The 133,666-nt window shown below is 48.2% G+C and overlaps 2 protein-coding genes across 5 annotated transcripts; one reads left to right on the forward strand and one right to left on the reverse strand.

The window, feature by feature from the left end:
- Positions 1–3,931: 3,931 nt before the first annotated feature.
- JMJD4 (jumonji domain containing 4) lies at positions 3,932–12,150 on the reverse strand. 2 transcript variants are annotated; one of them, XM_058552962.1, is made up of 6 exons: positions 11,657–12,150; positions 11,360–11,525; positions 9,336–9,461; positions 8,711–8,978; positions 7,979–8,125; positions 3,932–7,420 (listed from the first exon to the last, which is right to left on the reverse strand). In XM_058552962.1, exons 1-6 carry the CDS (start codon positions 11,913–11,915, stop codon positions 7,118–7,120), a joined length of 1,269 nt encoding a protein of 422 aa, XP_058408945.1. In that variant the 5' UTR covers positions 11,916–12,150; the 3' UTR covers positions 3,932–7,117. The 2 variants fall into 2 exon arrangements, with proteins under 2 accessions (XP_058408945.1, XP_058408860.1); XM_058552877.1 differs by having other exon boundaries at positions 7,390–7,599; positions 11,657–11,977.
- Positions 12,151–12,360: 210 nt separating this feature from the next.
- On the forward strand, positions 12,361–84,343 carry SNAP47 (synaptosome associated protein 47). Of its 3 annotated transcripts, XM_058553183.1 has the most exons (7): positions 12,622–12,679; positions 13,854–13,980; positions 14,347–14,482; positions 25,685–26,229; positions 59,684–60,174; positions 68,141–68,265; positions 84,042–84,343. In XM_058553183.1, exons 3-7 carry the CDS (start codon positions 14,444–14,446, stop codon positions 84,186–84,188), a joined length of 1,347 nt encoding a protein of 448 aa, XP_058409166.1. In that variant the 5' UTR covers positions 12,622–12,679; positions 13,854–13,980; positions 14,347–14,443; the 3' UTR covers positions 84,189–84,343. The 3 variants fall into 3 exon arrangements, with proteins under 3 accessions (XP_058409073.1, XP_058409166.1, XP_058409252.1); XM_058553269.1 differs by lacking the exon at positions 14,347–14,482; XM_058553090.1 differs by lacking the exons at positions 13,854–13,980; positions 14,347–14,482 and having other exon boundaries at positions 12,361–12,679.
- The last annotated feature ends 49,323 nt before the right edge of the window (positions 84,344–133,666 follow it).

Consider the following 133,666-nt stretch of genomic DNA (forward strand, 5'->3'; position numbering starts at 1 on the left):
GCGGGGAGGGAGAGAGGAGGGAAATGGGATGGAAGCAGGGAAGAACAGAGGGATGAAGAGAGACAGGGAGGGAGGGAGAGGGAGCAAAGCAGGAAGGGAGGAGGGGATGAGGGAGGAAAGGAGGGAGGAGAGAGAGAAAAGGAGGAGGGGAAGAGGAGGAGGGAGGGAGGGAGGGGTGGAGGAGGTGGGGAGGAGGAGGAGGGAGGAGGGAAGAGGGATGGAAGGAGGGAGGAGGGATGGATGCAGGGAGGGAGGAGGGAGGGAGGAGGGGAGGAGAGAGGAAAGGAGGGTGAAGGGGAGGGAGGGATAGAGGGAAGAGGGAGGAGGGAGGGATGGAGAGAGAAAGGGAGGGAGGGAGGAGAGAGGAGAGCAGGAAGGGAGGAGGGAGCGATGGAGGGAGGAGGAGGGGGAGGAGGGGGTCTGCTACATGGCATTAGCAATCTACTGCTTTGGGACAAACTTTACCCCAAACGCAGTGGCTTACAGCATTTATTACCTCACAGTTTCTGCTACCAGGATCCAGGCTCAGCTCAGCCAGGAGCTTCTGCCTCAAGGTCTCCCAGGGGACTGGGGCTGTGCTCTCAACCAAGGCTCAACTGCGGCAGGATGCACTATCAAGCCCACTCATGTGTCATTGGAAGGGTTCAGTTTGGACTGAGGGCCTCCGTTCCTCTCTGACTGTCAGCCAGGGCCCTTCTGCAGTTGTGTGCCACGTGGGCTTCTCCATGGGGCAGCTCAAAACACAGCAGCTTGCTTCCCCACAGCCAGGGCTCAGAGAGAGGGAGAGAGACAGAGAGAGAGACAGAGGGAGAGAGACAGAGAGAGGGAGAGAGACAGAGAGAGAGAGAGCGAGAGAAGGAGAGAGAGACAGAGAGAAGAAGAGAGACAGAGAGACAGAGAGAGGGAGAGAGACAGAGAGAGTTACAGAGAGAAGGAGAGACACGGAGAGAGACAGAGAGAGAGATAGAGAGATGGGAGAGAGACAGAGACAGGGAGAGAGAGGGAGAGAGACAGAGAGTTACAAAGAGAGGGAGAGAGACAGAGAGAGACAGAGAGATTGGAGAGAGACAGATAGACAGAGAGAGGGAGAGAGGACAGTGAGAGACAAGAGAGAGGGAGAGAGACAGAGAGAGTTACAGAGAGAGTGAGAGAGACAGAAGGAGACAGGGAGAGGGAGAGAGACAGAGAGAGGGAAAGAGACAGAGAAAGAGAGAGAGAAGGAGAGAGACAGAGAAAGAGAGACAGACAGAGGGAGAGAGACAGAGAGAGGGAGAGAGACAGAGAGAGCTACAGAGAGAGGGAGAGAGGACAGAGAGTGGGAGAGAGACAGAGAGAGTTACAGAGAGAAGGAGAGAGATTGAGAGAGACAGAGACAGAGAAAGGGAGAGAGACAGCAGAGAGAGACAGAGAGAGGGAGAGAGACAGAGAGAGGGAGAGAGACAGCGAGAGACAAGAGAGAGGGAGAGAGACAGAGAGAGTTACAAAGAGAGAGAGAGAGAGGGAGAGAAACAGAGAGAGTTACAGAGAGAGGGAGAGATACAGAGGGTTACAGAGAGAGGGGAGAGATACAGAGAGAGGGAGAGAGACAGAGAGAGATGGAGAGATACAGAGAGATAGACAGAGAGAGGGAGGAGAGACACAGAGAGGGAGAGAGACAGAGAGTGACAGAGAGAGGGAGGGAGAGAGAGAGAGACAGAGAGAGGGAGAGAGAGCAGAGAGAGACAGAGGAGAGTGACAGAGATAGGGAACCCTATCTCTGCCCAGCTCACATGGGCAGAGATGCTCCAGAGCGGAAGATGTTGTCCTGCTGTGTCCTGACCACCCAAGGCTCTGGGCTCAGGAAACCTGAGTCAGGGCCTTTCAGATGCTTGGACCTTGGTCAGCCGTCATATCCAACGCCTCTGGCCATTCGGCAGGAGGAACCCAAAGGTAACACAGGGCAGCCCAAGCGGGCCAGTCCAGTCCAGGTCACCACTGTGGACCCACTCTCCAGGCCACACCAGCCCTCAGGCCACGCCAGCCGCCTGGCCATACCCCGCCCCAAGGCTATGCAGCCCTCCAGGCCACGCCAGCCCTCATCCACTCCAGCTCCCAGATCGTGCTGGCCCTCAAGCCACAATAACCCCTCAGTCCCACGCCAGCCCCTAGGCCACACGGACGCCCAGGTCATGTTGACCCTTGTCTTCATGGGGTTCCAGTATTGGAGGGGGAGGAGGAAATTAGGGCGGAGCACATAAGGCAGGAAGTTGTCAGGATGAGGTCTTGTTTTCGAGGAGAGGCGAAGGGGTCAGAGGTGGCTTCCCTGAGGAGGGGCCGTGTGACCTGAGATTTGGGAGTGGAGGTCCTGCTGGTAGGCTGCAGTTGCTGAGGGCTCCTCCAGGCCACACCCTCACGACTGCTCTCACTGGTGGGGCTGGCCTAGCACAGCAAGTGTGGGGGCCCTGGGGGGCTGGCGTGGCAGAGGGGGAGGCCTGGCCCAGGCTTCTGCCCCAAATGCCGGGAAGGAGGTGTTTGAGTGACTTTCCTCTCAAGGCCAGGCCTCTTGTGGCCACTGGTAGAAGCTAAACGAGTCTGAGGGGCACTCTGGGGTCCCCAACCCCTAAATGGAATAGAGGGAAGGGAGTGGGCTCCAGGAGAGGGCAGATCCCTCCAGCTGAGCTGGCGACCTGGGGAGAGGCTAGCGGTCCGGCCCTGGTCTGGTGAGTGGACAGCACCCTCCAGGCCCCACCTTGGCCTCCCTTGAGAGTGATTTTCTAGGCAGGGGAGGGAAAGCAAGCACCAGCCTCAGTTTCCTCTTCGGAAGGAGGACCCCTCCCCTCCTCCAGGGAGGGCTGAACTGCCCAGCATGGGCTGTTGGGGTGTGGGGTGCCCCCGTGGGGACCTCCACCTGCGGTCCTCTGACTCTGCTGCCCTCCCGCCATCTCTGGGCACCAGTTGTAGCACTGCTTGGGTAGTGCTGTCCCTGACTTTGTTTTCTGATTTAGTTATTTGAGTCTTCTCTACTTTTTTCTTAGTCAATCTCACTAAAGCTTTGTCCATTTTTTCAAAGAAACAATTTTGTTTATTGATTTTCTCATTGCTTTTCTGCTATTACATTCATCTCTGCTGTAGTATTTTTTACGGTTCCTTTGCTCTTTTTCTAGTTCAAAAAGGGCATCTTCTAACTGACCCATGGCAATAGCCAGCCTCAGGACCATCCTCTCCAGGGTGTGGCTGGCTGGGTAAACACTTACAGACTGGAGGCCAGCTGGTACCTCCCTCCCAAGCTGCAAGCCCAGGCCACCTCCAGATTTGTTTCACCACTGGACCTCTCTTCTGGCTTGGCACGAGGCCTGACAACTGACATGCTGACCTGGACTCCCGCGGAACACCTGCTGCCTCAGGTGCCTTCTGCTCTCTGGGAACTAGAGGACTCGGTGCCTTTAGCCGAAGAGCACTGCCAGTGGGCACTGCCCTATGTGCACTTGCCTCTTCCTTGCAGGTAGGGGCACTGCCACCTGTGCCCACAGGCACCCCGGGCACCCCCTCACCCACTGGGTCTGACTGCAGTTCTTGTGTCTACCGCACGTGTCCATGACCTGCTAGGGGTCCTGGCCCTGCCTCCCACCACTGTCGCCTTTCTCAGGCTAGACAGAATCTCAGATTCCACCAAAGCCAACTGAGAGTAAGAAACTTGCCTCTCTCCCTCCCCCGGGAGAGGAAGCCCCTCGACATATCACACTCTTCCCCAGGTGAGTGAGAAGGGGCCGGCCAAGTCCCACTGATGTTCTCTTGCACCACCGCCAGGGCCAGGCACCAAGGGCATTCTGGGACCACAGAGGTGGGGCTGGTAGGAAGGGAAGATTTTGGAGGAGTTGAGAGGGTGATTGAATTTGTGTATAAAAGGTAAAAAAAAAAAAAAAACCGATTGGGACAATATTTGTTGTGAACAGCAAAGGCTACACTTGAATACTATACTAAAATCCTGTTTCTACTAGAGCCTGGGAGTTGTGGTTTTGTTCTTTCATTTCCTGTGTTGAAATGTGACACAGACTCGCTCGTTCCTCGTTCCATAAGAAGCCTTGCAGGGCCATCCATTTATTTTAGGTGGGAGAAGTGAGAAGAGCCAGCCTCTCCTCTCTAGCTGCTGAAGGACATGCCCACGCCCCCTCAGTGGACACATTTGCTTCAGCACCATTAAACCAGATAAGGAGCTCACAGTCCCCCAGAACTCCTGGGGTTCAGAGGCTGAAGGTACTTCCACAGGGAGAGCCACAACCACTGACACGTGGGCGTCTTCCATAGGAACACCTGCCAAGACCACCTCCTGCCCCAGGACAGTGGCTGCCTTCCCATTTGGGAGGAAGAGGGAACATTTTCTGCTTCTTTTGCTGAGGTATCTTTTGACCACCAGTCGGGAAACTGTAGTTTCCAAGGTCAAACTCTGGAATTCCATCAGCCCTAAGCGGGGAAAATTGTAAAACAGATAGGAACATCCCATGTGGAAGGACAAGCCAGAGGAAGACCATCAGCAAATGGACTGAGGGCTGGCAGGTGGGACTTTCCATTCTCAGTCCCCCTCGGGGGCCCAAACCTGGATTTGAATCCTCTCGGGATCCTGTCTCTGACCTCACAATTCCTTTTCCTGCTTATTTCTTATGCAGGGGAAAGATTTGTGGTGCCGAGTTGAGGCCAACAGCTGGGCTTCACTCCATGGGCTTCCCAGCAATGCCTAGTATAACCGTTTTAACCAGAAATGCCCTAGCCGGCCCCAGCCCCCGCCAGACACACCACGGTCACTCTTCTCTAGCTGGGCCCGATGAACGTCATGGGGTGTGAACATTTCCCAAGGGAAGGGCTGGAAGACGCAGCCTGATGGCTGAGGGTCCATGGGCAGTATGGACACAGCATTACTAGCTAAATACTGGAAGGCTTCCAGTCCGGGTGGGAAACATACTGCCTGAGCTCATCGAGTGCCCTCCTGGGGCTTCCCCAGGATCGGGAACCAAAGGGCCAACAGTAGGCGCAGCAGAGCCTCCAGCCTGTTCAGTATTTTCAACACCCCCTGAGTACACAGCCCGTAAAGATAAGAGCCAGATGAACTGTGGGACAATTCTGAGTTGTCCCCCTCCTCCCCAATGGCCACAAGTGTCACCCAGACATATAGCAGGGCTCACCTCTGCCAGGCCCAGAGGGATTGTGCAAGGAGATACTGCTGAATGCAAGTGGGTGTGCAAGAAGTGGACATAGGATAGAGTGAAACAGAGCAAGTGGTTGTTGGATCACGTCGTGATTGTGAAGTTGATCATTGATGGCTTAGTGGGTGGTGCAGAATTAATGTGCAAGGGAAGAGTGATGAATTGACCTACTGTGCAAAGAGTGGTTACTGATTTGCACAGTGAGTATGCAAGAACTGTCAAATGGCACACAATGGCTATGCAGGAGTGGGAGCTGGAAGGAGCAGAAAGGTGAAGAGTGGTTGCTAACCTGGCCCCAGTGAGTGTTCAGAGCGACTCTTGCACAGTGAGTGCGCAACAACATTGTTGAATAGCACACAGTGGGTGTTTGAGAGTCAAAAGTTTGAGGGTGAGCACAGGAGGAGCAATTGTTAAATGCAGCAGAGGGCATGTTGGACTGAAAGCTGGACCGAGCAAAATGCACATGCATAGATTCTTTGTTGAACTGCATATGGCGAGTGTGTGAACAGTGACTTTGGTGAATAATGGGTGTGCAAAGTGTGAAGCCGGAGAATGACGTAGACATTGGCGTTTGAACTACACACAGCAAGTCTGCAAGGAGTGATTAAATGGCAGAGTGGGCATGCAAATAAAGGAAGTTGGATGGTACAGAACATGTGCAAAGGGTGGTTGCCCAACCCAGTGAGTGTGCAAAGAGTAGTTTAATCACACAGCATGCTGAAACAGTGGTTGAAAAACACTCAGGGAAGTGTGCAAAGAGCGACTGTAAAATGGCAGTGTGTGGGCAGGTGTGGAAGTCGATGGTGCAGCATGAGTGCACAAGTGGCTGTTGAATCGCCCACAGCAAGCGTGCAGGCAGACACTGCCGAACGTCGGAGAGGTGCTGGATGGACGAGTGACCGCTAAATCCCAGAAAACATGTGGGGAGTGATGATGATGGTCAATCGCATGTGCCGACGCGGCCAGGCCATGGTGCCCAGTGGTCTGGTCAATGCCAGTCTGTATGTCGCTGTGAAGGCATTGTTTAGATGTGATTAACATTTAATTTGGCAGACTCTGAGTAGAGCAGATTGCCTTCCATCATGTGCGGGGGCCTCATCCAGTCAGCTGAAGGCCTTAAGAGCAAGGACCGAGGTTCCCAAAGCAGCAGCAATTCTGCCTCTAGATTGCATACAGAAACTGTGCCCAAGTGCTCAGCCTTCGGAGCCAAGACTGCACATCAGCTCTTCCCTGGGTCTCCAGCCTGCCCTGCAGACCTCACACCAGCTCCCAACATCTCTCTCCACACATATCCCATTGGCTCCATTTCTCTGGAGAACACTAAAACCGTGACTACCGGAGTGGCACTAGGTGTGCAAAGAGTGGAAAGCAGATGGTGCAGAAAAGTGTGCAGAGTTTAAACAATAGAACACTGTGCAATGATTGATTTTTGCTTGGCACAGAGGTGATGTGCAAGGTTTGGAAGTTGGACAGGGCAGGTTGAGTGTGCAAAGAGTGGTTGATGAATCAAACGATGCTTGCAAAATGACCCTGGATGGCAAACAGCAGGTGTGGCCACCCTGACTCCTGAGCCCCCAGCACGTTCCCGGCCTCCTGGCCGCAGGTCCAACTTACCAACACCTCCCCACCCTCCCCTCACTGGATCCAGAGTTCCAAGTCCTGGCCGGGCCTCACGAGGACAAGGAGCCTGGACCCTCTGGACAGGCACCAGGGTCCCAAGGATGCCAACGGACAGCCAGGACAGTATGAGACCCCATAAGAGCAGGAACTGTGCCTGGGACGCTGAAGTGACAAGGCTCAATGGGGAGGTGACGTGTCCCAGGCCACACGGGAGGATAAAGCTGTATTTCCAAAAGGACCCTGGAGCAGGGCAACTGCCTTCCACACCAGTGCCTCGAGGGTCCCGTCAGGACGTGTCTTGCTGATCCTTGCAGCAAACACTAAAGGGATGCAGTGGTGGCCACAACCTCCTCCAGCTGCTTGAGGAGCTCCTCTGGCTGCGGTGAGAACATGCTGGTGTCCACTCTCTGGAAGTCGGGGTGGGCCACCACGGATGCCAGCACCTCGGCAATCCGTCCGACGTCGAAAGTCGCCTGCTGGGGGCCCAGCTCGGCGCCCTTGCCGTCCTCCACCTCTCCAGGGCCTGTCCCCTTCACCAGAAGGTGAAGCCTCCTTTCAGCGATGACTTTGAGGAAGTGGTAAAATTCTTCAAAATTAATCCCAGAGCAGGACCTCATGATGACCTGGGCCAGAGGGGAGCAGCCAGTGAGCTGCCGCTCGCTCACAGCTCCAGGCAAGTTTCTGCTAATTGTGGACAGAGAACAGGCTGCAAATGACCCCGGGGACACAGTCCAGTCCTCGAGGATGGAGACCAAGACACACGGGAGCCAGCCAGTGATGGGATAGGTCTGTGCTCCGCAGCCTAGAAGCCCAGAATGACCCTGGCATAGGCAGGCCTGGTGGCCACCATGCCACCAACACTGAAGCTCAGGCCTTACGGACCATACCCTCCCCGAGACTGCAGGTTATCCTAGGGGCCACCAAACACCCTCCCCCCTGCCGCCCTGGCTCTGGTGAGTACTCCCCTGCCCCTGACTGCAGTCCAGCCCTGGCGAGCCCCTCCCCGTCCCCGCTGTGGCCCTGGCGAGCCCCTCCCCATCCCCGCTGTGGCCCTGGCGAGGCCCTCCCCGTCCCCGTTGTGGCCCTGGTGAGTCCCTCCCTGTCCCAGCTCTGGCCCTGGTGAGCCCCTCCCTGTCCCAGCTCTGGCCCTGGTGAGCCCCCCCGTCCCCAGGTCGCCCCACCTGGCAGTGGTGGTGCCAGTCGGGCATGGTGTCCCTCCACTCGATGACCTCCTGCTGTACGGCACAGAGCTCCTGCTGCAGGAAGTGCCACATGTTGGCCAGGTTACAACCGTTGACCCAGTTGTGGTTGATGGAGATGGTGTCCTCCTGCAAGGGGCAGGGCGCAGGCTGTCCCCATGAGCCCACGGCAGGCACTGTCCCCTCCTCCCATCCTGAGGTCCTCCCAGGCCGCCTCTCTGGGAGGGGCTGCTCCTGTCTCCCAATGGGGGCCAGGAGGGAAGAGGGAGCAGGGCTGGGATCATCCGAGTCTATAGCTAACCCAGAGTGGGGCTCCCTGAGGGACTGGGACAACCCCACTGTGTGAGGACCCATTGCCCATTGCTGTCCAGAAAAGCAACATGGGAGGGAGGGAAACAGGGGCTGGGGGCTTCCAGCAGTGCTCCATGCAAGAACCAGTGGGCCACAGCCCAACACAGGACCAGCCAGTCTGCGGCCTGCCCGTCCCACACCCAGGCTCTCCCAGAGGAACAGCCTGCCTACTCTGGGATCAGGAGGGATGACGGCATGACAAGAAGACATCCAGGAAGGCGGTGAGGGAGAGGAGGGCCGCTGGGCAGCCTGAGGGCACAGCTGAATGGGGATCAGGGCCAGCCTGGCGGGGCCCTGTGGCATGTCTCCCTGGCCTGTCTGGGCCAGGTCACGGGCGTGTGGGGCAGGGAGTGCCCACACTACCAGGTTGTGAACTTGGTGGTGCCACCCGCTGGGCACAAAGACCATCTCGCCTGCCTCCTGCGTGACCTCCAGCGGTGGGCTGCAGTGCTCGCGCATGGGGTACAGGCGGCTGTCGAGGAGTGTGGGAGAGGTCACGTCGTAGGGCAGGCCACCATAGCAATCCCGCAGGGCTTCCTCTTGCCCTGGTGGGAAGAAGAACCACTTTTTTCTCCCGCATATGTTGACGGACCAGCTGAAGGAGCGGAAGATGTCGGCATGGAATGGCGACCTGTGCAAGAGATCCTGTTGGTGTCTCGTGGCTTGGGTGTGGGCTTTGCTTCTTCTCAACAGGCTGGCTGCGCTCAAAGGCCTGAGGTACCCAGATGTCACACCTGGCCTATGAGCCAGGTGGGCGGCCAAACCTCCCCCCCCAGAACGTCCTGCAAGAGGTGCACAGGCTCTGGGTGGAGCCACGGAGGAGAGAGGGGAAGTAAGCCTGGAAATGCCAGACCTGGCACCGACTCCATGGCCTGGCTCATGGGAATCTCCAAGAGGCGCTGGGCAACAGCTGACATGCCAGCAGGAAGGTTCAGGGGAGTGATCGGCATGGGGTGTAGGGCAGGGGTGGGAGCAGACAGGCGGTTACCAGGTGCCGGCAGGCCCCATGTAGATGAAGCGGTAGTCGTCCACGCCCAGGGCGTCCCAGTACTCATTGAGCCAGTCGGACGAGAAGTACACGGGCAGAGTGAACACGCCCTCTGCCGAGGAGTCCCTTTAGAGAATGGCACGAGGCTGCAGCCCGAGTGGGACGAGCCCACCTCCCGGCACCCAGGCCCCAAACACGTGAGATAGCAGGACAGTTTTGGAACATAGTGACCCTGAGCTGCCTTCTGAAGCCAGCACCAACTGCTAGGCTGAATGGGATCACCTCAGACCACCCAGCCCTCATCGAGCCACCTGATGACCACAGCCCCGAGAGACCTCAGCTGAGCCCCACCCAAATGACTGAACCAGGTAGAAAGCAGATAAAATGGCTTTGGGGGTGCTGTGACACGGTCTAGACGACCCATACAGGCAGCGACCCAGACGTTCCGGGCCCCTCCTGCACCAGTTCCAGGATTTCAGCCTCTGGTTGACCTGGGGTTCTACGTGCATCATGCTGGTTCCCCAAATTCATGGGTCTCCTATGCGTTTTCACCACACCAGTGACCTCAACTCTGCCGAGTGGATGCAAGGCCACAGGCCCAGGCAGGATGGCCCCTCTACACTGAGGTCCTTTTTGCCCCCAGTCTCTCAACCCCTCACTCCCCTGGTCCATTCCCACAACCCAACCAATGGGCCCCCAAACACAGAGCACACTGAATCAGCCCCAGGGAGAACAAGTTTCTACCAACGACATGCTGGAACAGGCTCTGGACTCTTCACACATCACTTGGTCAGAAGCCAGGACAGAGGAGAGCCCCAGCAGCACCAAACCACTTGTAGTTCCCCAAACCACGCCAGTTCCTCTGCTGCCATGCCTTTGTGCGCCAACAGACTGCTACTTATCCTTTGAAACCCTGCTCAGATATCACCTCTCATGGCCACCACGGCCTGTCTGACCCAGGCGTTCCTCTGTTCTTTTTATTTTTAAGGTTGCCGGGGAAAACACAGGACACTCAGTCGAACTAAATTTCAAATAAACAATGAACGAGTTTCTAGGACAAGTAGGCCCAGTGCAAGACTCGGGACGTATTTATACCAAAGAAACCACTTGTTGCTTATCTGAAGCCCAATTCCACAGTACATGAGTGTCTGGGTCTGAGGCCCTGAGGCCAGGACCAGTGTCTGGTGGCACCTGATCCACCATCTACCTGGCCAGCTCTCTGTGGCTGAGGAGAAGCAGTGGGGGAACACCCAGGGTGAGCTGCGAGTGGGTAGTGCCATGGCTCCTGCACTCTTGCGTTGTCTTGGGGATCACAAGGGCCCGAATTCTAGTCTCACTTTACCTTTTGAGCCTTAGTTTCCACGTCAGTAAAACAAGAATTCGGCTGTTCACTGGTTCATCCAGCGTTAACTGAGCACCTCCTCGGTGCCAGGCCCTGAGCCAGCTGGTGGGGGCTGACTGTGACCCCCTCTCTGCCTGTGAAAAGCACACCCCTGGGTGCGGGAAACGGACACAAAACCCAAGGACCGCCTCACAGAGCGGAAACCCTGCAGGCGAGCGGCTTCTCAGGGCAGCTCATGTGAGCTCCAGGCGGGTGGGCACACTGGGAACAGCCTCTTTAGAGAGCTGGTGCTGCTCCTCAGCGGTGGAAACTTGACGAGGGTGGGACACAGGCCTGCTGGAAAGATCGACCTCAGCCAGCCCAGCAGTGGGGTGCAGGACCCGAGGCCGGGCAGACGGTCAGGAGACTGGCTGCAGACCAGGACGACGAGATAGGGCCTGACCTGGAGAAGTGAGGCTAGAGAGGGGAGGCCAGTCCCGGGGCGCCCCAGAGGATGGATGGCAGTGACAGGCAGGGAGCGTCGGCTCTGGGCTAACCCGACAGAGAAGACGGGGTAGCCACGCCCGTCTGGCTCTGCCGGGCCCACGCTCCTCACAGCCGCATCGTGAGCCGGCCCCGCGGGAGAGAGGGACCCGCCCCACCACAGGAGCGCAGGTTTCGCACACCAACCGACGCCCCGTACCTGCACAGGTGCCAGTCTTTGAGGTAGAGGCAGCCCCGCGGGGACGAGTGGCCCCCCTGGATGTACTCTTTCCAGTAGCTGATGTAGTCTCTCAGGGGCATGTGCTCTTTGGGGTTCGAGTTGTATTCCCGGACCCCGCAGTTCGCAACAGGCACGACCACGTCTCCTGCAAGGACCGGCAGGCGCGGACTGTGCTGCGGGTCCTCCCGCCCGCCCAGGCTCCTGGACCCGCCCGCCCGGCTCATCGCACGCGGTCTCCAGACACTCCCGCCCCCTCCCCCGACGCCCCCGACCCACCGTAGGTCCGAAGCAGGTGGTCGAAGTCGGGCTGCCCGCCGGCCGTCACCCAGCGCCGCCTGCTGCCCCAGCCCGCGGTGAAGGCGCTAGAGAAGACGCACGGCAGGTTGGGCAGCAGGTAGCCCCTGAAGAAGTCGGCGTAGGAGAAGGAGGCCGGCTCCGCGATGAAGTCCACGCAGGCCGGGGCCACCCCGCCAGGGGGACGCCCCCGGAGGCCTCGGAAGTAGCTCTCGGCGAACACGCGCGTCTCCCGGTCCATCCCGGCCAGGCTCCGCGCCCGGGGCCGCCGGGGGGCGGGGGTTTGCCGGGATCGGAGTCTCGCGGGGGGGCGGGGGTCTGCCGGGATTGGGGAGCCGCCGGGGGGTGGGGGTCTGCAGGATCGGGGGGTCGCGGGAGGGCGAGGGTCTGCTGGGATAGGGGAGTCCCCGGGGGGTGGGGGTCTGCCGGGGGCAGGAGGAGCTACCAGGGCTCGGGGGAAGCTGCTGGGATCGAGGGTCGCCAGGGTCGGGGAAGCTGCTGGGATCGGGGGTCGCCGGGCGTTGGGGGTCTGCGGGGTCGGGGGTCACCGGGGTCGGGAGGGCCAGCGCCGCGGCCCGGCTCCGGGGACACCGCAGCCGAGCTGGGAGCGTGGACCAGGAACCCGGCCTCCTCACTCCCTACTCCCGCTGTTTAAACTGGGAGGCGAAAAAGGAAGCACTTCCTAAACTACTTCCGGCGCAGACGCTGTGGGCACCGCGGCTCACGGCCCCGCGCCGGCAGGAGCGAAAACTGCGAGGCATAGGCGCTCAGGGCCCGGGTCAGCCCCGCGCAGCCAAGCGGAACCAAGAGCCCGCGGGCGGAGTTCCTGCCCGAGCCCGAGACGCGGTGGGCCAGGCTCTGGGCGCACGCATGCAGCCTGCTGCGGCCCTCACCCTGCGCAGGCGCAGAGCGCCTCCAGCCCGGCTCCGAGTCCGCCCGGCGTCTGCGCTTGTCCGCGGCGGGGGTCTTGGATCTCGCCGCCTTTCAGCCTCCGCAGCGGCTCAGGTAAGCGGCGTCTCTAGTCTGCGGCTCGGCCTGTGCCCCAAGCCCTTCCGGCCCTCCCTTCGCGCAGCGCGCCGCTGCTGCCACAGTGAGGACCCCTCCTCTTCCCAGTGCCCCAGGGACTGGGGACGGTGGTGGGACGTGGGCTGGGCTGACAGAGAGACACAGGGGCCACAGGTGGGGACCACGGCAGGATGCCGGGGGCCTAGGGGGATGCTGGGGACCTGGAGGGGACACTAGGGGCCTAGGGCGATGGTGGGGACTTGGGGGGATGGTGGGGGCCTAAGTGGATAGTGGGGACCCGGAGGGGACGCTAGGAGCCTAGGGTGGTGGTGAGGACCTGGGGGAATGGTGGGGACCCAGGGGCATGGTGGGGCCCTAAGTGGATAGTGGAGACCCGGAGGGGACACTAGGGGCCTAGGGCGGTGGTGAGGACCTGGGGGGATGGTGGGGACCTGGGGGGATGGTGTGGGTCTAAGTGGATAATGGGGACCCAGAGGGGACATTAGGGGCCTAGGGCGATGGTGAGGACTTGGGGGATGGTGGGGACGTGGAGGGGATGGTGGGGACCTGGGGAATCATGGGGACCCAGGGCCATATTGGGGACCTAGGGGGGTGGTGAGGACCTGGAGGGGATGGTGCAGACCTGGGGAATAATGGGGACCTAGGGCGATGTTGGGGACCTAGGGGGATTGGGGGGGCCTAGGGGGATGGGGGGGGCCTTGAAGGGATGGTGAGGACCTAGGGGGATGATGGGGGCCTAGGGGGATGGTGAGGACATAGGGGCATGGTGGGGGCCTAGGGAGATGGTGAGGACTTGCAGGGGATGGTGGGGGAATAGAGAGGGCTTGAAGTGAAAGTGTGGAGGATCAAGGGTGGGGATTTAAAGCTGTGCAGACTGACGGCCTGAAACGGGGGGACATCTGAGTGGGAACATGGGTGGGGGCGCTACGTCAGGGTCTCAGCATGTCTGAGAAATAAACGTCCTGTCAACACACACCAACTGACATCAACGTGACAAGCAAGAAAACAGATTTGTTCCTGTGTGAGCGTGGCAGGTTACGTGTGTGTAAAGAGTCTGCAGGAGAGTGCAGAGCTGGGTAGCGCTTCACATCTCACGCTCAGTAGAGCAGGATAGAGCAGTGAAGACCTCTCTGCTCTCCTTGACGGAGCATAGATGCACCTGATGAGAGACACAGGACGGTTCTGGAGGCGTGTTGACAGCTCTCAGTTGGCAGGTGGTGACTGCCTTATGAGATCTGGATGCTGGTTCATCTCATTCCTGATCAAAGGGGACACCAAAGGTAAGGGAGGGGCAACTGGCTCTGCTTTATTAAACGACGAAAGTGTAGTCTTGTGTACCCTTACAGGTGGGGTAAGGGAGGTTCTGGGGATGTTGGGGCTCTGAGCTTTGGAGGGGGACTTGGGGGGCAACTCTTCCCAAGGGGTATGAAGCTTACCCAGGAGGAGAAGGGGGAGGACCGAAGTGGGGCAAGGTAGAGGAGGGAAGGACTAGGAGGACAGTGCGTTTGGAAGAGTCTGAGGCCCAGGGAGAGATGGGATGGGTGGTGGAGAGTGTCTCTAGCAAGTGGAGCAGTGTGAGGCCTTGTGTGATTCCGGGTGCACGGTGCTCCCTCCCCGTCCACCTCATCGTGCCTTGTGTGCTCAAGGTGTGGAGTTCTTCACTGGGCCAGTGTATGGCAGCAAGTGAGAATGCACCGGCAGGTTCAAGTGGAGAAAAAGAGTTACCGGTGAGCCCATCCTGAGATGAGCATTTTTTATTTTGATATAGATCTGACCTTCCAGGTATGCATACACTTATTCATTCACATTCTGTGTCTCTGCCTCCCTGTACACACACACACAGACACACACAGTCTCTCTCTTTCTGTTTTATATGTATGTGAATTTATATATGTGAGCTTTTGCTGTTTTTAACCTTTTTAAGAAATTAGCAATACACTGTCAGCATCTTGCCGTGTGTTGACCAAATGCTCCTTAATCACTCGATTCTAGTTGTGGTGAGTGCAGATCATGGGAGGCAAACAGGAAGAGTAGGAAGCAGAGTATTCATAATGGTCTAATGATTGGGGCAGTATGGTTTTAAGTTTGCCTCATGGGGGAAATAGGAAATTCAGATAGGTATTGCCTGAGAGGATTCCAGTTGCTGAAGCTTTATAGTTGTGACCGAGTTTCCTAAGAAAGGGGAGTTTTTGGGGCAGGAGGTCCATATGCTCCCCAGGATTGCTGGGGCAACTGAGCCAGTAATTCACAGTAGGAGATGAGGTCTTGTTTCTTGAGCACTTGCTCGGGGCCAGCTATTCTGTGGTGTGCTTCTTCTAGCCCACACGGTGGCCCTCTGGTGTGGGCAGTATTACCACCGCTCTGACATAACTAGTGAGAGGCAGGGCTGGGACTGGAACATGAGTCTGTGTCCCTCGAAGGCCTCTAGTCAGCAGCCCTGGCATCACCTGGGAGCTGGTGAGAAATGCACATTCTTGGGCCCCACCCAGACCTACGGAGTCAGAGTCTGGGGGCGGGGCACTGCTCTAAGCTTTGTCACATCCCAGTGATGCACCCCATAGAGGGCCAGAAAAAAAAGCGGCAGGAGGGGACTTTTATAGGAAATGCAGCGGGAATAAAGGGAAACCCTAGTTCAAAGGTGCATGCTGTGGAAACAGGCCACGTTGTTGCAATGAAACACCCCCGAGCAGCACGCTTGAGCCTCCCAGGGTGAAAGTGAGAGGCTCCGAGGGGCAGGAGGTAAAGGTAATGGAAAAGGCTGGCCACTGGCGCCAGGAGACACTGCTTGCACTGTTCTGACTCTGAGCCTTCTTGTGGTCAGGAGTCATTGGAAGGTATGTAAAATGTTGCTTGTTCTGTTACTTTGGAAATTAACTAAAAATAGGTGTTTACTTGATACTGAGTCTCACTGTAGGGCACAGGTCTGATACAAGTGCTGAAAGAGGTCCATTTATACTAATTGCAGTGCAGTCCATGTGAGGAGGAGCATCACTCTGTGGATTAGCCTCAGACACCCGTGGGGTGCCTTCCCGTGACCTCCCCTCCCTAATTCAGCTGTATTCACAGGGTCAGCACGGTCTGCAGGTCTTTCACCAGGAGATGGAGGTTCCAGGTTACAGCAGGAGAGGACCGCGTGAGGACTCCAGGAGCTCAGCATAGATCGTAGTCCTAGGTCAGCACGTGGAAGGAAGAAGGCTGTCTGCAGTGGACACGGTCACTGTTTTCACGTGACGTGACTTGTGGCTCACTCATCACGTGTTCATCGGGTGCCCGCGATGTTTGCCTTCTCCAGTGTGTAGAGTGAATTGGTCAATGTGTCAGCACGTTCACAGGCTCTTTGGAGCTGTAGTGAGTGCTGAGGTTGCTGAGGGGTCCATTAAGGGTAGGGGATGCCATGGAGCAGAGACCTGGAGGGTGAGGAGGAGTTGGCCATTGAGAGACCTGGGAACAGCAGATGGGAGCCCTGAAGCAGGAACAGAGCAAGGAGGAGGCTGGGTGATGAGGCTGCAGGTCAGTAGAGCCGCTGGCTGGGGAGGGGAGTTGAGACTTTTCTCTAAGTATGCAGGGAAGGGTTTTGGTAGAAGGGTGACATTTTCTTATTTTGTTTATGACAGTCATGGCTGCTGGGTGGCAAATGGCTGGTGGGGCAGAGAGATGCGAGGAGGCCAGTTGGGAGCTTGTCCAGGGGAGTGATGACAGCCGTCAGTAGTGGTGTGGCTGTGGGGAGGAGGGGCAGAGGGCACATGGAGGCACAACTGCCAGGCCTTGGTGACAGAGGGTTGGGAGGGATGAGGAAGAGGGGACCCAAGAGAACTCCTCACCTTGCCATGCCTTCACTGAGGTGGAGGAGCAGGTAGAGGTGCTTGCTAAGTTGGAGATGCCCAGTTGGTACACAGATGTGCAAGTCTGGAGGAGACTGGGCTGGAGAGGAAAGCTGGGTGGCAACAGCGTGGAGAGGATATTTAATGCCATAGAACTGTGTTGACTTACTTAGGAGGAGAGTATTGATTAAGAGGACCAAGGCCATGACCTGGTCGGTCCAGCATTTAGCAGTCAGACGGAAGAGGAGGAACCAGCAAAGACTGAGAACAAGGCCCCAGAGAAGTGAGAGGGGAGACCAAGGAGCACGGTGTCCATGAAGCCAAGACTTAGTATCTCTCAGAAGGGAAGCAGGTGTGTAGGACAGACATTAGAACAGACATGGGCATTGGATTTGGCCAGCTGGCTACCTGGGCAGAGTGGTGTCAGTGAGTGGTGGGGACAGGAGCCAGGTGGACGGGGAGGTGCCTGGGTTGGGGATGGGGGAGCACAGGGAAGCAGTGAGTGTCTGTGGGAGAAGCAGCAGCTGGAGAGGGCTGTGGGGATGTGTATGTGTCTGTTTTAAGGTGAAGCTCATGGAGCATGTGTGTAAACTGGCGAGGTGATCTAGGACGGGCATTGGCAGATTGTGGCCCACAGGCCACGTTTTGTAAATGAAGTTTCACTGGAAAGCCACACCCTTGTCTCTGTACTGTCTCTGACTGCTTCCACTCTACAGCTTCCACTCTACTTGTAACAGAGTCCATATGCCCACAAGGCCTGAAATATTTACTCTCTGGCCCTTAGCAGAAAAAAGTGCCCCTGGTGTGGAGAGAGAGGGAGTTGGGGTCAAGGGCACAAGAGTCTGGCCTTTGGGGAGCAGGGACACAGCTCCCCGAGAAGTGTCCAGGGGACCAGAGGAAGGCAGGATTCCCGGGGACAACTGCAGCAGGGGAGTCCAGCCCAGGGAGAGAGGGAGGGGTGGACGGGGGTGTTGTTCTCACTGGCTCTCCACTTAATCCTTGTTTCCTTGGTCTGCTGAGAAAGCTGACCGGAGATCTGTGGTGGGAAAGGCTGTGGCCACAGGTTTTTCCTTTTGCTTTTTCCTTAGATTTGTCAAACCTGAGAACTTTTCTCATATTTCTTACACACAGTACAGTATGAGAAGTGTTTTGGCTCTTCTCCTCCTAAATCTTCTTTCCTCTTTCTTCTCTCTGTTTGGATTTTAGAATATTTTCGGGCTGATGTTTGTCTTCGGGTCTTTAGTTATTTTAATGGTGGATGCACAGAGGCCTAGAAGGTGAGGTAACTTTTCCACAGTCATGAAGTTTGTGGCGCAGCAGGAGTTGCAACTACAGCGTGCTTGCTCGGATGCTGCAATGCCAGACTCAGTGATTCTTTGGGGAATTTGTGCATCATCTCACTCAGCGCTCCTGGAATACCTCCCAGAGTACATGCTCAGGAATGATAGCTTGGGTTGCGCAATTGTTAACATAAATTCAATTTCCATGCTAAATCAAGCTCCCAAAGTATGGGACAGTGGAGAAGAAGATATGGCCCCTCCCAACTCTTGGTGGGTTGGAGATGGTTTATGGCTGGCAGGGGGTGGCCAAGGGGTGGGAGGCTCCTTTCAGCCAGGAGGACCAGGGTCAAGCCAGTTTTAGGGGCTGACCCTGCTGCGAGCACGCTGCAGTGGCTGAAGCCCGAGGCACCTTTCCTCTGATGTCTGTCCCGGACTTGGAAACACTGAAAACCATGGTTGCATTGATGTGGTTACATGTCCCCTAATTCTGAGAGTGGAGACCTTTTCTGTTACAGGCATACCTCAGAGATATTGTGAGTTCGGTCCCAGACCACCGCAATAAAGTGAATGACATGAATTTTTTGGCTTCCCAGTGCATATGAAAGTTATGTTTACACTATGCTGTAGTCTATTAAGTGTGTGATGGCATTATTTCTAGAAAAGCAAAGTAATACATTAATTAAAAAATACTGTATTGCTAAAAAATGCTAACCATCATCTGAGACTCGAGCAAGTTGTAATCTTTGCTGGTGGAGGGTCTTGCCTTGATGTTGATGGCTGCTGACTGATCAGGGTGGTGGTTGCTGAAGGTTGGGGGGTCTGTGGCAATTTCTTAAAACAAGACAATAATACAGTTTGCCACATCGATTGGCTGTTCCTTTCGCAGATGATTTTTCTGTAGCACGTGATGCTGTTTGATAGCATTTTACCTGCAGTAGAGCTTCTTTCAAAATTGGAGTCAATCCTCTCAAACCCTACTGCTGTGTTTTCAACTAAGTTTATGTAATATTCTAAGTCCTTTGTGTCATTTCAATAACCTTCACGGCATCTTCACTGGGAGTAGATTCCATCTCAAGAAACCACTTTCTTTGCTCTTGTAGAAGAAGCGACTCATCATCTGTTGAAGTTTTATCATGTCACATCTTCAGGCTCCACTTCTAATTCTCTTGCTCTTTCCACCACATCTGCAGTTACTTCCTCCACTGAAGTCTTGAACCCCTCAAAGTCATCCATGAAGGTTGGAATCAACTTCTAAACTCCTGCTAATGATATTTTGACCTCTTCCCATAAATCATGAATGTTCTTAATGGCATCTAGAATGGTGAATCCTTTCCAGAAGGTTTTCAATTGACTTTGCCAAGATCCATCAGAGGAATCACTATCTATGGCAGCTATAGCTTTATGAAATGTATTTATTAGGTAGTAAAACTTAAAAGTAGGAATTACTCCTTGATCCATGGGCTGCAGAGTGGGTGTTGTGTTAGCAGACATGAAAACAACATTAATCTTGTACATCTCCATCAGAGCTCTTGGGTAAGCAGGTGCATTGTCAATGAGCAGTAATATTTTGAAAGGAATCTTTTTCTAAGCAGTAGGTCTCGACAATGGGCTTAAAATATTCAGTGAACTATATTGTAAACAGATGTGCTGTCATCCAGGCTTTGTTGTTCCATTTATAGAGCACAGGCAGAGTAGATTTAGCATAATTCTTAAGGACCCTAGATTTTCAGAATGGTAAATGAGCATTGACTTCAACTTAAAGTCACCAGCTGCATTAGCTCCTAACAAGAGAGTCAGCCTGTTCTTTGAAGCCAGACATTGACTTCTCTCTAGCTATGAAAATCCTAGATGGCATCTTCTTCCCGTGTGAGACTGTTTCTTCTACATTGAAAATCTGTTGTCTAGTGTAGCCACCTTTATTATCTTAGCTAGATCATCTTGCTGCAGCTCCTACATCAGCACTTGCTGCTTCACTTTGTACTTTTATGTTATGGAGACGGCTTCTTTCCTTAAACCTCATGAACCAACCCTCGCTGGCTTCAAACTCTTCTTCTGCAGCTTCCTCACCTCTCAGCCTTCATGGAATTGAAGAGAGGTAGGATGTTGCTCTGGATTAGGCTTTGGCTTAAGGGAATGTTGTGGCTGGTTTGATCTTCAATCCAGACCACTAAAACTTTCTCCATATCAGCAATAAGGCTGTTTTGCTTTATTATCATTCCTGTGTAGCACTTTTAACTTCCTTCAAGAACCTTTCCTTTGTCTCCACAGCTTAGCTAATTGTTTGGCACAAAAGGCCTAGCCTTTGGCCTATCTCGCCTTTCCACATGCCTTTCTCACTAAGCTTAATCATTTCTAGCTTTTGATTAAAAGTGAGAGACGTGCAACTCTTCCTTTCACTTCGATACTTAGAAGCTGTTGTAGGGTTATTAATTGGCCTAATTTCAATATTATCATGTCCCAGGGAATAGGGAGGACCGAGGAGAGGGAGAGAGATGGAGGAACAGCCAGTCTGAGCTGTGTGAGCAGTCAGAACACAAAAAACATTTATCAGTTAAGTTCACTGTCTTACATGAGCGCAGTTCGTGGTGCCCCAAAACAATTACAATAGTAACATCAAAGATCACTGATCACAGATACCATAACAAATATAATAATGAAAAAGATTGAAATACTGTGAGAATTACCAAAATGTGACACAGAGACACAATGTGAGCAAATGCTCTTGGAAAAATTGTGCCAGTAGACTTGCTTGATGCTGGGTTGACACAAACCTTCAGTTTGTGGAAAACAATATCTGCGAAGCACAATAAAAGAAGGTATGCCTGTGTTCAGTCTGAATGACTGCAGAGTGGCTGAGTGGCAGAGCAGCGCTACCGGCTGTGTGCGTGGCTCGCTGGGGACCTCGCAGCTCACAGGGCACTGTAGGTGTGTCGGTCACGATGAGCTGAAGGTCTGCACACACCTTGCTTCCATGTCCTGTGAGAGGCCCTGTCCAGGCCACTCTGTAGTTGTTGTGTGTTTGTTTCGGAGTGCTCAGGCGAGTGTTCCTCTACTAGGGAGAAAGGTCTGATGAAGACGTGTGTGCTGTGCGGTTCCCCTGTCCAGTGCAGGACGTGGTCACGGGAAAGGCAGCCTCCCAGCTGCACTGCCCCTGGCAGTGGACTTCCGCACAAGCCCAGCTGTGCCGGGAGGACTTGTATGCAGAGCCCACAGATGGAGCCCGCAGGAAGATGACACCGTCTTCTGCAAGAGGCCAGGAGTCTGAAATAGCAGAGGAAATCTTCACTAGCTTTCCAGTGACATAAGAGCGTGGATTTCCTGGCCCCTTCACAGAGCCCTCCTGGAGTGGGAGAGTGAGGTAGTTTGTTTGTCCGGTGCGTTCTTGGTGTTAGATTTCCCTTGGTCTGGCGTTCGTCATCGTGCTGGCTGAGAGGACGGATTCTTGGGTTCCTGTCTCCCTGGGCAACTTTCTGACCCCATGAGCCTCAGGTTCCCCTATGGCCTGAGTGGTCCTGCCACCAATGCTTGAGAAGGCAGTGCTGGACCTGAGAGTGGGGTCTCTGCTGCTTCCTGCTCCTAACATACCTGCGGTCCCCTGTGAGCTGCGAGGTCCCCACAGCAAGCCACACACATTCCTCAAGTAGAAGGCTTGCCTTCCCAATAGTCTTAATCTGCAGCAGTCTTTTATAGAATGTTCTTCGCCACTTACTGTCTTTTCAGTGCAGTGTATGCAGTCTTATTGTTGCTTATCTCTAAGTATGTGTGTCCTGCCTTCTCACCTGTATACTCCTTTGGTGCCTGGACTCTATTGTACCTCCGCAAACATCCAGATCCTGAGGTGTTACTTTCTCAGAACTGATGCTTGAGTGTCACTTGATGATGCTGTGCTCTTGAACGAGTACTAGCCAGGCTGTCAGGGACCTCCAGAGCTTCTACCACGATGGAGCTGTGCTCTTTTCGTCTGTAAAATGAAGATCTCTGTGGTCCTCCTGCCTTGACATCTTTATATTTAGTGCTTCCAGGCCCCGCACCTTACTTTATTTTTCAGTGATGAGGAAATCCTCGCTCTTAATGTGGCAGCTTTGTTGTAGGCTTGTCCTAATTTCAGGCATTAGTAATTAGAACTGGTGATCTGGCCTGATTTGTAGGACTGAATGGCAGGAGCTGATTGGCACGTATGCACGTCTGAGAAGTCTCGGCCTGCCTTGCCAACTTCTGGAGTGCACTTGTGAGGTAGTTCCATCGGATTAGTGTAGAGGTTACATCTGTTTGTCCTGTAATGGAACTGAGCTGTTTTGCTTTAACCTGGCACCTGAATTTGTGTACACTGGGCTCATTCCTCCTCTTCATCTCCTCTCCATCGTCGTGTTGGTTTGTGTGGCCAGGTTGATTTGTGTAGCCCACTCTGATCAGATGGTGAAAACTAATGAGACCAAGCAGCAGGTTTTGGGTGTGGCAACGTTCTGGCAGTCGTAAAAGAAGTGGCGCCCAGAGAAAACTGTGGACTCTTCCCTGAGTTAGTTCTCGCAGCTACTTGTAGTATTCGTGAGGATCGTAGTGACGCATGTAGCATATGTTGGGTGCCAGGTGCTCTTCCAGGCACCGTCCGTACACCAGTTCAGTTAACCCATGCAGCGTGCTGTGGGAGAGGTACGGTTATTACCCTTGACAGCTCAGGAGGGGGATGCACGGAGGCTGGGTAACCTGCCCGGGGTCACCCCCCTGAGTGGGAACCACCACGGTGGTCTGTGTAAGAGACTCATGGGGGGTGGTCTTCTAGCTGCGCTTCTGCCTAAGGCAGTGATTTCAAGTGTTTGTGAAATTCGAACACCTGAGATTTAGTTTTGGTGTACCTTTCATGTGTACATTTATTGCTAATTTCTAATACAATTTATATTGTTAAGGAGCATTTAGTAAACCTTTTATTGATGTATTAATGGAGAAAAATGAACAAATCATAAGAACAGAAAATGCACAAATCTTGAATTGTCACAAAGAGTACACCCAGGACAAGAAATGGAATGTTGCCAGCATCACAGAGGCCCCCTCCCTTGTCCCCAGTTGTAGCCACCATTCTGACTTGCTATTTCTGAACTTTTCATGTGCTTATTTTTAAAGTGAATTAAAATTTGGGGAAAGTTTGATATTCCCTTAAGTCTAATAGAAACATCCTAGGGTGTTATGCATTGATAGAGTGGGTTCGTGCAGTTTGCTTCCTAAATATTTAGTTTTATTAGAGAGAGAGATCCTGGTACGAAGAACCCAGACCCTAAAGCAGAATGGTCTTTGTGGTGCACATCCCGTCAGGAACCGTGAAGGGTCTGAGACCTTATTGCAGGCTGACAGTGAGCCTGACACAGTTCCGTCAGTGTGGCAGAAGACAGGAGATCCTGAGTCCAAGAGCAAAGGGCTGTTCAGCATGGCACAGCAGGCTTCGTGTTTGCATCTGTTCCTTGTGCCTCCGAGTTCCGAGGGCCCAGGTGGACGCTGCACACACCGTGGGTGTGTATCATAGCCAAGGAACCCTCCAGTCTTATAAGGGGGCTGCTAGCAAGCCTGCCTAAGCCTTGCCTCCAGGGGGACCGTACCCTGTTATCCTGGTCTAGAAGCAGATCTCTTGACCAGCAGGGAGACTCCATCTACAGCTACAAGAAAGGCTGTCTGGGAGCCAGCCCTGATGGCCTAGTGGTTAAAATTTGGTGCTCTCGGTGGCCCAGGTTTGTTTCCTGGTTGCGGAACCACAGCACCTGTCTGTCAGTTGCCAGGCTGTGGTGGCAGCTTACGTAGAACAATTAGAGGGACTTACAGCTAGGATGTACAACCATGCACTGGGGCTTTGGGGAGGGGAAAAAGAAAAAAAAAAGGAAGATTGGCAACAGATGTTAGCTCAGGGTGAATCTTTCCCTGCCAAAAAAAAAATCAAAGTCTAGGACAAAAGCTGACACAGACGTGAAGAAACACCTTGGAGAATTGCCTCCCAGTGATGTCCACCTCTTGTTCTGGATGGCTTTGGTCAAGTTTCCCACGTCATTGCATCAACCATTGTGATTAACTTGGCTGGGATCCGATCTGTGCGGGGTGTCTCCCACAGTATTTAATGAAGGCTACCATCAGTAGGACTCTGAGCTGTGAGCCTGCAGTATTGACCTCAGCCATGCGGAGGGTCCCAGCTGGACAGATACCATAAACCATGAGTGTCTGTTCCATTCGTTCAGTCACAAAGTGTTCCTGAGTTAGGTTATGAATAAAGTATGGTCCTTGCCCTCTGAGAGCCTGCCATCAGATACACGAGTGGTCATCCTACCATGAAACAGGTGCAGTAAGTGTATGCAGAGGGTCTGTACAGCCCCACAAGGAGGGGGAGGCTGAGGGAGGTGGGGAGGAGGGCTGGGTGGGGCCCCTCTCACTCTGAAAAGAAGATTGTGGTGGCAGTGCCAGAGGCAGGAGACCAGTTAGGCTACTGGCGTGGTCCAGTGAAGACTTCCTCACCATTCCTTCCGTGTCTACAGCCCTGTGAGCTGTGGGGTGTGTTTGCGTCATCTCACTTTGTATTTGATGATGTGTTGCCTGTTCTCAGATCACTTTGTTTCTGTATAATTAGGAATCGCAGTTCGACACAAGCTCTTCAGGTGCAGGTACTGCCCTTTTTGATGTCTTGTCCAGCCTGGTGTTGCTGGATGTGGTGTCTAGTGCAGTAATTACATTGAGGGTCTGGGTCTTAGCGTCTGACTCATTGAGGAAATTCATGGAATTGCAGTGGACTCGAAGCTCCATGAGCCAGGAACTATGTCACGTTGTTTCTCTTGTACTTTCAGCCCAGCATGCATGGTTGGGGGCTTAAAACTTGTTGACCAAATGCAGAGAACCCTTGTGGCCTCTAGCCATTCTGTGAAAGCCCACACTTTTCAGTATTTTAAGGGAATATAAGTTATTTGCTCTCCTATTTTTATAAGTGAAGTCACGCCATAATTAAAGTGTGTGTGTGTGCATGTGTGTGTGAGAGACAGAAAGAGAGAGGAAGAGCGAGAGGTGGAAGAAATGCCATGTTACTGGCAGATCTGCCTGGAACAGCATTACACTAGGGTTACCAGGCTAGTTCTATCATGTCAGTGTTGTGACCTTGTGTGACCTTGTACGAGGTCCTTATCCTTTCCTGGCCTTTTATTCTTTATCTGTACGATGAGAGGGTTATACTAAATGTTCCATAAGGATTGTTTCAAATCTGTCATTCATGACTTTTCAAATTGCCTTGATAAATGCAAATTGTAGATATGAATAGTACACCTTCATTACTTACAACTATATGAGTATATACATATAACTACATAATTATGTAGAACTCTATAAAATTAGTTGGGATTACAAAAAGGGAAAAGTTTGTCTATAGGATTATTTTTTCTGTGAAGTTAATTAAATTTATAAAAGTTTCAAAAGGAGAATGTTTGTTTAGAAACCTGTAAGGAATGTGTAGTAATGGGGTCATCACAGCTGAAATGATGTTCAAGTGAAGGACCCTGGGCTGGTGGTTCCCAGCATTCCTTCCTTCAGTCACGTCCAGTAATGGACGCTGGCCCGAGTGGGTGCTCTGGTGGTTGCAGAGCCCCTGGGGGCCTGGGGCTTTAGGGAGAGCACAAGTCTGGGACATGGGGTTCTCAGTGCTGGCCCCAGCCCTCCTCTGTCTGCTAAGCAGAACGGGGGTTTCACCTGCCTGTCACAGGTGGTGTGAGAGCCCTTGCTGGGCGAGGACCCGGCCATGCGCTAGAGTCTCCGATGTTCTCCGAGTCCAGACCATACCCTGGATGCTGGGGTCCTAGTGCCTCTAGTCCAGGTGTGATGACACATTTTAGCCTCACCCACCCGCTAATTTATCCCCTCTCCTTCAGAGGCAGAGTGGCTTTGGCCGTGGTGCAAACCAGCCCAGGAACCAGATGAGCAGAGACATCTGCGTCCACACCTGGCCGTGCTCCTACTATTTAGAACTTGAGAAGCGATGGGTCCCTGGAAAACTTTCATTAACTTCTCTCTCACTGAAATTTACAACTGATAAAACTGGAGAAATTCTTGTCAACTTTCCCCTTTCTAGTATAATTGAGATCAAGAAAGAGACTTCTCATTTTATCTTCAGTTCTGTCACCATCCTGGAAAAGGACCACATCAAGCACTGGTTCAGTTCCTTGCAGCCTAATCGGAATGTCGTTTTCAACATCATCGAACATTTCTGGAGAGAGTTGCTGTTGTCTCAGCCAGGAACTGCTCTTGAGGAGTCATCCTCCCCCATGACCAGGGGGAAGGAGCTGACTGAGCTGATGGCGTGTTCCCAGAAGCGTCTAGAGGATACAGCCAGAGTCCTTCACCATCAGGGGGAGCAGCTTGACAGCATCGCGAGAGGCCTGGACAAGATGGAATCTGACCTGGATATGGCTGACAGGTAGGGTAAACACTGTCTGTAACCCTAACCTGACCTTCGATGGCTGGGCTATGTTTTCCATCGTCTCATGTTTAATACACATCTGGCATTCTGAAAACATGGGATATACCCCTGTTGTGGAGGGTTACACTGGGCTGGCTGCCATGGGCATACAGTAAGTAAGAGTGAGTGCACAATTCCTGAGCGTGTACCATGTGCCAGCTACAGTTGAAGTGTTTAATGAGGGTTACCTCATTTAATCAACGGACAAGCCAAGAGAATGTGTTATTCTTAGCTTCATTTTACCTGTGGGGAAACAAGGCTGAGAGGCAGGTGGCACACACTAAGTTTGTTAGCATAGTTTCTCTGCCCTTCACACAGCTGTAGAGGCGCAGGGTTGGACTGAGGCCCTTTGGCTCCAGAAGCCGCCACCTTAGCTATCGCACCAGCCGCTCTCAGACCTCCCATCGTGGGACCCCTCCACTCTTAAAAATTGAGGACCCCAAGGAGCTTTCTTTGGTGTCAGTTATATACACCACTATTTACCATATTTTTTAAAAACTAAGAAATTAAAAAATTATTCATTGGTTTAAAAAGTATAATATTAAACCCATGACCTAGTAACATAAGTAACATTTTTTTATGAAAAATAACTTTTATAAAGCAAAACTTGTCCAGTGAGAAGAATGGCACGGTTTGAGATTTTTTCACATCTCCTGAAAATAAAGCTTACTGGAAGACAGCTCCTCAAGCCTGCTTCTGCAGTCAGGCTGCTGTGTTGTCACGTGGCCCCTGGAAACCCCCCTGTACCCCCGGGAGAAAAGGCAAAAAAGCCAGTAGTGTCTTGGTGGTGTTAGGAAGTAGTTAGCCCTCCAGACTCCCCAGAGGGTCTCAAGGACCACACTTGGAGCAGCGCTGCACTGCCTCAAAGACAGATAGAGCAGTCAGGGACTGTAGAGTCCGGGGGGATAAGCTCTTCCCACATCTGGAAGGGCTGCGTGGGAGCTCAGGTGAGGAGGCAGACTCAGTGATGGGCCTGAGCGCAGGCCTGCCTGCCGTGTCAGACCAGGACCTTAGAGTCCAGGGGGATAACCTCTTTCTACATCAGGAAGGGCTGCGTGGGAGCTCAGGCCGGGAGGCAACCTCAGTGACGGGCCTGAGCGCGGGCCAGCCCGCCGTCTGAGACTGGGGCTGCTTGGCTGCTGTTGTGAGAGCCTTGCCCTGAGCGACCCCACTCTGCGGTCACCGCCTGTTGCTATGCCTTGGATCCTCATTTCCTTAGTACCTATGTAGTGAAGGGCATTGCACTAAAGCTGCAGGGAACAGAGCCCCAAACCTTACCCTTAAAATGGGTGCTTGTGGTGCGTGAGGTGTAGGGTTAGCAGACTCTTGTGATTTTCCTTGTGGGGACCCAGTTTTCTACCCTTCCTTTCAGTTGGGGGGCATGTGACCTAGCTGTGGGCAGAAGTGAGGTAGGTCACTTCTAGGCCTGTCCCCAGAAGCCCTCCCAACCAACTTCCAGTGCTGTCTCCCCCTCACCTGCTGGCCGTGTGCGTACAGTCATCCCCAGGACTCAAGGCCCTAGCAGAGTACAGAGACACTTGCTAGATGGAGTTGGGGTCTGCAAATAGCACCCCAGGGCAGAGCCCTGACTCCAGCCCTCAACTGGACTGCAAAATGAGCAAGAAATAAACCTTTATTGGGGCTAGGCCCTTAAGATTTTGGGAGTTGTTAAGCAGTCAGCCCTCGCAGACTAACACAACATTCCTGTAGGAAATTGAGACACCTATCAAATGACTTCAGTACATGCCAGGACATAGAGACCAGAGATTTAGGAGAATGTTCATCTGCAATGGAAATCAAAGAAATGCACATTAAAATAATGGAAATTTAAGTTTTAGTCATCAAGTTAATAAAAATTGAAAGTAAGAATACACAATACCAGCTAGAGGATAGTGAATAAGCATTTTCATACACTGTTTATTAGGAATGTCAATTGGTATACTCCTTTTGGAGAACAATCTGGCGATCTGTACATCATCTTTTTTTGTGTGTGTGAGGAAGATTGACCCTGAGCTCACATCTTTGCCAATCTCCCTCTTTTTGCTGAGGAAGATGGGCTCTGAGCTAACATGTGTGCCCCTCTTCCTCTATTTTGTATATGGGATGCCACCACAGCATGGCTTGATGAGCGGTGTGTATGTCTGCACCCAGGATCCAAACCTGCGAACCCTGGGCCGCCAAAGCAGAGCGTGCAAACTTAACCACTATGCTACCAGGCCGACCCTCCGTACTTCTTCTTTTGGCAAAAGACAAAGTGAAAAGATGAACCTGAGGCTGGAGAAAATATTCGTAATAGACACCCATATTCCCAACAGAGGATTAATATCCAGCTAGTTAAAGAATTCTGTGACAAAAAGAGAAAAAGACAATTCAATAGAAACATTACAAAGCAGTATTTGGATTGGAGTTTAGGCTAAGTTGCTGTAACAGAGATCCAAAAATACTGTGGCTTACATCAGCTAGAAGTTTATTTCCCCCCATATAATGGTCGAAAGGAAGGTAGGAGTCCCAGGTAGGTAGAAAGCTCTGCTTTAGGTCATCACCTGGGGCCCCATGCTGGTTCAAGAGCTCCCATTGTACCACGTGGCACCCATCACTTCATCTTTTCCAGCTGATGGGAAGGGGGAACAGGGAGGCCAGGGCAGGCACGCAGCCTTGTCTTTGAGAAGATAGCCTTGAAGCTGCACATATGGCTTCTGCTCATACCCTATTGGCAGGTCTTAGTCACATAGCCACACCCAGGAACAAAGAAGCTGGGTAGTCATGGAGATTAAGAAAGGAGGAAGAGGGGGCCGGCCCCGTGCCTTAGCGGTTAAGTGCGCACGTTCCGCTGCTGGCAGCCGGGGTTCGGATCCCGGGCGCGCACCAACGCACCGCTTCTCTGGCCACGCTGAGGCCACGTCCCACGTACAGCAACTAGAAGGATATGCCTCTATGACATACAACTATCTACTGGGGCTTTGGGGGAAAAAATAAATAAATACAGCATCTTATTAAAAAAAAAAAGAAAGGAGAAAGAGGAGAGTGGATACCAGGGATTGGTAGCGGTCTCTGCCACTGTGTCTCACGAATGAGGAATTCCAGAAGAGCAAAGGCCTACGAATGGGAGTTCAGCACGCCTGGTTATTAGGAAAACCAACAGGTGTAGAAGTTGGATAACACCAACTGTTGGTAAAAATGTGGGGTGATGAGAACTCGAATGTTTCTGTCAACATTGTAAATTGGTTCAGCCACTTGGGAGAGCAGTTGGCAATACTCAGCACAGCTGAAGGTGCACAGACCCTATGACTGGGCCATTCCACTTTGAGGTGTGTATCCCAGGAAAGCACTGGCACATGTGCGTAGCACATGTGGACATGGTCATTCGTCGAAGGATTGGGGGCGGTTGTGAGCACTGCAGTCGGTTGCTCCTCGGGGGGATGGGTACATAAGCTGTGTTTTATCACAAAACAGACTAATTCTTCTCTGTTAACTGCTATGTATTAGATCTACACGTATCAACGTGGAAAATCCCAGAGCAATGTTAAAAAACAAGCACATTGCAAATAGATGTGTACAGCAGCATACCATTTATAAGATTTTTTAAGTGTGCGCAGTGGTCCTCCAGGAGGAGCACAGAGAGTCAGACTGGAAACCTGAGCAGGGAGGGTCCGTCCAGGCAGCACATTGCGCAGCTCCGTGCGAGCAGCTGACTGCTTCATGGCTGTGACGCTGCTTAGGCTGGGTCTTTTCGAGTCTGTCGTGGGGCCTCGGTGAGCCCTCTCGTTTGTCACCAGATCTGAAGAAACTTCTTGTCCTATTTCTTCTCAGTTTTTAGAATGCGTTCCTTTTGGAACTCTTGTTTTTTTGATTGTTTGACTTCCTGGACTGGTCTTGTAATATCCTTCTCATTTTTCTTTCCCCTTGTCTTTTTGTTCTACTTACACTTCTTGAATTTTATCTTCCTACCCATCTATTTTTGTTACAGTATTTTTAATTTATTATGTTTTGTTCTCCAAATGTTCCTTTTGCATAGCAGCCTGTTATTGCTTCGTGGACGTCCTGTCCTTTATCTCTTAGATGTCACGGATGGCCTGTGCGGGAAGGGCCTGGGGCCTGTCTCCCGTTCCTTCTCCCACTCTCAACACTGCTCCCCCTGCAGCTGAGCCAGAAGTCGCCAGCTGGCTCCCTGCAGAGGGAGCAGACCGGATCTGCCTCTGGGGAGAGGTGGGGCCCAGCAGCACAGGAATGGGTTAGCACCGGATCTCTCACCATGCTCTTCATGAACGGACGTTCAGCCTATTCTGTTTGCAGCCCCAAGGTCACCCGTTTTCAGAGATTTCCTGATACCACTGATTTTCCACATTTAGAGTTCTGCAGTGCGACTTGGGTCGCTTTTCAGCTTCTCCCACTGCTTCCTTACAGTTTACTTTCTTGGATTTGCTAAGTTTATCTGTTTTTCAGTTTCCAGAATTTTGTTGCTGCTGTCTCTTTGTCCTTGGGGAAAATGTGTATATTCAGTTTTCCATCTGCAATATTATCGTTTATAATAAATAAATATATACTTAATCTTGTCTCATTTCTGGCACAGAGCTCCTAAAAGTTTCGTAAGTAATGAGAGCGATAAAGGTGCCTTAATATTCACAACAAGCCCCTGTCAGCCACACCCGCTTTACGTTAATGAGGTGACTCTGGAAAGCCCCTAAGGATGGGGCTGGTCACCAGGGGAACCGACTCTGTGTTTAGAGGGCTGGAACGTTCTGTTCTACTCCTTGACCCCTGGGGAGGGGAGAGGGGCTGGAGGGTCAATCAATCACCAGTGGCCAGTGATTTCATCAGTCATGCCTGTGTAATGAGGCCTCCAGAAAACCCAAAACGCCAGGTTCTGAGAGATTCTGGGCTGCGTGGAGGTGCTGGGAGGGGTGGCTCCCCTGGAGAGGGTGTGGAAGCTCTGAGCCCTTTCCCCAGACCTGCCCTCTGCCTCTCTTTATCTGGCTGTTCCTGAGTTATATCCTTTCATGGTAAACGGGGAATCTAGTAAGTGAAATGTTTCGAGTTCTGTGAGGCACTCCAGTGAATTAATCCAACGCTGGGAGGGGCTCCTGATCTAGAGCCAGTCCGTCAGAAGCACAGGGGACACCTGGACTTGTGATTGGCGTCTAAAGTGGGGTGGTCTTGTGGGACTGCGCCCTTTACCTGTGGGGTCTGACGCTATCTCCACGTAGGTAATGTCAGAATGGAGTTAATTGCTTGATGGTGTGGAAAAAGCCCACACATTGGAACTGGTGTCAGAATGGGACTATTTTTAACCAGTTCTCTGTGACCATTTTTCATAAAGGCATACCCTTCAGTATCCTTTTTTAGCACACCAAGCTGAAATTATCTAAAATTCTATCTACCTTAAATTTCTATCATTATTTTTTGAAAACTAGTTTTGAGACGTGTTCTTTCTAACTTTTGTAATTATTTAGGGGGCAGCTGAAGCGTCCCAGCTTGGCATCCCAGCAGGTACAGTGGGTCAAGTGCTTCATCTCCTTCACCACCCTCTCAGGTGTTGGCAGCTGTTGCCACACACATCTACACCTGGAGTCAGGTTGGTGTGCACATGTGGCTAAGTTCAGATCTTCTCCTTACTAGGCTGGAGGAGATTCTTTCAGTCCAAGGATATTACTGAGGACCTGGCACATGGCAGGCACTCTTCTGGGAGCTGGGAGACAACAGAGCCCTCAGCAGACCTCTGCTTCCCCCTGTATTCATCAGAGTTCTCTGGAGGAACAGCTAACAGGATGTGTATGTCACATCTGTAGAGGAAGGTTTATTTTAAGGAATTGGCTCATGTAATTGTGGGGCTGGCAAGTCCAGAATCTGCAGGCCAGCAGGCTGGAGGCCCAGGGAAGAGCAAGTGTGGCAGCTCTAGTCTGAAGGCCGTCTGCTGTACAATTCCTTCTTGCTCAGGGGAGGCCTGTCTTTGTTTTACTAAGGGCGTCAACTGCTTGGATGAGGGCAATCTGCTTCAAAGTCCACTGATTTAAACGTTAATCTCATCCAAAAAACATTCACAGAAACATCTAGAATACTGTGTGAGCAAATATCTGGGCCCCATGGCCCATACTCCAGATTCACCATCACACCTGCCCTCGGCAAGTGTATGTGCTAGTGGGCTTGAGGTCTGCTCTCCACCCTCCAGCCTGTGGGGATTTCAGAGCCCCTTGACATGTCTCTGTCACAGTGCTTCTCTGGCCACCTGAGTGCCCCCAGCTCCCTGCTAGGTGTGTCCTGGGGGCTTCTGCAGAGGCAAGAGTGGAAAGGGGCTAGTACAGAGAAGACTTTGGCTCTGGCCCTTGGTGACGACAGCTCATGTTTCTGCTCAAAGCTGTGCTACATCCTGGAGCAGAGGCTGTCCTGGGAAAGTCCAGTTTTCCCACCATCTCTGGAGTGTTACCCTGTTTCCATTCACAAGATGAAACACAGACATAGTTCGAGAAGGTACTTCTTCGTCCATCTAATAGACCAAGCTTTAGTATGCGGTCTGTCTCTTGATTTGCCTTGTTGTTGCCAGTTTCTGCCTTTTTTTGTGTCTGGATAGATATTTTAAAGAAAAATTGGAAAGAGATATATAAGGCATGCTTTATTATCTGCTGTGTTAACCCACAAGCTCCCATCGTTTGCTTTTGACTCCTGCTAGGAATTGAGGTTAAAAACTGACTAACTTGGAATATCTGAGCTATTGGTCTATATTACATATTGTGTTCCTTTTCCTGAAAATTTATTGGATGACCCAAAGAAGTGCTGAATCAAAGAGAAACAGAGTCTCCTAGCATTGTAGGGTCAGGCTCAGAAGTCATCCAGTCCAGCCTTTCACCTTGTGCTAAGGTCTCTTCAGTGGCTCTCCAGATGATTGTCCTCCTGCTTCTGTGTGGGACCTGGCACCCCCGTGTCCCCAGAATAGCCTGCTCTCTATTAGAAAGGCCATTGCGGGGCTGGCCCTGTGGCTTAGCGGTTAAGTGGCCGTGCGCCGCTACTGGCGGCCCGGGTTCGGATTGGGGCGTGCACCGACGCACTGCTTTTCCGGCCATGCTGAGGCACGTCCCACATACAGCAACTAGAAGGATGTGCAACTATGACATACAACTATCTACTGGGGCTTTGGGGAAAAAAAAAAAGGAGGAGGATTAGCATGGATGTTAGCTCAGGGCTGATCTTCCTCACAAAAAAAAAAAAAGAAAGGCCATTGCTGTATCGATCCCACTGTCTCCCTGTGCCGTCCATCCTTCATTTCTCATTCTGGCCTAGCTTGTCTCTCCAAGAACCATCCATCACTGGGTCTCATGTTCTCCCCAAGAGCTGCTGGTCTCAGATCTCTTGACACTTCATCAGAATCACCACCTTCAGACGTGGAATAATGAGAATAAACACTTTCTTGTTAGTCCCCCTGTGTGCCTGACTGTTTACATTTTTATTATGATATTTCTGTATAATTCATTGTCATCTCAGAGCTCTTTCCCACTGTCAGGCTGGGTGGACTGTGAAGTTTTGGGTTCTGCTGAAAGGGCCGTGGTCACGGTAGTTGAGAGCTGTGCTCTGAGGAGGTCTGGTCTGTCTTCCCATGACGGTCCTTCTAGATCTAAGCAGTCATAGTGCCTTCAGTAGTCTTCCCAAAGTGTGGTCCTTCTCTCTCTCCGTGTCCCCCACTGCCAGCCCTGTCCCCCTTTCTCTCTTCCTCTCTCTCTTCCCCCCCCGATAAATATTTATACACACACACACGAACACACACACGTGTGTGTGTATCCTGCTGGTTCTGTCTCTGGAGAACCCTGACTGATACAGATTCCTGTACCAAGAGTGAAGCATGAGTTTTCTGAATTGTTTCTGTGGTGTGTGGAATCTCTAATCTGATTGAATTTAAAGCCACTATAACTCTTATTTCCAGCAGCACAGAGGGCACTGATGGTACATGACATAATATGTTAGTAGAGATACACGAAATATCACCATGGAATGCTCCTAATCAAATGCTTTAAAAAGGCAAGGTTCTGAGTGACCATGTATTTGATACTAATAACATCTTTGTCAAACTAATGAGTATAATGAGATTGGCTGGCTGCTTCTAACCCCACTGGACAAAGTGGGGAAAGGAAAGGATGAGCTCAGGGCACCACACAAGTGACCTGAATGTTTCTATATCTGCCCTGAGAGAAACCCTTAGCTCCTGTAGCCGCAGGACTGAGATTTCTGAAAACCGGCTACAGAGCATCATCCTATGAGTGGCTGAATTACTACGTAAGTTGAAATTCCAACTTGGCACAGTGTCTGCTGTTAAACTGAGGGCACTAATTGGGAAGAAATGAGATCCTGAAAATTGGGATGCGGACGTAGGGCAAGATCCTATGAAACTGGGAACATTGAACACCTAAATTCTGATGAATCTTCTTTGCCAGTAGAAGCAGCCCTTCTACCCCCATCTGAGTAGATTAACCACACTTTGCCTGAGAATCTGTAATGGCCTCCCCTCAGATAATTGCCTTGCAAGACAATGGTGATTCTCCTCAGGACACACCCCCCACCACCCCTCTTTGCTTCTAGATTTGTTGCTAGACTCAAGTCCCAGCAAATCCTAAAAGATGAGGTACAAAGTGTGACCCACGAGGAGGTATGCTACGCTCTGAAAGAACTGCATAATTTTTCCAGTTTTATATGGACAGAAATCTAGAGAACATGTATGGAATGGTTATCAAGGGTGTGGGGTAATGGTGACAGGAATATGAAGTTGGATCAGGCTGAATTTACTGAAATGGGCCCACTAAGCAGAGGTCCTGGGTTCCGTGCTATAGCTCAAGGGGTTAGAAACAGCTCAGCAGTGTGGTTGGTTGGCTGAGATGTGGACTGAAAGGTGGCCCACACTATTTGAAGTGTGAATGTCAACTGCCTTTGTGTACTCCAGAGGAAGAATGCAAGGTTTGGGGAGGTTGGAGTGGTGGAGTGGATTTAACACGTGAGACCTCCTCACCCACCCTGGCAGGGTCCAGAGGACACACTTCACCGTGACTGTGAGAAGTAAATTTGTGAGGGGAGCCTCAGCATCCTTGAAGAGCTGTGTGGTTGCTATTCTCTGTAGGCCAGAAATTTCAGTGGGAACTGCTGCCACTGAGCTGGGATCATTAAATGCAGTGGGGATAATTGGATCCTGGGGTGCTGGGGCCGAGTGGCAGCATTTAATCACAAAAGACAAGTGGGGATGGTTACCATAATGGACAGCAGAGTCAAAGCAGCAATCAGAATAGTGTGACTCCCAGAGACCTGCGGTGTTGGCTGGTTAGTCACGTGCCCCCAGAAGAGAAATAGATGGGCAGTCTACTCAATTCTGACTTGACTTTTGTAAGCAAAAGGGTTCTAGGTCATATGAGCAAGCATCTAACTTGAATAGGAAAAAGAGTCAAAACCCATCAGTCAATTCCCAGACTTGAGCCAGTTTACAGACCCAGAACATCTTGAATGATGGAAAAGCTGGGTTCCCTTGAGGAGGGACCCCAGTATGTAACCAAAAGTTTGTACTATTTATCTTTCTCCCAGCCTTCCCCAAAGGGACCTATGGCATTTACCAGAGTGACAGTGCATTGGGGAAAAGGAAATAATCAGACTTTTCAGGGACTACTGGACATTGGCTCTGAACTGACACTGATTCTAGGAGACCCAAAATGTCACTGTGGTCCACCAGTCAGAGTAGGGCTCTGGAGGTCGAGTGATCAGTGGGTTTTAGCTCAGGTCCATCTCACACCGCAACCCATCCTGTGGTTATTTTTCCCAGTTCTGGAGTACATAATTGGGATGGACATATTCAGCAACTGGCAGAATCCCCACACTGGTTCCCTGCCCTGTGGACTGAGGGCTGTTCTGGTGGGAAAGGCTGCTGGAACTGCCTCTGCCTAGAAAAATAGTAAACCAAGAGCAGTTTCACTTCCTCGAGGAACTGCAGAGATGAGTGCCACCAACAAGGACTTGAAAGGTGCGTGGATAGTCAGTCCCACCCCATCTCCGTTCAGTTCACTTATTTGGCTGTGTAGAAAAAACAGATATTGGAGAAGGACTGGATTATCTTAAACTTAACCAGGTGGTGACACTAATTGCAGTTACTTTTCCAGATATGATTTCATTGCTTGAGCAAATTAACCCATCCCTTCGTACCTGACGTGCAGCAATTAATCTGGCAAATGCCTTCATTCCATCCCTGTTAGTAAAGACCACCAGAAGCTGTTTGCTCTCAGCTACAAGGCCAGCAGTACACCTCTGTGCCACCTCAGTGGTGTATCAGCTCTCCAGCTCTGTTGTAATTTAGTTCACAGGGATCTTGCTATTCCGTTCCCTCCACAAGATAGCACGCTGGTCCATTACACTGATGGCAGTAATGCTGATTGGACCAAGTGAGGAGGAAGTAGCAACTACTCTAGACTTACTGGTAAGACATTTGCATGTCAGAGGGTGGGAAATAAGTCTGACAGAAATTCAGGGGCCTTCTACCTCAGTGAAATTAGGGATCTAGTGGTGTGGGGCTCATTGTGTCTCTTCTATGCTGCAGGATAAGTTGTTGCATCTGGCTCTTCCTACAACCAAAAAGGAGGCACAATGCCTAGCGGGCCTCTTAGCATTCTGGAAGCAGTATATTTCTCATTTGGATTTGTTATTTTGGCCCATTTACTAAATGGCTCGAAGAGCTACTATTTTTGAGTGGGGACTAGAACAAGAGAAGGCTCTGCAGCAGGTCCAGGCTGCCGTGTGAGCTGCTCTGCCATTTGGGCCATGTGATCCAGGAGAGCCAGTGGTGCTTAAAGTGTCCGTGGCACACAGGGGTGCACTTTGGAGCATGCCCTTGGGATTTTGGAGCAAAACCCTGCCATCCTCTGTGGGTTACTATTCTCCTTTGGAGAAACAGCTTTTGGCCTGTGACTGGGCCTTAGTGGAGACCTAACGCTTAACCATGAGCCACGAAGTTACCATGCAACCTGAGCTGCTCATCATGAAGTGGGTCTTTTCTGACCCACCAAGCCATGAAGTTGGGCATGCACAGCAACACTCCATCATCAAATGGAAGTGGGATTTTGGAGATTGGCCTCCAGTAAGCCCTAAAGGCACAGGTTAAGTTGCATGAGGAATTGTCCCAAATTCCACAGCCCCCACTCCTGCTACGCTGCCTTCTCTCTCCCAGCCTGCATCTAAGCTGTAGTCCCTACATGGGGAGTGCCCTACAATCAGTTTACTGAAGAGGAAAAGACTGGGGCCTAGTTTGCAGATGGTTTTGTGCAATATGCAGGCAACACCCCGAAGTGGCCAGCGGTGGCACTACACCCTCTCTCTGGGATATCCTGAAGGACATTGGTGAAGGGAAATGCTCCCAGTGGGCAGAACTCCCACTGATTGTTCATTTATGTTAAGAAAGGCAATCTCATGCATACAGTCTTTCAAACCCCACTTGGCCTCCTAAGAATGGGCCTTGGAGCTAGAACACTTCCTTACCAAGAGATAAAGAGCCCACACAGCCTGTGCCAGGCTTATCATCTTACAGGGGAATAGCTTTCTCTGTTACAAGCTCAACCAGTGCTCTTTTGTTCTGCTGGAGCATGCACATCAATGGGCTTCAGCCACACCCCCAGCTTTCAGTATTTCAGAATCCATGGAGGAGGGATCAGGGTCCTGCCACTGCAGCACTAGAGGGGTGTGCATAAGCCAGTTGCCCTGCATTGGCTCCCAGGGGGACCTGCTGGCCGTGAGGCACCAGTGCCCGCTATTGGAGCTGATCTTGCTCTGTCTCTTCTCTGTGTGAGTGAAGCTGAGTAAGGCATTGCTCCGTCCAGTGCTGACATTGTGTTCTGTGGTGACTCTGACACCAAGATGCTATGGGCAGAAGTGTTTCCCCTCCTCTGGGTTTGGTGACTGGTGCCCAGCACTCTCCTCAACAATTTGCTTGGGAGGAGGAATGACCAGAGGCTTAATTGTATACTGATTTTCTGTGGCCAGTGGTTTGGCTGGATGTTCAGGGATTGGAAGAAACATGATTGGAAACTTCATGGCAAGGAGGTCTGGAGTAGAAGTATGTGGATAGACCTCTCTGAGTAGGTAAAAAGGTGAAGATGTGTCCCATGTGAAAGCTCACCAAAGGGTCTCCTCAGCAGAGGAGGATCATGATAATCAAGTAGATAGGAAGACCCATTCTCTAGATACCCATCAGTCTGTTTCCCCAGTCTCTCCTGTTACTGCCCAATGGGCCCATGAACAAAGTAGCCATGGTGACAAGGGTGGAGGTTATGCTTGGGCTCAGCAACATGGATTTCCACTCACTGAGGCCAGCCTGGCTACAGCCACTGCTGTGTGTTCAGTCTACCAACAGCAGAGACCACTCTGAGTCTCCGGTATGGCACCATTGGCCAGGATGTTCAGCTGGCTGGTTCAGCTACATGGTAGCTGGTTGGTAACATCGGATCACTTCTTACGGTGAATCCCTTGTATGTAGCAAGTCACTTCCCTCTTGCTGCTTTCAGAATTCTATCTTTGGGTGTCAGCAGTTTGACTATATTGTGTCTTAGTCTGGATCTTTTTGAGTTTATTCTCCTTGTAGTTTGTTGAGCTTCTTGGATGTGTACATTCATGTCTTTCATCAGATTTGGGAAGTTTTCAACCAGTGTTTCTTCAGATATATGTTCTGCCCCTTTCTCTCCCTCGTCCATCTGGAATCCCCATAATACATTTGTTGATACACTTGATGGTGTCCCACAGATCTTTCAGGCTCTGTTCATTTTTCTTCCTTTTTTCTTTCTGCTCCTAAGACTGGATAAGTTCAAATGTATTACCTTCAAATTTGCTGATCCTTTATTCTCCTTGCTCAAATCTGCTGTTGAATCTCTCTAGTGAGGTTTTTCTTTTCTTTTTTTTTTCTTGGTGAGGAAGATTTGCCCTGAGCTAACATCTGTGCCGATCTTCCTCTATTTTTATATGTGAGATGCCTCCAGGGCATGGCTGATGAACGGAGTAAGTCCACACCCGGGATCTGAACCCGGGCTGCCAAAGTGGAGCGTACAGAACTTTAACCACTTGGCTATGGGGCCGGCCCCCTCTAGTGAGTTTTTAATTTCAGTCATTGTGCTTTTCAGCTCTAGAATTTATTTGGTTCCTTTTCATAATTTCTCTCTTTATTGATATTCTTGTCTTGTTCAGGCATTGTTTTTCTGATTTCTTTCAGTTCTTTGTCCATAGTTTTTTTTTTTTTTTTAGCTCATTGAACATATTTAAGATTTGGTGTAACATCTCTGACTAATAATTCAAATGTCAGGGCTTCCTCAGAGATGATTTCTGTCAAAGTCTTTATTTCCTGTGAATTGGGCCATACTTTCCTCTTGGTTTATATGTTTTGTAATTTTTTCTTGAGAACTACACATTGTAAGTATTATATTGTGTAATTCTGTTGTGGACTGAATGTTTGTGTCCCTGAAATTCACATGTTGAGGTCCTGGCCCCCAGTGTGGTGGTGTCAGGAGCGGGGCCTTTGAAAGGTGATGAAGTTTAGGTGAGATCATGAGGGTGGGACCCCCATGAGGGGGTTAGTGTCCTTATAAGAAGAGAAAGAGGCTAGAGATAACTCTCTCTCTGCCATGGGAGGATCAGTGAGAAGGTGGCCATCTGCAAGCCAGGGAGAGAGCCCTCACCAAAAACTGAGTCTGTTGGCACCATGATCTTGGAATTCCCAGCCTCCAGATGTGAGAAATAAAAGTCTCTTGCTTAAGCCACCCCGTCTGTGTATTTCTTACACAGCCCAAGCTGACTGATACACTCTGGACATCTGATTCTCCCACTCCTCATGGATCGCTGGTCTTTGCTTTATTGAGGGTTGGAGCTGACCTTTTATGACTTTTCCAAACTATTTTTGCAAAGTGTCTATTCCTATTGTGTGCATTCACTGAAATTTCTCTTCCATTGTCTCTCTGTTCAGCCAGAGAACTGACCAAGATTTCCTTAAATATCTGGCTCCCAAGAAGGGAAAAAGAAACAGGTCCTGTCTTTGAATTCCCTCCTGGCTGGGGAGCCACCAGAGCTCGAGCTCATGGAGGTTGAAACAATGGCCAGCCTCTGTGCTGGCCTCTCAGCGACCAGCAGCAGTCAGGACCCACAACCCCTGTTTTTGGAGGAAAGGTCCTTATTGCCCACCCTGGCTCCAGGAGGCCACACTAGGAACACAGGCTGCTGAACCACAGCTGCCAGATGCAGATTTGTGGGATGGGGAGGGTAGCTGCTCCTGCTTGAAAATGGAAATTGGTGGAAATTGACTGGCCTCTCCCTCAGACTCCCTCCTGGATGCTGCTAGTGCTCTCCCAGACTCAGAGTTCCAAAACCGTTACTCAGACAGTTCTGCCGCAGGGACAGATTCCTGCAGCTTCCTGTTCCGCCATCTTCCCTGCTGTTGCTAACTAGGTGACTGTTACAAATAGATGCTGCCCTTCATGTACCATTCGACTCTGGAGCAGATTTCATCGATGCTTGCTGCTTTTCTGTATTTAGCAGTTTCCAAGGTAATGAGTTGATTCTCTATCATCCTCAAAAGATGTTGAATTCATGGATTTTAATATAGTTGATGAGTTTCAATCCACTGCAGTTAGTATCCTATTAAACCTTAAACTGTACCATCTCTGAGCATGTTGTGATGTTTTTAATCCAATAATTTAGCAGATACAAGTCTAGGGCTGTAAACCTCAAATTGTATAATGTCGTGGGTTCTTAGCTCATGTGACTGTTAGTTACATCTTTAAATATTGCTGTGTCAGGAGCATTCTGCAGACACGATCCAGGTAAAGCCCACATTACAGAGCAGAGGGGAGGGGAGACATGGAAGGCCAGAGTCACCGGAGAAAGTCTGGTCAGTGTGGTCGGCCTCCAGAGGGCTTACCGCTGCCTCTTAGGAGGGAGATCAGAGCCCTGGTTCCTTGATGCCCAGTCATCAGCGGTGTCATTCTGCAATGAAAGCTGTACCACTTCCTCACATTCTGTGGTAAAATAAGGACTACACAGTGAATTTTTAGAAAACAATTTTTTTACATATTAAAATTCTGAGCTGGAGAGTGACGTCAGCATCATGGCGGAGTGAGCTTTCCCGTGAATTCTTCCCCCACAAAATACAACAAAAGTAACAGCCACAGACCAACAACGGAATCCCAGACAGTCAAAAGCTGGAGCGGAGGGATCCACACTGCCGCACATCTGAGAGCGGAATGTGCTGGGCCCCTGGAGGAAGTGGGGAGAGGTAAGGAGAACTCCGCTCCCTCCCCATCAGATCAGCGATCCGGTCGGCGCGGCTCCCAGAGAGGGGGGAGGGGCGGCCCTCGGCGGGAAACTGTAGCTCTTCGGGCTCTCTCAGCCAGTGGGAAACTCCCGCACAGAGGGCTCAGAGGAGCCACAGGGCTACCATCAACATCTGAGCAACCCAGAGAGCGGATAAAGAGGGGCAAACGAGAAGCCTCCCACGTCAGGGACCCAGAGGGCAAAAGAGAGAGCTCCCCCCTCCCCGCAACCCGGAGTCTGCAGCTCGACCAGATCTAGCGGTCCGAGGCAGACCTGAATAAACTGGACTGGACCCGTGGATCGCAGTGGGGAAAAGAAACAAAACAAAACAAAACAAAACTGCAGATCGCAGCAGAAAAACTGGGGCAGAGCGCAGGGGGCTTAGACTACACAGCCCTTTACCACCACACAGTGGCGGCAGGTGGAAATTGCAACCAGAGACTTCCAGGATGAGGAAAATCAAAACCAACACAGGAACCACAATGCAAAAATATATGAAATCACCAGACCAGAAACAAAATGACAAGCACCCAGAAATCAACCCCGAAGACACAGAAATCCATAAACTAAATGACAGAGATTTCAAAATAGCTATCATAAAAACACTCAACGAAATACGAGACAACACAGACAAACAATTAAATGAGATTAGGAGTTTCTTCACAAAAGAGATTGAAATCATAAAGAAAAACCTATCAGGGCTGATGGAGATGAAGAACACAATGGAGGAGATAAAGGAGAATCTGGAATCTTTAAAGAACAGAGCTGACAATATGGAGGAAAGAATTAGTACTTTAGAGGATAGGAATACAGATATACTCCAGATGGAAGAAGAGAGAGAACTAAGACTAAAAAGAAATGAAGAAAGACTCCGAGAAATATCGGACTCTATTAGAAAATGTAACATAAGAATTATAGGTATTCCTGAGGGAGAGGAGAGGGAAAGAGGAACAGAGAGCCTATTCAAGGAAATAATAGCTGAAAATTTCCCAAATCTGGGGAAGGAGCAGGAAATACCAGTAAGCGAAGCCAACAGGACTCCTATATATATTAACAGACAAAGGCCTTCACCACGACACCTAGTGGTAAGGCTAGCCAGGGTCAACGACAAAGAAACAATATTAAGGGCAGCTAGACAAAAACAAAAAATAACGTACAAAGGAACTCCCATCAGGCTCTCAGCGGATTTCTCAACAGAAACTTTTCAGGCTAGAAGAGACTGGAATGATATATTCAAAATACTAAAAGACAAAAACTTTCAGCCAAGAATACTCTATCCAGCAAAAATATCCTTCAAATATGATGGAGAAATAGTAACTCTCCCAGATAAACAAAAGCTAAGGGAGTTCATGGCCACGAGACCGCCACTACAAGAAATACTCAAGAAGGCCCTCAGGCCTGAAAACAAGAAGAGAAAGGGAACACAAAGTTTGGAGTAAGGAGAAAAGTAAGTAGACAAAATCAGAGAAATAGTAGATCTTTACCGGAATAGGTTAGCAACCACTTAAATACTAAACTCAAAGATCAAAGGAAGAAATTCACCAAAAATAAATTTAACCTCATCACTGTAAACACACAGCCACAACACAAGATAGAATAAGGTATAACAAGAGCAACTTAGAAGGGGAAGAGGAAAGTGACTGAATTGACTTAGTATAAGGAAATAGGAGGCTATCAGATAATGGACTATCTCATACAGAAGATTTTTCGCCCAAACCGCAAGGTAACCACTAAACAAATAATCAAATTAAAACCACATATGATAAACAAAGAGAAAACTAGAAGAATCATAAGACAGAACAACCAAACTGAATTGGCAGTCCAAAACAAATGGGACAAGAAACAAAGGAAATGCAAAAGAACCAGAAAATAAGTGACAAAACAGCAACATTCAACCCTCATATTTCAATAATTACCCTAAATGTAAATGGATTGAACTCTCCAATCAAAAGATACAGAGTGGCAGGATGGATTAAAAAGCAAGACCCAACAATATGCTGCCTTCAGGAAACACATCTTAGCACTAAAGACAAGCACAGGCTCAGAGTGAAAGGATGGAAGACAATACTCCAAGCTAATGGCAAACAAAAGAAAGCAGGTGTTGCCATACTCATATCAGACAAAGTAAACTTCAAGATAAAACAGGTTAAGAAAGACAAAGAAGGGAAATATATAATGATAAAAGGGACACTCCATCAAGAAGACATATCACTTATAAATATATATGCACCCAACATAGGAGCACCAATGTACATAAAACAACTATTAACAAACCTAAAAGGAGAAATCAACAACAACACAATAATAGTAGGGGATCTTAACACCCCACTTACAGCAATGGATAGATCATCCAGACAAAAAGTTAATAAAGAAATATTAGACTTAAATGAAAAACTGGACGAGATGGACCTAGTAGACATATACAGAGCACTCCACCCAAAAACAGCTGACTACACATTCTTCTCAAGCGCGCATGGAACATTCTCTAGGATAGACCATATGTTGGGAAACAAAGCAAGCCTCAATAAATTTAAGAAGATTGAAATCATAACAAGCATCTTTTCAGACCATAAGGCTATGAAACTGGAAATGAACCAGGAAAAAAAAACTGGGAAAGTGACAAAAATGTGGAGATTAAACAACATGCTACTGAACAACCAATGGATCATTGATGAAATTAAAGGAGAAATCAAAAACTATCTGGAAACAAACGAAAATGATAACATGCCATATCAAACCATATGGGACGCAGCAAAAGCGGTCCTGAGAGGGAAACTCATAGCGATACAAGCCCACCTTAACAAACAAGAAAAAGCCCTAATAGGCAACCTTAAATTACACCTAACAGAACTAGAAAAAGAAGAACAAACAAAGCCCAAAGCCAGCAGAAGGAGAGAAATAATAAAAATCAGAGCAGAAATAAATGATATTGAGACCAAAAAAACAGTAGAAAGGATTAATGAAACAAAGAGTTGGTTCTTCGAGAAGATAAACAAAATAGACAAACCCTTAGCCAGGCTAACTAAGAAAAAAAGAGAAAAGGCTCAAGTAAATAAAATTAGAAATGAAAGAGGAGAAATTACAACGGATACCATGGAAATACAGAGGATTATAAGAGAATACTATGAGAAATTATATGCCAACAAATTGGACAATCTAGAAGAAATGGATAAATTCTTAGACTTATACAACCTCCCAAAATTGAACCAAGAAGAAATGGAGAATCTGAATAGACCAATCACAAGTAAAGAGATTGAAATAGTAATCAAAAACCTCCCAAAAAATAAAAGTCCAGGACCAGATGGCTTCTCCAGTGAATTTTACCAAACATTCAAAGAAGATTTAATACCCATCCTCCTCAAACTATTCCAAAAATAGAGGAAGATGGAACACTTCCTGAATCATTCTACGAGGCCAACATCACCCTGATACCGAAACCAGACAAAGACAATACAAAGAAAGAAAATTACAGGCCAATATCGCTGATGAACATTGATGCAAAAATCCTCAACAAAATATTGGCAAACCGAATACAACAATATATTAAAAAGATCATACACCATGATCAAGTGGGATTTATACCAGAGACGCAGGGATGGTTCAACATCCGCAAATCAATCAACGTGATACATCACATCAACAAAACAAAGAATAAAAACCACATGATCATCTCAATAGACGCAGAGAAGGCATTTGACAAGATACATCGATTTATGATAAAAACTCTCAATAAAATGGGAATAGAAGGAAAGTACCTCAACATAATAAAGGCCATATATGACAAACCCACAGCTAACATCATACTCAACGGGGAAAGACTGAAAGCCATTCCTCTGAGAACAGGAACGAGGCAGGGCTGCCCACTCTCACCACTCCTGTTCAACATAGTACTGGAGGTTTTGGCCAGAGCAATTAGGCAAGAAAAAGGAATAAAAGGAATCCAAATAGGTAACGAAGAAGTGAAACTCTCACTATTTGCAGATGACATGATTGTATATATAGAAAACCCTAAAGAATCTGTTGGAAAACTGTTAGAAACAATCAACAACTACAGCAAAGTTGCAGGGTACAAAATCAATCTACAAAAATCAGTTGCATTTCTATATGCTAATAATGAACTAACAGAAAGAGAGCTCAAAAAGATAATACCATTTACAATTGCATCAAAAAGAATAAAATACCTAGGAATAAATCTTACCAAGGAGGTGAAGGACCTATACAATGAGAACTACAAGACATTATTGAGGGAAATCTACGATGACATAAAGAAATGGAAAGATATCCCATGCACGTGGATTGGAAGAATAAACATAGTTAAAATGTCTATATTACCTAAAGCAATCTACAGATTCAATGCAATCCCAATCAGAATCCCAATGACATTCTTCACAGAAATAGAAAAAAGAATACTAAAATTTATATGGGGCAACAAAAGACCCCGAATAGCTAAAGAAATCCTAAAGAAAAAGAACAAAGCAGGAGGCATCACAATTCCTGACTTCAAAACATACTACAAAGCAATAGTAATCAAAACAGCATGGTACTGGTACAAAAACAGACACACAGATCAATGGAACAGAATTGAAAGCCCAGAAATAAAACCACACATATACGGACAGCTAATTTTCGACAAAGGTGCTAAGGACATGCAATGGAGAAAGGAAAGTCTCTTCAATAAATGGTGTTGGGAAAACTGGACATCCACATGCAAAAGAATGAAAGTGGACCATGTGCTATCGCCATTCACAAAAATTAACTCAAAATGGATCAAAGACCTGAAGGTGAGACCTGAAACTATAAAACTCATAGAAGAAAATATAGGCAACACACTATTTGACATTGGGTTTAAAGGAATCTTTTCGGATGACATGCCTACCCAGACTAGGGAAACTAAAGAAAAAATAAACAAGTGGGACTTTATCAGACTAAAGAGCTTTTATAAGACAAATGAAATCAGGATCAAGATGAACAAACAACCAACCAGCTGGGAGAGAATATTTGCAAAACATACATCTGACAAGGGGTTGATCTCCATAATATATAAAGAACTCACACAATTGAACAACAAAAAAACAAACAACCCGATCAAAAAATGGGCAGAGGAAATGAACAGACACTTCTCCAAGGAAGATATACAGATGGCCAATAGGCACATGAAAAGATGCTCAACATCACTAATCATCAGGGAAATGCAAATCAAAACAACACTAAGATACCACCTCACGCCCGTTAGAATGGCTATAATCACCAAGATAAAAAACAACAAATGTTGGAGAGGATGTGGAGAAACAGGAACCCTCATACACAGCTGGTGGGAATGCAAATTGGTGCAGCCTCTATGGAAAACGGTATGGAGATTCCTCAAAGAATTAAAAATAGAGATGCCCTATGATCCAGCCATCCCACTACTGGGAATCTATCCAACGCACCTGAAATCAACAATCCAAAGAGGCTTATGCACCCCTATGTTCATTGCAGCATTATTCACCATAGCCAAGAAGTGGAAGCAACCTAAGCGTCCCTTGACTGACGATTGGATTAAGAAAATGTGGTATATATATACAATGGAATACTACTCAGCCATAAAAAAAGACAAAATCGTCCCATTTGCAACAACATGGATGGGCCTGGAGCGTATTATGTTAAGTGAAATAAGCCAGAAAGAGAAAGACAAACACTGTATGATCTCACTCATATGTGGAATATAAACCAACACATGGACAGAGAAAACTGGACTGTGGTTACCCGGGAAGTGGGGGTGGGGGGTGGGCACAAGGGGTGAAGGGAGTCATATATGGGGTGATGGACAAACAAAAATGTACAACCCAAAATTTCACAATGTTAGAAACCATTAAAATATCAATAAAAATAAAAAAAAAAAATACTGAAAAAGAAAGAAAAAAACAAAAAAAAAAAAAAAAATTCTGAGCTATATGCTTCCTGCTTTCTGGTCTTACATATCTCTCTTTAAATGAAATGAAGACAAGTCGGTAACCCAGTTTTGATCTCAGGAGTTTGCTGTAATCTGCTTGCTGGAGTCCTTGGTCTGGTTGTGTTTTCATTGAAGTCGACGAGGAAGTAGTATTGTCTCAGTCCTTATAGGTTGGAAAATACCTTTATGTCACTGACACTCTTGAATGATAATTTGGCTCTTCACAGTTGAGCCAGATTTAGCTCAACATTTTGAAGATGTTTTTCCATTGTCTTCTTTGCATATATTATTGCTAATGAGAAGTTGTTGTTCCTTTATGGCCAATGTTTTTTTCTCCCTATCATAGGTATTCTGATGTTTTACTCAGTGTGTCTATGTAGATTTTTTAGAACAACTTGCTAACTTACATACTGCAAAATTCACTCATTTTATGTGAGCAACTCAATGATTTTTAGTAAATTTATAGAGTTGTGCAGACATCACTACAATCTAATTTTAGGACATTTCTATCACCCCCAAAAATTGCTCAAGCCCTTTTGCATTCACTGTCTGTTCTTGCCCCAGGCTAGGTCACCACTGATCTGTCTTTTCTGAAGAGTTAATGTTATGTCTGGCTTCTTTCACCTAGCATCGTGTTTTTGAGGTTCATGATATATATCAGTGCTTGGTACTTTATATTTCTGAAAACTGTTCTATTGTATGCATCTATCACATTTGTTTATCCATTGACCAGTTTTGATGGACTTTTTGTTGTTTCTAATTTGTGGCTATTATGAATAATGCTGCTGTGGACACTCACGTACAAGTGTTTGTATGGACATGTGTTTTCATTTCCTTTGGGAAGGAAATTCCTGGGTCTCTTTAACATTTTGAGAAACTGACAAATTGTTTTCCGAAGGGGCTGCACCATTTTACATCCCTGCCAGTAATGCATGAGGGTTTCAATTTCTCCACATCCTCAGCAACACTTGTTATTGCCTATCTTTTTTATTATAACCATCCTAGTGGGTGTGAGGTGGTATCTCATTGTGGTATTTTTATTTTCCTAATGATAATGAGCATCTTTTCATGTCCTTTTTGTCCATATGTATATTTTGTTTTCAAATACTTTGACCTTTTTCTTTGGTGAGGAAGATTAGCCCTGAGCTAACATCCATTGCTGATCTTCCTCTTTTTGCTGAGGAAGATTGGCCCTGAGCTAACATCTGTGCCCATCTTCCTCTACTTTATATGTAGGATGCCTGCCACAGCATGGCTTGATGGGCAGTGCATAGGTCTGTGCCGGGATCTGAACCTGTGAACCCCAGGCCACCGAAGCAGAGCACACAAACTTAACCACTATGCCACTGGGCTGGCCCCACCTTTGACCATTTTTTTATGTGGTTATTTGTCTTTTTATTATGGAGTTATAAGAGTTGTTTATATATTCTGGATACAAGTCTGTTTATCAGATGTATGATGTGCAGAAATTTGCTCCCATCCTGTGGATTGTCATTTCATTTTCTTGATGGTGTTCTTTGAAGCACAGAAGATGTTAATTTTGATGAATTCCAGTGAGTCTATTTTTTCTTTTGTCACTTGCCTTTTGGTGTTATATCCAAGAATCTATTGCCTAATTCAAGGTTACAAAGATTTACACCTATGCTTTCTTCTAAGAGTTTTATAGTTTTAGTTCTTAAATTTAGGTCTGTGATCCATTTTGAGTTCATTTTTGTGAATGACAAGAATGGGTCCAACTTCTTTTTTTGCATCTGGATATCCAGTTGTCTCAGCAACATTTGTTGAAGATTTGTTTCTCCATTGAACTGTCTTGTCACCCTTGTTGAGAATCAATTGACCATAAATGTAGAGGTTTGTTTCTGAGCTCTGAATTCTGTTTCATTGATCCTTATGTGTAACCTTATGCCAGTACCACACCATCTTCATTTTTATAGCTTTGTAGTAGGTTTTTCAATCAGGTAGTCTGAGTCCACCAACTTTGTTCTTTTTTTTCAAGATTGTTTTGGCTATGCTGGGTTCCTAGTATTTGCATGTGAATTTTAGGATCAAGTAGCCAATTTCTGCACAAAAGCCAGCTGAGATTTTGATAGAAATTGGGTTGAATCTGTAGATCATTTTTGGGAAGTTTTGCCATCTTAACAATGTAATTATTGATGTGATATAAAATGACTTAAACTGCTATTTTATTTTTTGTGTTGTTTGTTCCCTCTGTTGCTCATTTCTGCTTTTTTTCCCTGCCTTCCTGTGAGTTACTTGAATATTATTTTAGAATTCCATTGTGATTTATCTAGAGTGTTCTGAATAATCTCCTTATATAGATTCTTCATGGGTCACTCTAGGTATTACATCATACATAACACATATATATACATAATTTGTCGCAGTCTACTGGTGTTGGCATTTTACCAGTTTAAGTGATGTGTAGAAAGCTTACCTATCTTTATGTGTCTTTACCCTACCTGATTCATATACATTCAATATAAGTTAAGATAATTATCCATACTTTGAGAATCACATCAATGTTATAATTTTTACTTCAAGCATCATACATATTTTAGCAAGCTCAAGAGAATGCAAGTCTATTTTATTCCCCTATATTTTTACTCTTCCATTTTTCTACCCTCCTTCCTGATATTCCAGGATTTCTGCCTTTATCAGTTCCTTTCTGATCCAATAACTTCTTTGAGCCATTCTTTTAGGGCAGACCTGCTGGCAACATATTCTCTGTAGTTTTCCTTCCTCTGGGAATAACTCGACTTCCTCTTCATTCCTGAAGGATAGTTTCCCTGGATATAGAATTTTGAATTGACAGTTCTTTTCTTTCAGCACTTGAAAAACTTCATATCACTTCCTTCTAGCCTCCATGGTTTCTGATGAAAAATATACTTTTATTTGAATTCTTTTTTTCTCCTGTAGATAAAGTGTCCTGTCTCTCTTGCTGCTGTCAAGATTTTTTCTTTGTCTATTTAGTGTATCTTAACATTAATTTCTTCAGTTTTGTCCTGTTTGAGTCTATTCAGTTTCTTGAATCTAAGGGTTTATGTATTTTTGCCTAATTTGGGAAACTGTCAGCCATTATTTCTTCTAACACTTTTTAAGCTCCATATTCTTTTTCTTCTCCTTCTAGAATGCCAGTGCTATGAATGTTGGATTTTTTGTTTTAGTCCTTCAGATCCCCATGGCTCTGTTCTTTTTTTTTAAGTATTTTCTCTCTGTTAAAATTATGTAATTTCTATTTTTTGATCGTTAATTTCACTGATTCTTTGGTCTGTCATCTCATGCTGCAATTTACCTCATCAAGGTAATTTTTTTTTTATATCAGTGATTGCATTTCTCAGCTCTAAAAGTCCCATGTGGTACTTTCTTGTGTCTTTTATTTCTTTGCTGAGACTTTCTGTTTTTTCATTTGTTTCTAGCATGTTCGTAATTGCTTGTTGAAGCATTTTTATGATGGCTGCTTTAAAATCCTTGTCAAGTAATTCCATCAGTTTCCTCTTGGTGCTGGCATTTGTTGCTTGTCTTTTTCTATTCAAGTTGAGATTTTCCTGGCTCTTGGTATGGTGAGTGATTTTGCATTGGGTCCTGGACATTTTGGATATTATGTTATAAGACTCTGGATCGTATTCTTCTGTTATAGCAGATCTTCTCCTAACACAGTCCCCTGGGGGTAAGAAGCTGATTGCCTTTACTGCCCTGTAGGGTTGTGAGTCCAGGTTCCCCACCTGACCCTTATTTATGCCTTGCAATGGGAACAGACACCTGTTGCTGCTGGCTGGGAGTGGAATTTCAGGCTTCCCATAGGCTTCTGCTAACACGACCCTAGCTGGGAAATGAGGGCTGTCTTTTACCATCTCCCTCTTGGTCTCTACTGACCCCATAGGTTCCTTTGTTACCACTGGGCTCCTCATGTGGCCTTCTCTGAGACTGCCCCAGATAGGGGAGGACCCCTCACTACAGCCAGGTGAGGGTGGACATCTAGGCTCCTCATGTGGCCTTCTCTGAGACTGCCCCAGATAGGGGAGGACCCCTCACTACAGCCAGGTGAGGGTGGACATCTAGGCTCCTCATGTGGCCTTCTCTGAGACTGCCCCAGATAGGGGGAGGACCCCTCACTACAGCCAGGTGAAGGTGGACATCTTAGCTCCTCAGTTGGGGCTTCCTGATGAGGGTTGGGAGTTGGCTGCACCTCTTTCTGCTGAGTTGACTGGAGTAGAGCAGTTATTGTTTGAAAGTTCTCTGTCTTGGCAGGCTGCCCCTTTTCTGGTCTTTGTGGTGGAGAGACAGCAAGTTTCCTTCTATTTTCTTATTTTTTTCTGCACCCATGGCTTTTCCAGGTCTCTGACTTCTTCCCCACTCCGTCCAGTATATATTAAATAAAAAGAAACCCACTTCCTCAAGTTCCCTGACTCCTGAGCTGCCTAGGCAGTCTGTGCACTCTTCATGATCTTTTGTTTGTTTCACATATGGTGTCCAAGGTTTTTAAGCTGTACTTAGTGGGGAGAATAGGGGGAAGTGCATCTACTCTGTCTTGTCCTGGACCTGGAAGCCCTACAATTGGTCTTCATATCTTGGTCTTGTATCTGGCTACCTTGCTGAACTTAGTAGTTCTAGTGGTTTCTCTGTGGATCTGTAGGATTTTCTACCTATAAAATCATGTCTTCTGTGAATAAACACTGTTTTACTCTTTTGCTTCTAATCTTGATGCCTTTTATTTCCTTTTCTTGCCTAGTTGGACTGGCTAGAATTTGCACTACATTGTTGACTGGAAGTGGTTAGAGCAGATACCCTTGACTTGTTCCCAGTGTCAGAGGACAATGCATTGTCTTTTACTATTAAGTGTGATGTTAGTGGTAGCTTTTGGGTATTGGGTTGAGGAAGTTCCCTTCTATTTCTAGTTTTTTTAGTGTTTTTATCAAGAATGAATGTTGGGTTTTGTCAAATGTGTTTTCACCATCTATTGAGATGGTCATTTGTCCTTGATTCTATTAGTATGGTGCAGGACATTAATTGATTTTCAGAGACTAAACCCATCTTTCATCCTTGAGATAAACCCCTCTTGGTCAGAATGTGTAGTCCTTTTTGGGTTTGGTTTGCTAAGCTTGTTGGGACTTTGTTTCTATAGTCATGAGGTACATTGGCCTGTAGTTTTCTTGTTGGGACTTGGTGTCTGTAGTCATGAGGTATATTGGTCTGTAGTTTTCTTTCTTGTGACGTCTGTGTCTAGGTTTGGTTTGGGTAATACTGCACCTTATCTTTACTTTCTGGAGGAATTTGTGAAGGATTGGTACTATATCTTCTTTAAATGTTTAATGGAAATTTGCCAGTGATGCCCGCTGGTCCTTAGCTTTTCTTTGTGTGGAACATTCTTAATTACCAATTCATTTCTTTGCTTGAATAGGTGTATTCAGATTTTCCTTTTCTTCTTGAGTCAGTTGAGTAGTTTGTGTTATTCTAGGAATTTTTCTATTTCATCTAAATTGTATAATGTTTTGGCGTAAAGTTGCTTGTGGTTTCCTTTATAATTCTTTTAATTTATGTAAGGTCAGTATTAATGTTCTGCTTTCATTCCTGATTTTAGTAGTTTGTGTTTTCTTTTTGCTTGGCCAGTCTAACTTAAAATTTTGTTGATTTTGTTGATATTTTCAAATAACTAACTTTTAGTTTCATTGATTTTTCTCTTTCTTGTTTCTCTTTTCCATTTCATTGATTTCCTTCTTTCTTTGGTTTGCTCTTCTATTTTCTTGTTTCTTAATGTGGAAGCCCGTGTTATTGATTTGAGATCTTCTTTTGTAATACAGGCATTTATATTGAGGGATTTCCCTAGAATTACTGCTTTAGCTGCATGCCATAAACTTTGGTATGCAGTGTTTTTATTTTTAGGTAGCTCAGACCATTTTCTAATTGCCTTCGGGATTCCTTCTTTAACCCATTGGTTATTTGGAAGTGTGTTGTTTAATTTCTAAATATTTGTGGTCTTCTGAAATTTCCTTCTGTTGATTTCTATTTCATTCCACTATCGTCAGGGAACAGAGATACTCTGCATTACTTAAGTATTTTAACACTTGTTGGAACTTGTTCTATGGCTTAGCAAGGGGTTGGCAAACTACAGCCTGTGGGCTAAGTGCATCCCCCCTTCTGTTTTTACAAATGAAGTTTTTTGGGACAGAGCTGTGCCCAGTCATTTGTGGTTATTTTCATGCTATAATGGCAGAGCTAAGTATTTGCAACAGAGGTAGTTGGTCCTCAAAGCTGAAAATACTTACTGTTTGGTTCCTTACAGAAAAAGTTTGCTGACGTATCGTCTGTGCTGGAGAATATTCCACTTGCCCTTGAGAAGAATGTGCATCCTGGTGTTGGGTGAAGTGTTATTTAGATGCCAGTTAGATGAAATTAGTTGATAAGAGTTGTTTACAAGTTCTGGATCTTTGATAGTTTTCTGTGTAGTTTTTTGGTCAATTATTAAGATTTGGGTATTGAAGTCTCCAACTATTATTGTTGAATTCTCTATTTTTCCTTCAGTTCTGACAATTTTTTCATCATGTATATTAGGGCTCTGTTGTTAGATCTGTATCTGTTCATAATTATTGTTTCCTCATAATAAATTGACCCTTTTATCATTATAAAATGACTCTCTTCATCTATATATTTTTTTTGTTCTTAAAATCTATTTTGTCTAATATTAATATAGTCACTCTAGCTCCCTTAGAGACATTCTTTGTGTTATATCTTTTCTATCTTTTTATTTTCAAACTGTTTGTATCTTCAAATCTAAAATGTATGTCTTGTGACAATGTGTAGCCTGATCTTATATATTTCTTTTAATCCGGAGTGACAACTGCCTTTTGATTATAGTCTTTTATCCATTTACATTTATTCTTATTATTGATATGGTTGGATTTACTTCCGTGATTTTGCTGTTTGTTTTCCATATGTCTATATCTTTTGTGTTCCTCTGTTCCTCCTGTACCACCTTCTGTGTGTACATTAACTATACCATTTAAATTCTTTCATTAATATTTTAATTTTTAAAGTTATTTTCTTAGCTGTTATGCTAGATGTTACGTTATGCATCTTAATTTACCCTGATCTACTTCAGATTAATACTCATTTAAGATGTTCCATCATAGGTTCCTTCCCTCCCCCACTTTTGTGCTATTGTTGTCATACGTGTTATGTCTATATATGTTACGGACCCAGTAATACACTACAATAATTATTACTTTGTACCATCTTGTATCTTTTAAAGAAGCTAAGAGAGGAAAGAAAAAATATATTTATAGGATATTTTATCCTAATCTACATACTTACTGTTCTCAGTACATGTCTTTTCTACCTCTGGATTTATCTACAAGTTATCGTCTCTGTCATTCTCCTAACCCCTTTTTGTGCTATTATATGTCATATATATTATATTTTTATGTGTTATAAGCTCTACTGTATAATTTTTAAATTATTGCTTTATGCACTTTTAAATCAGTGAAGAAAGTAAACGGGAACGTTTGTTTACAGAGATGCCCGATTCCCTGCACGATGCCCTCACTAGAGCTGTAAACGGGCACGTTTGTTTGCAGGGATGCCTGATTCCTGGCGCGATGCCCTGGCCAGAGCTGTAAATGGGAACGTTTGTTTACAGAAATGCCCGATTCCCCACGCGACGCCCTCACCAGAGCTCTGTGTTTCTCTGTGGATTTGCGTTTCCCTCTGAGGGTGTCGTTTCCTTTCAGCCCAAAGAACTTCCTTTAGTCTTTTTTGCAGGAGGCAGGCCTGCTAGCCGTACATTCTTTCAGTGTTTGTTTGGGAATGTTTTTATTTTGCTCTACTCCTGAAGGATAGTAATGCTGGGTATGGGATTCTCCACTGGCAGTTTTGTTTCTTTCAGAACTTTGCATCTGTCTCCCTCTGCCTCCTGATCCGCTGGTTTCTGATAGAGGGCCACTGTTTTTTTTTTTTTTTCTTTTTTTGTGAGGAAGATCAGCCCTGAGCTAACATCTGTGGTAATCTTCCTCTTTTTGCTGAGAAAGACTGGCTCTGAGCTAACACCTATTGCCAATCGTCCTCCTTTTTTTTTTTTCCCCCAAAGCCCCAGTAGATAGTTGTATGTCATAGGTGCACATCCTTCTAGTTGCTGTATGTGGGACACCGCCTCAGCATGGCTAGAGAAGCGGTGTGTCAGTGCGCACCCAGGATCCGAACCCGGGCCGCCAGTAGCAGAGCACACGCACTTAACCGCTAAGCCATGGGGCCTGCCCGAGGTCCACTGTTAATGTTGTTATGGTTCCCTTGTTCATGATAAATCATTTCTCTGTTGCTGCTTTCAAATTTTTCTCTTTGTCTTTGTCTTTTAGCAGTTTGACTAAGGTGTGTATCTCGGCATTTGTTTAGGTTCTTAAATGCATAGGTAATTTTTTTTTTTTAATCAAATTTGGGAAATTTTTAGACTTTATTTCTTCAAACATTTTTTTCTGTCACTTTCTCTCCTCTCCTTCTCACAGCCACGTTATGTGTATGTTGGTGGTGTGTTCAGTGGTACCACCTAGGTCCCTGAGGATCTGTTCGTTTTTCTTCATTCTTTTTTCCTGAACTTCAGACTATATAATTTCTATTGCTGTGTCTTCAAACTCACTGATTCTTTTTTCTGCCATTTCAAATCTGCTATTGAGCGCCTCTAGTGACATTTTTATTTCTGTTATTGTCTTTTTAATTTGAGAAATTCCATTTAGTTCTTTTTATATAACTTCTACCACTCTTGATAGTCTCTACTTGATGAATCATTGTCACTGTGAAAATTAATAAAGGGAAACCTCATTTAAAATGGAGTCAGGAGGCCAGAAGGGGGAGGTCCCCTGCAGTACTGCTCGAGGTCAATTACAGGAAAGATAGTCACCTACAGACTATCAGCAGAAATAAGTCAACAGGAAAGAATTATTAATTACAGGAAGAAATGTACATTGCATCCCAAACAGAAATAAAGGACCCCAGCAACTCAGCCAATGAGAAACCATCACCACCCTGCAGTCCTGCTTTTCTCCAATAGACTTTCATTCAAAAGAACCCCTCCCAACTTTCTCCTTTTTCCCTGTAAAATAATGTTCCTCCCCCTTATTTGTTGGATTTGCCCATGCCCTGCCATAGCCTGCACGTCCTGAATTGCAATTCTTTGGCTATTGCTGAATAAACTCATTTTGCTGGTAAGAGAACTGGCTGTTTTATCTTTAAGGGTGACATCACCCTTTTTCTTTTCTTTAATCCTTTTAGTGTGATTTCCTTTAATTCTTGAAGATTTATAATAATTTCTTTGAAATCTTAATCTGTTAAATCCAGTATGTGAGTTCTTTCAGAAATGGATTCTATTGATTTTTGTGTATGGATCACATTTTTCTGTTTCCTTGCATATCTCATACTTTTTCGTTAGAAAACTTGGCATTTTAAATGTTATATTGTTACAAGTCAGAATTCTTCTCTCTCTGGCCCACAGAGTGGTGGTTTTTGTTTGTCTGCTCATTTTAGTAACTTACCTGGGCTAGTTCTGTGGAGTGTATTAACGCTGTCATGTGCACCATCTGCTGTCTCTGCTCAGCTTTTTAAATTTTTTTTAAATGTTTTGATTTTTAAGCTTGGCTTGGTTCCTAGGGGTCGTCCCTGCGTCAGCATCGCCCGGTGGTCAGCTGTGGATTAGGCAGAGGCTGTGCTTCAACGCCTTGTGCAGATAAGGCCTATCCTTTGGTGTTGGATCTGTGTGTAACTTGGAGAATGCTGTCAAAATTCAGATAGTTTGGAAGTCGGCTCATTTTTTTACTTTATTTCTGATCTCATTGACTTTTTCAGCATTAGGCAAGCTGTTACTTTTAAGATTTTATAGATGTTCTTTATCAGATTGAGGAAATTTCCTTCTGTTTCTGCTGGAAGTTTTAACATGAAGGATTGTTAAATTTTGTCAGGTTCTTTTTCTGCATCTTTTGTGATAATCATACAGTTTTCATTCTGTTTTTCTATCAATGGGATATATTACATTGATTACTTTTCAAATGTTAAATCAACCTCAGTATCCTGGGATTAATTTCACTTAATCATGATATAGTATTCTTTTTTATGTATTACGTTTGATTTGCTAATATTTTTATAAGGAATTCTGCATCTCTGTTACTGAGGGATAATGTTATGTACTTATTCTCTTGTAATGTCCTCGAGTTTTGGTATAGGAGTTATAGAGGTGTTGTGAACTGAATGGGCATAGTGTTCACTCTTGCTTTATTCTTTGAAAGGGTTGGTGTACAGTTGTTATTATTTCTTCCTTATATGTTAGGCAGAATTGATCAGTGAAGCCACCTGGATGATAGTTTTCTCTATGGCAAGATTTTTAAGTACCGATTTAATTTCTTAGGCTGTTCATATTCTTAAACTATTTTTTGCCTCAATTTTGGGAGGCTTGATTTTTCAAGTGTTTACTCTATTTCATGTAAGTTGTCCAATTTTTGGATGCATTGTTGAGTATAATATTCCCCATAAGCCTTTCAAGGGCTGAAGGATATATGGTAACGCCCTCTTTTGATTCCTGATTGGTAATTTGCATTTTATGTTCTTCTTGATCATTTCTTGCTGGAGTTTAATTTTTTAAATTATTACAAAGAACTAACTCTTGGCTTTGTTAATATTTTGTAATTTTTCTGTTTTCAATTTCATTGATTTCTGCTTTTCCTTTCTTCTACTTACTTTGGGTTTATTTTATAACTTTTTGAGACAGAAGCTTAGATCACTGATTTTAAACCTTTCTAAGAAGTTTTCAAGTATATGTATTGAGAGCTATAAATTTCTGCTGTATTTGCATCCCACCATTTTTTGTATATCATGTTTTCAGTTTCATTCACTTCAAATATTTTCTAATTTCCTTTATTTAGAATTGTGTTTAATTTCTAAATGTTTGAGGATTTTCTAGTGAACTTTTTATTACTGATTTCTGGTTTCATTTATTTGAGGACAGAGAACGTGCTTGAATTTATTGAAACTTGTTATACTCTTTTTTTGATATTCTGAATACCGTTGGAAAAAAGGTGCATTCAGCAGTTGGATGATGTTCCTATAAATATCAATCAGGTTGAGTTGGTTAAATAGTGTTCAAAATTTCTATATTCTTACTAATTATTTTTGTCTTCTTGTATCAGTCATGGAGAGAAATTTGTTAAAATCTATAACTGTATCGTCTATTTCTCCTTTTAGTTTTGTCGATTTTTGTTTAATGAATTTTGAAGTTCTATTATTGGATGCATACATGTTTAGTATTGTTAAGTCTTTCTGTTGGATTTGTCCTCTTATTATTATGCATTGTCCCTCTTTAGCCCTGGTAATATTCCTTGTCTTAAAGTTGACTTTTGGTGTGATATGTCTTTTTTCCAATTCCTTTAGTTTTTATGTATCTGTGTCCTTATATTTCACAGTGTCTCTTGCAAACAAAATATAGCTGGGTCTTGCTTCTTTACCCAGGCTGACAATCTGCCTTTTAATTAGAGAATTTAGTCCATTTATGTTTAGTATAATAACTAATATGGTTGAGTTTAATTCCAGCATCTTATTATTTGTTTTCTGTTTATTCCATTTGATCTTTGTTCCTTTGCTTTTCCTTTCCTGCTTCCGTTTTTTTGCTCTTCTATTGACTTTTTAGATATATTTCTTGGTGTTACTAGTGCTTATTTTAGAGTTGTGCTGTCCAATACGGTAGCCACTAGCCACATTAAAATTAAGTTTAAAATTCAGTTCCTCATTGCATTAGCTACATTTCAGATGCCCAGTAGCCGCATGTTCCTTTTGCTGTATCGGACAGTACAGATTACTGCAGAGAGTTCTACTCAACAGTTCTCTAAAGATTATGATCAGGATTTATTTTGAGTCAAAAGTACCCAGCATCAGGTGTGAAAAAAAACCAACATTCTCGTTAGAGATGTGTGTTTTGGTTGTGTCTTTACTACTGATTAGCTTTGTGTCTGTAGGCAAATGTCCTGCTGCTCTCTCTCAGCCTCAGTTTTCTTTTCTAAAACACGGGGATAATAATTCTTGCTCTTTCTGCTTCGTGGAATGCTTGTGGAAAAGAAAACTGTAAAACAGTAAAGTGCTTTATAAAGGCTAAAGTAGTTTTCAAAAACAGTATCAAAAATCGATTGACTGGTTTTCTGTGTTTGGTTTGCTCTGCAGGCTGCTGACAGAGCTGGAATCTCCTTCTTGGTGGCCCTTTGGCTCCAAGCTTTGGAAGATGCCGTCAGAAGCAAAGCCCAGGGGAGGCGCCTCAGTGGCTACTTCTAAAGCTTTGGGGAAAGAAGGGATAGTGGTCAGCATTCCTGCTGTTATTTCCCAAAGAACAGAATCGCATGTTAAACCAGGAAGGCTCACTGTCCTTGTTTCTGGGTTGGAAATCCATGACTCAGATTCTTCGCTCATGCACAGATTTGAAAGAGAAGATGTGGATGACATTAAGGTTCACACGCCTTATGAAATTAGCATCCGCCAGCGGTTTATTGGGAAGCCAGACATAGCTTATCGTTTGATATCTGCCAAGATGCCAGAGGTCATCCCCATTTTGGAAGTGCAGTTCAGCAAGAAGATGGAGTTGTTAGAAGACACCTTGACGCTTGGGCGCGCTAGAACCTCTTTCCCAGCAGAGAAGGGCTACTCAGTCTGGCATGCAGGTGAGTGACCATCAAAACAGCCTGTGCACAGACCTCTGAAATCACAAACTCAGCACGCCCGTGGTATATACGTAACACGATGCATTGCTTGCAGCAGCTATTGGTTTCAGCTCACTAGCAACTGCCCTTGTGTATGTAAATAAAAATAATTTCAGACCATTTTCCTTAGTACTTGCCATCTGTGAGTCTCAAATCGCTCAGGTTTATCACACACTTAACAGTTGTGTGGGTTTCCAAATAGATCAGAAAGGATTTGGGTGACCCTTTCAGAGCAAAGGAAAGCTCCAAATTTGGTGTTTTCACCTCTTTCCTCTGCTTGATTTGAAAACCAGCACTTTAGGGTCTTAACTGGCACCATCCCTGCCTACTCGGGTAGGTCTCCAGTCCCTCCACCCCTGACCCAGCCGCGCTTCTGGTTCTCTTGGCATTTAATCCAGGTCTTCCCAGCCCACCTTCCAGTGCGTTTAGGTATCAGGATCTTTGAAAACTGTGCACATCAAGTTTGTGTGTGTTTTTGGCATCTGTGAAGTCCTGTGAAACCCTTGCTTTCCCTGGCAGTGTGGCTGCAGGGCCCTGTCGCAGTCTCTGTGGGGTGTGGAGGGTGTAGCTGGGCGTGGCCATGGGGGTCTTCTGTGGATGGCAGGACATGTGGGTACGTCACACGTCCACATGTCGTGAGGCTCCCGGGTCCCAGCCTCCTCCGGAGCATGGTATAACCTGATGTCAGCTGACTCCCCAGGTTTGCCGTTCTGACAGGTGTCGAGTAGCATCTCGTGGTGTTTTATTTTCATTTCTTTGATTGATTATAAGATGGACCATCGGATGCTTTTTATTTGCTTTTGGCCCCACGGGTTTGCTCTGTGGATTGCCTGTTCCGTTTTTTTTTCCTACTGGGCTGTCTTTTTTTTTTTTTTTTTTGGATTTGCAGGAGTTCCTTGTGTATTCTAGATATTCACTCCTTGTTGACTTTAGAGGCTGCTGATACTTCTCCCAGACTGTCAGCCTCTGTGGTGGTCAAATCCACCATTTTTCCCCTTAAGTTTGTTTTTGAGCCCTGCTTAAGAAATCCCAAAGTCATAAAATAGTCTATTTTCTAATACTAGCATTATAGATGATGTTACTTCTGTATTAAGTGACTTCTCTACCAAGTAGATGTCTTTCTTTATTAACTTTGATGGCTGGATGTCTGTTAAAGGAAGAGACATGTTTGTTACTATCCTGGTTCCTTTTCTTTTTCTCTTAAGTGACTGATTTCAGTTCCAATATGTAACCTGTTTCCCTAACACATGAGTATTTTGATGTTATTCTAGATGGCTTCAAATTTCAAAAAGAAGTATACTTGATAATAGATCTGGTCCCATAAGTACCAAAGTATTGGAAATGTTCATGTAAAAACTTAATTTAAAAACTTAGTTTCTTGACATTTCCAGATTCTTCTTTGGCCCCTCGCTCAAGGCAGGACCCAGAAGCTGGCCCTTAGAAGGGCTGAGAAGGGTGGGCGGTACCGGCCAACGCAGGACCCTGACCAGAAGGGCCCCTCAGGCAAGGCCACCTGTGAGCCCAGCCTGGGAGCTGCTCTGATACCCCGTGTCTCCAACCAAGTCACCCCCACTGCTGTTTTCCTCTGGGAGGGGCCCCAGCAGCGAGGGGAGGAGGCCCAGGGCTGGTGGGCTGGACACAGGGCACCATCGGCTGCTGGTTCTGCTGGTGCTGATTGAGAACCACCTGTGCCAGGCATGGTGCCAGGCCGCCACAGCCCAGAAAACAAGACTAAATAAAGCGCACAATCCTTGTTCTCATGGGGCTCCACCATGTCGTGGGCTTTATATTAGGTGCGGTGGTTTCAGAGAGAGAACATGGCACAGAATGTAACAAATGAGATGGCAGATGCGAGCCCAGAACGTCATGCTGTGCAAGTGAGAAGAGTGCAGCTCCCTGTGCCTGCTATCATGAGGGCGGCCCCGTGGGAGGTGGACGACAGGCTCTGACCTGGAGCATCCAGGCTGCAGATGGAGGCGGAGAGGAGCACGACGTGAGTGCCAGGGCATCTGTAGCCGTGGTCGGACTGGAGGAAGCTAAGTGAGTGCAAATTCTGCACGCCAGCCATCAGGAAGGGCAGGCTGGACCTCTTGGGCACAGGCTGAGGCTGCTGACCACAGGCCAAACATCCTCCTCAGGGAAGTCTCAGATCTGCTTTTAAGGCCTTTCAACTGATTCATCCAGGCCCACCAGATTATCGAGGACAGTCTCCCTTCCCTAAAGTCAACCAATTATGGGCCTTCTCCACATCTACGGATACCTTCCCAGCAACACCTAGATCAGGACCGGATTGAGTAACTGGGGCCTCGCCCATCACAGTAACAGATTGGATGTGTGTGGAATGAGCTAAGCCGCATCCAGGATGATAGATGGATTTTCATCTTGGTGCTAACTTTAGCCTCTGGGGGGATCCCAGCAGTGTGTCTGATTCTGGACCGAGCAAGAAGTGCCATCCTCCCTCCGTGAGCCGCCTGCCTTGGGGGCGGGAGTGCCTTCCAGCCCTGGGTGTGAGGGGCACAGTGACAAGGGGTGGTACATTTGGGAGAAGCCAGCAGGCTGAGCTCAGTAAGCAAGAAGGTATCTAATTTGCTAGGAGCCTCACAGTAGTTCTGTTCAAGCCCAGCCACGAGAAGGTACTTGTCACTGTTGCCCCTGTTGTGGTGGTGTTTGCCAGCACGATGCCTGTCTGCCAACACCTCTGTTTTCCCTGTTCCACGTTGGAAACTACAGAAACAGTGGAGGTGGAAACCATGACTTTGACATCTCAGAAATTTATTCCTCTTCTCAATGACTGTTTTGGTGAAATATGTGGCCAGAAGGTGGCGGTCTGGTAACAGGGGACTAGTGTTTGCTGTGAGTCAGTGTCTAGAATAACTTTCCAGAGCCCTTGGTAGTGATGTGTAATGTAGATGGGTGAGGGCCTGGGGTGGCCAGGACGGCAGCCGGGGGAGGAGGAGAGTCTCCTGGGCTTCAGGGGCCAGGAATGACACAGCGGGGACAGTTTCCATCTCAGGGAAGAACAGTTGAAATTGCTGTTTTTCTGCATAACATCTTGAAAATAATCTTTTTAATTTTAGAATAGTTTCAGACTTGCAGAAGAAGTTGTGAGGATAGTACAGAGTTCCTGTGTCTCCCACACCCAGTGTCCCCTATTGTTGTCATCTGATGTTAGTATCCTTCAGTGTTACGACTAATGAACCTATATTGATACATCGTTGCTCACTAAAGTCCACGTTTTATCTAGATTTCCTTACGTTCTGCCGTTCCAGGATCCCACACGACATTTTGGTGTTGCGTCTCCTTGGGCTCTTCTTGACTGTGACAGGTTCTCAGACTCCTCGTTTTGATGGCCTTGGTGGTTTTTAGGGGTAGTGGTCAGGTTTTGTAGGATGTCGCCCAGTTGGATTTTGTTTCCTGCTGTCTCATGATCCACTGGGTGATGGGTTAGGGAGGATACCCCAGAGCCCTTCTCATCACATCAGAGCAAGGTCCATGCATAGCATTTTTAAGGGGATTTTGGGGTACTGATTTTTGGCTTTGTTGTTTGCTGTCACCTTCTGAGAGAGGCCTTCCCTGACCATCTAATTTAAGAGGCCTCCAGTCACCAGTCACTCACCCCCTAGAAATCTTGCCTAGAGCACACTGGGACGTGTGCTCCAGAGCCAGACCCAATCTGTCTTCTCTCGCTGCATCTCCAGCACTCAGGACAGGCCCTGGTAACCAGAGGACACACACAACTCTGTGTGATGGTAAATAAACGTCTGGAGCATTGAAGTCCCTGTGCAGGATCAAGCCCGGACACCCAATGACCACTGCCAGACCCTGTGTGGTCACTAGGATACGGGCACCCCCTGACCACTGCCAGACCCCGTGTGGTCACTGGGATACAGGTACCCCCGACCACTGCCAGACCCTGTGTGGTCACTGGGAAAGGGGCACCTCCTGACCACTGCCAGACCCTGTGTGGTCACTGGGATATGGGCACCCCCACCACTGACAGACCTCGTGTGGTCACTAGGATAGGGGCACGCCCTGACCACTGCCAGACCCTGTGTGGTCACTAGGATGTGGGCACCACGCTGACCACTGCCAGACCTCATGTGGTCACTAGGATGTGGGCACCCCCTGACCACTGCCAGACCCTGTGTGGTCACTAGGATAGGGGTACCCCCTGACCACTGCCAGACCCTGTGTGGTCACTAGGATAGGGGCACCCCCTGACCACTGCCAGACCCCATATGGTCACTAGGATACGGGCACCCCCTGGCCACTGCCAGACCCTGTGTGGTCACTAGGATAGGGAGGGGTACCCCCTGACCATGGACAGACCTCGTGTGGTCACTAGGATATGGGCACCCCCTGACCACTGCCAGACCCTGTGTGGTCACTAGGACAGGGGCATCCCCTGACCACTGACAGACCTTGTGTGGTCACTAGGACACTCGCGCTATGCTGACCACACACAGGCCCCATATGGTCACTAGGACCCGGGCACTCCCTGAACACCAACAGAATCCCAGGGAGCTGCTCGGCCCTCACCCACTTGATCCCTTCCAAGGCCCCACACGTCCAAGCTATGCATCATATAATTTTGTAAATTTGAAAAGTAAGTTGTAATTGTAACCATTTGGGACTGCTGTCTCTCTCCATTTGAGCTTTGTCTCTGTTACACTTTCTGTTTTGTGGAGAGCATGGGCATTTTGTGTTTGTTCTGAAAGGGCTTCCCACCCCAGTAAACTTCAGGGTCTGTCCCTGGGTGGAGTAGGCATTTCCCTGTCATCAGTGTGGCTTTGGGGGCCCAGGGACAAGGAGAGAGATTTGTCTGTGGCCAGACAGGCTTGGAGCGGTTCTTCTGCTCCCAAGTCAGGCCCTGGTGGTCTTTGCTCTGCATGTGTGGTAAGGTCAGGGTCTGTGTCTGATGCACAGAGGACACTGGTGTCGTGGTGCTCCTGCAGCCCAGCCCTTGCTCAAGGTCCCCCTCGATGCCTCCTGCTTCCTGGAAATTGAAGTCATCTGTAAGTTCCCCTGTAGCTTGAAGAATTTCTGCTTATTTTGTTTAACTGAGATAATAATGACTTTAGAGACAAAAGCCATCTAATACTGACCCAAATTAATTTTCTCAGATGGTATTTCAAAACATTGAAGGCACTGAGTCAGCAACTCAAGTCTCAGCACCACACTGGGGGTGGCCGAGCCTGTGCTAGGCGGGATCCCACTGACCTGCAGCTCGTTGTGAAAAGCATCCCTGACTTAGTGTAGTCCAGAAAGAAGAATCCTCTGTTTTGGCCTTTTGGTTGTTTAAGTAAAACCTCCTTTGTTAAACGTTCAAAAACTGTCAGTATGTCTCTCTATATAACATAGCTGTAGGTGTTGAAATGGAAACCACAGTGACAGGGAAGGAGCACAGTGCTGGGCACAGGTATGGATTGCTGTGGGCCTTGCTCTCAGAGAAGCTGATTGGGGAGATCCCAGTTTGAGAAGACGCTGAAAAAATAAGTAGTGCGTTACCAGGCAAGTTAATATCAAAAGTATACAGACTGAATGACAGCAGGACAGACGAGGGAAGATTGCTGCTGATGGAAGGGCCGAGGTGGGGACGCGCCACCAGGCTTTCCTTGGGGGACGTCTCGTCCGCGTGACATCTGCAGATGGAGTGCAGGCTGAGCGGGGCCCGTGTGATGGGGATGGGGTGCCGGGGCTGGAACATCAGCCCGCAGGATTGGGGAACAGACTGAGGAAGGAGGGTGCAGGCTGAGTGAGGAGCTTGCTCTCACCCGTTAGATGGTAGAACTACTGTTGACATAGGCGAGTGAGGTGCACTTTGCTGTTGCAGGATCACCGATAACGTTTTAACGTCAGGCCCATCAGTTGGTCTCTCCTTCAGGCTAATAATAACCAGTAGAACATGTCCTCTGTTTCTGCCGTCGTGTCTTCCAGTCTTGCACTGCGGTGCTTGGCTGCTGACTGTTTTAGCTCAGTGCTTTTCATTATGTAACGTCTCGGTGAGTGATATTTTAGATCATGTCAGATCAAGCAACGCTGAGTTGGTTGTCATGGAAAGCTCTGTGCTAATTAATCAACCCCTGGGATGCTGGAGCAGGATGGCACTTCGGAGACTGTAGAACGCAGGTTGTGAAATCAAATTTGGTTGGTTGCGACCAGCTTTTGTTAAAAGAGTGGACTAGAAGAGCAGACATCTGAGTGCATGGTGTATAGTAAGGCTTTTGTCTTGAGAGACTTTTTCAGACCTCCAAGATGCACGTGAGGGTGTGACAGTTCTTCGTAGGATGCACTTCTCATGGTGGTGCACAGTTTAAGAGCACAAAGGGCCTCCTTCCCAGCGGAGACAGGCCTGGGGAGGGCTCAGGCTCACAGGTCTGGGACCCCGGGCTCTTGTCTCAATGCAGGTCTTGCTCCAGTGACTGGTTCCTGAACTCTGTTCCATCTGGCCTAGGCCCTTTTCCTCTCTAGGACCCTGAGATACCTGCCTTCTTGTCCTTGTTCCATCCTGCATTTATCCCAGACGAGGCCAGGCCTTCTTTGCTCGGCCAAGCACTCTCAGGGAGTGTTAATTTGTAAGAATAACTTTAAGAAGTAAGAATAGAGGGGATATTTCCGTGTATGTCAGAGGTGGCTGGTCTCTAACCTAGGGGGTGGGGGGGCTTGCCCAGTTGGCAGGTCCTGGAGGTGACCAGCTGACCTCCTGCTCTTCAGGCTCAGCGAGAGCTTTACTCAGCAATTTCCTTCTCCTTCCCTTGCTGACAGAGCTTTACCCAACGATTTCCTTCTCCTTCTTCCCTGAGAGAGTTTTACCCAACAATTTCCTCTTTCCTTCCGGAGATGTTTACCCAACGATTTCCTCCTCTGTAGAGAGCTTTACCCAATGGTTCCTCCTCCTTCATTCCCGCATGACGCATTTATCAGGTGCTCCAGGCCACTCTGACGAGATGGCCCTGCTTACTGCTGTCAGGTTCCTGGGAAGGATATGGCGGTCACCTGTCGGCCCCCTGTGCTCCCCAACCCACTGAAGTGGAAAAGGCTGCTCAGAGGAGCCGGTGCTGGAATCCAGACTGCTGGTTCTCAGCCTAGTGTGCTCTCCGCTGTCCAGCATCCTAATAAACAAACTTGGCTATGCTCTGTATCTGAGGTGGTCTGTAATATGGAAAAGAGTAGGCCACAGATTCTAATCGATGCTCTTATCTGGGCCCTGCGGTGCCAGGTTGCAGCTGGAGTCAGCTCTTTAAATAAAAGACAGGTGGCACATCGCAGGAGGGGCTGTGAGCCACCCTTGGTTATCGCCATCTCTTGCCAGGCTGCCCTTTGGCTCCTGGGTGAGGTTACCCAGGCACAGGTGTTGTGTGAGCGGAAACACCCCTGAGCAGGGCCTGCACTCTGACTCACCCCCGCCTCAGCACAGCTCCCCATTCAGCTTTGGTTGGCCTGACCAGCTGGCCGTTTCCTGTGCTCCCAAGAACCACAGTGTGCTATGGGGTAATCAGATGGTGCTCCGGTTCCTAGCAGTGTATTTCATGTACGTTTCACCAGGGTTCAACAAGTGTTATGTTTTATACTCCAAATCTACAGTCTTTCCTCAAAAAAAAAGAAAAGGACCACTCCTGGATAAAGAGACTTTCTTCTGAGAGCTGGGTGTGGAACTAGAGACTGAGTGTTTACAGTATTGCACGCTCTGATCAGCGTGGGGTGAGGAAGCAGCCCTGAATTGGGGTAGAAGGTGAGGCCTGGGCAGGCCGCACCCCACTCAGCTCAGCAGAGGCTCAAGATGGACCCGCCACACTCACTGCCCTGCCAGGCACAGGCGCTACAGACCAATAGATGCCTTAAACACAGCTCTTTGTACAGTTCTGAATGCTCTTGTGTTGTTCACACCTTCTGGAAGAGGTCACTGCTGTTTGACTTTCCATTCCAGCGTCTGGGCTGATGGACCGCACGGTGCCCCGAGAGCCTTCCTCAGGAAGCCAGGAAAGCAGGCCGCTTCAGCTGCAGACGAGTGAGACGTTCATTTCTGAGGGGGACGCCCAGGAACTGAGACAGGTACTACCATGTTCACAGGGCCACGTCCTCCCCTGCAGGCGACTCACTTCTCTTTCCTGCCCGAAACAGCTCTCCACCGGTTTATGCTTGCCTCTCACCTATGAGGAACTGCTGGGGTAGCCACCGGTGTGCTCTGCTCCTTATAGCTGGAGAAAGGAGAGAAAGGGCAGTGCCCATTCCAAGTCCTTGTGCTTTGTGGCATGCAGACACTCACAGCATTTCCATGCACACAGTTGCTCTGGCAGCTGCCTCTGCCTGTTGTATGTGTACATGCACACGTGTACATTTGGATTCTGTGGGTACATGTGTGGGCTGTGTATACGTGTGTGTGTGCTTTGTGCATACATGCCCATGTGTGCATGTATGTGCATCTGGGTTCTCTGCACATGTGTGTGTTGTCTGCTATGTGCACACATATGCAATATTCATACATATGTTTCCTGTGTGTGTGTGTGCATGCCATGTGCACGTGCGGTGCCTGCACATATGTCTGTTGTGCATCTGATGTATCTGTGTGCTCTTTCTGCACGTGTGTAGTGCCTGTACATGTGTGTGCTGTTTGTGTGCTCTGCATGCATGTGTCCTGTCATGTGTCCATGTATCCGTATGTGTGGTGTACATGTGTGTGTGGTGCCTGTACATGTGTGTGCTCTGAGTATGTCCACATGTGCTGTGTGTGTACATGTGTCTACATATGCGTGGTGCCTGTACATGTGTGTGCTGTTTGTGTGCTTTGCATGTATGTGTCCTGTCATGTGTCTGTGTATCTGCATGTGCTGTGTGCACGTGCGTGGTGCCTGTACATGTGTGTGCGGTGTGTGTGCTCCTCATGTGCACTTATGGGTGAGCACATTTGCTCTCTCAGATCTCTCTCAAGTACTCAATACTGGATTCTTGAGGAGGCTTACCACTTTTGTCCAAGAAGTTGACATTTAAACAATAGTTGATAGAAGTACTTTGAGCTTGTCTTCCTATCTCATTACTGGACAATACAATGGCTTTTTCCTTTTTTAATAATTTTGAAGCAAATACCTAGACATCTTACTTCATTGGTAAACATTTCAGTATATATCTTAAAAAGGTAAGAACTGTTAAAAGAAACCCACATAACATCATAATCACCTGAAAAAAGTGAAACATAATGCCCTAGTGTCATCAGATATCAAGTCTGCACTCATATTTCTCCATTCATCTCATTTAGGAAAGTATGTTGCATGTTTGTTCAGATCAGGACCTGAGGAGGCCGTGCATGGCGCTTGGTGAATCGGAACCTAAGGAGGGTGTGCATGGCACTTGGTGAATCAGGACCTAAGGAGGCCCTGCATGGTTCTTGGTGAATCGGGACCTAAGCAGGCCATGTGTGGCACTTGGTGAATCAGGAGACCATGCGTGGCACTAGGTGAATCAGGAGACCGTGCGTGGCACTTGGTGAATCAGGAGACCATGCATGGCACTTGGTGAATCAGGAGGGTATGCATAGCACTTGGTGCATCGGGAGGGAGTGCATAGCACTTGGTGAATCGGGAGGGTGTGCGTGGCACTTGGTGAATCAGGACCTGAAGAGGCCCTGCATGGTACTTGGTGCTAAGGAAGCCATGCATGGTACTTGGAGAATCAGGATCTGACGAGGCCGTGCCTGGCACTTGGAGAATGAGGACCTAAGGAGGCCTAGCATGGCACCTGGAGAATCGAAACCTGAGGAGGGCGTGCCTGGCACTTGGAGAATCTGGACCTGAGGAAGCCATGCATGGCACTTGGTGGATGAGAACCTAAGGAGGCTCTTTATGGCACTTCATGAATCGGGACCCGAGGAGGCCGTGCATTGCGCTTGATGTATCATCTTTAGAGCACAGCTTCTCTTCATCTTTTTTTTTTCCTTTGCGGTTTTTGTTCAAGAAACTAAATTGTTTCTTTGTTGAGATTTTGCAGTTTGTGTCCTCGTGACTCAGTTTTCCCAGTGGTGAGCAGCTTGCTCCCTGCCCTAGTCCTCCTGTACGAACTGAGCTCCTCAGTTCGTAGCTCCGGAGGCTGCATCAGACCCGGGCTTCCTTTTGGAGACACCGTTTCATTGGTGGCCCCACACACCTCCATCAGGGCATACAGGAAAGACAGTGTCTCTCTCACCGGTTTTTAAAAAATTCTGATTTTATGTGTCTTCATAAGCATACGCTTCTTAAGCATACGCAGCCCTGTCCCTTTTGGGGAAAAAAGTCTTCGTGTTTGCTATGGGATATTTTAAATATACATAATTTATCAGTTATTCCTCCTCATCTAAGTTAGTCACTTTTAGTAATGACACACAGAAATGCTGCTTTCTAGCTGCAACTAGCACATTTTGCAGGTTACTAATCGATTCTTTTGATATGCTTATTGACTCCAGAACACTGCAGATCTCACCTGCTTTGGGGCTTGAGAAACTCTCATCCTGTAAAGGCGAACTTCCTGTTCTCCTGAGAGCGGATTAGAGTGCTGAGGCCTCAGGCTGGTGGATCTGGGACCCCCTTACCCACCCTCCTGCGCAGGTGTCTGGCTGAAGTGTGCTGTTGTGTGTCTTACGGTTGTGTTGAGGCTAAAGCAGGAACACAGCGTTTTCATGGGTAATGTAAGAATTTTCACCTGTTAATTCTGGTGGCGGCCATGTAGTTAGAGAGCCCTTTCAATTTGAAACAACCAGTCTGTACTACCCTGTGTGCTGTGCCCTTTCCCCAAGAGTGGTGATGGGATGGGAGAGGTCAGGATGAATGTACCAGCGTCTGTGAGTAGAAGATTCCTCAGCGGCTGTTGAGGTCGCCGTCCTTCCCCGTGAGAGCGTGTCTGTGTGGTTGGTCCTGACTGTCATCAGCAAGTCTTAGTGAGCCCTGTGGTGTCTATGCTGGGAAGAGCGGACGCCAGGAGTCAGGATGCTGGCTTCAGGGCAGAGGAAGTGGTGACCCCCAAGTGGTGGGGCTGGGAAGCGCCGTCCACAGGAGAGGCGGGCAGGGTTTCCAACCAGTCAGCTGCCTCATCTTCCTTCCCTGCAGGGAGAACCTAGATTCACAAGAGATCATCTTTTTGAGGTAGAACACATGTTTCATATTTAGAGAAGAATTCTTAGCTGTGTGCTTGAAGCTCAAGCATAAGTAGGAATGAGTTAAATTTCTGGGAAAAACAAAAATGCAAGAAAATCTCCCTCCATTCAGCTGTGGTTTCTGTTGCAGATGCTATTAAATTCATTACTTGGAAATGGGTCTTGGTGACTTCAACTGCAGTTGGGGTGCTGCAGAGCAGATGCGCAGTGATTTTCCTAGGGGACAGCCGTGCCGGCTCCCTCCACGCTGGGCCCCCAGTGTGGGCCATGTGGCTGCGGTGGAGCCCCGACTGCTGCCTAACTGCGGCAGTTCCCCGTTCGCTGTGGGAGGGCACATGGTGGGGGAGGCTTAGGGAGGAACCGGATTCCCTGGGATGGGTTTGGCGGAGTGCCTCGAATCATTTCCAGTGTCTGATGTGCTAACCTCTCCTGCCTCAGAATGGCTGCTCTTTTGTTGCTCAGTCTGTGGCTACCACGTGTTTGATGCAGCATTTGGCTTTTCCCTGAGGGCATTTCAGCCTTACGTAAAGCTTCTTCCTGACTTCTTAATCTCCGCTTCTCTGTCTTATCCTTTGTTTGTGTTTCTTCATCCTGCCTCCCTCTTTCACCAAGAAGGAACAGATGAAAGGCTCACGTGGGTCTGATCTTGTGGTTTGTCAGACGTGGGCAGGGGCGGGCTCCGGCCTGGTGGTGGGGACCGGGCTGTGTGAGCTCTGCGGGAGCCTGGCAGCAGGAACGGCCACAGACTTGTGCTGGGTGCTCCTGTCATCTCCCATAAAGGGCTGCACAGAGCCAAGGTTCATAGGAAGGTTTTAGGTCACAGCTGTGAACTTTCTGTTTGATTCTATTAGGGTGTTTAGTCTGCCTCCTGTGTGTGATAGCTTTATAAACAGTGAGCACAAAACACAAAAATTAAAAGAAAAACCAAGGTGATTCATTCAGTTCAATCAGAAAGTCCATTCACTGGAAAACTTAAACACCAGGTGGGCTGGTCTGAAGAGAAGAGTTTAACTGGGCATGCAGCCCTGCCCGTACCCGGAGATGGAGAGGCTCATGCCTTCATCTCTGTGTCTCTGCCCTCTCTGCTGGCTCAGCAGAGCCAAGTCCACATGGACCTGTGCTGGCAGTTCACTGGAGCTTCCCTGAAATAACTTAGGGCAGAAGAGATGCTGAAGTTCTCTACTTGCTATGAAACTGTCTAAGAAATTAATGTCCTTGTTTTCTTGTTCTTTTCTTTCCTTTTTAGAAATTAAAGAATACATTTCATCTTTGGTAACTCTACCATCCTGGTCTTTTTTCCCTGTTCACTGTTCCCTAGTATTTAAACTTGCCCTAATTCATCTGTCTTCTCTCCTAGTCAAGAAAAAAAAAATCAGTCATTTCTTGCATACCTAGTCTATGTAAGAGAATTATATTTGACAAATGTTCTTCAGCCTAAAATAAATGTCTGAATCAGTGAGTGATTTATCCTGGTTTCAGTGGGTTAACTGTCCGTTTGGAGAGCTGACAAACCTGGGTTTCTTTGGAGAACTATCAGTACAAAGTCACGGGAGTAACGAGCAGGTTGGCATCCGTGATGCTTCTTGTCTGCTGTGGCCGTGGACCGGGCCGCACTCCAGGAATGCATGTTCTAGAACTGACGCTTCTTAGGAAAAGGGGATGGCTAAGCCAGTAGGCCCTGGAAGGTGGAAAGGCAAGGGCCCTGCCTTCCAATCTGGAGGGCCACCCACCAACGCAGGAGGGTGTGCTGGAGTGGGCTTTGCGGAGGGGCACGGGGATGCAGAGCTGTGCGTGTCCGCTAGCCCATCGGGACCCTTGTGCAGGCGAGGGTGTCTGGAGTGTGTTTGTAATCATTGAGCATTTTGAGCAAGAAGTGATGGGGTAATTGCAGATTTGACCCAGGTTCTCTTGTCCTGTGCTGCCTTCTGAACTTTTCACAGACTGTTCATTCCATTCGTTAATTATGAGGCACAGTATAAATAGGTTGGGGTTTTTAGAGGTGGGGGAGGTTTTTATAATGCTGTTTTTATTTATGGCTTTGATACCAGCCCAGAGATTAGCAATGAGCTAGGCCACTTGTTTCAGTATCTCTTACTTTAATTGTGAATTATTAATAAATGTTCCAGACCTCATATCCTATGTCATTTCCACGTGTTAAACCGTGAGAAGGCCTGGTAACCAGGAAAGGTGCTTGGTAACTTCTGACATCCACACACAATTGATGTTTCAATAAGAGGACACAAGTCCCAGGATGAGCCCTGGACTAGGAACCAGGGATCCTGCCCTATCGGCTCCATAGTCCTGAAGGGCTCCCCTCCCCTCGCCTAGGTCTCCACCTCTGAAAAGCACAGGCCCTGACCCTTAGGGTATCCCGTGCCCACTGTCTCCTGCAGAGACTGCCACAGTGGAAGGAAAGCTGACTTACAGAAAATGTCACACTGTACTTTTAAATATTCATTCATGGTTTTCCTGTCTGCTCTGTTGGTTAACTAGGTCACTGGTAACCATGAGCACTGCTTTGACAGACAGGAGGCAGATGCACGGCGCCCCCAGCCCGCCCCCACCCGGCCCTGCCTGCTGTGGTTTCACGTGCTCCCGCTCCTGCCCTCTGCATTCGCCCAGGCAACTGGCTCTTCTCCACAACAGCCCGCAGAGCTCTCATTAGGGTGGCTGTGGTCTCCACTCCCGCACAGGCCCGTGTTGTTGTGCACTGGTTGTTCGGAGTGGGAGGGCCTGTCGAGGTGTCTGGCTGCACGTCCTCTGCAGCTGGACCTCCCTCACACAGAAGTCACAGCGTAAACCTGGGCTGCATGGAGGGGCATCTGCCCTTCTGGTCCAGATACCCATACAGATGAGTCTTGGGGACGCATTCTGTCTCTCCCTCTGCGCCTCAAGAACCGTGGACAGGGAGGGAGCTGCCAGATAAGGAACTCCAAGATCGTGTGCTGAGGACAGGGTTCTGGCCTCGACCGGCATCTCAGTGAGCATCTTCTGGAGGCGCTGCTTGGCTGTGCGGAGTGTGGACCAAGAGGGACAGGAAACAGACGCTCCGGCGTTTTGATTGGGAGGGTGACTTGTTTGCCCCGGAAGCATTTTCTGTCTTCTCAGTCAGTGTTTAAATGAACCTCAAGTCCTAGAATCAAGTGTGTGATTATTTTGTTATTGAATGCCTGGCTATGAAAGGTTATATATATTATAACCTTGTTTTTTACTGTGGTAAAATATATGTAATATAAATTTTGTCCTTTTTAACCATTTTAAGCATACAAGTTAGTGGCATTAATTACATTCAAACTGTTGTGCAACCATCACCACTCTCTGTTTCCAAAGACTTTGATCACTGCAAACAGAAACTCTGTACCCATGAAGCAGTAACTCCACATTCCACCTCCCCCTAGCCCCTAGTAACCTGTAATCTTTTCTCTGTCTCTATGAATTTGCCTATTCTAGGAATCTCCTATAAGTGGAATCATATATTTGTCTTTTTGTGTCTGGCTTTTTTCACTTAGCATAATGTTTTCAAGGCTGACCAACCTTGTAGCATGAATCAGTACTACTTCGCTTTTTATGGGTGAATAATATTCTGTTGTGTGGATGGACCACATCTTCTTTATCCATTCATTACTAATGGACACTTTGGTTGTTTCCACCTTTGTCTCTTGTGAGTGCCACATGCGTTCATGTACAAGCATCAGTTCTTTGGGGCATATACCTAAGAGTGGAATTGCTTGGTCATAGGATAATTTTATGGTTAGCTTTTTGATGAACTGCCAAACTGTTTTCCATAGCAGCTGCACCATTTTATATTCACACCAGCAATGTATGAGGATTCCAGTATTTCCACATTCTCACCAACACTTACTTTCCTTTTTGAAAATTTTAAATTATTCTAGCCATCCTAGTGGATGTGAAGTGGTATCTCATTGTGATTTTGACTTTCCATTCCCTGATGGCTAATGATGTTGAGCATCTTTTCATATGCTTATTGGCCATTTGTATGTCTTCTTTGGAGAAATGTCTATTCAAATTCTTTTCCCATTTGTTAATTGGGTTGTTTGTCTTTTTATTTGTTAAGTTGTAGGAGTTCCTTATATATTCTAGATATTAAATGCTTATCAGATCTGTGATTTGCGAATGCTTGTCCCATTCTGTAGGTTGTCTTTTGACTTTCTTGATAATGTCTTTTGATGCAATTCTGACACCAACCCCAACTGGTGTACTGCAATTCAGTTCTGGCACTAACCACCCATTGTTAGCACAGATCCCCTAAGTTAAAGGCCTAGTCCCCAACAAGGCTGCCCCTCCTTAAAACATCAGCCACAGTGGGGTCCCCAGGCCACTTGTACTTCTGACCAACTGGCTACAAATCTGGGGGTTTCCCATGACCCCTCTCAGGTTTGATAATTCATTGGAATGACTGACAGAACTCAAGAAAGCACTCTGGTTATGATTATAAAGGTCGAGAAGAGCCAAATGAAGAGACACGTAGGGCAAGGTCTGGGAGGGTCCCAAATGCAGAGCTTCTCTGCCCTCTCCCAGTGGAATTGGCATGTCACCCGCCTGGCACATCAATAGGTTCACCACCCAGGGAGCTCCACTGAGCCTCAAGTGTCCAGAGTTTTTATGGAGGTTTCGTTATGCAGGCATGATTGATGGAATCATTGGTCACGTTACTGAACTCAGTTGCCAGCCCCCCTCCCCTCTCTGGAAGTCAAAGCCCCTACCCACTAATCGCATGGTTGGTCTTTCCAGCATGGCCAGCTTTGATCCTGAAACTATCTAGGGACCCACCATGAGTCACCCCATTAGTATAAACTCAGGTGTGGTCAGAGGCTCATGAATAACAAAGACACTCCTATTACCTGGGAAATTCCAAAGATTTGGAGTCTCTCTCCCAGGAGACAGGGACAAAAGCCAGTCAAATTCTTTGTAATACAACAGATACACATAAGTTTTAAATTCTGATGAAGTTATCTACTTTTCTTTTGTTGTTCATGCTTTTGGTGTCACATCTGAGAGTCCATTGCCACATCCAAGGTCATGAAGTTTTATCCCTATATTTTCTTCTAAGTCGTTGATTCATTTAGGGTTAATTTTTATATATGAAGTGAGGTAAGGGTCCAACTTTATTCTTTGGCTTGTAGAAATCTAGTTGTCTCAGCACCACTTGTACAGACTATTCTCTCTCCAGTGAATGGTCTTGGCACCCTTGTCAAAAATCCATTGGCCATAGATGTCTGGGTTTATTTCTGGACTCTCAGTTCTATTCCATGGGTCTATATGTCTGTCCTTATGCTGGGCCACACTGTTTTTATTACTGTAGCTTTGTAGTAAGGTTTGAAATAGGGAAGTGTGAGTCTTCCAACTTCATTCTTCTTTTTCAAGATTGTTTTGGCTATTCAGAACCCCTTGCAATTCCATATGAATTTGAGGATCAGCTTTTCCATTTCTGGGGAAAATTATGCTGCTGGAAATCTGATAGGGATTGCACTGAATCTGTATATCACTTTGAGGGGTATTGCCATCTTGCCAATATTAAGTCTTCCACGAGGAACACAGGATATCTTGCATTTATTTAAATCTTCTTTAATTTCTTTCAGCATGATTTATAGTTTTTAGCCTTTCATCTGCTTGGTTAAATTTATTCCTAGATATTTTATTCTTTTGGATACTATTATAAATGGAATTATTTTCTTAATTTCTTTTTCTGATTCTTCATTGCTACTGTATAGAAACACAACTGATGTTTGTGTGTTGATCTTGTACCCTGCTACTTTGCTGAACTTGTTAATTAGGTCTGGTAGCTTCCTTGTGGATTCTTTGGGATTTTCTACATATAGGATCATGTCATCTCAAACAAAGATAGTTTTACTTCTTCCTTTCCAGTATGGATGCCTTTTATTTTTTTTTTCTTGCCTAATTAATTGCTCTGGCTAGGACTTCCACTGCATAGCAGTGCTGTGTAGCAGTGTGAAAGTGGGCGTCTTTGTCTTGTTCCTGATCTTAGGGGGAAAGCTTTTAGTCTTTCCCCCATTGAGTATGCTGTTAGCTGTGGGTTTTTCATAAATTCCTTTTATCATATTGAAGAAGCTGCCTTCTATTCCTAGTTTTCTGAGTGTTTTTATCATGAAAGGATGTTAGGTTTTGTCAATGCCTTTTCTGAATCAATTGAGATGATTATGTGGTTTTTTTCTCTTTGTTCTAATAACGTGGTCTATTACATCAATTGATTTTCTTATGTTGAACCACCCGTGTATTCTGGGATAAATCCTACTTGGATTCAGTTTGCTAGTATTTTAGTATGTTTTGTTTTCGTTTGTCTCAAAGAATTTACTAATTTCCCTCTTAGACCCATGAGTGGTTTAAGAGTATGTTGTTTAATTTCTTCCTATTTGAATTTTCCAGTTTTCCAGATTTCTAGTTTCATTCCACTGTGGCCAGAGAAGTTACTTCAATCTTTTTAAGTCTGAGGCTTGTTTTGGGGCCGACCATGTGGTCTGTCCTGGAGAATGTTCTGTGTGTACTTGAGAAGAAAGTGTGTTCTGCTGATTTGGGGGGAGGGTTCCGTAGGCGTCTGTTAGGTCCAGTTGGTTTATGTGTTGTTCAGTTCCTCTGTTTCCTGGTTGATATTCTCTCTGGATGTCTTATTCATTTCCAACATCTTTTTATTAACTTTTAAAAATAGTAAACATTAGGTGGTTTTTGGTTCAGGCTGCGAAGTCGGTTTTGTGCCGTTTTTAAGTGTGGAATTGGACTGAACACATGAGCACAATCTTGGGGAAGCTGCTCAGCTGCATGGCCTTGGGTGGCATATGTCTGTCCATCCCATCTGTAGCATGAAGGCTGGGGATTGGTTGTCAGAAGCACAGCTTCGGGTGGCCAGTAAGTGCCTTTGCCACGCCAGCTATGCAGCCTTCAGTGTTTCCCTGAGTGTTACTATCATGTTTTACAGAGCAGGGTCTCACCTTCAGCTGGCAGCAGAGGATGAAGTGAGGGGCGGCCTGCACTGTGTGGAGTGGAGTTCGGGCGCACAGAGAGCTCTAAACACGTGTCAGTGGGGCCCCCGTCAACTCTGAAGAGCCACGAACTTAATGCATTTGCCATTTGTTTCATATTCTAAGCACGTCCCCACTGAGGTATTGACTTCCACACATAAGATGAACCTTCAGCTAGACGAGTATCTCACTTCACAGGGATTCATTGCTTTCTTAAAAACTTGGTTCCTGTTGTGGGAAGCTGTTTATGGTCTGAGAGCAGGTTGGCTCCCAGGACACCCTCTAGTCCTGGGATGTGCTCACCTGTGCTTTCCCTGTCCAGACCTTGAGTTAGAGAGGCCACGCTTGTGCCCCGGGCCACTGGGGCCATTTGTAGCTGGAGGCCAGTCAGCAGATCCCTAGAGACTCAGCTCCCAGAGTCTTGCTGTGCAGACGAGGCCTGGTGCATAAGGCGGTTTGTTCTCAGCTCCTCCACCCTGTGCACTGCGGGGGGTCGTGAGGAGGGAGAAGCTGCCACCTCTCCACAGATGGCCCTCGGGGCCTCAAGGAATACAGACCAGCGAGGGGACAGAGTGGGACACGGGGGTGGTCTGTGAGTGCTGAGTGTGACAGAGTATAGCCTAGAATGTTCTTACAGCCTCCAGAGCTGTGGCTGTGCTGGAAGCCAAGTTTTCCCTCCATGCCGTCTCCACGGCGTATTAATGGCCCTAACTGGTAGAACTATTTGGAGTTGCAGACAGCTTGATTTATCCCAGCTCTGTTCTTAAATGGTTGCTAATTTCTCACTGCAAGAAAATTCACAGTTTTTCAGTGAGTCAGCTTAATAACGAGATCAGGGCAGACAGTCTAGCTAATACTAAACTCACTCTTTAGGTTCTTAGTCGTAATACAGTAATACTGTAAATCCTGGAGTTGTCTCATGAGGTGGAGTGAAACGTTTTCTCTTTCAGACTATAAGTTGAGACAACTAGCGTATTACAGACTCCAGGAAAGGTCGCGGCCGTGCTGCTGTGTACCATGTCCTTCCCTCGCTGCAGTCATGCAACAAAAGCCAAACCCAGATGTTTTGGGCCCCTGGAGGCATGGCCACAGCAGTGCTCAGGGCCTCTGACTCCCAGACTCTCACACCTCGATGGCTGGCGTGAGTCTGTTTTGGTAAGTGGACCTACTCGGCTGGATGAGCTCTTTTTCTCTTAATTTATTTTCTGTTTTTATAAACAGAATGGAAATGGTAGGGAGGCTACCATGAGTCTGTATCTGCTCTTGTGTCTGTGCCGCTGTCCTGAGGTCTGAGGCGTTGAGGGATGGAGGCCACCGGAGCCTGTGGCTGAAGCAGAAGTTACCCCCCTTCCAGAGAGGACAGTAACGTTGCTCTGTCCTGGGGACCACATGGTGCCTCCCACTTCCTGCCTGAGTCATCTTGCCGTCCCCTTCCTGTGCAGTCACTGACTGGCACGTGAGCCCAGCACCCTGCCTGTGGGAACCCGAGCCTCCTGCTCTGGCCATGTTGAGCCCCTGGCGCCCTCTGAGCTGAAGCGCACCCAGCGTGGTTTCTCTCAACGCACAGCTCCTGGGCGGCGCTGGCTTATGTGTTTTTATGTCTCGCCTGTGCTCATGTGCACTGTATGTTTCTATGGAGTTTATAAAAGGTAGTTTCTCCTGAAACTCAGTGCACATTTAATCAGGTAGTTTCTGTGTAGGTACAAATGGCACTCGGAAGATGGCTGGCTACCAGGTTTACTAATTAGAGTGGCAGGGACTTGGAGAAGAGTCCATTTTGAGACTGGTCTTTGGCTCAGAGCCCAGTGAAGGCTCATCTGAACGGCAAGTTGATATTTCAGAGGCTGGCAGCATTATGCATTGATGACTAGACAGCTTGTCATCCTGGGCCACAGAAGTAGCAGCTGGTTTAAGGTTTGGCCAGACTTTATGTTCTCCATTCTTTCCATCCCATGTTATACAGAATGCACACAATGCCGTATAATTACTTCAGTCCCTTTCTTAAAGGAAAAAGACGCTGGACCAAGACTCCAGAGGTACTGGTGGCTTGAAGTTGCAATTACTCAGTAATTTTCTTTGCAGACTTAGTAGCTGTAAAGATCTCTCTTGTATTTTTGCAGTACTAGTTAATTTCAAGTGCAGCTTTGGTGGGCCAGCCAGGGGTCTCAGGCTGCCTGTAATGAGTGGTATTTTTAAGGCCATCATCTCGGTGACACTTTTTCTAAGTCAAAAAATTCAACAGGATCCAGCCTTTGTTTGGATTGTATACTCAGTAAAACGCTCAGCCTTTGTGGGAATGCCAGCTGTTCTTGCTCACAAAATAAGTTGTCTGTGCCTATTACTGTGCTTATTAAGCACAGGCTCGGGAATATAGGCGTTCTACCTTTGCCACTGTTTCCTTGTGGATGAGAAAGAGGCAGTCGAGTCCTCCTCTTGAGGAAGGTGGCCAATGGAAGTGTAGGACATGCGGGGTTTGCCACAGACAGTGGCCCTTGCTGGGAGCTCTGTGATGTCCCGTGCTACTTGGCCCAGTAGCCGCTGGCCACGTGTGTCTGCTGAGCACCTGAGGAGTGGCCAGTCCAAGCTGAGATATGCCCTACGTGTAACAGTCACACCAGCTTGCTAAGCTTCATATAAAAAGAGAATATAAAGTATCTCATTAATAATTGTTTATATTATTTCATGTTGAATTGATAATATTTTGGTTTGATTGGGTTCAATTAAATATATTAGTAAAATGAATTATACTTACCATTTTTTTACTTTTTAGAATGTGAGTATTAGAAATTTTAAAATTGTGAGTGTGGCTCTCCTTGTCTCAGATATCTTGCCCTGGACGCACAGGCTCTATGAGCCGGCACAGGTCCTGGGCCTGGCTTCCCTTGGGTGTGTGAATGGCCTCAATCCCTGGTGAGGGCCTTTTCGCCATTTTTTAAGAGAGGTGTGCGATTTCTCTCAGTGTCCTGGTCATGTGACATCTGTTGTCTGTGCGATGGTCATGTCAAGGCCACACTGAGAGCTGGACCCCAGGCACTAGGGGACTTGGGCAAGTCACCCACCCCACTCGGCCTCGTTTGTGAAGCAGAGTTAGTCTGAGGATTAACAGAGAATAGTTAGGGCACATGAACTGGGCAAGGAGAAAACAGAAATGAAACTGCATGTATGTATAGCTTAATGCCCGATTTTACTTTTCTGCGAGAGTGTGCACGCTGGGATAGAAGAAAGCAGATGGAAAGCACCACGATATGAGTAGCAGTGCTTGCCCGACAGGCGCTGGTGTGGTTTTGGGTTCTGGAGGACTTGCATTTTCTTCTTCAAGTTGTTCCCCTGATTTTCTGCAGGCATTGTTCCCATCAAAACAAAAGGAGGCGGTTAATGATCTGCACTAAAGGAGCAGATGAGCTGCCTTGCTGAAAGCCCATCTCCCCCATCAGCACGTGCACAAACGGTGATTGCTCATAGTTCGGAGCCTGGTGTACTAAAAGACAGTTCAATTGGAAATAGACTTGACCACTCTGTGATTGACAAGGACGTGGAGTTGCAGAGAGAGCCACAGGGGTCTGATTACTCAACGCAGGAGAGAGCCTCCTTGTGTGTGCACACTGGGTGCAGGTGTGTGGCAAAGGCCAGTCTTCCAGGAGACATCTTGTGTGAGTTCCTGGTGGAACAGCCTTACTATCACACTACAAATGGAGGCAAATTAGGAAGGAATAGTTGACCAGAGAAGACAGCGTGGAAGGACCTGCCTAACGTGTGGTGAGCAGTGACTTGATTATGCTGTCTGGGCCTCAGCCATATGAGATCATAGAAATGAGAGATGGAAGGGACCTCCTGTATTAGGTCATCCAGCCTGTCCCCTCCAGAGCCGACTGACCCCACAGTATACTTTCCAGAGTTCCATCCAGTTTTTCAAGTGACTCAACTGATGGAGTTTCCACCAGCTCCCAGAGGGTGCAGAAAGGTGGTGTCTGAGGCTGCTAGCTTGGGTCAGGGTTTATTCTTCCGTCTCTTGACGAAGATCCCCGTGATGATGCTGTGTTTGCAGAAGGATGTGGGGTAAGTCCTGCCGGTCACTGACATGCGTGTGACTGTGGGTGACCTCAGCTCTCCTCATCTCTGTGTCCCCTCCACAACGCAGGGTGCGGTGCTGAACTCCTTCGGTCTGAGTGCTCTGAGACTTGGCGGTGGCACCTTCCGTAGCACTTTATAGTTTTCACAGCTTGTTCCCATTTGTGATCTCACTTAAGCCTCACCATTCCTGGGGAAGCAGTCCATCTTATGATCCTCCTGGCCCCTCCCTGCCTTTATTCTGTTTCTTGTTAACCAGACGGAGCAGCTGTCCCAGGCAGTGGGTGGTGGGCCACGTGGTCGGGCACTCCTGATTCTGAACGCAGAGCTAGCTGCTGCACTGGACTGCACGGGTCCTGTCTTGCCTTCTGAGACACCACACAGGGTGCAGTTTACTCTCCTTGCGGGGTGGCCTTCTTTCCCAGGCAGTGGCACTGCTCCAGATTGTCCCACACCACCTGTGAAAGCCAGAGCCTTCTCACCTGTGTCACCTGGTGGGTCCTGGGGGAGATCTCAGTGCAGACTCGGGGCCTCTGAGGTGGTCATCCAGGCTGTTCACTGCTGACCTTCACCCCGTGTGACAGAGGACTTTGAACAGGTCTGTAGGCAGGTTGATCCACCAGGAGTTAGTAAACGGGGCGCCCAGAGCTCCTCTTGATGATTCAGATTCTGTGGTTCCTTTTTCTTGGCCTAACTAATGATCTGAAACTTTCCCTAAAAGAGGCATTAACATTTATTGCAAGTAGTTGGTCATTAAGATTTCTCTTAAAATTATTCTTTTGTTGTAAGCTTGAGAATATTAAATTTTTAAACCTAGGCTCAGTAAGTTTGTAGTTAAAGTACATTTCACAATGCAGTTAGTCTCAATAGAATTGTAATAAACAGCTGCTCTCGGTCGTTTATGAAACGAGATGAAGTATGACATGAGTCACAAGTCGGGGGCTGCCATCCCGCCTGCTCAGCTTCCTCGGTTTGGCCTTGCTGCAGCGGCCCTCCCCGCTGCGGGCGCCGTCCTCCCTGTGGCGTTGCTGTGGTCTGTGGCGTCTCTGTGCCTTCAACATGTCCACGCCTGGAGCCCCAGGGTCCCGCGGCAGGGCTGTCTCCAGCGGTGCTCTGTGAGCCGTGGCCTGTTGGGGAACTGCCCATCACCTTGGATTCTTCTGCTGTGTTTTGTCCTGCGTTTCATATTTGTATGTGAAGTATTTCAAACACATAGGCAGGAAAAGACTGGACTCAGATCCCTGGTTCTGCCTGTGCCAGCCATCCCGCTGCTGCTTGCGTGTGGGAACGTCCCCAGCAAAGCTGTCGGTGAAGCAGAGCAAACTGGGTTGGAAACAGCAGGGCCGCGGGGCGGGAGGGGGGGGAGGGTGTGGGGGGGGCGTGGTCAGTCTCCCTGCCCGTGGCCTGGAGCAGGGCCAGAGGGCAAACGCCTCCTCTCCCAGCAGCTCTGCCTGGCTCCAGATAGCGCCAGGAAGAGGCAGAGCCAAGACCCAAACCAGGGCCGGAGCTTCGGCCTCTGGCTGGGCATTCAGCATCCCCTTGACTCACAAAATTTCTTACGTATTGTAAAAATGATGAAAAGAAATATCTATTTTTGAGAATTTAGGAAAAGGAAGCCCCTCCTGTCATGTGTGCTTTTCCCGCAGATCCTGAGGAAGCTGAAGGGTCTTGCCTTGGATGCCGAGACGGAGCTGGAGAGACAGGACGAGGCCCTGGACGGCATCGCCACGGCCGTGGACCGGACAACGTTAACCATCAACAAGCATAATCGACGAATGAAAAAACTGACCTAGCTGGACAAGAGAGTCCAGAAGCACCTGCTCTTGACCAGCGTCTCTTCCCTCAGCACCTTTTCTCAGCCTCGCATGCTTCTTCGAGATGCAGACCCCAGGAGGTCGCTCGGAGGCCACCTGGGAGGCGCACAGCTGCCTCTGGAGGAAGGTCTGCTGTGCAGTGATCATGGCTGCCCCCGAGGGTCCCCTGAGGAGCTGAAGGAGCAGTCGCAGGAGAGGGGATCTGCTGCAGACACAGCGAACCGTCCCCGTGGCCTCGCAGGCTGCTTGGGAAAGTTGGGCTCGGGCTCCCGTTCAAACACGAGCGCCCTGCCCAGGCCTCCACAGCACGTGGCAGCTCGTCATGTAGAGGGCGTTGCACCCGCGCTCCGTGCCTGCTTTGCATGGCCGTGACCCCCTCTCCAGCATCACCACGAACTGTGTTTGTGTACTTTCTCCATTCTTGCTAAGCATGAAAGGATAACCTACGCCTCTATGAAAGGGACCTGCTTACTTCTCTCTCTCTGCCTGTCTGAACACCGCAGGTGTGTCCTGTGTCCGCAGAGTCCCTTCTCCAGGACCACATCCGGGCCGGAGCTGCCTCTCGGCTGCTTAGCACAGACCCACCGCCGTCGCTTTGTTCCGGTTCCTCTGGTGGACAGGCCAGGTTCTTTCTGGTTGTGTTGACATTTTCTAACTGAAACTACAAGGCTCATACACCTCGAGGTCATCCTGTAAATACCTGAAATACTCTTTCACTGCCCAGTTCTTAGCCAAACGTGAAAAGAGTACATACTGCACTTGTTAAAAAAAAGTCTTGATTTTTGCTTTTACTGACAAATGATAGTTTCAGGATATTTTTTGAAGATATGCATTACTGCTGCTTTTTGCTTGGTTTTGGGTGTCTTAGTGGGTCCCTGGAGGGCCCCTGGGGGGAGGACAAGGGGAAGGTGAAGTGGGTGACCCCGTCCCTTCTCACAACAGGCCACTCCAGACCGCTTAGAAATGCACAGAGAGGCTGCTCAAACCTATAGAGGTGTTGTTGGAAGCCCCTTTCCTTCAGCCCTCCTGACACGCCCACAGGCCCTGCACCGCCCTGCTGCACTGCTCCACTTGCGTGCTGAGCCTTGGGTGGTGTTCAGAATGACTGCTCAGGTGCAGTGTTAGTTTTCTGACGCTGCCCTCACAAAGTACACACAACAGGGCTACCACAAGGGGAATGTGCTGTCTCCCAGGGCTGGAGGCCAGAGGTCCAGATCAAGGTGTCAGGGCCGCACACCCTCTGGAGGCTCCAGGGGAGGGTCCTTGCTGCCTCTCCCAGCTCCTGGTTGCCCCCGCGGTCCTGGGCTTGTGGCCACGTCACCCCAATCTCTGCCTCTCTCAGTTGTCATGCAGCTGTCTCCCCGTGTCTCTTGTTTCAAATCTCCCTCTCCTTTCTCTTATAAGGACCCTTGTTGAATTCAGGGCCCACCCTAATCCAGGGTCATCTCATCTCGAGATCCTTAACTACTGACATCTGTAAAGACCCCTTTTCCAAATGAGGTCTCATTTTGAGGTTCAGGGTGGGCGTGAATTTGGGTCACCTAGGGAGTCCTGGCCTCGTGGAAGCTGACCCGTTCCAAGAAGACATGGCAAGTAACCTTCATGATGGTCTTCCACTTCAACTTTTAATTTGACTAGAAAAGAGTCAAATAGAGACTAGACTTAATCCTAGCCTCTATTTGTCTTATTTGGTTTGTACTTACTAATCTCCAAAATGAGAGGAGCCCTGTCCTCTCAAGGCTCCTTACTCTGATGTTCCTTACTCTCCTGACCATTCCAGGCACACTGAGGGATGGAACTTAGGCCTGTCCTCGGGGTCTGAGCCCCGTGCAGACCCTTGCCCTTGTGCTCGATGCTGGGAAGGGCGCACGGAGGGCACAACAGATGTGTAGATGTGTCAACAAGGACAGTTATTGATAGCTCCTGCTGTGCCCGGAGGTGGTGGCAGCTGGACTGTGTCCTCATGGACCTTGGAGCAACACTGGGGGAAAGGCAGCCCATGCCCTGAGCACAGGGCGCGTGAGGTGGGCAGGCCATGCCCAGACGTTGCAGCTTCCATGAGAGCCCACGAGGCTCTCGCCCATGGCCACACACTGAACTCAAGCGCAGGACTCAGGAAATACACATGCACATGCATGCTGGGTTCACCCAGCAGAAAACACACACACGCTCACACACACTGACTCCAGCCCCTCAGTCAGAATCTGCGGGGTTTACACGTTCCCCAAGTGTTTCTAATGAGTAGCAGGGTGAGAGCCACAGGCCAGGTGCCTTTCTGCCATCAGACCTGCTCTCTCCACACCAGGCTCTGAAGAGCCCTGAGCAGCTGACAGGAAAGCAAACCTGCCCTACCTTGATGCTGCTCTGAAACCCAGGAGGCCCTGCTCACAAGTTCCCAGCTCAGCCTGCAGCAGCCGCCCAGCATGTGCATGTCCTGAACACGGGCACTGGCCAGGGCCTGCGTGGCATCAGGGCTGCACGCGCCGTGGCTATGGACAGGCCTCTGCCAGTGACCCCTCGCTGTGAGCAAGCCCTAGCTATCCAGCCTCACTCTCCTTTTCTCTCACCTGGAAATGGTAAATCTCAGACACTGGCCGAGAAGGTCGTAGTGCTGAAGACACTGTCCTGTCAGAGCATTCTCCTGCAGGTCTGTCCTCAAATAATTACGCTGCTAGAGACACTATGCTCCTTATGTGGAGACATGCAAGGAGTGTAAAAATAAAAAAGCCATCTAGGCCCATTTTATGCTATTGTTTTAACCTTAGTCTCAGAGTTAACTTTTTTTACCTTAGACCCTTGCAGCAGCAGACAATCCACCTGCAAAACTGAGTTGGAGACTGAACCCGAAAAGCACTAGGCTGAGATGAAATTGCTAAGAACCCTATAAAACCAGCAACAACTCACCCCAACCCTACACCCCACACCCCCAGTGCACTAACTCTGCTCCCACCCTGGGTGCACAGACTCCACCCCGCTGCTCCCGCACAAGTCCACTAACTCCACCCCCACTTCTCCCCACCCCAAGTGCATCAACCCCCGCTAGTGCCCCCCCACCTAACAGTTCACTCTTCTGTCACCATCTAGAAACTTGGAACAGCAGTGGGTATGTTGATGAGGCCATTTTCCCTGATCTATTTTGATTGATAGCGAAAAGCTACATGGCTGGTGCTCCTGCTCATCTGATGGCAAGGGCGGTCCTGCTTCCCAGAAGGCCTGGGTCTCCTCCCTCAGCATCCTCATCAAGAAGCAGGCCAGCAAGGCACAGTGGGGAAAGCATCAATTCACAGATGCCTGGAGCTTCTCACCTCAAAGTTCCCGGCACTGGAGAGCCACGCAGGGGCCACGTGCACTGTGGATGTGGAGGAGGGTCAGGGCCTCAGCAGCCTCCCAGGATGTCCACAGACAGCCTGAGGCTACCCCCCTTGCGGCTTCTTCATCCACACATTCAGGCTGCCCCCACCCGCAGTGGCTGTTCTCTTCCCACGGCTGGCCCATGGAGCTGGTGCCAGGTTAGGGAGGGGCTGGGGGCAGATACCCTGGGAAGTGGGGGGCAGCCATCAGCACGGCTCCCGTTCCATGGAAGGTGAGGACCAGCAGAGAACGCACAGCCTCAGGAAGTCCCTTGGACACAGCTGTTTGGACCTTGGGCTGTGTTTTCCAATGGAAGTGTCGCTCTGGAGGGCAGTTTGGGTCCGAATGTGGTGGCGGCAGCATTGAGATGCACCGCTTGGCAATGAAGGGGATTAGGAATGAAAGTGACGGGGTGGGTCAGAGGGCAAGCCCGGGTCCCCATTTCCAAGTGCCTAGTGAGTGCTTATCTGAATCCAATTATCCTGCGTGCAGCCTTGCTCCCAGTGCTCACAGAGGTCCCCAGAGAAGGGTCTGTGTACCCTCCTACAGTCAAGGGAATGGATATTTGCACCCGCTCCTGCCACGGTGGTGCTGTCCTCTCCACACGTGGGATCCCGACTGCCCAGAGAGCAAGCCCGCAGGAAGGACGGCGTGGGGAGAAGGAGAAGTGTCCCAGGTCTTGGAGTGTGGCCCAGAGGAGCCAGGGCTGCTCAGGGTGCAGATATCGGGGCGGCTACGGATCCAAACCCACCGTTTATGCCCCAGCTCATAGAAAACTGGTCTCCTTTTGGAGGCACTAACTGTCTGCTAAACTCAACACCTTTCTTCCCAGTTGGCTAGTCCACCAGGACGTCGCCCCACAAAGGGGTGTCGCAGAGGGGACTGGAGCAATAGCTGGGGTGCAGAGCGAGATGCCCTCTGTGGCACACGGTTTCCTGACCCCTCCAGCCCAGCCCCAAATCAGGAGGTGCCTGAACCTGCAGGCTCACGCGCTTTGTATGCTTCCTGGAGCGTGGGGGTCATGAGGAAAGACACCACTGCAGCCTGTCCAAGCCCGCTCTGACCCCTGGGTCCTGCGAAGTAAGTGCTCTGCGCTCCTGGCCTGAGGCTGCTCACAGCTCCACCCACTCCTGCCTGCTCAGCTCTCCCTTGTTACACTACCCAGCACAGGAACGTCAGCATGGGTCAGGTGTCCCATCACCCATCCCTCGCTGTCCACAGACCTCACAGCATCAGTGGGGTCTCCCCACCATCTGGCCATCACCTGGCCCCTCACTCTCACCAGACCTCACAGCATGAGGTGGGGTCTGCCCATCACCTGGCCTGGCTGCAAACTATACAGGAGAGCAGACAGAGGTGTGTGATTTTCTTGGGGCAGCCATAACCAAGTACCACAAGCTATCTTGAAACAACAGAATTTATGCTCTTGTGGTTCTGGAGGCTAGAATTCTGAAATCAGGATTCTCCTCTCAGAAGCTCTAGAGGAGACTCCTTCCTACCTCTCCACCTTCTGGTGGCCTGAGCGACATCTCTCCTTCTCTGCTGCATCTTTGCATTGCCTCCTGCTCTTCTGTGTGTCTATCTCAAAATTCCCTCTGCTTCTCTCCTATAAGGACCCTTTTCAGTGGATTTGGCACTCACCAGAAAATCTCGCATGATCTGCTCATCTCAGGATCCTTAACCTAATTGCATCTACAGAGACACTTTTTCCAAGTAGGGTCATATTTACAGGTTCCTGGAATTAGGACCTGGACATATCTTTTTGGGGGCAACAATTCAGCCTATTATAGTCTGCCCTCTATTCCTCCCAAATTCATATCCATCCCCCATAAAAAATATTGTCACTTTATCCCAACATCTCCAAAAGCAACCCATTACACTTCAGCTCTCTGTCCAAAATCTCATCTAAGTATCATCAGCTCCCGTCTCCTCATCTGAACCACCTAAATCTGGGAGGGATGAGACTCAGTATGGTCCATCCTGGGGCAAAATTCCTTTCCATCTCTGACCTGTGAAACCAGAAAACAAATTACTTGCTTCCATAATACATTGCTGGGACAGGCATATGATAACAGTGATAGACTGTTCCTACTCCAAAAGAGGAAAAAATGGAAGTTAGAAAGGTTCACCAAAGTTCCTGTTTTCCATCTGGCATGTGAGGAGCTGAGAAGTCACTACTCCATTCTAACAACAAGTTAAAAGCTGAACAAACTGAAAATCAACAGTGCTTCTTCGGTCCCTCAGAGAAGTGAGGTCACAGGACAAACCTGCCCCCAGAATTGGAGAGACAGAGGTGAGTCTAGAGAGTCACACTTACCACAGCAGAACCTCCCTGGGAGTCAGTGCTGGGTCTGAAAACCCAAACCTTAACTGACAACTTGCTGGAGGCTCATGTGGACAAGTCTGAGAGTTTAAAAGTGCAGGGAGCCTACACTCCTGTGAGTTTTACCTCCAGGAGCCACAGCAGGTTCTCACAGTGATGACTGGAGTAAACCTCCTCCTGCTTCAGGCAGGGGAGGGGAAAAGTAGCCATTGTGAAATGTGCCAGAGAGTCTGCTGTTAACAAGGCCTGCCCTCCAGAGAACCTGTTCCGCCAAGCCACGGGGAAGGAAAATACCCACTCCACTCCTTTATTCCTCCTGTCCCACCGAAGGGGGACTGAGAAGCACATGTAAAGGTCACAGCCAGGGCACAGGTCCACAGACAGACTTATCACAGGTCTATGGAATGCGCCCCTGCCCCACAGCTCACATCAACAAGGCTCCTGGGTAACAGCGGGAATACAGCTGACAGAACTGTGCTTTTCAGACAATATTTAAGAAGTCTCAAGGGAAATTCAAAGACAAGAGGGGGGACAAAACAGGGACTCCACAGGAACGTTTGCTCTGACACGACAGCTCCAGCAAACTGAGCACAGCCAAGTCACAACACTTCACAGTGAGGCTGATTCACCTCAGCTCCTTTTATCCACACAGCATGCCGGCTCCAACGAAGACTTACAAGGCATACTAAAGGACAAAACACAGTGTGAAGGGACAGAGCAACATCCGAACCAGACTCAGGTGTAGCAAAGGTGTTGGAATCATGACTGGGAATTTAAAACAACTATGAGTAACATGCTAAGGGCGCTAATGGATAGAGTAGACGGCATGCTAGAACAGATTGGCAATGTAAGCAGATGGAAATTCTAAGAGAGATTAAATGGAAATATTAGAGATCACAACACTGTAACAGAAATGACTGCCTTTGATGGGCTCATCAGTAGACTGGACACGACTGAGGGAACAATCAGTGACCTTGAAGATATATCAATAGAAATTTCCAAAACTGACATGCAAAGGGGAAAAAAAATGAAAGACAGAACAGAATACCCCAGAACTGTGAGATAATCACAAAAGGTGTAACATACACACAATGGGAATATCAGAAGAAGAAGAAACAGAGAAAGGAATAGAAGAAATATTTGAAGCAATAATGACTGAGAATTTTCCAAAACTAATGACAGACCCCAAACCACAGATCCAGGAACCTCAGAGAATATCAAACAGAATAAATACCAAAAAAATCTATACCTAGACATATCATATTCAATACAGCAGAAAATAAAAGACAGAAAATCTTGAAAGAAGTCAGAGGAGAAAAACCTTACCTAGAGAGGAGCAAGGATAAGAATTACATTGGACTCCTTCTCAGAAACTATGCAAGCAAGAAGAGAGTGGACTAAAATATTTAAGATGATGAAAGAACCACCCCCCACACTAACCTTGAATTTTGTATTCAGTGAACTTATCCTTCAAAAGTGAAACAGAAATAAAGATTTCCTTAGACAAACAAAAATTTAGGAACTTTGTCCTGGTTTGTAAGAAATTCTTCAGAAAAAAGGAAAATAATATAGGACAGAAACTTAAATCCACATAAAGAAAGGAAGAACATTAGAGAAGAAATAAATGAAGGTAAAATAAAATACTTTAAACGTTATTCACAATAGCTAACAATGGTAGTCAGAAGGCAGTGAATAACAAATTCAAAGTGTAGAAAGAAAAAAACTACCAACCAAGAATCTTATATCCAGCAAAACTATCTTTAAAAAATGAAGGCATAATAAAAACATTCTTAGATAAACAAAAGCTGAGAGAATTTGCTGCTAGCAGACCTGCTTCACAAGATTTATTAAAGAAAATTCTTTGGGCTGAAAGCAAGTGACAACAGATGGCAATATGAATCCTCATAAAAAAAAGCAGAGTTCTGGTAAAGGTAATTATATAGATAATTGTAAAGGACATCATTATGCGGACCCATCTCTCCTCTTCCCTTAACTTATTTAAAAAGCAGTTGCATAAAGTAATACATGTATAACTGTATTTTGGGGTCAGTAACATAGGAGTGTAATATATTTGATAATAACAGCACAAACGTGGTGGGTGGGTAAGAAAATCACACTAGATAGCAACGCAAAGCCACAGGAAGTCAGGAACAAACTGTGGTACGTGGACACGAATGGAATACTGATGTGCAATGTAAAGGGAAACTACTGATAAAAGCAGTAGCATGAATGAGGGTTTCCAAGATCATCACGCCCTGGTGCCTTTTTGTTGAACACATCTTTCCTCAGGTTATCTCTCCTCTTGCATTTTTCCTGTAACAACACAAAGAAACCAGGCCTCCCCTTGAATACTTTGTTTGGAAACAATCTTTGCTCAGCATTCTTCCACAGTAACAAGGATCCTACTTCCTCTGATCACTTGCCTCATTCTCAGCATCTGTATTTCTACTGGTCACTTCAATGTAATCTAGGCTTTTCCTATCATGCTCCTCAAAATTCTTCCAGCCACTACCCTCTGCCTGATTCCAAAGCCACCACACATTCAGGTATTTGTTAAGGCAGCAGCTCACGCTTGGTACCAAAATCTGTGTTAGTTTTCTATTGGTGCATAACAAATTATCACAAACCTATCAGCTTACATTAAAAGATGTATTTATAATCTCATAGTCCTATAGATCAGAAGTCTAGAATGGTGTGGCTGAATTCTCTGCTCAGGGCATCACAAGGACTTTAAAACAAAAAATATTACTAGAGATAAAGAATGATATTTTAAAGTTATAAAAAGGTCAATTCATCATGAATTGCATCATGTATGATGAAGAAACAATAATTATAAACATATATGCATTTAACAACAGAGTCCCAAAATTCATGCCACAAAAACTGACAGAGTTAAAGGGAGAAATAGACAGTTAAACAATAACAAGCTGGATACTTTAATAACCTACTTTCGATAATGGATAAAACAACTAAGTTGAAGATCAACAATGATGAACAAGTCTGGAACAACACTGTTAACCAACTAGATGGAATTGAGATCTATAGAACACTTCACCCAACAACAGAAGAATACATTCTTCTCCAGAACACATGGAATATTCTCCAGAATAGACCATATGCTAGGTCAAAAAATAAACCTCAATGAATTTAAAGGATTGAAATGATACAAACTATGTCCTCTAGTCAAAATGGAATTGAATTTGAAGTGAATAATAGAATAAAATCTGTGAAATTCACAAATACGTGGAAATGAAACCCCACACTTCTAAATAACAAATGGGTCAAAGAAAGTATCACAAGGAAAATTAGAAAATACTTTGAGATAAATAAAAATGAGAGCACAACATCACAACATGTAAAACATAAGAGATACAGCTAAAGCAGGTCTTAAAATTAACTTTATAGCTTTAAATGTCTACATGAAAGAAAAGAAAGTTCTAAAATCAATAACATAACCTTCCACCTTAAGTAACAGGAAGAAGCAGAGACTAAACCAAAGCAAACAAAAGGAAGGAGATAATAAAGAGTTGAGTGAATCAATGAAATAGAAAATAAAAGAGAAAATCAACAAAACCAAACCTTCTTTGAGAATATCAACAAAATTGACAAACCTTTAGCTAGACTAACAATGAAGAAAAGAAAGACTCAAATTAATAAAATCAGGAATAATTTACCAAAAAAAGGTTTATAAGGGAATACTACTAACAACTGTTTGCCAACAAATGAGATAATTTAGGTGAGATGGCAGGCTCCTGGAAAGGCACAAACTATCTAAACTGACCCAAGTAGAAGCAGAACATCTGAATAGACCTATTACAAAAAGCTGAATTCGTAATTTTAAGACTTTCTTCTAAGGAGAGCCCAGGACCAGATGGCTACACTGGTGAATTCTATCAAACATTTAATGAAAAAGTAATATCATCCATTCACAAATTCTTGCAAAAATAGAAGAAGAGGAAACACTCCTCAACTCATGCCTTGAGGCTAGTATTTCCCTGACAAAACCTAGACAAAGACATCACAAGAAAAGAAACTATAGACCACTATCTCTTATGACATAGACACAAAAATCCTCAATAAAATACTACCAAACTGAATCCAGCAACAAATTAAAAGGATTATACACCAAGACCAAGTGAGATTTATGCCAGGGATGCAGCGTTGGGTTAACATCCAAAAATCAATTAATGTACTAAACTGTATTAATAGATTAAAGACAAAATCCACATGATCATTTCAATAGATGCAGAAAAAGCATTTGAAAAAGTTCAACACTCTTTTACAATAAAATACTCAACAAAGTAGGAACATAAGGGACTTCCTCAACCTGATGAAGAGCATCTACAAAAACCCCACAGCTAGCATCGTGCTTAATGGTGAAAGACTGGGTGCTTTCTCCATGAGATGAGGAACAAAATGAGGATGTCTGCTCTCACCACTTCTATTCTATTCAACATTGTACTGAAGGCTCCAGCCAGGGAAATTAGGCAAGAAAAGAAATAAAAGGCATCTGGATTGGAAAGTAAGATTATCTCTATTTGCAGATGACATGATCTTGTGAAAACCCTCAGGAATCCACTAAAAATCATTAGAACTAATAAGAGGTGCAGGATACAACATCAACATATAGAAATTAATTAGTTTCTGGACACTAATGAACAATTAAAAAATGAAATTAATAAAACAATTCTATTTACAATAGCATCAAAAAGAATAAGATACTTAGGAGTAAATTAAACAAAAAAGTGGAAGCTTTGTACACTGGAAACTACAAAACATGGTGGAAAGAAATTAAAGAATATCTAAATAAATAGAAAGACATTCAATGTTCATGGATCAGAAGATTTAATATTAAGATGCTAATACTCCTCAAATTGGTCTCTCTGAGCGAGTCAAAGAAATCTCTATCAAAATCTCAGCTGCCTCTTGGTTTTTTTTTTTTTTTTTGGCAGAAATAAACAAACTGATTCTAAAATTCATATGAAAATTCAAAGGATCCAGAGTTGCCAAACTAATATTTAAAAAGAACAAAGTTGGAAGACTCATATTCTTGATTTCAAAGCTACAAAGCTATATAAAGACAGTATGGTGTTGGCATAAGGACATACATAGAGATCAATAGAATACGATTAAGAATTCAGAAATAAACCCATACACTTATAGTCAAGATAATTCAATGGGGAGAGAATAATCTTTTCAACAAATGGTTCTGGGCAACTGGATATCCACCTGCAAAAGATGGACCCCTACCTCACACCATGCACAAAAATTAACTCAAAATGGATCATAAACCTAAATGTAAGAGCTAAAACTATGAAACTCTTAGAAGAAAACATAAGGATAAATCTTCATGATTTGGGATAGGGCGATGTTTTCTTAGATATGATACAAATCTCACTTCATGATGGTATATAATCTCTTTTATATATTTTTCTTTATTAAGTGCTGCTTGTGTTGTGGCAAATTTTTGCCACAAACTTTTGGAAACTTTAATTTCCAAAGTTCTGAAAGGTAGCTGAGTCTCTTTGGACTATATTTACAGCCTGCTGCCAGTTTATAATCATTTCAAAATAAAAAGTTAAAAAAGAAACAAATGTCTTTCAAAAAAAAGCACTTTAGGGGCCGGCCCGGTGGCGCAAGTGGTTAAGTGCACGCGCTCCGCTGTGGCGGCCCGGGGTTCGCTGGTTCGGATCCCGGGTGCGCACCGACGCACTGCTTGGCAAGCCATGCTGTGCCGGCGTCCCATATAAAGTGGAGGAAGATGGGCACAGATGTTAGCCCAGGGCCGTCTTCCTCAGCAAAAAAAGAAGAGGATTGGCGGATGTTAGCACAGGGCTGATCTCCTCACAAAAAAAAAAAAAAAAAAAAAAAAAAAAAAAAGCACTTTAAAAAATGCCTATGTTATCAGAAAACAAAGTAGAAAAGTAAACAAAAAGGATATTTTTTAAATTTCCAAAATATTTAAAGTTCATAAAGTGGCATCAATTTAAGCTCACAATACTCATGGGATTAAAATAGGATTTGATTGGACTTCAGAGTGAAAAATGATCTATCTCGTTACTCAAACCTGCGTGTTAACCTACATGTTTGTGTAAAATACGTGAAATGAACAGTTTTGACTGTTTTTGGTTCTTCTCTGTGGATCATAAACATGTTGGCAAATTGTTACTGGGGGAAAAGAGTGACCTGAGTTGTGTGAAAACTTGTGCTTAATTTCAAGAACTAAATTAATCCCATAAAATTAGGGAAAAAAAACTTATTTTTAGGAATGAGGTGCCAATAATAACAGAAATCATGAAATCTTGGGGTATAAAAAATTGGAGCCATAAATGCCATCAGTCGGCAGATGGTCTTTTCAGCTTTCCGTCCTCTTCTGAGTACTCAATATCCCGTTGCATGCTTTTCCATAGTTTGTTGATTAATAGACATTTACTTTAATATTTCACTACTGCAAATAATGTTTTAATGAATTTTCTTATCATATATCTTTTCATTGTGGTAAAATATACATTACATAAAATTTACCATTTTAACAATTTTTAAGTGTATAATTCAGTGACATTAAGTATATTCACAATGCTGTGCAATCATCACCACCATCTGTTTCCACAACTTTTTCGTCACACCAAATAGAAACTGTGTCCCCATTAAATGAACTCCTGTTACCCGCACCACTGCCCCCAAGCCCCTGGCAACCTCTATTCCACTTTCTGTCTCTAGAGGAATTTGCCTATTCTAGAAACCTCATATAAGTGGGATGATACAGTATTTGTCCTTTTATGTCTGGCTTATTTTACTCAGCGTAATGTTTTCAAGGTTTATCCACACTGCAGCACATATTAGCAGTTCCTTCCTTTCTAAGGCTAGGTAATATTCTATTGTATGTATACACCACATTTTGCTTATCCATTCACTGTTGATGGGCACTCAGGTTGCTTCCATTTTTTAGCTATTGTGAATAACGCTGCTATGAACGTGAGTGTACAAATACCTGTTTGTTGCCCTGCTTTCAGTTCTTCTGGGCATATACTTATAAGTAGAATTGCTGGGTCGTACGATAATTCTAAGTAACTTTTTGAGGAACCACCAAACTTGTTTTCCACAGCAGCTGCACCATTTTACATTCCCACCAGCAATGCACAAGGGTTCCAATTTATCCACATCCTTGCCAGCACTTGTTATTTTCTGTTTTCGTTTTTTTTCCCCCTGCTTTTTTAACAGCCATCCTAATGGGTGTGAGGCGGTATCTCATTGTGGTTTTGATTTTTATTTCCCTAATGACTAACGATGTTGAGCATCTTTTCATGTACTTATTGGCCATTTGTGTATCTTCTTTGGAGAAATATCTCTTCAAGTCCTTTGTCCATTGTTGAATCGGGTTGTTTTTTTCTTGTTGAGTTTTAGGAGTTCTCAATATATTCTGGATATTAATCCCTAATCAGATATGTGATTTACAAATATTTTCTCCCCTTCTGTGTGTTGTCTTTTCACTCTTTTGACAGTGTCCTTTGATGCCCAAGTTATTAATTTTGATGAAGTCCAGCAAATGATGTTCCAGAATATTCTGAAACTTGCATTGCCTCCCATCTCCCAGGTCCACTTCTTAGTCTGACCCCACCCTCCTGAGCCTGGCCTCCCCCCTCCAACCCACACCTGGGCCTGACCATATCCCCCCCATCCAGTATCACCCACCACCTCTCCCGTCCTCACCTGACCTGACCCATGTTCTCCTCAGCCTGACCTTCTGTCTCTCCCATCCACACCTCAGCCTGGCCTCGCACTTCTCCCGTCTTCACCTGGCTTGACCCATGTTCTCCTCAGCCTGGCCTGCTGTCTCTCCCGTCCTCACCTGACCTGACTCATTTTCTCCTCAACCCGGCGTCCTGTCTCTCCTGTCCATACCTGTCTCTCCCATCCTCTCCTCAGCCTGGCCTCCTGTCTCCCATCCACACCGAGACTAAGCCACCCTGGAGGGACTCCAAGCAGACCTCCCAGCTGCTGGCCACTGTGGGTCCCGTCTCAGCAGCTCAGACCCCAGCCTCACCCCCAAGTTCCCACCCGGGTCTGTGCCCTGTGTTTCCCCATGTCCTGGGTCTAAGCACACACATTCTCTCCTGTGGCCCTCCTCAGTCGAGGTGTAGGCCTCATCTTTGTGACTGAGCCCTGAGCCGAGGATAGGGACCCTGGCACAAGTTCCAGCTGCTCTGCAGAACCTCACGCTGTGCCCTGCTTTGCTCACAGCACAGCCCCACGCAGCACAACCAGCCTTGTTGATGGAATGGGGAGGTGGCCCACAGCTGGACACAAAGACGCACAAGCCCTTCCGTGATGCCCCGTCTTGACTGTGGCCACGTCACCTCCAAAGTCTTGCAGAAAGTTAGGTGCATGCAACCTGCTTTAGTCTGTAACCTCTGGAGAGCCTGCAGCAACTTCCCAGTCTGACTCAGTGACATCACTCAGCGGGACCGGTAGGCCCTCGACACAACCAGCCTACTCCCACCAGAAAGCACACGCAGACATCATGTGGACCCCACGCCGTGTTAGCACAGGACCTCAGGACCTCACAGAGCAGCAAATCCTCCATAATAGATTCCGGGGATTGAAAACCAGCTTTGAATCTCACAATCTAGGCTCACAATCTAGTGATTGGGAACAATCACACAGCCTTCAAATTCAAAGTGAAACCGCAAGGGAAGCCACACAGCTGTCCACCGGGTCCGTCATTAGGGACCCAGGGCAACCTCCCCCACTCTTTTCCATCAGAGCAGGGCCCTGGTATCCTCTAATGCCCACCACCGTGGACACCAGTGACTTTGGTGGGATGGCATCATCCTGCAGCGGACACAGGGCACGAAACGCTGCAGCCAAATGGCCTAGCCCCATGCGTGGGGCAGGGAGTTCTAGGACAGGCCTGGGAGACAGGGAGTTCTAGGACAGGCCTGAGAGACAGGGAGTTCTAGGACAGCCCTGGAGGGAGGGAGTTCTAGGGCAGGCCTGGGGGTGGGAGTTCTAGGAGAGGCCTGGGGGAGGGAGATCTAGGAGACGCCTGGGGGAGGGAGTTCTAGGACAGGCCTGGGTGAGGGAGGTCTAGGACAGGCCTGGGGGAGGGAGTTCTAGGACAGGCCTGGGGGGAGGGAGTTCTAGGACAGGCCTGGGGGGAGGGAGTTCTAGGACAGGCCTGGGTGGTACTAAGGGCCTTTGTTTTGGTGGAACCTGGACTGAAGTGAAGAGGTGGGAGGAGGGCAGGCACTCAACTACACTCTGGTCTGTCCTTGTACCTGGCACATGGGGACACCTTATAAAAGTCCTATGTTAGACAGGCCTGGACAGAGCTGTATTGGGGGAGGGTTTATGGGTAGGCAGGCCTGTGGAGGCCTGAACTCTGAACCCTCGCTAACACAGGAGTTTTGGGAGGATCTGCCCAGAAGCTCTGAGAACCGGGACCAGGCTCCCCAGAGACGCTGAGTGCAGGCCAGCCAGGAGGCGAGCCTGGACAGAGCTCCGCGTCCTGGCACCAGCTGAGCCGGCTCTGTTGCAGCAGCTCAGCACCTTATTCGAATCTGCTGCTGGGCCCTCTGGGAGCAGGAGTTCTCAGAGTGTCCCTGGTTGGATGGCTTCTGCAGCCCTACCTTGGGTCAGGGCCCTTCAGTTGGAGCAGAGCAATGGACAGTGCACAGCTGAGCTCCTCACCTCCCAGGCCAGCCCCCAGGACCCAGGAGCCAGGAGCCAGACAGACTTGCCCAGAGCAGCCATGTGCCCTTGAACTTGGGAAAACAGAAGCAGATTCCTGTGGTCGGAAAAGTGTCTGTTGCTGGGGCTCAGGCCTCGTAGAGGACCTGGCTTTGTGGGGGCCAGGGGCTGGCCACATTCAATGCCAGCGCCTGGCTGGGCTTCCGTCCGTCCTCGGGGCAGGACCTGGACGGCAGGGATAAACATGATTGCAAGGGCAGCTGCTTCTTGGGGGGCCGAAGTCACTCAGCTGGCAGAGGGGCCCAGAGAGGCTGAGCCCTGCCTTGCCCAGGACTCCCGCCAGGTGCTCAGGGAGTGGGCAGTGACCACTGTCCCCGGGGCCGCACAGCCACGCTGTCCTGCCACCCGTGGTCTAGCCAGGTCCCCCCACCCCAGGCTGGCAGCTCCTCCCAGCAGGGTCTTGCTGCTCGAGCCCAAGTCCCTGAAGGGGTGGGGCGGGAGGTAGAGCGAGGCCTGGCCAGGTGGGCAGAGGGCACCCTCCTCAGAGCAGTCAGGTCAGCCAGAGGCCTGGGGAGGCTGTGCCCGCTGGGCGGCCGATTCCTAGCCTCGGCATCTGAGGAATGTTCTCTAATCTGGCTCCCACCCCAGGCCGGGAGGCCCAAGATCAGCCTCTAGCTCCATCCCCAGGTGGGCGGCCGCAGGGAGCCTGCCATGGGCGAGGCCCGCTCCCCGCCCACCTTGCTGCAGCCCACGGCCTCTCAGCGAGGACTGTCCCTACTCCTTGGCAGCTCCGGGCAGGCGGACATGTGAGCAGGGAGAGACCCCATGCCTCACGCCACTGCTCTGGGGTCACGGGGAGACACGGGAGGGAATGGATGAGAATCCAAAGATGTTGCAGGTAACCCGCACATCCTTTCCACAGATGTTAACTGTCTCAACAACCCCCTAATAAAATCACCAAGTTTCCACACTGACAAATAACACGCCATTCAAAATGCAAGTGCTGGTTGGAAGGTCAGAGTAGTTAAAGGTTGCCGGACAACGTCCAATTCCCCTAAAATGGTTGTACTCACTTAAACTCCCACCTATGTGCTGCCGTGGAGTTTTCTAGCAGAATCCGAGCTGCTCTACAGCACTCATTCGGCCGTGCATGCGGTGCCCACCTCAGGCAGTGTGCTGAGTACTGCGTGTGGTGGTTTCTGCTCGTTGTGAGTCTTTAGAAGCTCTGCAGCTCCAGCTTGGGAGTCGGCGGTCTCTGGTTTGCACCTGTTTTCAGATGTCTTGCCAGCTAAGAACAGTGTTTACATTTATAAGTGGTTGGAAAAAAACTGAATATTTTCTGACATGTGAAAATTATGTGAAATTCAGATATCAGCATGTATGAATAAAGCTTTATTGGAACTTAGTCATGCTCCATCGTTCTCGGGTCATCCTGGCTGCCTGTCTGGGGCAGCCATGGGGTGAGGACTAGGACTGCAGGACCTAGGCCTCCACCCTTCAGAGCAAAGTTTAGCTGACCCCTGACACAGCTCAGGAAAACTGTGGTGAGTCACTGTGGCTTGTGAGGGTGGGCCTCATATGAGGTCTGCTCCTTCCACCCCCTTGTCCTTCCTGCGCCCTCCAGCTGTCCCCACAAACCCGCTCCTTCCACCCCCAGGTCGCTCCTGTACCTCCCCCTGTCTGTCCCCCTGCCCTGAGGACCCAGCCCACCCACACTTTGGGCCTTGCCCTTCGTGCAACCCAACCTTGGCCCCGTGAGCACCAGACCCAGGTGGCCAGGAAAGACGCACTTGACCCTGAGACTGGCCCAGGGTGACTGTGAGAGGCCATGGATACCTGGGCACAGGCGTCAGCCCCAGGCGTGGTCATCACTGTGTCTCAGGCCTGACGTAGGTCTGATCCATGCCCCTCTCCTCAGAGCCTGGACCCAGAGGCTGGGCCAAGCAGCCCCCACTTGCCCCTTGCCCGAAGCCGCCTGCCAGGCCTAACCATTCCGCAGGCCCCAGGCAGCCCCACTCTACTTCTCCCCACACGGTCCCCCATGCTAGTCCCAGGCCTGTCCAGGAGAGCTCAGCCAACCTCGAAGCCCTGCTGAGCTCTAACTCCATCCCCACCCAGCCCCTACCCCTGCCACAGCCCCAGTGGCCTTTGAGACGCCTGTGTGAGGCCACCCAAACACCTAGCTCCACCAGCCCGTCAGGGTGGCCCACAGAACCGTGAGACAGACTTGTTGTCCTAAGCCACCAAGTTCGGAGATGGTTTGTTACGCGTTAGAAGCTAATGGGTACCTAGTGAGTGAGACAGTAAGAGCTGCACTTGAGGACATGTGGCTACGCCTGGGTCTGGATTCCGTGGTGACACACCCACACCATGACTGTCGTGCTTCCCAGAAACGACCCTAAGCTGATGGGTCTGAGCATTTTCCCCCAGGTACAAAGCCTATGACCCCACGAGGCCTGGTGCAGGGAGATACGCTCCTCACTCCTGAGCGCCCTGGCCCAGGGGAGGCTGAGACTGTACCAGGTGGAGAGAAGCAACAGGGTGTGCCTGCACCTCAGGCCTCACCCAGGTGCATGGGGTCCAGATGGGTGGCTCCCGGACTAGAGCTGCTCAGTCCTGCTAGAGAGTATGCCTGGGCCTGAGAACAGGCCTGCTGGGCAGTGACCACAAGGAGCAACCGGCTGGAGACCCAAGGATCCCCAGCTGCAGTCTGTCTGGAGGAGCCCTGGACATGGGTCTGCTACGGGCCTCAGTTTCCCCAGCTGAAAAGGAGGGCTCACAGGTCTTCCTTGGGAGACGACGTGAGCAAGAGGACGTGGCCTGTTCTTTTTCCAGACCCAGGCGCCCCCTCACACAGCTGGTTCCTATTAGAGCAGGGCTCAGTGCCCCTGGTTGAGTGAACTTGTCAGGCAAATGAGGAAACTCTATCCATCACTCAATCCCACACTCCAGCCCTGTGAGCTGGAGGAGCAGCCAGCTCCTGCCTCCCCCTCAGCCCAGCCCTGGGACCCTCACTCTCCACCGGCTCCAGGGGCGTGTGGGGCTCCCGAGAAGAGGAGCCGGGATGTGGCCCATTCCACCAGGAGATCTATTTGGAGAGCGCCTTGCGTGGCCTGGCTTCCGGGGCTGCCAGCTTTAGGCTGGGCCCTGAGAGGGGCTTCCAGGGCCAAACCCCAGCTCGTCCTCTGATCCCGGCACGGTGGGCGGGGCTCTGAGGGATGTGAAAAGATATGCACTGTCCCCTTGTCCCCTCGCCCTTCGAGGCCCCGCAATACGAGATGCAGGAGCAGCAGCTGCCCCAGGACCCCAAGCAGCCCACCCCGCATGTGCCCACAGGGCCGCAACCCTGAGTACTGTGCGTGCCACGTGGCCCCACATCTCCACCCATCCCAGCTCGTCCTCTCTCCCCGCTCGGCCACCTGGCCCGCGTCTGCCCTGGCCTGGCTGAGCCCTGGGGCGCAGTCTCTTGTCCAGGAGGCTGGAACTGGAATGACCAGGACCCAGTGCTTGCTTGCTGCAGAGCTTCCTGCCCCAACCAGCCTGGGAGGGTGGGAGGAGTTGGGGGTGCTGCTGCATCCTCCCCACGCCACCATGGCAGGGCTCCTTGGCATCGTACAGGCAAAGGTTCAAGAGGAGGACAGAGCCCCAGGCAGGCTGGTCCTCAGGGTGTACAGACCATGGCTGCACCATGCACGTGTGTGTGAGCCGTGTGAGGGTGCTGTGTGTGGGTGCCATGTGTGGGTGTGGGGGTCGTGCCCTGTGAAGTTTTCTTGAGGGCACCGTGAAGGGGCCAGGAGCGCTAAGGCCCTGGTTCTCAGCCCCCAGCCTGGCCCCAGGGAGGACAGGCTGACACAGGCACGTCCCTCAGGAGAGCAGAGGCCTCTGCCCACCCCCCAAGGCCCATGAGCCTTCCCTCTCTAGAACAGGAAATGAAGCTTTCACCTGTCCGGACATGCTGCCCCTCCTCGTGGACCTGCGGCCACTCCTTGGGACCTGCTGGGAGAAGGGCGGCTGGGTCTGGCTAGGATGTGGCGCTGAACTCCTTCTACAGGCTCAGCCATGAGGGTCCACCTCTCCTCATTCACCTGCCACCCTGGGGTGCATCCCCCAGGCTTCCTGACCCACAGGGGCCTGCTGGGGTGGCTCTGGGCCTGGCTGACGAGGAAACTGGAGACCTGCTCCACGCTCGGGGAGTGATCCAATCCCAGCCAGACCAACAGGGACTTGGGAGGTGGTGCTGGCTCGGCCCTGGGGATCTGTGATTTCAGAATACCCCCCAGGTCCTGACACCTCTCGACCCTCAGCCAGGGGTCACCACTGCCCAGGGATTCTGCCCAAACATCGTCCCTCCTCGGGTGCCCACCTCTCCGTCCACTCCATCTGTGCTCTGAACTTGTCCCCCTTACTGCCTGGACCGTGGCCCCCACCGCCTGGCCCCCAGGGGCCCATCTGCAGCGTTCCATTGCAATTCTGCTCCACGCCCTGGGAGGCCTCACTGTGGCTGCAGGACACCCACCTCCAGAGTGTTGTTGGAACCCCTGTACTTTGTCAACTGTCCCGGGCGTTGGTCCACACTCAACATGCAGGCAGGCACACAGGAACACATACACACACTTGTACATATACACACGCACACACTCATGCACACATGTAATCACACACATGAATACTTGCATACATGCACTTGCACATATGCATGTGTGCATACTCACGCTTGCACTCACACACATGTGCAAACATTTGCACACTCACGTGGACACTTGCACAGCACACACACGTGAGCATATGTTAACATGTGCACACATATGCACGGGCATATGAAGACTTGCGTAAAACACACACACATGCCCAAATGTTTGTGCACACGAACACACACATGCACACTTGTGTGCACATTTGCACAATGCACTCACTCGCTTGTATTCCTACACTTGCACATACATGTGCACTCACACTAACACACTTGCCCATACTGGCACACTTGCACACATGCAATTGCATGCACACAATACACTCACACACACATACTTGCACACTTGCACTCACACACATGCACACTTGTGCCCATATGCACACATTTGCACATGCACTGGCACACTTGCACACATACAATGACCCTCACGCTCACGTCCACATGTGCTCTGGCCACACCAGCTGTGTGCCCACCCTCACCCTCACAAGCCATCTTTCCTTCGCTGGACTTTGAGCTTTAGCTGTCCCCTACACTCTTCTGTCCCCTCTATCTGGTCAGCTCATGGTCGGCCCTCAGGATCCAGCTCACACAAGTTTCCTCTGTGCAACGCCTGGCCCCTCAGGTGAACCCCATGGCCAGGGCAGTGGTCCCCTGTCCCTGTCTGCTCCTTGAGGGCAGGACTATTCCAGACACATCACCCCACTAGCAAATGCCTGCCACACTCAGTGGGCAGTGACCCACCCGGCTGCAGTCTTCCCAGGGGCTCTGGGGGCCCAGGTGGGAGCAGGGAAGACAGGGCCCAGCCCCTCGGGCACTAGGTCACCCTCCACTACAAGGGCAGGCAACCAGCCCAGGGTCACACCACAGAAGCCGTTGAGCTGAGAGCTGAGCCCAGGGGTGTGGGTGTCAGAGCTGGGCCTTCACATATGCGCACACAGGTTCACCGTCAACTGCCGTGTCCCCAGAGCAGGGGCTGCCCCAGGGACACAGGGCTTTGGCAGGGCCACACTTCTGACCAGAGAGGCCCATGGAGGGGGTACTGGACCTGCGCTGGGGGTTGTGAACATGGAGCAGGGGCCCGGGCCAAGCTCCCTTCAGGAAAGGGCCAGCTGCGTGGAGGCAGGGGGAAGGCAGGAGGATGAGAAGTACCCAGGACCCCCACCTCAATTAGTGGGCATTAGTGGGCACTGCCCAGGATGGACACAGGTAACACCATGGTGGAGAAGGGCTAGCGCGGACACCCGTAGGCCACAGCTGGAGTGGCCTCGGTGTGAAGCATGTCTAAAGCTGCATCCTGCAGATGGGAGACTGAGGCCCAGGGGGGACAGTGAATCAGAGACAAGACTGGGCAGAGGCTCAGGGCCCAGATCTCTGGGAATAACGGGAGTCTCAGCCAGGGTGAAGAAACAGTCGTGGTCCAAATGCAGGGACTGGTCCCGGCACACGGACAGACGCAGGACCAGCGGGAGGGAGCTGGGCATCCAGGGACACAGCAGGCATCCATAGCCAATGGACTTCACCAGGAGTGCTGAGACCGCCATGCGGGACAACTGGATCTCCACATGCAAAGAACGGAGTGGGACCCTACCTCAAACTAACCCCTAAATTAGCCAAAATGGATCATAGACTTAGGACTATGAGACTCTCAGAAGAAAACATAGAGCAACTCTTCATGATCTGGGATTTGGCACTGATTCTTAGATATGATACCAAAAGTGCAAGCAATAAAAGAAAGGTAAGTTGGACTTCATCAAAATCAAAACCTTTGTGTATCACAGGACATTGTTAAGAAAGTGAAAGTCAGTGTACAGAACAGAAGAAGACATTTGCAGGTCGTATATCTGAAAAGAGTCTAGTATGCAGAATATATAAAGAATTCTTGCAAAGCAACAAAAAAAGACTAACAACCAGTTAAAAATGGGCAAAGGCCTTCAATAGACATTTCAAAGAAGACACACAAATGGCCAGCAAGCATGTGAAAAGATGCGTGTCATTATCAGTCATTAGGGACACACAAATCAAAACCACAACAAAGTGCCCCTTCCACACCTGCTGAGAGCACCGGAATCAAACAAAACAAACCCAAAACACGGAAAATGACAAGTGCCAGCAAGGATGTGCAGGAATCGGAGTCCATGTACACCGCTGGAGGGAATGTGCAATGGTGCTTCCACTGTGGAAAACAGAGTGACGGTTTCTCACAAAGTTAAACACAGAAGTACCATGAGATCCGGCAATTCCACTCCTAGGGAATGGAGTCTCGAGGACTGAAAACGGACAAGCAAACCCACGTTCACCTGTGTCCTCAGCACACTATTCACAACAGCCAGTGTCCACCAAGGACAGACGGACAAAAGGCACCATAGAATTTCAGTCAGCCCTAAAAGGGATGAAGTGCTGACACGCCACAGTGCCAATGGACCTTGAGGACACTGTGCTCAGTGAAAGAAGCCAGACACAGAAGGCCACATGGTGTGCGATCCTGTTTATATGAAATGTCCACGGTAGACAAATCTATAGAGACGGAACGAAGGTTGCTGGTTGCCAGGGGTGGGGAGGAGGGGGATGGGGAGAAACTGCTTATTGGATAAGGGATTTTATTTTGGGGTGACAAAAATAATCTGGAACTAGATAGAAACAGTGGCTTTACAACATTGTGAATGTGCCAAATACCACTGAACTGCTCACTTAAAAATGGTTAATTTCAAGTGATGTGAATTTCACTCTGTCATGTAGGGACGAGGGGACCACAGAAGACAGTGGTGTCTTCTCACAGACTGCTGACAGCCCGCCCAGCGGGCTGAGGAGTCTGGGAGGGATGTGAACTGGAGCCCTGGCCACCCTCACAGTCACCCCTGGCCAAGCCCATACCTCTGCATCCCAGGCCCCCAGGCTCAGTCCAGAGAGGAGCTGGGGGAGAGTCAGGCAGCGCCAGGCCACACCTGCCCAGGACAGATGGTTGTGAAGGTCAGCAAAGCCTGCCTGGGGTGTGGGCTAACCCCAGCGGATGCCAGGGTTCCCCCAAAGCCTGGGCAGCCCCTGTGGCCAGGGTGGGCAGGCCTAGCATCATAGCCTACCCCAGGCCGGCCATGGTCATCCCTGCCTGGCCAGCCCCATCTCCTCCCAGGGCCTGTCCAGCCCCATCTCCATCTCCTCCCAGGGGCTGCCTAACCCCATCGCCATCTCCTCCCAGGGCCTGTCCAGCCCCATCTCCCACCCAGGGCTGGCCCAGTGCTATCTCCCACCCTGGGCTGCTGGCCTCTGCAAGCCCAGCGATACCCAGCTCAGGGTCTCTGGCCACCCCTCTGGGGAGCCTCAGAAGTGTCCACAGTGGCCAGCACTCTGAGGTCCCCTCCCCTCCCAGGGCCCTGGCCACTGTGCAGCCTTCTTGACTGTCCCCCTGGCTCCTCCACTGCACCCCCATTCCCTGGGCCATGCCCTCCCGACCCTCCCACAGGTGAGTCCTTTGGCCTCAGAGCCCTTGGCCAGGGCACACTGCTGTGACCGGTGCCCCTCCCTGGGTATGTGGGCCCTGTGCAGTGAGGAGCACTTCTATCTTTTTTCAGGGGAGCCAGCTGTGGTCTCCTCTGGAGAAAGGAGTTCACGTGTCACAGGCTTCAGGGTCATCAGGCTACAAATTCAGATCCCTGGGCTCCCAGGGTTCTGGCCTGGGGTGTGTTCTGGTTGTGGGGCCCAGGAATCTATAGTTGTACCTTGCAGACTAGGTGAAACAGGGAGGGGTCAGAGCTCCACAGACCCTGGAGGCGTGAGCCCCAGGGGCTGGAGGGTGTCCCTCTGGCCTGGGGGGGGCCACTCTCCCCGGCCTCACAGAGCTGCATCCCTGAGGTCCCCTCCCTCGGGGACCTGGCGCCTCGGCAGACGCGCTGGGCGCTGCCCTGGAGGCTCCGCTCTCACTGGCTCTCTGAGTGGAGAGCATCCAGAAAACCACAGCTCCCCTGAGCTGTGCCGAGGCCTTGCTGGGTCCCTGGAGAGCCTCCTGGGCCAGGCAGACCCTCTGCAGGGAGCCCTCACATCGAGGGACATTGTGAGAATGCCCTACACCCATACATCTAGGGCATGGTTTTTTGCTAGGAAAATGTTTTTCAAAAGGACTTGTCTAAGTTTGATCTTGAAATCAGTAGTTTCAATTCAGCAACTTTCTTTCTGTATTTATAGGCCGATATATGCATCTGGGGGTGTCAGGCATCCTGGCAGGTCTCAGGAAAGGCAGTATGTCCCAGCACTGGGCAGTGGGGCCTGACCTGGCAGGTCCCATCCTGGGGACAATGCACCCCTGACATCCAAGGAGCCTTGCAAGTGGGCTAGGAAACACATTCAGATGCAGAGACACATGCTTACACATGTGGATCCATGTACACATGCACATGTGGGTTCACACAGACTCACATGTAGATCTGTGTACACACATGTAGATCCATGTACACTCATGGGTCCATGCACACACAGACACACATGTAGATACAGGCACACTGAGAGACATATGTAGGTGCATGCACACACATGCAGGTCCATGCACACACAGACACACAGATGTAGGTCCACGTACACTCATGTAGAGACGTGCACACATAGATCCACGCACACTCAGAGACACACACACACCCACACAGATATCTATTTACTTCTAGATAGTCACTCTCCTCCTTTCTGAGCTGGGGTGGGGTAGGCTTGGAGAAGAGCACAGGGAGCCTGCTCCTCAGAAACCCCACACTCTGGATGCTAAGACAGCCTTACCCCCAGGAAGCCCAGACTCTGGATGCTAAGACAGCCTTACCCCGAGAGGCCCACACTCTGGATGCTAAGACAGCCTTACCTCAGGAGGACCACACTCTGGATGCTAAGCCAGCCTTACCCCAGGGAAGCCCACAGTCTGGATGCTAAGACAGCCTTACCCCGGGGAAGCCCACACTCTGGATGCTAAGACAGCCTTACCCCGGGGAAGCCCACACTCTGGACGCTGACAGCCTTACCGCAGGGAAGGAGGGAACAGAGATGCTGGACACCCATGCTTTCGAGGCTGTCGAGGATGCTTGAAATCACCTACTTCAAGAACCCCACTGTTCAGGACTTCCGGAAAGTTTCAAGAGACAATGCAGAGCCACAGGCAGTGGCAGTGAGGCCCTGGGTGCCAGCCCGCCTCTTTCCAGCCCTTCTGTGAGATGGTGCTCAGGAAGCCAGGGGCCAGAAGGCTCCGTGGAGGAAGCCTGAACTGAACTCTGAGAAGGAACAGTCCCAGTGGGCTGGGGTTTGGGCCAAGCATGGATGGCTGAAGAGGGCAGGAGCACGGAGCCAGGGGCCACTGGGAGAGAGAGACAGGGCCCTTGCCCAGGGGGTGGGGTCTCCGGGGAGGCAGGGTGGGGCCAGGAAAGGACTGCTGAGTTGAGTGTCCTCGGGGTGGGGAGCCCCGGCGAGCGCAGGGCAGGGCCTGGGCAGGATGTGGCGGCCATGCTGGGGCTGCAAGATCCACCTGGGCAGAGCAGCCAGATGCTGGGTTGCCTGAGAGAGCCCAGTCCCTGCTGCCCCGGGCAAGTTCAGGTCTACCACCTGTACAGGGGAGGCTCCCACTCACTCATTCAGTTCAGGAGGCTGACCTCTGCCCAGAGAGAGCCCAGCCAGCCTGGGGTGGGCACACGAGGACCTGTCCAAGAGCAAGAGCTGGTAGATTCAAGGAGGTGATGGGATGTGTCAGGCCAGGCAGCTCAGGGGGTTCCTAAGCGCAAGGAAACCCCAACTGCAGAGCGGGGCCTGACAGAGCACGTCCTGGCCAGGACACCCGTCAACCAAGGCGGGCTGGCTGGACCCGTGGCTCTCCCAAGAGTGATCTCTGTGGCCCCAGTGGTCCCAGCCTGCCCTGGGGGACAGGAGGGTGGCTCTGCCCTTCCTGAAAGCAGTGGCCAGTCTAGTTCTCATGACGTCATGAAGGTTTTCTAAATTATCTTCCAGGTCTGCCACATGGGTCCGAGCGGCCATGAAGGAAAGGCCGGGAGCTGCCCCTACCCTCCTCCTGCAGCTCAGACTCGGGGGTCTCACGCCTGCCACCCTGCCCTGTGGGCCCACCAAGCACCCCTCCAGCACCTGGGAGCCTGAGTCTAGATTCCGCCAAGAGGAAATGGGGTTCATGGTGGCCTCCTGGACCATGGGCCTGGCCTCCCCTGCCGTCTCTGCTCAGGGAAGCTCCACCATGTCGTCCAAAGCTGAGGCCCCTCTGCCACTCTCTACCAGAACCATCACATCCCAGTGGCTCAACAATGCTCTGTGGGTGTCCAGGCTGCATGGTGTATGAACCAGAGTGTCCCTCAGATGGCACCCAGAGCCCTGCCCTGGTCAGGAGACCCCAAGAACCTGGCTGTGAGTGTTCACAGAGCTCTCACTCACTGTGGGTCTCCGTGCAGGGGCGAGTCTGCCCTACATCCTATCGCTCAGGCTTCAGGCCCTGCTGTGTGGGTGCAAATGTGTACATGTGTGCGAGTGCATGCATAGGAGCATGTGTGCATGCATGTGAGTGTGTACTTGTGCGTGCTTGCACATGTGCGTACATCTGTGTGGTTGTGCGCACACATGTGCATGTGTGTACGAGTGCATGCATAGGATCGTGTGTGCATGCATGTGAGTGTGTACGTGTCTGTGCATGCACATGTGCATGAATGTATGTGTGTACATCTGTGCCGTTGTGCATACACATGTGCACGTGTGTGTATGTGTGTGTGATTGCATGCATAGGAGCATATGTGCATGAATGTGTGTGCATGCCTGTGAGTGTGTGCACATGTGAATGTGTGCATGCATGCATGTGTGTACGTCTGTGAGGGTGTGCATGCACATGTGCATGTGTGCATGAATGTATGTGTTACGTCTGTGTGGGTGTGCACACATATGTGCGTGTGTATGTGTACATGTGCGTGTGAGTGCATGCATAGGAGCATTGTGCATGAATGTGTGCATCGTGTGAGTGTGTATGTACATGCACATGTGCATGTGTGCATGAATGTATGTGTGTACACTTGTGTGGTTGTGCACACACATGTGCATGTGTAGGTGTGTGTGATTGCATGCGTAGGAGCATATGTGCATGAATGTATGTGTGTGAGTGTGTGCACATGTGCATGTGTGCATGAATGCATGTGTGTACATCCGCGTGGGTGTGCACACACATGTGTATGTGTGCATGCGAGTGTGTGTGCACATGTGCCCATGTGCATGAATGTATGTGTGTACATCTGTGTGGATGTGCACACACACGTGCATGTGTGTGTACATGTGTGTGTGAGTGCATGCATAGGAGCATTGTGCATGAATGTGTGCATTGTGTGAGCGTGTATGTTCATGCACACGTGCATGTGTCCATGAATTATGTGTGTACATCTGTGTGGGTGTGCACACACGTGTGCATGTGTGCCTGTGTGTGTGTGCACATGGGCTTGTGTGCATGAATGTATGTGTGTACATCTGTGTGGGTGTGCACACACATGTTCATGTGTGTGGTGGGGTGTGCACAGTGTACCCATGTGAGTGTGTGTGGCAGGTATACGTGAAAGCTCCCAGGACTTTGCAGGTAGAGTCGTAGGTGGAACCCTCAGGCACACTGCAGGTGCATCTTAGGTGTCAGTGAGTGGTGGGGACAGGAGCCAGGTGGACGGGGAGGTGCCTGGGTCGGGGATGGGGGAGCACAGGGAAGCAGTGAGTGTCTCTGGGAGAAGCAGCAGCTGGAGAGGGCTGTGGGGCTGTGGGGAATGTGTGTGTGTCTGTTTTAAGGTGGAGCTCATGGAGCATGTGTGTAAACTGGGGAGGTGATCTAGGACGGGCATTGGCAGATTGTGGCCCACAGGACACGTTTTGTAAATGAAGTTTCATTGGAAAGCCACACCCTTGTCTCTGTACTGTCTCTGACTGCTTCCACTCTACAGCAGCAGAGTTGGGTACTTGTAACAGAGTCCACAGTCAACTAGATGAGAGGCATTGGGGCCACGGGATGGGGAACGGGGAAATGTTTACACAATCTGCTCCTGGCTTCATTAGAGAAAACCTCATGGTTGATGAGGCTTGGACAGGAACAACCAAGTGTGATGACTGAACATCCTTTGCGCTGTAGTTTTCACCCGACTCCAGCTTGCTGTTGCTAAGAAAGTGACACGCACCTGTCTGGGGACGAGGTTGCAAGAGAATAAGTGAAGGCCTCTGGACCTTCTCCTCTTCTTTCCTCTCTGTCTCTCTACCTACTCCACCTCACCGGGGCTGCTCCACCTCACCGGGGCTGCTCCACCTCACTGGGGCTGCTCCACCTCACCGGGGCTGCTCCACCTCAATCAGGCTGCTCCACCTCTATCAGGCTGCTCCACCTCACCTGGGCTGCTCCACCTCACCGGGGCTGCTCCACCTCACCGGGGCTGCTCCACCTCTATCAGGCTGCTCCACCTCACCTGGGCTGCTCCACCTCACTGGGGCTGCTCCACCTCACTGGGGCTGCTCCACCTCAATCAGGCTGCTCCACCTCTATCAGGCTGCTCCACCTCACCTGGGCTGCTCCACCTCACTGGGGCTGCTCCACCTCACTGGGGCTGCTCCACCTCTATCAGGCTGCTCCACCTCACTGGGGCTGCTCCACCTCACACAGGCTACTCCATCTCACTCATGCTGCTCCACTTCATCTGGGCTGCTCCACCTCACTGGGGCTGCTCCACCTCACTCAGGCCACCATTGAGACCCTACATGCATCTCAGGTGGAGCCTCTAGCTCACTCATCAAAAACTTTTGGAGAAAGTCCCCGATCTTCTGGGTTTTACATTCCAGTTGTTGTGTGAGGACAGACAAGGATTTAAACAACAAGAGAACCTCAGATGGTGTGAGCCCTACCAAGACTCTGGCAGGATCTGATCATGCACCTGCCCAGGATCCTGGTTGCAGGGCGGGTTTTACCTGAGCTCACGTCTCTTCCGCTCGAGCTTTTCCAGGCTGCCAGATGGCATCTCTCAGTCAAGCATTTGCATCTGTTCTGGTCTGAGGTCCCAGCTGTGGTTTCTCTTCCTGCTGCGAGTGCAGAGGCTGGCCTGACTGAACAACAAGCTCACTTACAAGGGCTCAAGAAGCAGCAGGCTTCCCTCTCACTGACCAAATGGCCAAGCTGGAAAGGCCTGGAGAGGGAAGGAAATGCCTGGACCACACGGCCACACAGCCGAGACAGGTCTCTTGGCTGCCAATCTTTCCTCTGTCCCCACAAACGGCAGAGATGTGTCACAGGCGATGTCCAAATATCAGCCTCCCACCACTCCTCACAGTGCCCTCTCTGATGCCCAAACCCTACTTGGCCCCAGAGGACAGTCTGCAACGTGCCAGCGATGGCCCTTGTGAATGCCAGACCCCAGCATTCATCTGGGGTGTGAGAGATGCAGACACAGGCTGTGGGAGCAGAGCACACCCACAGAGACCTCAGGAGGGCAGCCTGTTCTGTCGCCCAGAGGCACCAACAGGTGCCAGGCGTTGCCAAGTGCTGGTCATAAACGTGACTCAGAGGGGTTCCTGCCGGAGGGCTCTGAGCCTCACAAGACGACACCCTCAAAAGATGCTGAAACAGGCGCCCTCACCTGTGACTGCGGCCCCTCACCTGTGGATGCGGGTAACCACACAGCCCTCAGCCCAGGCACATGGTGAGTGATGACGGCAGCTGGCTGTCACTGCGTTATCATCACTATGTTTTCTACTAGCTTTTATTCCTACCTCCATCTAATGTCACTTTCTTCTCCCTCAATTGTCTTTCCTGTAACTAATCTATTATTAGAGTTATTTTATGCATCCTTTAGAAGCAGTTCTGAAATTTTTTGGAACAAGGCGCATTGAGTATATGCTGCGTGTGTGTCTGTCTGCACATGTCTGTGTGGGTTCGCAAGTTTCCATGTCTCTGCTTGTCTGTCTGCATGTGTCTGTGTGTTTCCCCATGGCTCTGCAGGTTTCCTAATGTCTGTATCTCTGTGTGTGTTGCATGTACCTGAGTCTGTCTGCACATTTGTGTCTCTGTATGTGTGCATACCTCTGTGCGCACACACACACACAGGAATAAATAACTGTAATTACATCTGAGTTAGTGGGGGATGGAGCGGTCCCAGGGTGAATCTCCCACCTTGGTTTTACTGGGTTGGTGCATGCCCTAGGAGCCCATGTGATGGAAGGCATGCTTCCATGGAGCGGCAGCCAAAGATAACCAGGACCTGACCTCCTCCTCTGGGGTCCAGTTCCATGGGAAAGGAGATGTGGGCAAAATGCTGAGTATACAGAAATGTCACACAACATTACAAACGCACCTGGCATCATAGGATGGTGTCGAACTGACCAGCAGCCCACAGCGGGCATTGCTTCCAGGGCACGTGTGGCCAGAAAGTTCTTCCGATGGCTCTCGGAGCACAGGCCTCAGGCCTCACACAACCTCTCCCTGTCTGCAAGTCAGAGTTTTGCCAGAAAATAACTTCCCCTCCTTTATGTAGATTAAAATATAACTAGAGAAGAAAACTACTTTTAAGCATTAATTTCCCCCCTTCCTTCCACAAAGATCTACAAACACGGCTTTGGGAACGTCACCCCGAGGTGTAATACAAAGCAGGCGTCAGCTCTGGAGGAGAGGCAGTGCAGGTTCCTGCCCTCCAGTCCCCTGGTGAGAATGTGTCTGCACAGTTACCACTGAAAATGGTTCTTCGGGACCAGTTATTAGGTACAGAAATCAGTGTTTAATTGTCAACCCATCAATAAGATAAAACTTGCAATTGAAGCACAGTCCCAGAGAGGAGAACCTGATTCCACATCAGCCTGTCTGATGACACACTCACTGCTGTGCATGTACACGGCACCGTTTACAAGTCTGTCTCAGCTACGGTTTATTTTGTTGATCGTACAGTAAACTCAACGTTTTGTTTTTAAGCTTGCCTTGCAATATCAAGGCACATTTTTATTAAACTGATCCAGAAGAAAAGGAAAGCTTGTATCACAAAGCTCAACACAGCTGCTTGCATTTTGAATTATAAATAATAAAAGACAGCAAGAAGCACCCAACACTTGCAAGGAACCTGGAGACATTCCTAATCTATACAGACATTTAGTTCCAACGTTTGTGGGTCACGGAAGCACCAGGCTGCTTCCAGAATTGCAGCCCGCGGGCGGCACCCACCCTGCCGCCACCTCCAGGAAGGGCCCAGACAGCTCCACGTGGAGCAGGCACCTGAAGAAGCCCGTTTCTCCGTGAACTCCTCAGCTTGCCCACGTCTGTCCAGAGACACGACACAAGTACACGTTAACACGCTCCTTTGCCCTCATCGCAGGCCCTTTGTCAGAGCCTCCCAAGGTGTCTCTGCCCAGTTTCCAGCTCTGTCTCCTCCTCCACAAGACGGTTATGCTCCCTAACCTTTATTCCAACTTCAAGTGTTCCATATACACGTTTTTAAGCCAGTACAACCCTTTTTGAGAGGAAGCGAACAAAAACCATTAATTAGTTGATTGGTGCATTCATTAAAGCAGATCCTCATTATTCACAGATTCTACATTTGTGAGTGTTTTATTTCTAAAAAATTATAAATTTAAAAAATTTTATTTTTTAATTTTGAGTTTCTTAAACTTTTTGAAAATTGTTTGGCCTCTTTCGGTGAAGACCTGGAAACACAGGACTGCAGCTGAGGAGCAACACCCCCTTCTGAGCAGGGCGGTCCTGCACGGACGGACGGACTCAGAGGCCATCTGCTTGGCTCTTGCAGCAGCAGGGCCCCAGGTGCCGGCTGGGTCAAGGTCCCTTCTGTAGGGGATGGGGACTAAACCAGGGCTGCCTCTCCTTCAAGGAGAAGATGAGCTGGGCTTGGATGGGAGGAGGACAGAGCCTTCCTGTCCTCGATGGGAAGCTGGCCCAAGCCTTCCTGTGGCTGTAACAGAGCCCAGTGCGTACTGCTGTGGGGAGTGGCACTGACAGCACTCAGGGAGGACAGAGGTCGAGAGATGAGGCCGTGAGGGTCCTGCTGCCCCTCGGGGGAGCGGAGCTGTGTGCGAGCTACCTGTAGGAGCCGCTGTCCCATCTGGATCCTGGGCTTGGGGGAGCCAGTGAGGCTGCCCCATGGCACCTCCTCTTCTCCCATCCTCGGCTGTGGGCCAGCTTGGAGGGGCACCCTGCCCTCATGCGTTTGCAGAGAGGAAGCTGGGAGGGCAAGAGGGTGGGGTGATGCTGGGGAAGGCGGGCTCCTGCCAGCCCTCACAGACAGACCACAGCCTCCATCCTTCCAGAAGAAGGTCTCTGGAGGGCATGGGAGGGGTCTGGGCCCCTGCACGAGTCAGACAGTCGTGTTCCATGGCTGACCCGGTATCCTGGCCCTCCCCAACTGTCCAGAGCGCCCCCTGATTTCCTTGGGTGGTGCATCAAGAAAAGCACCCCTGGTGTCACACGGGGCCATGGGCCCCTCAAAGCCAGCAGCAGACGGGCCAAGGGGAGCCCCATGGCTGTGCACACCCCACGCCCTTCCTGGCCCTGGGAGCACGCTGGTGAGTCTGGGTCCTTCTCCTGTGGTGGGAGGACGCAGCCGGGGCGGAGTCAGGAGAGCACATGTCGCCCCACCAAGGACATGCATGTCTCGTTTGTTTGGGAAACAGGTGGAAGGTCTGACCATTGTGAGGCCTCTTTGGCCGATGGACTGCTTCTTGACCTCTGCGCCTCTCTGGCGGGAAGAGTGGACCCTGCTTTCAATGGGGTTCTTCAGGTCCACGGATTGGGAAGCACCATCCTGCTCTTTGTGCTGAAGTCCTACATCCTGGGAAGCTCCTCCTCAGGGGGTGAAAGGTCCAGGTGCCTGGTGACACACGCAGAAGACGGGGAAGAGTGAAATGTCCCTATGGTGACACCAAACCCGGGTGGAAGCAGCACTGTTTAGTGTCCGGTGGAGGGGGCATGGATTGCTGGCCTTCCACAGTGACTGGCCACCAGTCACACTGGCAGGCCACTGGGATGGCGTGATGCCACCCACAGATTCACTGTTGTGCTCTGTGCCATGGTGGCGTTAGTTAGTGTCACTTGGAGAGCTCAGAGGATGAAAACAAGAATGACGACTCCCAGGGCCTGCTCGACCCGGCCTCACCAAAAGGAGAGCTTCAGTGTCAGACAGAAGGGCCGCGCATCTGAACGGGGCCAGAGCCCACCCAGAGCCCTGCAACACAGGCTGGCCCTGGAGTGGGCGGGAGCGAGAAGTGACTGCACGTGTGGACGCCAAACTCAAGGTCCGCTGAGCCAACAGCACTTCTGCTCATCACAGGTTTGTCTCCCTAACACGCCAGCTGCAGTGGAGTCGGGCTGCTGCTGGAGGGCTTGGGCACACCCCTCAGACAAGCACGGCTCCCTCCACGTGTGTCCTGATGCAGACGCTGCAGCCACGTCCTCTTGGCCCCAGAGCGGAGGCCTGGAGCAGACAGCCCATCCCGGCCCATGGCCGCATATCTTCCTGGGGAGGCACTGCCTGGCAGAGCAAGACCAGCTGGTCTCGGCCACCAGGAGGCTGGCCTCCTCCTCCTGGAATAGTGCACCCTGCCCAGGTTCCCCACTCGCCCAGACCAGGCACCCGCCTGCACACGCCCATGCATGCACCCAAGCACACACACTCACATCCAGATTCACCCACCTCCCTCCATTACACACAGCCGACACCACACCCAATACCCCATCACACGCAGACCATGCACGTGCCCCATGCACACACACCCTCACACACACACCGCTCATCCTCTGACGTGTCTCCACCAGGACCAGCAGTGCCAGCACCGGGGGAGGCTGGTGAGCTACAGGGCGGAACGCTCTCTCCCGCTGGCCCCTCCGCCCTGGAGCCAGGCCGCCCACCCTCTCCCATCCCACACCAGTGTCCCCACTGCACCCTCAGACAGCACCAGGCATGCGTCCCCTGACCAACCCAGCTCTGGTGTTGGGAGGGAAACAGGCCATCCCTGGGCAGGGCTCCTGGTCAGTCTCCTGTGCAAATCCTGGTGACCGAGGCCCGAGGAGCTGGAGGTTAGGGAGCAAGGAGGCCACGGGTCTGGTCAGAAGGTGGGACCCTCAGCGAGGGGCCAGAAGCCTCCTGTGGTCAGCTGATGCCTGCCTGGGCTGCAGGCGGCCTGTGTGCAGACACACTTTTCTGGAGGGCTCCATGAGGTGAGTGGGTACCACTGTGTCATGTCACCCCAGTTACTGTTTCCAGATCATCCGTCGGGGCTCCACTCTGCCTCCCTGCCTAGGCCTGGGGCCCGAAGACCTCCCTCATAAAGACAGACAGGTCAGCGTCCACCCCCTTCCCACCTTCCCCACACACTGGGCGCCAGCTGTGGCAAGGTGCCCCAGGCTCTGCACCAGCCACACACTGCCCTCCATCTCCGCCCCCCGGCCTGGATGCCCTCCCTCCTCCCAGGTCCAAGTCTCCACTGTCCGGCCATCGCTGGCCCACCCTGCTGGGTCCCTTCTGCCCCGCCAGGGCCATCGGTTCACTCTTGCCCCTTCCAGGGGTCAGGAGGGCAGAGTCCAGACATGCCCACACTAAGAGGCGTCTGTGCTCAACAAAGGAATGGGTGAAACCCTTCCACCTGCGCGGAGTCTGCCCTGACCCTGTTCAGCAGCACACGGACAGCAGGGCTGCATTAGAACAGGCCTCAACCTCATCTCATTTTTATCAGACTCTGAGCATAAGGAAAGAATTAAGCTTTGAAGGAGGTATCATTTCCAAATCTAAGTGGATTTTTGTTTTGGAACCTTCTCCTTTGAAAATCACGGATAGCTGATACTGACAGGCATGCTTTCTTCTGAAATTGCAGAGTAATTTATTTATTTATTCAGGCGTGTGCTCCCTGGGATGGCGTCTGGAGATAAACATCTGCTTTTGGCGAGAGGCTGTGATTTAGTCATGCCCGGCACACAGCAATCTCAGCCGTAAACACGCACACAGTGCCCGGCCCTCTTTCTAAAATAAGACACCAGTCAGAGGCAGACGCCAAGTGTGGGGTCCTTCCACAGGGACAGCTGATGTGCTCCCACAGGACTGCTTGTCCCGGGCACCGAGGCCTCTTCTTTACAGGAAGGGGCCTTAGGAACACCCACCCTCCTCTCCCCAGGACCCCAGTCCAGGCTTCTGCTTCCTGCCTCCTCGCCCCACCACCCCCTGAGACACTTTGCTCAGAGACATACCCAAGCTGGGGGCTTCAAGGTTTAGGGCAATAAAAAGTAATTTCTCCCCCCGGCAACCCCTCGGGAGCCGTCTCCTGGCCTCACGCAGTCAGAGCCCTACACGGGCTTTGGTGCTGACTGTGTGCCCAATATGATCTTACGGGTACAAATGGCACCACTTGACCCTGGTGGGCCCCCCTGGAAGAGTGGAGGAGCCCGGCCCATGTGGGTCTCACCAAAGCACCCAGACCCTAATCAGCACTCCAGTGTCCCCTCTGGGCCTGCTCCGGGCTCACCCTGGAGCAAACCGCCTTGTCGCCTTGTCTCCTTGTCTCTGGCCTGCACACTTCCTGTGAAGAGCCAGGTCAGCGGGCGGGACCTGAGAACACAGACCACAGCCTTGTCTCTGCTCGCTCCACCAGGCGCCTTCCTGCAGGTGGTCCCTTCCTTCGCTGTTCCTTTAGCTCTAGAGCAAAGAGGAGAGAGAAGACTAGAGTCCTGGCCCGGCGCCTTGAGCACCTCTGTCTCTGTCTCTGTGACTCCGTGGCCACTTCTGGAAAGGCTCCCAGGCTCTGGACAGGTCGGCTTCGCTCTCTGCAATCTGTCAATCCATCATGAGATCTGTCAGTAGCCCTTAGTCCTGGTCACACTGCAGAATTTCAGATGCCCCTGACGGCTCTCTGCTGTGTTTCAGTCAGAGGGAGTCCCCGGGGCCCTGGGTGCCATCCAAGGAGCTCTGCCCCCCCTCTGGACATGGACACTGATCCCCTCTGGGGCAGGGATGGCCTCTCTTCCCTCTCAAGGGCCGAGGGGGTGTTTGTTGAACAAAGCGATGACCTCAGGGCCAGCTAGGGGGGCTAGACTTGTCTTGAACCCGAACATGAGCAATTTGAGCCAGGGACCCTCTTGTAACAAGTGTTTAGGAAGGCAGGCTTCTGAACCTCATTACAAGGACCTGAGAGGTCCCCCTGTCCATCTCTCTGCAAAGGTGAGGCCATCTCTAGAGTGGCCACTGTTTGGGAGCACCCTGGTTCTTGGAACACCTTCAGTGACGGGGAGCTCACCACCTGTGCTGGATAACTGTGAGGAATGCTCGATGTCTGAGGCACTGAAACGCTGTAGGGAGGAATGAAACTCAGGGACCTGCTTCCAAACAGAAAAGATTCAAGCCCCAGAGGTCAGGGTGCTCCAGACTTGCTCTCGGACCAGGCAGGGCCAGCTCCCCATCAGAAACGTGTGGCTGGCATTAACCCGCCTGGCTCATCCCCGCGTCTGCATCTCACGTGGAGCAGGTGAGCCCTGCAGAGGCCTGGGTGCTCGGGCCTGTCTCTTACCTCTGTCTCCTCCCTCTGCACTGCACGGATGCAGTGAGCTGCGCCCACCAAGGGTGGCAAAATGTGACGTCCCCTCTCGGACCCCTGCTCCCCTGGTCACTGGCATGAGGGCAGCGCCCTGTGTTTACAGACAATTACCTCCTGTCTGTCCTGACTTCACTGCTGTAAACAGGATGCACCATGATAGAAACCATTAAATTAAAAACACGCCGATCATATGAAGCAAACCATATGTTTCCGTGGGTGGGGCTGGTGTCCACCAGCCACTTTCACTGTGAGTGCCTGGCCATACCTCCCTGGCCAGCTGCAGGTTCTTGTCTGGCTGTCACCCTGCAATTAGCCTGCCTGGAACAACAGCAAGAGGTTCCTGCTGAGAAGACAGAGGTGCCTGGTCACCTCGCCTGTCAGGCCAAGAGGGTGAGGTTAAGTCCCCACGGTCGCAGCCCTCACGATGGGCTTCATTGTGCCCCTTCTGTCTCCTCAAACACTTGAGGGAGAGAAAGGGGACTTTTTCCAGGGCCACAGCACTGAGGGGCTCCTGGAACAGGAGCGGTTTCACAAAGCCCTGTCTTCACTGTCTCCCAGCTCCTGAAGCCTCTGTGAGGAGCCAGGTTTGGTGACGATGAGCAGAGAGGCAGTAACAGCCTGGGCCAGGGACTCTGCCTGGTTGTGACACTGGATCTCCAGGATCCCCACGTTATAGATGCAGAAACGCATGTTTGGAGGTGAGAAGTAACTTTCCAAGGCCCCACAGACGGCTAGGAGAGCCAGCACCGAGGGCTGATGCATCGACTCCCTGTGAGTAAGCAAGGAGTGAGGGCTGGACCATGGCTTTCCTGAACGGTGGAAACAGAGAGGGGCAGTTCCTAACATGCCCCCAAGATTCCTGCCCTGGTGTGCACACAGCTTCTCTCAGTTATTCAACCAAACAGTTATTCCCTTCACAGGTGCTGCTGTGAAGGGATTCTGCAGGTGAAATCCGGGTCCTAGATTGGTGGACCTTAAGACAGGGAGATATCCGAGATATCTAATCACAGGAGGCCCTTTATTTAAATGCAGAGTTATCTCCAGCTGGTCTCAGAAGGGATGCCCAAGATGCTCAGAATGAGCATTTGACCTGCTGCTGCTGGTGTGGAGAGGGAGGGGCCACAGGGCAAGGAATGTGAGTGACCTCCAGGAGCTCTGAGTGGCCCAGCTGACAGCCAGAACCACTACCACAAGGAGCTGAATTCTGCCAACAATCTGGATGAGCTCGAGAGAGCCTCAGAGGAGCCCATATGAGGACATGCTTGGCCAACCCCCTAATTTCAGAATTCTGTCCCCCAGAACTGTGGGATAATACACTTCTGTAGTTTCAAGCCACCCAGTTTGTAGTACTGTATTATGGCAGATCCATCTGGAAGTGGGTGCCACTGCAACAAACACCTAAAATGTGGAAATGGCTTTGGAATTAGGAAATGGCTTGAGAAATTTTGAGACACATGATAGAAAAAGGCTCGACGGCCTTGAATAGAGTATTGGTAGAAATATGGATGTTAAAGACTCTGCCAGTAAGTGCTTAGAAGGAAATGAGTAAGATTTTACTGGAAACTTGTTACAAAGCGGCAAAGAACTTGGCTGAATTGTGTTCTACCGGTGAGTGGAAAGCAGAACTTGTAAACAACGAACCTGAGGCTATTTCTAAGTAAAGTGTTGAAGGTGCAGCCTGGCTTCTCCTTGCCGTTTAGAGTAAAATGTAAGAGGAAAGAGATAAACTGAGAAAGGAACTATGAAGCAAAAATGAACCAGCACCTGATGATTTGGGAAATTCTCAGCCTGTCCAGATTGCAAAAGATGCTAAAATTAGGATATTTGTGGTTAGGAAAGTGTGCACAGGAGAGAAAGACAATGGTGTGGCTGAATACATCAAGTGTGTGACTCATGGGTGCACTCAACCATCTCAGCAGAAGCCGAGAATGAGGTGGGGTTACCCTGGAAAGGTCTGTGGAGGACCCTCTTGTCTGATGGTGTGGACCCCCATGACAAACACAGGAGACCCACAAGGTTATTGAGAATGTTATATCAGCAGAAACACCGCCTGCTTAGACTGAAAGACACAAAGTGGAAAAGGCTGTTGGACTTCCAGAACTCTACAGGCAGGAAACAGGCTGATAGATCCACTGAGCTGTGGACATGTTCTACTCTCCATGACCAAGGAAGAATGACTCCAAGAGTAGGGTCTTGGGTCCAGAGGGCAAAGCCTTGAATCACAGAGGATTATTCTCAGGTCTCAAAACCTAATGAGATTTTCCCTGCTGGATTTTGATATTGCTGGAACTAGAGACTCCTTTCTTTCCTTCCTTTCCTTCCTCCCTTTCTTTATTTTTTCAAGTAGACTTTGTTTTTAGAGCAGTTTTAAGTTCACAGCAAAATTGAATGGAAGGTGTGGAGATTTCCCATATACTCCCTGTCCCCACATGTGCATAGCATCTCCACTATCAAAATCTCACTCCAGAGGCGTGCATTTGTTACAACAGATGAGCCTACACTGACACATTGTTATCACCCAAAGTCCATAGTTCACCTTAGGGTCCACTCTTGATGTTGTACATTCTATGGGTTTGGACAAATGTATCCACCATTATAAATGGTATATTACAGAGTAGTTTCACTGGCCTAAAAGCCCTCTGTGCTCTGCCTATCCATCTCTCACTCCCCTCAATCCCTGGTGACCACTGATTCTCTTACTGTCTCCATATATTTTGCCTTTTCAAGAATGTCATATGGTTGGAATCATACAGTATGGAGCCATTTCAGGTTGGCTTTTTTCACTTAGTCATATGCATTTAAGTTTCCTCCATGTCTTTTCATGGCTTGATAGTTCATTTCTTTTTAGAACTGAATAATATTCCATTGTCTGGATGTACCACAGTTTATTTATTCATTCAATCCTTTGGATAACAGTCCTTTATCAGGTATGTCTTTTGCTACTTTCTCTCAGTCTGTGGCTTGTCTTCTCATTCTCTTGACAGTGTCTTCCACAGAGCAGAAAATTTAAATTTTAATCAAGTCCAGCTTATCAATTCTTTTTTTCATGCATTGTGCCTTTGATGTTCTATCTAAAAAGTCATCACCATAACCAAGGCCATCTAGGTTTCCTCTTATGTTATCTTCTAGGATTTTTATAGTTTCGTGTTTTACATTTAGGCCTATGATCCATTTTAAGTTAGTTTTTGAGAAGAATGTAAAGTCTGTGTCTAGTTTCCTTTTTTAAAAAAATTTTGCATGTGGATATCCAGTTGCTCCAGCACCACTGGTTGAAAGGACCATCTTTGCTATATTATATTGCTTGTGCTCTTTTGTCAAAGATCAGCTGACTGTACTCATGAGGAATACAGTGTATTGTGTACATGTATCTATGTCTGGACTCTCTATTCTGTTCCATTGGTCTATTTGTCTGTTCTCTCACTAATACCACACTGTCTTTATTCCTGTAGCTTCACAGTAAGTCTGAGGTCCTCTAACTTTGTTCTTCTCCTTCAGTGTTGAGTTGCCCATTCTGTGTCTTTTGCCTCTCCATATAGACTTTAGAATCAGTTTGTTGCTATCCACAGAATAACTTGCTGGGATTTCTATGGGATTGCATTGAATCTACAGATCAAGTTGCAAAGAACTGACATCTTGACAATATTGAGTCTTCCTATCCATGAACATGGACTATCTCTCTATTTAGTTAGCTCTTCTTTGATTTCTTTCATCAGAGTTTTGCAGTTTTCTTCATATAGACCTTGTACTTATTTTGTTAAATTTCTACCTAAGTATTTAATTTTGGACGGTGTTTTTAATTTCAAATTCCACATGTTTGTTGATGGCATATAGGACAGCAACTGTTTTTCGTATATTAACCTTGTATCCTGCAACCTCGCTACAATCACTTGTTAGTTCCATAAGTTTTTTTGTCGAATCTTTCAGATTTTCTACATAGACAATCATGTCATCTGCAAGCAAAGACAGTTTTATTTTTTCCTTCCCAATCAGTATACTTTTTACTTCCTTTTCTTCTCTTATTGCATTAGCTAGGACTTCCAGTACAATGTGGAAAAGGAATGGAGAAAGAGAACACTCTTGCCTTGTTCCTGATCTTAGCAGGAAAGCTTTTAGTTTCTCACCATTAAGTATGATGCTAGCTGTAGACTTTTTGTAGATGTTCTTTATCAAATTGAGGAAGTTCTTGCCTGTTTCTAGTTTGCTGGGAGTTTTTTATCATGAATGGGTGTTGGATTTTGTCAAATGCTTTTTCTACATCTATTGGTATGATCATGTGATTTTTCTTCTTTAGTCTGTTGATATAATGGATTATATTGATTTTTGAATATTGAACTAACATTGCACACCTGGGATAAATCCCACTTGTATAATTATTTTATACAAGTCACTGAGTATAATTATTTTATGCATTGTTGTATTTGATTTTGCTAATATTTTGTTGAGGATTTTTGCCTCTATGGTCATAAGAGATATTGGTCTGTACATTTATTTTCTTTGTCTGGTTTTGTATTAGGGAAATGCTGGCCTCATAGAATGAGTTAGGAAGTATTCCTTCTCCTTCTACCTTCTGGAAGAGATTGTAGAGAGTTAATATAAGCTCTTTCTTATATGTTGAGTAGAATTCACCAGTGAACCTACCTGTTCCTGATGCTTTCTGTTTGCAGATGTTATTAACTATTGATTCAATTTCTTTAATAGATATAGGTCTATTCAAATTGTTTACTTCTTCTTATGTGAGTTTTGACAGATTGTGCCCTTCAGGGAATTGGTCTATTTCATCTAGGTATCAAATTTGTTGGCATAGAGTTGTTTATAGTATTCCTTTATTATCATTTTAATGTCCATGGGATTTGCTCCTCTATAGGTAAGGTGATTATTTTTCCTTTGACTCCCTTCAAGATTTTTTCTTGATCTTTGATTTTCTGAAGTTTGAATAAGATATGCTTAGGTGTAGTGGTTTTTTTGTTTTTGTTTTTGTTTTTTCATTTATCCTGCTTGGTGTACTCTGAGCTTCCTGGATCTGTGGTTTGGTGTCTGACATTAATTTGGGGGAAAATTCTGTCATTATTGCTTGAAATATTTCTTCTGTTCCTTTTTGTCTTGCTTCTCCTTCCCATTACACATATGCTTCACCTTTTGTAGTTGTCCCACAGTCCTTGAGTATTCTGTTCTGTTTTTTTTATTTTCCAGTCTTGTTTCTCTTTGCTTTTCCATTTTGGAAGATTCTGTTGACACGTCCTGAAGCTTATAGATTCTTTCCTCAGCTGTATCTAGTCTACTAATGAGCCCATCAAAAACATTCCTTTCTGTTACAGTGTTTTTGACAGCTAGCATTTCTTTTTGATTCTTTCTTAGAATTTCCATATCTGCTTACATTGCCCATATGTTTTTGCATGCTATCTACTTTATCCATTAGAGTCCTTAGCATAATCACCATAGTTGTTTTAAATTCCCAGTCTGATAATTCCAACATCCCTACCACAACTGGTTCCGATGTTGCTCTGTCTATTCAAACTCTGGTTTTTGTCTTTTAGTATGCCTTGTAATTTTTTCTTGATAGCCAGACATGATGTACCAAGTAAAAGGAAATGCTGCAAACAGGCCTTTAGTGATGTAGTAGTGAGGTGTGAGGGAGGGGAAGCATTTTATAGTCCAATGATTAGATCTCAGCCCTTTAGTGAGCCTGTGTCTCTAGACTGTGAACTTTATCAGTGCTTCTCAATTCCCTCCCCTCTCCTTAGGTGGGACAGGATGGCTAGAGTTGGCTACAGTTGGGTATTTCCCTTCCCCCAAGTTGGTTAGGCTCTGATAAAACCCCAGCAGGTCAGGCTTGGTGGAACAGGTTCTCTGGAGGGCAGGCCTTGCTAAGAAGAGCAGAGTCTCTGGCATATTTCACAATGGCTACTTTTCCCCTCCCCTGCCTGAAGCAGAAGGAGTTTTTCTCCAGTCATCACTGTGAGAACCTGCTGTGGCTCCTGGAGGTAAAATTCACAGGAGTGTAGGCTCCCCAGACTTTTAAACTCTCAGACTTGTCCACACGAGCCTCCAGCAAGTTGTCAGTTAAGGTTTGGGTTTTCCAACCCAGCGCTGACTCCTAGGGAGGTTCTGCTGCAGTAAGTGTGACTCTCTGGACTCACCTCTGTCTCTCCAATTCTGGGCGCAGCATTTGCCCTGTGACCTCACTTCTCTGAGGGACCGAACAAGCACTGTTGATTTTCAGTTTGTTCAGCTTTCATTTGATTGTGAGGATGGAGTGATGACTTCAAAGCTTCTTGCATGCTAGACAGGAAACCAAAAGCTGTTCACATTTAAAAATTGTCTTAAAGAGATGATCTGTGTTCTTTTTTTCCCCCAGTTTTATTGAGAAATAATTGGAATACATCACTGTATAAGTTTAAGGTGTCCAGCATGATGGTTTGATCTACATATATTGTGAAATGATTGCCACAATAGGTTCTCATATAGACACAATAAAAAGAAAAAAGAGAGAAAAAAGAAAAAAAATTCTCCTCGTGACGAGAACTCTTGGGATTTACTCTCTTAACGGCCTTCCTATATATCATACCGCAGTGTTAGCTGCAGTCACCATGCTGTACATCACATCCCAGGATTTATTATCCGAAAACTGCAAGTTGGTACCTTTGACCACCTTCCTCCAATTCCCCCTCCCCCATGATCTGCTTCTGATCACCATAAATCTGATCTCTTTTTCTAGTTTTTTTTTTTTTTTTTTTTTTACATTTTATGTATTAGTGAGATCATACAGTATTTGTCTTTCTCTGCCTGACTTATTTCACTTAGCATAATGCCTTCATGGTCCATCCACGTTGCCACAAATGGTAGGATTTCCTCATTTTTTTAAGGCTGAATAATATTCCATTTTATATATATGCCACAACTTCTTCATCCATTCATCTATCAAGGGACACTTAGGTTATTTCTTTGGCTTGACTGTTGTAAATAAAGCTGCTATGAACATAAGGGTGCAGATATCTTTTCATGTTAGTGTTTTCATTTCCCTCAGATATATAGCTAGAAGTGGAATTGCTGGCTCATATGGTAGTTCTATTTTTAATTTTTTCAGAATCCTATATATGGTTTTCCATAGTGGCTGCATCATTTTACTATCCCACCAACAATTCACACGAGTTCTCTTCTCTCCACATCCTTGCCAGCATTTATCTCATCTTTTTGATGATGGCCATTCTAACAGATGTGAGGTGATATCTCATCGTGGTTTTAAATTGCAATTCCCTAATGATTGGTGATGTTGAGTATCTTTTCATGTACCTGTCGGTCTTTCATGTATCTTCTTCAGAAAAATGTCTATTCAGGTCCTTAGCCCATATTTTAATTGGGTTATTTGTGGTTTTTTTGCTATTGAGTTGTATGACTTCTTTATATATTTTGGATATTAATCCCTTATCAGATATATAGTTTGCAAATATTTTTTCCCCTTCCATAGGTTGTCTTTTCGCTTTGTTAATGGTTTCTTTTGCTTTACAGAAGCTTTTTAGTTTGATGTAGTTGCACTTGTTTATTTTTTATTTTGTTGCTCATATTTAGGTGTCATATCCAAAAATTCATTACTAAGACCCATGCCAAGGAGCTTTATTCCTATGTTTTCTTCTGGGGGTTTTATGGTTTCAGGTCTTATGTTTAAGTCTTTAATCCATTTTGAGTTATTTTTTGTGAATGGGGTAAGATAGGGGTCAAGTTTCATTCTTTTACACTGAATATCCAGTTTCCCCAGCACCATTTATTGAAAAGACTGTCTTTTCTCCATTGAGTATTCTTGGCTCCTTTGTCAAATGTTAGTTGACTATATATGCTTAGGTTTATTTCTGGGCTCTTGATTCTGTTCCATTGGTCTACTTGTCTGTTTTTATGCCAGTGCCATAATGTTTTGATTCCCGTAGCATTATAGTACAGCTTGAAATCAGGAAGTGTGATGCCTCCTGCTTTGTTCTTCTTTCTCAGGATTTTTTTTGGCTATTCAGCGTCTTTTGTGGTTCCATATAAATTTTAGGAGTGTTTTTTCTACTTCTGTAAAAAAAACGCCATTGGAATCTTGATAGGGATTGCATTGAATCTATCAGTGGCTTTCAGTAGTATGGACATTTTAACAATATTAATTCTTCCAATCCATGAACACAGGATACCTTTCCATTTATTTGTGTCTTCCTCAATTTCTTTCATCATTGTCTTGTAGTTTTCATAGTAGAACTCTTTCCCCTCATTGGTTAAATTTATTCCTAAGTATTTTATTGTTTTTGATGCTATTGTAAGTGGGATCTATTTCTTTTTCTGATAATTCACGCTTAATGTAGAGAAACGCTACTGATTTTTGTAAGTTAATTTTGTATCCTGCAACTTTACTGAAGTCATTGACTAGATCTAACAGTTTTTTGGTGGTTTTAGGATTTTCTATATGTAAAATCATGTCATTTGCAAATAGACACAATTTTACTTCTTCTTTTCCAATTCTGATTAATTTTATTTCTTTGTCTTGCCTAATTGCTCTCGTTAGGACTTTCAGTACTATACTGAACAGGAGTGGTGAGAAGGGCACCTCGTCTTGTTCCTAATCTTAGAGGAAAAGCTTTCAACCTTTCATCGTGTTTATGTTGTATGATGTTAGCTGTGGGTTTGTCATCTATGGCCTGTATTATGTTGAGATATGTTCCTTTATGCCTAATTTGTTAAGAGTTTTTATCGTGAATGGATGTTGAATTCTGTCAAATGCTTTTTCTGTGTCTGTTGAGAAGATCATCTGATTCTTTTCTTTCATTCTATTAATGTGGTGTATCACATTGATTGATTTGCATATGTTGAACCATTTTTGCATCCCAGGGATAAATCCCACTCAATCATGGTGAATGATCCTTTCAATGTGCTGGTGAACTCAGTTTTCTAGTATTTATTGAGAATTTTTGCATCTATATTCATCTGGAATATTGGCTTATATTTTCTTTTCCAGTAGAGTCCTTTTTAAAAATATTTTAACAGCTTTATTCAAATAAGATCCACATACCATACCGCTCACCCATTTAAAGTATACAATTCAATGGTCTTTGGTACATTACATTATCAATTTTTTAAAGTGTGGCAAAATATATATAACATAAAATTTGACATTTTAACTATTTTTAAGTGTATAATTCAATGGCATTAATTACATTCATAATGTTGTGCACCATCACCACTATCTATTTCCAAAACTTTTAATAACCCCAACCAGAGTTCCTGTAACTTGTAAGAAACAGCTCCCCATCCTCCTCCCCCAGCCCCTGGCAACCTCTATTCCACTTTCTGTGTCTATGAATTTGCTTACTCTAGGAACCTTATATAAGTGGGATCATACAATATTTGTCCTTTTGTATCAGGCTTATTTCAATGAGCTAATGTTTTCAATGCTGATCCATGTTGCAGCATGTATCAGAACTTCATTCTTTTTTTCCCAATTTTTTTATTGTAGTAAAAATACACATAACATAAAATTTACCATCTTAATCATTTTTAAATGTAGAGTTCAGTGGTATTAATCACATTTCCATTATTATGCAACCATCACCACCATGAGCTCTTTCATTCTTGCAAAATTAAAACTCTTTACCCATTAAATAATACCTTCCCATTCTCCCCTCCACCTAGCCCCTGGCAACCACCACCATGATTTTCTGTGTCTATGATTTTGATTACTCTAGGGACCTAATATAAGTGGAACCATACAGTATTTATCTTTTTGTTACTGGCTTATTTCACTTAGCACAGTGTCCTCAAGGTTCATTCATGTTGTAGCATGTGAAATGATTTCCTTGTTTTTTAAGTATTCCATTGTATGTATATACTACATTTTGTTTATCCATTCATCCATCAATGGATACTTGGGTTGCTTCCACATTTTAGCTATTGTGGATAATGCTGCTATGAACATGGGAGTACAAATATCTCTTTGTGTCTCTGCTTTCAATTCTTTTGGGTATATACTCAGAAGTGGAATTTCTGGGTCATATGGTAGTTCTTTTTTTAATTTTTTGAGGAACCACCATACTGTTTTCCACAATGGCTGTACCATTTTACATTCCCACAAACAGTGCAGAAGGGTTCCATTTTCTCCACATCCCTGCCAACATTGGTCATTTTCCATTTTTTTTAAAGTTCTCCTTACAGGTTGTGTTTTCTCACTTCTTTGCACGCCCAGTGTTCCCTGAGTGGATGCCAGAAGTTGTGAATTTTGCCTTGTTGGTGCTGGATATTTTTGTATTCCTACACACCTTCCTGAGCTTTGATCTGGGATGCATTTAAGTTGCTTGAATATAAATACCTAGATCTTTCAGGTCTTGCTTTTATGATTTGTTAGGTGGGTCTGGGGCAGTGCTCAATCTAGTGCTAGTTATTCCTCACTACTGAGGCATGAACTTCCAGTGTCCTGTGAATTGTGAGCTTTTCAGGGCTGGTAGGAACAGGCACTATGCCCAGCCCTGTATGAGCACTGGGCACCGTTCCCTCTAATTCTTTTGGGAGATTCTTTACCCAGCCTTGGGCAGTTATCTCATACGCTTGTGCTGATCACTACTCAGCTGAGCACCCAAAGGGGACCCTCCTCAACACTCCAGAGTTCTCCCTTTCTGCAGCTCTCCCCTCTTTGTACGCTGTCCTGAGAACTCGAGCCACCTTGGCCCCCCTGCACTCTCACTTCTGTCTCGTTGTCTCAGGTGCTCCTCCAGGCTCCACTTGGGTCCCTTCCTTCTGTGCTGTTGCCTAGAAGTGGAGACAATCCTGGGGATAATCCATTTAGTCCTGTCTTTCAGGGATCACAATTGTTCACTGCCCCATGTTCAGGTCTTGAAAACCAGTTTCCTATATTTACTCTTTTTGTATTTTTTGGTGGTTTCAGATGAAATGTAAATCTGGTCCCTGTTACTCCACCTTGGCCAGAAATAGAAGTTTTTCTTATTATTTTATTAAAACCAGAAATAGCACTTTTTCATTAAAAAAAAGAAACCACACACACGTAGCACTAAAGTACATTTGTGCTTCTTTTCGGAATTTTTCTTTTTTTCCCTTCCCATTCTGAGTAGTTTCTTCTGACTTGTGTTCTAGTCCATGGAATCTCTCTTCATCTGGGTCTAAACTGTTATTAAAGCCATTCAATGAGTTCTGAATTTTTATTTTTGTGTTGTTCATTTTTGAAAGTTCTATTTGGTTCTTTTTAAAACCTCCTTTGTCAAACTTACAGTTTCCAGCTGTCACAGAAGTTTACAAGCCTAGCCTTATCCCCTTGCACATAATAAGCACAATTTATTTTACAGTTTCTGGCAATAATTCAAGTATCTGGATTTCTTCAGGTCTGTTTTTCTGCTGGTTTTCACTCATGGTATATTATCTCATGTTTCTGGTCATCTTTGTTTATGTGCTGGGAGGTATTTAAATGTTATTTTGAGAGATAATTTTAGGCTAAGGGTGATATAACCATTACCCAACAGGATTTTCGCTTGCTTCTCTAAGCCAGAGTGCACTAGCAATCTGGAGTTACCTTACACCAAGTTTGGGTTTGAGATTTTCTGAGCCACCGTGTGATTCAAGGCTGGGCTGCAGTCCATGGTAGGGCCAGCTCACTGTGACTCATTCTTGGGGTGCATCCCTTCTTGTCCAGTCTGGAGCAGGTGTGGTTTACCATGGTTCACACCCGCGGTGGATCCTGGACTCCTACATTGTTTCCCTAACTCAAAACATTGCCAAAAGTGACACAAAGTCATTTAGCTGCCATTTCTGAAAGGAAGCAACAGCCTTGAATGCCTGACTCACCTGGCTCCCCTGGGTCAGGTGATTCACCATGTTTAGATGTTTCCTGCTTCCATGGCAATGGCTTCTGTGTGTTGTCATGAAGTTTTAGTTGTCTTCTTTGGGGGCCTTCCTTATATTGTTTTCCATTATTGGAAACCTGTCCATATTTTAAACTAAAGTTTTCAAATGTTCTCATTGTCATTTATTTTTGTATGAAGCGTGAGGTGGAGTTCTTATTTCACTTTCCACCATGTGGCAGCACCTTTCCTCTCCCCACTGATCCCTATGCCACCTCAGTTATGTATTGAAGTTCCATATATGAAAGGCTCCAATCCTAGGCTCTGTTTCACTATCAATTATCCATTACCAGTCCATTTTTGTCCCTGCATATGCACCACCACATTGTAATTACTACAGCATCACAATAACATTTGGTATCTCGAAGGGAAAATGTATCTGCCTTATTCTTCTTGGACCTTACCCTTCCACATGAATTATAACCTTTAAAACATGTTTTTAGTGTACATTTAAGACTATGTCAGGATTTTAATTTGAATTGCATTAAATCTATAGATTGATTTGGAGACAATTATATTTATGACATTAAGCCTTCATATCCATGAACATTGGATATCTCTCCATTCATTTGCCTTTAACATCTCAATAACGTTTTATAATTCTTCTCCTCCTTTGTTAGGTAATCCTAAATACTTTTAGTTTTTTTAATATTTTGTTGTATTTTGGTAAATGCTGTCGTCTTTTTAAATGTATGTACCAGATGTTTGTTGCTTATGTATACACTTGATTGTTTATATTTTATCTTCAATCTAGCCAAGCTGATAAATTTTCCTACTATTAGGATAATTTGTCTGTAGATTCTTCTGGATTCTCAACATAGTGAAACCAGGTCATCTACACATGACACATTCATTTCCTCTCCTCCACTCCTTTGTCTTTGATATTCTTAGTTTCCTTATTGCAGGAATGTAATGATAGAATAATATTACAAAATATATACATATAATTCATATTAGTAGAATAAAACAGAGACAAGCTCATTTTAATACAATAGGA

This window comes from Diceros bicornis, chromosome 1, assembly GCF_020826845.1.
Source record: "Diceros bicornis minor isolate mBicDic1 chromosome 1, mDicBic1.mat.cur, whole genome shotgun sequence".
Lineage (NCBI taxonomy): Eukaryota > Metazoa > Chordata > Mammalia > Perissodactyla > Rhinocerotidae > Diceros > Diceros bicornis.

What these genes read in the sequence shown, in the direction of transcription:
- JMJD4 (XM_058552962.1), bottom strand. Translation starts at nt 11,915, where the DNA reads ATGGACCGGGAGACGCGCGTGTTCGCCGAGAGCTACTTCCGAGGCCTC. An exon ending in AAAGACTGGCACCTGTGCAG is followed by an intron (nt 9,462 to 11,359) that starts GTACGGGGCGTC and finishes CATTCTCTAAAG; the next exon opens with GGACTCCTCGGCAGAGGGCG. An exon ending in ACTGGCACCACCACTGCCAG is followed by an intron (nt 7,421 to 7,978) that starts GTGGGGCGACCT and finishes CCTCTGGCCCAG; the next exon opens with GTCATCATGAGGTCCTGCTC.
- SNAP47 (XM_058553090.1), top strand. Translation starts at nt 12,545, where the DNA reads ATGCAGCCTGCTGCGGCCCTCACCCTGCGCAGGCGCAGAGCGCCTCCA. An exon ending in CAGCCTCCGCAGCGGCTCAG is followed by an intron (nt 12,680 to 25,684) that starts GTAAGCGGCGTC and finishes CCTCTCCTTCAG; the next exon opens with AGGCAGAGTGGCTTTGGCCG. An exon ending in CTACTCAGTCTGGCATGCAG is followed by an intron (nt 60,175 to 68,140) that starts GTGAGTGACCAT and finishes TTTCCATTCCAG; the next exon opens with CGTCTGGGCTGATGGACCGC.